The sequence below is a fragment of the Onychomys torridus genome, chromosome 1, assembly GCF_903995425.1.
Source record: "Onychomys torridus chromosome 1, mOncTor1.1, whole genome shotgun sequence".
NCBI lineage: Eukaryota > Metazoa > Chordata > Mammalia > Rodentia > Cricetidae > Onychomys > Onychomys torridus.
In genome coordinates this window covers 4,124,879-4,269,057 of record NC_050443.1, presented here as the reverse complement: position 1 = coordinate 4,269,057, position 144,179 = coordinate 4,124,879, and the positions used below count along the sequence as shown (strand labels likewise).

At 45.2% G+C, this 144,179-nt stretch overlaps 4 protein-coding genes across 7 annotated transcripts in view; 1 reads left to right on the top strand and 3 right to left on the bottom strand.

The window, feature by feature from the left end:
• Znf787 (zinc finger protein 787) overlaps positions 1–350 on the top strand; it is a 23,038-nt gene extending 22,688 nt beyond the window's left edge. For all 3 annotated transcript variants that reach the window (XM_036206520.1, XM_036206510.1, XM_036206527.1), the window contains exon 3: positions 1–350. This exon is cut by the window's left edge and continues 1,353 nt beyond it. The gene's annotated coding sequence lies outside the window, so the exon portion shown is untranslated.
• Positions 351–10,638: 10,288 nt separating this feature from the next.
• On the bottom strand, positions 10,639–32,521 carry Nlrp5 (NLR family pyrin domain containing 5). Its single transcript, XM_036205113.1, has 10 exons — positions 32,503–32,521; positions 30,661–32,227; positions 27,312–27,482; positions 24,747–24,914; positions 23,191–23,361; positions 19,771–19,941; positions 15,490–15,660; positions 14,072–14,242; positions 11,851–12,021; positions 10,639–10,771 (listed from the first exon to the last, which is right to left on the bottom strand). The coding sequence occupies exons 1-10, from the start codon at positions 32,519–32,521 to the stop codon at positions 10,639–10,641; spliced, it is 2,913 nt and encodes a 970-aa protein (XP_036061006.1).
• A 24,013-nt stretch (positions 32,522–56,534) lies between these two features.
• On the bottom strand, positions 56,535–83,365 carry Nlrp8 (NLR family pyrin domain containing 8). Its single transcript, XM_036204907.1, has 9 exons — positions 82,996–83,365; positions 79,497–79,571; positions 75,936–77,526; positions 68,894–69,064; positions 65,015–65,107; positions 63,585–63,737; positions 60,342–60,512; positions 57,692–57,862; positions 56,535–56,709 (listed from the first exon to the last, which is right to left on the bottom strand). The coding sequence occupies exons 1-9, from the start codon at positions 83,363–83,365 to the stop codon at positions 56,535–56,537; spliced, it is 2,970 nt and encodes a 989-aa protein (XP_036060800.1).
• A 13,271-nt stretch (positions 83,366–96,636) lies between these two features.
• On the bottom strand, positions 96,637–123,353 carry Nlrp4 (NLR family pyrin domain containing 4). 2 transcript variants are annotated; one of them, XM_036175766.1, is made up of 9 exons: positions 123,077–123,353; positions 117,812–119,384; positions 115,093–115,251; positions 114,526–114,693; positions 110,038–110,205; positions 106,757–106,927; positions 102,758–102,928; positions 101,157–101,327; positions 96,637–96,730 (listed from the first exon to the last, which is right to left on the bottom strand). In XM_036175766.1, the coding sequence occupies exons 1-9, from the start codon at positions 123,351–123,353 to the stop codon at positions 96,637–96,639; spliced, it is 2,952 nt and encodes a 983-aa protein (XP_036031659.1). The 2 variants fall into 2 exon arrangements, with proteins under 2 accessions (XP_036031659.1, XP_036031662.1); XM_036175769.1 differs by lacking the exons at positions 102,758–102,928; positions 110,038–110,205 and having other exon boundaries at positions 117,824–119,384.
• Between the last annotated feature and the right edge of the window lie 20,826 nt (positions 123,354–144,179).

Here is a 144,179-nt window from a genome sequence, read left to right as displayed (position 1 = left end):
CCTCAATGGAGAGGCCATCCCCCACCGCAGGTGTGGGCCACGGTGTCCTAAGGAATGGAGGGAATCCTGGCCTTGTGCACCAAGAGGGTCTCCCTTCCCTTCTAGAATTTTCTTTTAATCATACCTTCTTGACCTCTCCCGTTCATTAATTTTTCTGCCCCGTGGGTCCTTGTCGATCTTTAGCCCAAGTCGTCCCTCTCCCTCCTGGATTTGCAGTAGCAGAGGAGTGAAGAAGTAGCAGCCTGCTCCCAGCACGGTCTCATTGAGAGGACGGACGGGGTCCTGTGTGCTCCCTGTCCTGATGGTGGAAGAAGGGATGTGGGAGCAATAAATGGCACTATTCAATTGTCCAGCACTGCCTGGTTCTTGAGTTTGGGATAGAGAAGGGAAAGAGGTTAAATGGAGACAGCCCGCTTTGATGAACACCAGTGACAAGTGCTAGACCGGAAGTGACCATGCTGGGCCCAGAGTGTCCTCAGCCATTCCAGGAAGGAGGCCTGCTTGCTGCGGAGCTCCTGCTGGGAAAGGGATTCTGGCACTAACATCTCCACAGAAGGGTGCAGCTCCCAGAGACTCCTGTGTTGTGACTCATCCAAGTGCTGGTTACTAGCTGGCCATGTATCTGCATTCTCTGCAGAGCGGGCTGTATCTTTGTGGCTGCTACCGTCCAGTGAAGGTGGTCTCAAAGGAGGAAGATGGGCTATGGGTAGACACTTCCCCAGCCCGCCTGAATGAGGACAGGATGTTGGCAGTTTCCACGACCAGTCCAGTGTGCCCCCCCGGAACACAGCTGCTGGAGGGGCCTTCAGTGTTAGGTGTAGTTTCCTGGGTGCATAATCCTCAGCTCATTGTCGCCTGTTCCAGGGTTTTGCAGGGCTGTATTGTGGACTTAGCCAGGGGGACTTTCAGGCTAGTCTGGGGAAGTGAGGGGAACTCTAGGATTCTTCCAACCATCCCAAGGAGTAACGAGGCCTCTTGTTAGTGGGTGTTGTGGGAGGAAGTCCTGAGTGTGCCCATCTGCGTCCGTCCGTCCTGTCCCATTGGAAGGATGAGGTCAAAAGTGAAGGTCCCAGTGGGCAACTGGTGGGCCAGGGCATGATCGCCCTCTGGAAGATTTATCGGTAGTTGTAGGTCAGGAAGACACTCAGGTGACCGCTGCCTGGCTTGGGGAAGTGGCACTAGAGTAGTGCCTACACAGGGCCGGTGTGGGTAGGTACTGTCGCAAAGGAGAGCTGGAGTTAGGTGTGGAGCAGGCACAGGCTAGTAAAGATTGTAGAGACGGTGCTTAAAACCCCTTTAGTTCTTTCTGCCAAATGCTGACCTGGGACATTGTTGGAGGCCAGAGATGGAGGGGAGATGCTCTGTTCTTGTAGAGGTAAGGCAGAGCATGGACATGGACAAGCTGAAGGTCAGTTTCCACTCTGCTTCTTACATGCTGTGTTACTCTGGGCAGGTGAACCAACCCTTCTGGTCCTTGATTGGCTCTCTTCCCTGTAGAGGGAAGAGCCGGCCTGTCTCATGAGCTGTTGAAAGTGATCTAAGCCAGATGTGAGGTCATGGGCCTCTGCACCTCTCCTAAGCAAGAACTGAATGCAATGATGAGGAGCTGATGCTTACATCCCATCTCTGTGCTATCCACTTGGGCCTCAGGTACTTAATGTACTCAGCGGAGAATTTACTGAGCCAATGTGTCTGTGCACTTAGGCCAGGGTCATCCTAGCCCGCTCCCTCCCAAATCCACCCAGTGCCAACCTCAGTCTCGTGAGGCCCTGCCTTGGGAATCACCTAGTCCTCAGCCTGAGGTGTAGCTGTCCCAGCGTGCAGGTGGACAGATGGAGGACAAATAAGGCTGGGCAACCTCAGTTTTGGGTTATCAGTGGGAACATCATTTGGTGTTTGCTTTTGTTTGTCCAAGCCATGCTATCTAGTTGGCTCTGCATCCATGATGCTATGCATCTCTCTAAGAAATTGTGTGTGTGTGTGTGTGTGTGTGTGTGTGTGTGTGTGTACATATGGAGGACAGGGATTGGAATCTGGTTGTGGCAGGCTTGGCAGCAAACCCACTGAACCATCTAAGCTCCCAGCTCTGCTTTTTATGTGGAGCTGCTGCTGCTACAGCTGACATGGAGGCCAGACAGTTTGACCCCAACCCCAGTCCACAGCCCCAGACCCACACTCTCCCCTGAGTCATCCTCCTTGGTTGTATTTACTGAGCATGTGCTATACACGAGGGACTCCGCTGAGTTTCAGGATCTCGGTGGTGACTTTGACAGTCAGTCTGTGCCCTCATGAAGCTTTTTCTCTGGGGTGAAGGGAGACTCACCAGCAAGGTAGGATACAGTTGCCTAGGGAGGGGCCCCAGGGACTGTAGAACAGACAGACACCGGAGAGAGGAAAGAGTCTCCTCAGCCTCCTCCCATCCCTGCGTGCAGTGTGCATCCAGGAACATTCCTAATGTGTATCTGCTTCCCAGTGTGTCTTGGAGGGTGTCTCGAGGGAACAGCGATGTGTGGAGAAAACTGGGTTCTATGCTCAAGTAACTCGGGAACATGCCAAATTCAAGTTTTCTAATGCACACAGCAGGGCTTGGCATGTGTCACGATGCCAGGTGCCCTTCCTCCATGCTTGTGCAAGCTCTCAGAAGACTTGACAATGGCACACCTCTTCCCTGCCCAAACCCCTTCCAAGCTAGTCATGAAGCTGCATTCTCTGCAGAGCAGGCTGTAAGGGGTGGGATGCTGCTGTCTAGTGATGAGGGGGACCACGGGAGGAGGACGATGAGCAGGAGAAACAGCTTGGGATATAGTATCCAGTGTTTCAGAACTTGCCTGGTCAGGAAACCTTTCATTTGTAGAGCATCTTGGGGCGGGTATGCTGAATTCCGCCACTATGTGATGCCCGAGCCCTGCCTGTCAGCACCATGGACAGAGAACCCTGCTCTAGGTCTCAGTGGAGCCCCCAGCTCAGTCCACAGGCATCCTGGTCTCTTACCCACCTTATGCCCCACTAGGGGAGCATCGTCCCATTTTCCAGCAAAGGAAACAGAGGTCAGTGTAGGCCAAGCACTGTGCCTAGGCTCCCCCAAGAGATGAATAGCGGAGATTAACCATTTAGAGTCTAAGTCCACATAAATTATGCTTCGCTGAAACTAGCCACAGAGTAAACTGATTTTTACATTGATTTATTGTGCGCACTCATTCGCATGTGGCAGCCAGAGGACAACTTGCTGGGGTCATTTCTCTGCATCCACCACGTGGGTTCTGAGGATCCAGCTCAGGTGGTTGGCCTTTACCTGCTGAGCCGTCTCATGAGCCCACTCTGTTTTGATGGATATAATTATTTGGGCTGACGGGAGCTATACTGAGGGAATTTGGGCAAGGAATTGATGTTTGGTCACAGTAAGATTTTTTTTTAAAGTCATGGATACTTGGAGGAAATACTACTAAATGCCTCGTATAGCAGCTTCTAGAGTTCTTACTCCATGCATCATCCTTGGACAATCCTTAGTGCAGAAACAGGGCTTTTAACAAATAAATAAACAAATAAACAAATAAACACATATATACATATACATATACATACATACACACACACACACACACACACACACACACACACACACACACACACACTCTGTGGTGTCATGTTTTCCAGGCTAACCTGGAACCTGCTGTGTGGTTGACAATGACCATCAACTGACCCTCCTACCTCCACCTCCCAGTGTTGAGACTGCAGATGTGTGCTGCCTCACACAGCCAAAAAGCAAAACAAAACAAAATAAGAAACCCAATGTGTTCCTGGGGCAGAGAGATGGCTCTGTGGTTCAAAGCACTTCTTGCTCTTGCGGAGGACCCGGGTTCAGTTCCCAGCACCCACATCAAGCAGCTCACCATCGCTTGTAACTCCAGCTCCAGGGTATTTGATGCACTATTATGGTCTCTGCAGGCACCTGCACTCACGTTAGTGCACATGTGAGCACACACACACATACATACACACAATTTTAATGCACATGTTCACGGAGAGAACGGACTCCCAAAAGGCATCCTTTGACCTTCACATGTGTGCTGTGGCACACATGTGTCTATGCCCACACCTACACGCCCCCACACAGAATAAAGGTCCTTTCAGTGTGAGCATGCCCTACACACACCATCATTCACATACCCACCATCTACTGTTAATGTATTACCCGTAATCAATATATGAACTGTATCTCCCGTTCACCCCACTTTGTCATCAGTCTTCCCCCATTCCTGGAGATCCAACCCAGGGCCTTATGCACTTGCAGCAAACACTCTGCCACTGAGCTAGATCCCCAGCTCCCACTCAGCTCTTGACATCTTTACCACCATCTGTGTTTCCATCGACGGTGCACTTATCTATGATTGTCTAGAGGGGCCAGTACACGTCTCTCAAATTTTCTCCCCTACTCTCTCCCTTGCTCATTCTCTCCCCCTTTCTCTCTCCCTTCTGTATCTCTCTTCCTCTATATTCCCCTCTCTCCCTCTCTCTTCCCTTTTCCCTTCCCCATCCCAACCTGACCTCAAACTTGCTACATAGCCAAGAATAACCTGCCTCCCCTTTCTGGGTGCTGGGACCACAAGCATATGCCACTATGATGGGTTTTAAGTGGTGCTGGGGGTAAAATCCAGAGCTTCATGCATGCTAGGCAAGTCCTCTGCCACCTGAGCCACAGGCCGGGACCCTGTCTGTTTCTTGGACTAGCATGCACACGTCTCCCTGCATGGATACAAAGGGTCCAGTTCATTCTTGGTGGATGTACAGTCAATTTGTTTCTGGCTCCCTGCTGCCCACCAATACCACTGCAGGAATCTACGTCCATGAAAGAGGTGTGTGTGTGTGTGTGTGTGTGTGTGTGTGTGTGTGTGTGTGTGTGCATTTGCTTGATTCTGACAGACAAAGCTTGTTTCACTCTGGGGAAATGAGACTATTTACAGTGCTCTTTAGCAAGCAGCGCACACGGTGGCTGCTGACCCCCACCCCCACCTTCTCCAGGCAAGGCATGGTCACGGTGGATGCCTGATTCTAGGAAGGGAGAGTTTAATGTACACCAGTGGTTTGATTGGATCACAGTAGATGTCACGTCCCTTAGCAGATGGAGAGAGCAGTCCCAGAGAACTGAGGTGCTGATTAGGGGCTTTTGAGATGGCATAGTAAGTCTAGCCTTGGCTAACAGTTTCCACTATACTCTAAAGACCGTTCAGTAGACAAAGGTGCCTGTCTCCAAACCTGACAACCCCAAGTTCCATCTCCAGGACCCACATGGTGGAAAGAGAAAGCTCTTGCACAAAAGTAGTCTCTTGATTTCTTTCCTCTTCTCTCTCTCTCTCTCTCTCTCTCTCTCTCTCTCTCTCTCTCCCTCCCTCCCTCCCTCCCTCCCTCCCTCCCTCCCTCCCTCCAAGACAGGATTTCTCTGTAGCATTGGAGCCTGTCCTGGAATGCGATCTGTAGCCCAGGCTGGCCTCGAACTCACAGAGATCCGCCTGGCTCTGCCTCCTGAGTGCTGGGATCAAAGGCGTGAGACACCACCGCCTTGGCTAATCTCACTTTCACATCCCTGCACCCAAAACCAAAACCAAAGGTGTCTGGGGGGAAAAAAAGTCATGGCTGCATCTTGTTCACCAGAGCCAGCCCTGCTTGGAGAGGCCATCTATCCCTACACAATGGAATATCCCACCAAAAGGAATGAAGATACCAGACAACTTACAATATGGATCAGCTTTGCCAAGGACAGACAATCCCAAAGGGCTGTTTCTTCCCCATGATAGCATTGTACGCTAGCAGACACCTCGTGACAGGCTGTATCTGAATCAGTACTCAGCAAGGGTAAAGGGAAATCCATTGGGTGCTCCCGAGATTTCCAGGAATTATATAGATCAGGGGCGCTCAGGCCCTGGCCTGGGAGATTGTGACTCCAGCAACGTCTAGTGACAGTTCTGGTTGCTGCAGCTGGAGCTGGTGAATTTTCCCATGGGCATGTGGTTTATGGAAGCCAGGCATGCTTTCCCGCATTCTTCAGTGTTCAGGGAGCCCCTTAACAAAGAAACAGGTAGCCCCAGTGTCTGATAACCTACCAGGAGCAAAGGAGAGGCACGTTCCTCTCCGCCAGCTCCTCCCTGCCGAGACATGGTGCTCTCCTGCCACCTGGTGGGCATGAGAGAACAGCAAGAGTGTAAGAGTCTACCGGGATGAAAGGGAACCTGAAACGTTGTACCTTGAATGGCACAGGAAACTTTTCAGTGGCTTCAGCTGTGCACACCGCTTCACCAAATCTGCAGGGTGTGGCAAGACAGGCAGAGACAAGAAAAGTGACCTAAGCCGAGATCTACAATAGAACGTGAAGAAGATGGGCTGAAGAGATGGCTCCGTGGTTAAGAGCACTTATTGCTCTTGCACAGGACACCAGATTCCAGCACCCACATCGGCAGCTCAGAACCTCCTGTAACTCCGGCTCCAGGGGACCAAACACCTCTGGCCTCTGAGGGCATCTGCACTCATATACACAATGCAAAGAATTGGCATCTCCCAGTCTTGCCCCACCCAGATACCCTGGTGAATGCGATGTTGCCACCGTATTCACCAAGTTGAGTAAGTCCTCCATGGCTCTCCCTTTGCAAAGAAAAAAATGTGAAAAACAGAAAGCCAACATTTGGGGCTTACTCTGAGTATCAATTGTTGAGAACCTTCAACATTTCAGAGTTTGTCTTGGCTGTCTCAAGGGGGAAACCTTATTTATGAGGGTGGTTTTAGTTCCTAAGCTGCAGCAGTAGCCCAAGGCCAAGCACCCTGAACTTTGGGGCTCTCTCTTTGGTGGACCCCTCACTGTTCTCCAAGACAGTGGAGAAGAAGTGGGAAGTAGCTTGAGTGCTGGAACCCTTGGCCCTTGGCTGTTCTTTTATACTATGGCTCTGTAGACCTTTTGTTGTGATTTTAGAAAAGGTCTTAATATTTTAAATTAATATTTTAATTTTATATGTATGGGCATTCTGCCTCCACGCATGTCTGTGCACCATGTGCATGCCTGGTGCCCTTGCAGGCCAGAAAGGGGCAGCGGATCCCCTGGAACAGGAGTTATAGACGGTTATGAGCCACTATCTTGTGCTGGGAAATTGAACTCAGATCCGCTAGAAGAGCAGCTGGTGCTCTTAATACTGAGCGATCTTTCTACCCGCCCCCCCAGGTTATTTTTGCATCTGTCCTTGTAGGTGGGATGAGCTGTAAGACTGTGACAGTGTAGGGCTCTACCTGTCCATATAATACACAGCTGCTGGGGACCATACGGATCAATGGCTACCACACTCTGCTTTGGGATTCCCGATTTTGCATGTATCCCAGTCTGGCTTTGACCACTACACGGTTGAGGCTGACCTTGATCTTCTGATTCTCCTGCCTTCTCTGCTGGGTTTGATGCCTTCTTCTGATCTCTGCCTGAAGGCATCAGGTCCACATGTGGTACCCAAATACTCATCAAAGCAAAAAATAAAAAAATAAAAAAATAAAAAAACCCTCATACACATCCTAGATAACTCTAGCACGTGTCAACTTGATACAAATCTGAGGAGCAGTGATGGGTACCTGAGAGCTGAAGTAGCACAGAGTTTAAAAAAATAAAATCAAGTAAAAAGTATTACATATATAAAAGTAGGCAAGACAAAAAGTATGTTGTATCTGGTGGTCAAGGTGTTGGCATTTCCCTAGCCTGTGGGGAACTACTATGGCCCCTTCTACCCCCCAGTCTCCTCACAGATCACGTCACATTGGCCAAATATCTGAGTGTTACATAACGTGAAATCTCCCAGGATGTGAGAGGCGTTCTTGCAAAGAAGCCCAAATGGGCTCAACGCTAGTAGTACCAGCACAGAATAACTGCGTGAGAAGATGTGTTCACGTCACAGTGCGTGTGTGCAGGTCAGAGGATAACTTGGGGACTCAGGTCTACCTTTACCTGATCTGAGTCTTTGGGCTCTAACTCACGTTTGTCAGTCTTGGTGACAAGTGCCCGTGCCTGCTGGACCATCTTGCTCCCACCCCAGAAATGAGCTTTTCATTCTCCTTCGAAGGGTTGGTAGGGAAGTCAGGCCAGTCACCTGACTTTTAGGCTTCTTTTCCTTTCCAAGACAGTGTCTCATTATGTAGTTCTGCTGTCCTAGAACTATGTAGGCCAGGCTGGCCTCAAACCCACAGAGGTCTGCGTGACTCTGCCCTCCCAGATACTGGGATCAAAGGTGTACACTACTATGCTTGGCAACTTTTAGGCTTTATACACACACACACACACACACACACACACACACACACACACACACACACACAGAGGCACACACACAAGGAACAAGCCTAGAACATCCTCAGGCTTCAGCAATGCTGCCCGAGTAGCAGGGCCACACACAACTCAGTTTGAGGCATGTGGAAGGGGCCGAAAGCTTTCTGGACATTCCCGGCCTGACCAGAAGTAGATTGACTGGGCTGGAGTGACCGCTCTACTACCCACTCCGTGGGAATGCTCAGGCATCCCATTGCCTCAACTTCCTTATCTGTAAGATGGGGACAAGGTACTTCTAAGGTGCTGTGAAGGTCTGTAGAGAGACGAAGTGTACATACGAATCACAGGTGAGCAGTAGTTCTCAACCTGTGGGTCTCGACCCCTCCGGGGGTCGCATATCAAATATGCTGCATATCAGATCTTTACAATTTATAACAATAGCAAAATTACAGTTAAGCGGCAACAAAGTAATTTTACGGTTGGGGAACTGCATTAAAGGATTGCAGCATCAGGAAGGTTGAGAATCACTGGTCTGGGGGGGATGAAGAGTTGACGTTCCATGTGTGGTGTGCACATGCACGTACACACACATACTAGTGTGTGAATGTGCGTGTAGAGGCCGGAGGTTGATTTTGGGAAGTCACACTCCATTGCTTTCTCACCTTTCTGAGACAGGGTCTCAGTCAAGCCTAGAGCTCATGGATATGGTCAGTTTTGCTAGGCAGCTTGCTCTGGGAACCCCTTGTCTCCGATTCTGGAGGCTGGGAAGGCTACCACGCCTAGCCTTCATCTTGGTCTTCACACATGCACGGCAAGAGCTTAACTGCTCAGCTGACTTCCCCAGTCCCAGATGAAGTGTCTTAACAGGATGGGGGAAGGGAAGAGAAACGGATTACAGGCATGCACCAACTGCTATGCATGGGTTATGTGGTGCTGGGGATGAGCCAGGCCTTCCCGCAAGCTAGGTAAGTGCTCTACCAACCGCGCTTCACCCCAGCCTTCTCACGGTCAGGATATTTGCTCTATATTCCTGGCAACAAGGAGCTATACAAACAGGCTTAAATCTAGACAATAGATACAGGACAATTTGCAGGTGAACATGCTCCTGCATGCCAACCAATGGTTGCTCTTAGCTTTGGAAAATCAGCCAACTGGGGAGTGGCAGAACATGCTGGATCACTGGCATGGACGTTGAGCGACAGTCTCGCCACCTTTTGATAGGTGTGGGTGCTTCAGCCAGCACCTTCATGATCTGAAAATGGAGGTCAATCCTCCTCCACCTCTGCTCTGAATGTGTGTCGGGCCCAGAGGACAACCTTGGGTATCATTCCTTAGGTGCTGTCCACCTTTCTGTATTGTTTTTTTTTTTTTTTTTTGAGACAGTATCTCATTGTCCTGGAGTTCTCCAAGTAAGCTAGGCTGGCCAGCCAGTGAACTCCAGGGATCCTGTCTCCTCCCTGTGAGGGTTAGTGTTATCAACTTGACAGACCCTACAATCACCTGGGGTCCAGTGTCTGGGGACTATTTTGACTATGTTGAGGTAGTGTGCTTAGTAGTCAGCTTGACACCAGCTATGTCACCTGGGAAGAGGAAAAAGTCAGCTGGGACAAGGCCTCCATCAGATTGGCCTGTGGGACGTTTTCTTGATTGGTGATTCATGTAGAAGGGCCCAACCTACTGTGGGCAATGCCACCCATACGAATGAAGGCCTGGTTGTATAAGGAAGCCAGCTGAGCAAGCTCTGAAGGGCCAGCCAGTAAAAGCATTCCTGCATCCTCTGCTCCAGCTCCTGCCCTGGCTTTCCTCAGTCATGGACTGTGATGTGGAAATGTCAAATAAACCCTTTCCTCCGCAAGTTGGTTCCAGTGTTGGTTCCAGCAACAGAGAACTAACAGCTACACCAGATGGGAAGCCTCACCCCATCATAGGCAGCACCATCCATCCCCTGATGGTACAAATGGAAAAGGGGGTTAAGCAGCGTTACATGTCCGTCCCTCTCTACTTCCTGAGTATGGGTGTGATGTGACACATCTTCCCTGACATGATGGACTATCTCCTCTTGGTATTATCCAAACACCAATCCCTCCTCTCCTTCAGCTGATTTTGTCAGAATCTTTTGTTTCTCCATCCCTCAGTGTATCAAAGGGCACAGAAGCCCTTTATCAACTGAGCCATCTCCCCCATCCCATCTCCACCCTTACATCATATGCCCACTGATCAACATGACCACCTGATGCTTTTCCAAATGCTAAGTGTTTATTTTATTCCTGCTAGCTACATCGTCCGAGGTGGAACAAACAGTTTCCAGACACGGAGGTCCTAGGACCCGGGGCAGAAGGGGACTCATGTCTTCAGTTTTTCCACCAGTTCCGTTCATCTTCATCAAAGGAATACCAGTCACCATCAATCACCGTGTGGGGCTTGGTAAACTGCAATTCCTCCAGCTGCTTTCTCACCTGGGCATAGTACTGCTGCTTCCACAGGCTGGGGAGAAAGGGACTGTCACGCTAGGACCCACCTTGGACTTGTTCCCCCTTCCTTGGATGTCCTGGAAGCCAAACCAAGGACTACAAACTTTTGAGAACTCTCAATTAGAGCAGTACATGTGTGTGTGTGCATATGTGGGTATGTGTGTTGTGGTGTGTATGTGTGCATACAGACTGGAGTGTTCAGGTGACCACTGTCCCTTTTTTAAAGATTTATTGATTATGTATACAGTGTTCTGTCTGCATGTACGTCTGCAAGCCAGAAGAGGGCGCCAGATATCATTATAGATGGTTGTGAGCTGAGGTTGCTGGGAGTTGAACTCAGGACCTCTGGAAGAGCAGTCAGGGCTCTTAACCTCTGCGCCATCTCTCCAGCCTGCAGGTAATCATTGTCATTTGTCTTGCTACACTATTCTTCACTTGGAGACAAACTCCCCAAACCTAGAGCTTGCCAATTGGCTAGGTAGGCTGACCGACCAATGGACTACTCCAGGGTCTTCCGGTCTCTGTCTCCCCAGCGCTAGGACTGCAGGCATGTACACCGCCACATTTGGCTTTCACATGGGTTCTAGGCAACAGAACTCTCAACCCTCGAGCTTGTGTGGGAAACAATTCACAGACAACTGCTAAGTGAAAGGCCGCTGTGCCTTGTGCCTCACTGGTACAAGTGGCTGGTTTATTTTTATTTTTCCAAGACAAGGTTTCTCGGTGTAGCCCTGGCTGCCCTGGAACTTGCTCTTAGACCAGGCTGGCCTTGAACTCAGAGATCTGCTTGCCTCTGCCTCCCGAGTGCTGGGATTAAAGGCGTGTGCCACCACTGCATGGCTCCAGTTGGACCTTTGGGCCTGTTTGTGCATGTATCTTGTGACAAGTTTAGGTAAAGATTGCCAGCCTCACCCAGCCAGGTTCCCAATCCACCATCCTCCCCCTGCCTACCTTCAATGGCATGTTCCACCCTAGAGTCGCTCCTGGGCCTTTGCATTTATGTCACATGCTTTGGATGAATCGCCTGGCTATTATCTGGGGAAGTCGCTCACCTAAGTCATTTCCCCATCAACCTCATCTGGGCTGACTTACCCAATTATCCAGAGATTACAGGTGGGATGCAGGAATGCAGAACACAGCTTCAACATCCCTGACGTACTGAAGTCATTCTTGATCAGGTTTAGGCTGGTGAGGCGCTGGTTGGAAGACAGGGTCAATGACAGTGCCTCACAGCATTCGGAAGTCAACCGGCATGCCTCCAACCTACCCGGAAGCCCAAGAAGAACCGTCAGTGGTGGATCCTCCATTCAGCCCATAAGGGGTTCAGCCCAATGTTTAAAGAAGGCCAGTGGGGCTCTCTTCCCAGAGTTTGCTCTGGTGGAAGAGCTTAAACATTCCCAATTCTAAGTTCTGGTTCTGGATCTGAGAGCCGCTGGGTACACCTCAAACTGTCTTTGTGAAAAGGTCCAGAGACACTGAAATAGGGAAAACAACAGGGGACACAAGGGACACAGAAATGCTTGCTGATTAATAAGTGGTACCGTGCCTGGTGGTGGTGGCACACACCTTTCATTCCAGCTCTTGGGAGGCAGAGGCAGGCGGATCTCTGAGTTTGAGGCCAGCCTGGTCTACAGAATGAATTCTAGGATAGCCAGGGCTACACAGAGAAATCCTATCTAGAAACCCTTCTCCCCCTTGCCCCCCAAAGTGATATTACACCAGCAACTCAAAGGATGGGGGTGCTGCATGAGGGAGGCAGGATGTCCAGACATGCACATGATACCCAAGAAGCTGCATGGATACTGCGGGAGGACACTTAACAGGTAACCATGTCTAGACAGTCAGAGCTTAGCCAGAGACTATGACGTTATGAGATGAAATGGAAAACTTTGAAGGTTTAGTGTTCTAGGAAAATGGATGAAACTGGAGATTAGCATGTCAAATGAATTAAGTCAGACTTGGAAAGAAACACTGAATTGTTTTCTCTTGGTCTTGGAGCCCAGATTGTAAGTAGATACATAAAGTCATACATGCTTCTAAAGTAGATGTGAAGTTGTCTAGGGGAATGAAGGGGACTGATGGGATGGGGCGGGGGATGAGAGAAAAGGTTCAGAGGGGTGTGTGTGTGTGGGGGGGAACTTGGTCAAAGTACATTATATATTTGTATGAAAATGTCCCCATGAAACACAATATTATGTAGGATGAATGTATGGCAATTAAAAATTTAGGGCTTTATCCCAAGAAGAACAGCGTGCCAGAGGACATCATTGACAAGGGGCACTGGAGAGATGGCTCAGTGGTTGAAAGCATTTGCTGCTCTTGCAGAGGACTCAGGCTTGGATATCAGCACCCACATCAGGTGGCTGACAGCTGCCTGTAACTCTGGCTCTGGGAGATCTGATGCCTTCCTCCTGGCCTTGGTACACACACGTTTGTGATAAATAAGGACACGCAGGCACACATACATATGCACATACGGCACATTTTAAATAAAAAGATTAAACAACCACAGAGCTGGGCATGGCAGCACACGCCTGTAATCCTCACACGCCTGTAATCCTCACACTCAGAAGGCTGAGACAGGAAGCTCTTAAGATCCAGGCCACTTGGGCTGCACAGGAAGATTCCACCTCTAGGGGAAGAAAGTCAATTGGCGATGGTATATCAGAGCACTCTGATATTTACAAAGTTGCACTTGTTTTGTGCATGCATGCATGCATGCATGCGTGTGCCTGCTGTGGTGCATGTGTGAAGGTCAAGTTTACTACAGTCGGTTTTCTGTTATCATTTGAATCCCAGCATCGGAACTCAGGTTGTTGGGCACTTTTATGCTGAGCCATCTCACTGGCCCATATCCTAGTATTTAAAAAAATTTTATTTTTATATATGTGTGTCTGTGGGAGCATGCACGTGTGCATGTGTGTGTTAGGATCTCATAGAACCTCACAGCATAGCCCAGACTGGCCTCAAACTCAAGGTGATCCTCCAACTTCATCCTATTGTGTGCTAGAATTACGGGTGTGAGCCATCTGGGTCTAACAGGCTTCCCAGGTGGTTGAGACACTAACGTCTTAAGGACCACCGCTGTAGCTGGTTGCTTTGGGTTCATTCTTGCTAGATTCTATGTGCTGCACCACCAAGGTCTTCGTTGTCTCTATTTCCACCGCCCAGTACCCAGCATCATGCCCATCACAGAAGGGAAGTTCAATGAGTATCTGACACCCAGACCCATGACTCCACAAAGGTCCTTAACATCACACCACCACCCTGGTGTCATGCTCATGCCCTCAAAGAAGTGACCCCAAGAAATTACCCAAGTCTCCTCAGGGAGCTGTCACTATGCTTCAGACCCTTGCACAGGGCTATGACTCCGGTGTCACCCAGGGCGTTGTTACTGAGATCCAAGCTCTTCAAGTGCTTGTTGGCTGTGATCATGCGGGCCAGATCTTCACAGCAATCCTCTGTGAGCTGGCAGCCCACCAGTCTGCAGGAGACACAGGAAATCCACGTCCTTCAGTGGGGAAGGACTACAGCGGGAGTAATATTCAGAAACATTCAGAAACACTGCCTTTATTTTCTTCTAAGAGACTGTCTTGGGGTCAGTGAGATGGCTCAGTGGATGAAGGCATTTGCCACCACTAGTGATGATCCTAAGTTTGATCGTCTGGAACTACGTGGTTGAAGGTAGAACTGACTCCTGCAAGCTGTCTTCTGACCTCTAAGTGGGCATTGTTGCCCATAAAGGCCCTCACTCCCAAATAAGAAAATAAACACATATAATTTAAAGAGAGATGGTCTTTATTCTGTGTGAGGCATATGCATGTGTGCATAGGTGTGGGTGGGTATGAGTGTATCAACACCTGTGCATGCCTTTGTAGAGTCCAGAGATCGACATCAGGCATGCTCCTCTATCTCATTATGCCTTAAACTTGTCATTTTAGAGAGACTTGCTGGCCAGTGAACCCCTGGGATCTGCTTGGCCGTCTCCTCCCTTAGTGTTGGGGTTACAAGCATGTGCAGGGGGCTTCTACATGAATTCTGCAAATCTCAATGCAGGTCTTCATGTTTGCTCAGCAGGTGCTGTATACATGAAGCCATCCCTCCATCCCCAAGAGATGGCCTTTTTATCTGCTCTCATGAATGGCACAGAGTAGATGGCACATTAGTCTGGGAGACAGCAGTGGAGGGGAATGTGCAGTGGGTATGGATGAATGCAGGCATCTTTGGAAAAATAACTGTATACTAGGCTGGGGGTGTGGCTCAGTGGTAGAGCCCCTGCCTAGAATCCCCCAGTGAGGGGCTGGGGGTGTGGCTCAGTGGTAGAGCCCCTGCCTAGAATCCCCCAGTGAGGGGCTGGGAGTGTGACTCAGTGGTAGAGTGCACATACAAGGATCTTAGTTCCATGCCTGGAGCACTACAAACAAACAATAAAGCCCAAACCCAACCAACCGAACAAAAAACCCCACCAAACTAATCTCTGAAGAATGAACAGACTTTAAAGGATCAAGGGTGACCCTGAACTCGTAATCCTACCTCAGGGCTCCTGTTCAGTCTGTCCTTCCTTCCCTCAACTCTGTCGACTTAATACAGCACTTTAACCAGCTAGTGTGATCCCCAGAAGCCTGAGCACCTCACCTTAGAATTAAATTTCTCACGTCTCCCTGTCCATCTCTCTCGCCTTCTAGAAACCCGGGTAGCAGAGATGACCCTCAAACCCCACTGCCTACTCACTCCAGCTCTTGGAGGTGACACGTCGGCTCCCGGATGGCCTCACACAGAAGCTTCACCCCACCATCCTCCATGGGGTTCATGGTCAGGCTCAGGTGGGTCAGCTTTTTGTTGTTGATAAGCATCAGCGCCAGGAAACCATAGGCGTCTCCTTTGAGGCCGCACTGGTTCAGTCTATGGGGGCACAAATGGGAAGAGGACAGGACGGGCAGGGCACACACAGCCTCCGACAAGAGACACCTCTCTGCCTCGGTTTACTCTTCTGTAGAATGGGGTTCCTATTTACGTTGGCCATTGCCGTCAGCCTTCAGCAGTGGGTAATAAAGAACTAGGCCGTTACTGGGAGAACTATTGGCACTGGGCCATACTGGAAGCGAGTGGAACTCTGACCGGGCCAGCAGGATGCCTTAGCAGGTACAAGTGCTGTCGTCAAGGCAGAGAACTTCAACCTGAACTCAGTCTCTGGGAGCTGCATGGTGGAAGGAGAGAACCTACCTTCTCTGCCACCCACATGAATGCTGTAGCAGGTGTGAGTGCGCGCGCGTGTGTGAGAGCGTGTGAGAGGGTGTGAGGGTGTGAGGGTGTGAGGGTGTGAGGGTGTGAGGGTGTGAGGGTGTGAGGGTGTGAGGGTGTGAGGGTGTGAGGGTGTGAGGGTGTGAGGGTGTGAGGGTGTGTGTGAGTGAGTGAGGGTGTGTGTGAGTGAGTGTGTGTGTGTGTGAGTGTGTGAGTGCGTGTTTGTGTGAGTGCGTGTTTGTGTGAGTGTGTGTTTGTGTGCATGTGAGTGTGTGAGAGTATGTGAGAGAGTGTGTGAGAGTGTGTGTGAGTGTGTGTGTGAGTGTGTGTGTGAGTGTGTGTGAGTGAGTGTGTGTGTGAGTGTGTGTGTGAGTGTGTGAGTGTGTGTGTGAGTGAGTGAGTGCGTGTGTGAGTGCGTGCGTGTGTGAGTGAGTGCGTGTGTATGTGTGTGAGTGTGTGAGTGCGTGTGTGAGTGCGTATGTGTGTGAGAGTGCGTGTGTGAGTGCGTATGTGTGTGAGAGTGTGTGTTTGTGTGCGTGTTTGTGTGTGTGAGTGTGTGTGTGTGTGTGTGTGAGTGTGTGTGTGTGTGTGTGTGTGTGTGTGTGTGTGTGTGTGTGTGTGTGTGAGTGTGTGAACGTAAGAGGATAACTTGTGACACTTGGCTCTCTCCCTCCACCATGTGGGTCCTGGGGATTGAAGTCAAGTCACTAGGCCCCACACCGTATGTTTTATTCACAGGAAGTCATTGGTGGACTAATTGTTCAAAGGGAATAAACAGCAGGACATAAGCCCCTCAGCTCAATAACCAGGGTAGGCAAACTCCTTTGATCTGAGTAACAAGCTCTCATTCTCTTTGTCAGGCCTACGATGGTTAAAGCCCACAGCAGTTTGAAAAGCATTTACATGGAAATATTGCCACACAACAGCCATGGAAAATGCTGTTTCCATTGCAGCCCCATGTGTGGCCTCCCTAGGAGCCTCCGATATTGTGTATCTATGGCCTTAGCTGGATCACCTACCTCGAACAGTCTTGTCAGTTGTGTGTATGTGTGTCTATGCTTTGTGTGCATATGTGTGGAGGCCACCTAGTTGCTTCTCATGAGTGATCCACTTACAGTTCTAAAGATTTTTAGTTTATATGTCTAAGTGTCTGGATGCAATACACATATTTACTGTGTGTGTGTGTACAGTGCCCACAGAGGCCAAAAGAGGGGCCGAGATCCCTGGAACTGAAGTTATGGATGGTTGTGAGCCTCCATTTGGGTGCCGGGAACTGAACCTGGGTTCCAAAATCTGCAATTTTTTTTAAAAGATTTATATATTTATTAATGTATACAGTGTTCTGTCTGCGTGTATTGAATAGGGCACCAGATCTCATTACAGATGGTCGTGAGGCACCATGTGGATGCTGGGAATTGAACTCAGGATCTTTGGAAGAACAAGCAGTGCTCTTAACCTCTGAGCCATCTCTCCAGCCCAACAAGTCCTCTTAACTGCTGAGCCATCATCTCTCAGCCCAACCCTACCTTGTTTTTGGGACAAGGCCTCTAATTTGCTGCTGCAGCTGCTTCAGTGAGGCTGGCTGGTCCCAGGCTGGGCCTGTGTCTCCTGCTTCACAGCACTGGGATTATAATGGTGAACCAATGGTCTGTTTTAATTACGTGAGTTCAGGGGATCTGAACTGAGGTCCTCGTGCGTCTGTGGCAGGCACTTTACCACTGGGCTGTCTGCCCAGCTTCCCCAGTAATCTCAATCAGTTCTCACACACAGACTCTCAGCTCTGTAAAAACAGACACTATACCTTTCCAGTCTGTATTACCAGTGACTAAGATGGTTCAGGGGTAAAGTGTTGGCCCTGCAAGCACAGGGACCCAAGTTCAGATCCCAGCGATCCATGTAAGTGTGGGGCTGGGGCTCTTGGTGACCCTCCTGTAGTCTCGGGGGGTAGGAGGCCGAGACAGAGATCCCCTGAGCCAGCTGGCTAGATAGTCTAGTTGAATTAGCAAGCTGGGTTCAAGCGAGAGACCCTGCCTTCATGTAGACAATGGAGCAACTTTTGGCCTCTACATGCATGTGCATACACACACATCTGTATAGACACAACACACACCTGTATGTATACACACCCCCCCCCCCTGTATGTATACACACCCCCACCCCCTGTATGTATACACACCCCCACCCCCTGTATGTATACACCCCCCCACCCCCTGTATGTATACACCCCCCCACCCCCTGTATGTATACACCCCCCCACCCCCCTGTATGTATACACCCCCCCCACCCCCTGTATGTATACACCCCCCCACCCCCTGTATGTATACACCCCCCCCCCCCCTGTATGTATACACCCCCCCACCCCCTGTATGTATACACCCCCCCCCACCCCCTGTATGTATACACCCCCCCCCACCCCCTGTATGTATACACCCCCCCCCCCCCTGTATGTATACACCCCCCCCACACCTGTATACACCCCCCCCACACCTGTATACACCCCCCCCACACCTGTATACACACCCCCCCACACCTGTATACACACCCCCCCACACCTGTATACCCCCCCCCCACACCTGGATACACCCCCCCCCACCTGGATACACCCCCCCCACCTGTGTACACCCCCCCACACCTGTATACACCCCCCCCACACCCCTGTATACACCCCCCCCACACCCCTGTATACACACCCCCCCACACCCCTGTATACACACCCCCCCACACCCCTGTATACACACCCCCCCACACCCCTGTATACACACCCCCCACACCCCTGTATACACACCCCCCACACCCCTGTATACACACCCCCCACACCCCTGTATACACACACACACACCCCTGTATACACACACACACACACCCCTGTATACACACACACACACACCCCTGTATACACACACACACACACCCCTGTATACACACACACACACACCCCTGTATACACACACACACACCCCTGTATACACACACACACACCCCTGTATACACACACACACACCCCTGTATACACACACACACACCCCTGTATACACACACACACACCCCTGTATACACACACACACTCACACACTTGTATGTACACACAAACACAAATTAAAAATAAAGGTTACATTTAGAAAAAAATCTTGAGGGCTGAGGAGACGGCTCAGTGGTACGGGCACCAAGGCTAATGATCTGAGTTTGACCCTGGGACCCACATGGTGGAAGGAGAGAACCAACTCCTGCAACTTGTCCTGTACCTGCCTGTGTGTGCTGGGGCTTCATCCCCACCTTACATATACACAATAAAAGCCTGGAGTCATCTTAAAGACATTTACAAAGTAGCAGTAACAAAATGGTCTTTATACCAAGGAGGGTCCTAGAACCAGAGCCCTAAACATACTGAGTGAGGTGGGTTGAATACGAAATGTCCTCCCCTAGGGCTTGTGTTTGAACACTCATTCCCAGTTGGAGGAGGTGGAGCCTTGCTGGAGGAGGCATGGCAGTGGAGGAGGGCTGTGAGCCTCCTCTCACTTCCTGTTCTTGCTGCTTCCTGTGTGTGTATAAACATGTACCCAGCCACTTCCTGATCCTGCCATTGTGTATTTTATGACTGTTGCCAAGCCTCCCCCACCATGCTGGACTCTATTCCTCTGGAGCCACCAGCTAAAATAAACTCCTTTAAGTTGCTTTTGGTCAACAGGAAAGTTAACAAGTACACCATGCCGTTCCTACCACACATCAGTCTAAAAGCTGTGGCGTCCTCCTAGAGAACCGACCCAGACTCACATCAGTCTCTGCAGAGCACATTCTGGATGTCGAATGAACTGACACAGCCTTCTCACGTCTTCCACCCTCAGCCTGTTGTTGGACAGGCACAGGTGAGTCAAGGTCCGGTTGCTGAGAAGGGCTGAGGCCAGAACCTGGAAGCTGGCAGATGTGAGGTCACAGCTGTCCAGTCTGCAAGAAGAGCCCCCATAGAGGAAACCATGAGGTCCACTCTTCTGTTTTCCTCCCCCACACTCACACACCAACCTTTACCACAACACCCCTCACGATGTCTAAACTATGGAACCAACCAGAGTGTCCAGCAATCGAGGAATCGATATGGAAAAATGTGCATGCAGTGAATGGAGAACTTTTCAGCCATAAGGAAGAATGGAGTTACATCATTTGTAGGGAAACAGAGGCAACCAGAGACAAGTATATTAAGTGGATTGAGCCAATTTCATTTGTGGTTCCTAGATCTAAATTAATTTAAAAAATTATTTAAAAATGGTTATGTGGCTGGGCGGTGGCACACACCTTTAATCCCAGCACTAGGGAGGCAGAGGCAGGCAGATCTCTGTGAGTTCGAGGCCAGCCTAGTCTACAGAGTGAGTTCCAGAATGACCAAGGCTATACAGAGAAACCTTGTCTTGAAAAACCAAAAAAAAAAAAAAAAGTTTATGTGTATGTGTGCATGTCTGTATCTATGTGTGTATTGTGTGGGTGCTCAGGAAGACTGGAAGAGGGCATTAGGTTCTCTGGAGCTGGAGTTAGAGGGGATTGTGAGATGCCAAATGTGGGTACTGGTAACTAAACCCATGTTCTCTAGAAGAGCAACAGGTCTTTAACTGCTGAGCCATCTCTCCAGCCTCACACTTTTTTGTTTGAGACAGGGTTTCTCTGTGTAGCCTTGGCTATCCTGGAACTCACTCTGTAGACCAGGTTGGCCTGGAACTCAGAGATCCACCTGCCTCTGCCTCCCAAGTGCTGGGATTAAAAGTGTGTACCGCCACCACCCGGCCAGCCTCACACTTATTTAAAACCTCATTTATCATGTGCATGAATGGGGGCATGGTGTGTTAGTCAGAGGGCAACTGAGTCAGTTTGTTCTTTTACCACATGGCTCTAAGGACCGAGGCTAAGATCACCAAGGCTTGGTGGCAATCTTACCAGCCAGCCCAGAATTTTATATAGATACATACAATTGTGTATGTATGAATGTCATGAAAATAAGAAATGACCGTGTCCAGGAGAATAAAGAGGATATGGGTGAGAAAGAGAATATGGGTGTGTGAGTGTATAATATGCTGAACATAAAATATAAACATGTACAGGGTCTAGAGGGATGGCTCAATGGTTAAGAGAGCTTGCTGCTTTTCCAGAGGACCCTAGTTCAGGCCCCAGAATCTATATTGGATGGCTCCCAACCACTTATAACTCTAGCTCCTGGGGATCTGATGTATTCTCTGTCCTCCATAGGTACTGCCCTAATGTGCAGATACCTATGAAATCAAGTAAATCTTCGTATGTACAAAGACCTTTTAAATATTTAAATATTTCCCTGTCCTCCTGTTGTTCCTTACAAGGTTTTGTCTTTATGTGCCAGAGCACGTGTGCCATGGCTTGCATGTGGAACTCAGGAGGACAACTTAGCGGTTGTCCATTCTCTCTCTCTGCTGTCTGGGCCCTAGGGGGTGAATTCACATTGTCAGGCATCTTTCACCAGCCGATCCATCTCTCACTGGCCTCTCTTTGGTCTTTCTTATTCTCCTTCTCACTGAACAGTCTAAATCTGAGGGGTGGGGAGGATGGCTGCATGACAACAGATTGACTGTGTCATCTATGTGAATATGTATTTTGACACAGTTGACAATGTGTGATCTATTTGATTACCTCATACTCAGCCATAAAAAGGAAAATGGGCCAGACTGGAAAACAAAAGCTTTGTGGTCCCCTTCTCACTGGGCTGTGGCCAATTAACTGCATCAACATACCTGGAGTTCTTAGGGTGCATGTACCAGATATTCAGTATCACTAATTGGGGAGGGGAATGGGGGTCTCTGCTGGTGAAGAAATAGACACCAGCTGCATTGGACCAATGTCCAGCAACTATATTGACATCTGTTGTGATTTGTTTTTTTGTTTTGTTTTTGCTTCTAGCCTTTAAGATTATTTATGTGTATGTGTATGTAGGTGCAGTGCCTGCCGAGGCCACAAGAGGGCATCGGAGGCCCTGAAGCTGGAGTCACAGGTGGTTGTGAGCAATAATATGGGCGCTGGGAACCAAATCCAGGTCCTCCTCTCCACAAGAGCAGCCAAGTACTCTTAACTTCGAAGCCAACTTTCCAGCCTTGCCTCTAGCCTTTAAAGGGTTTTCAGTATTTACAGTGACTTAGTTACAATCTCAGAGCTGTGGCAGGTGCCGGCCACAGCTCTGAGCAGTGACCACGGATTTCATTTCCTGTTTTGCCAATTGCTAACAGTTCTCTCATGAACAAGTGGCTTTGCCTAAAGCTGCCTCCTCATTTGCTGATGAGACTGAAGACAAAGGCCATTCCATAGACGTGTTAGTCTATGGAAGTAAGGGCACCCGTAAGATCCAGTAAATCTCATTATGATTTAAATAATGGTTTCTACAATTACTACCTCATCTGTCACTCTCTGCTCTAATCACAGGACCTTTGACCAGTTAACGATTGGCCTTCCTTTGGAGCATTGGTCGTAAGGTACACGGAACCACCCTGCCCCATGTTTCCATGTTGAAGTATGTTTACAAAACAACACTCTTAGACTGGTCCCTCTGTTGGCCCCTTTGTCTCCACAGGAGGTCTGAGCTACCTGATTGGCATTTTGGATGACATTATGTTAGGACCCTTCTTCATTTTGGCATGTGTAGTATGCACATGTATGTATATGTGTGTATCTGTGGATATGTACAGATATGCAAATGTCTGTGCATGCATGCTTGTGGAGGTCTGAGGTTGACACAGGGCATCTTCCTTGATCATTCTGTAGCTCAGGCCCACCTACACTTGTTATGACCCTTCTGTCTTAGCCTCCCGGGTACTAGGATTACATCCATATACAACTATACCCTGTGCCAACCATGTCCATGTTCTGTTTTGGGCTTGGCCAGGCAAGAATGAGTGGATTATCTCTAACTGTGGAGTCAAGTGTGAACTAACTCACTTGATTCACATAGGCATCACATTCCAAAGGGGCTCTGTCAGTACAGAGGTCTTGGGTACAGAGGTCTTGGGCTGACTTCCATTGGGCTCCCTTTGCACAGGAAGGGCTATGATTGAATGAACAGGGTTTCTCTTATGCCCTAACAGCAGAGCTTTCCCAGGAGGCTGTGGGGCCTCATTCTGGAGTTACCCACACATCTCCTGGACATTTCTGATACATCACAGTCACAGAGTGAGAGGAAGCAAGACTCACATCAGCTTCTTCAGTGCACATTTGGAGCTACTCAAGGCCTCACAGAGCGACCTCATGCTTTTTTCTACCACCTTATTTCTTGCCAGGCTGAGAGATTTGAGGCTGGTGGTTGAGAGAAGGAGCTTGGAGATCTCTAGGTAACAGGCGGAGGTTAACTCGCAGGAATCCAATCTGCAGAGACAGACAGCCGGAGACATTTTTTCTCATCCCTTTTGGGTAACCCAGGGTTACACAGTCTTGACTCAGCCCCTTAGGAACTGGAGGTGTATGCACACAAATAGTTTTCCCTTTCCTCGTAAGTAACCTGCCAACTCTTAACCAGCACACCAGATCCAACAGGCTATCTATGTTTGCTGAACGAAAGCGCAGGGCTGGTGAGAACACACAGGGGCCGAAGGATCTTGCTACCAAGACTGAGACCAGAGTTTGATCCCAGGACCCACACAGTGGAAGGAGAGAACCCATTCTCACCATACGTGGTTCTCTGGCCACACACACGCTGTGGCATGAGCATGTACGTGCACACACATAAAATTAACAAAAACCAATGCAAAAAAAAAAAAAAGTGCCAACTCCTCAGCACGACTTGATGGATGGCTTGTGTCAGACCTCACTTAGAAAGCTCGTCACAGTTACATAACCATTCGAAGCAACTTCTAGAGGTTGCATGGGACCCCTTCTTTTTGAGACAAGGTCTCAGGTAGCCCAGGTTGGCCTCAAAATCACTAAGAAGCCGAGGCTGGTCTTGAGCGTCCAATTAGGATTCGTGCTAGAAGCTTCTGCTTTTCCTGCCTCTAACTCTCGAGCGCTCAGCTTAGTTCAAGCAGTAGGTTTGGTTTTGTGCAGGGATGGGGACCGAAAGCGACACTCCACGCATGCTAGACAAGCACTTCACCAACCGAGCACATTCACTGCCGTCCCCCTAAGACTGCTTTTTCTGAAGACAGGATCTTGCTAGGTGAACCAGGTTGGCCCCTCAAACTCGCCACCCCCAATTCAGCAACCACAGTGCTGGGTTCCAGGTACATCCTGCCCTCCTCAGCACGCAATGTTTGTTTGCTATCTTTTTTTTTACATTATTTACTCTGTGTGTGTGTGTGTGTGTGTGTGTGTGTGTGTGTGTGTGTGTGTGAATATGTGCCACAGTGTGCCTGTGGAGGCCAGGGAAAACTCTTAGGGATCACTTCTCTCTCTCCAACAAGTGGGTTCTGGGCTTAGTGGCAGACTACTTTATCCATCAGGCCATCTCACTGGTCGTGTGTTTTAATTTTTACGACACACTGAAATTGTTTCATTGTGGTGCAGCATTTATGCCTTAAGATCGATCTGATATGTTCAGTTTGCTGGCATGCAGCCCATTCTTTTTCTTGGCTCTCCCACTCCAAATGATAGAGTGTTGCCAAATTAGTTTGGCCACCCTCCTCCAGGACTTCCCTCCCCCACCTCCAATCCTCTTAATAGGTGTTTGTTTGTTTGTTTGTTTTTTGCAACTTTTTGGAAATGATTCCAGGTTCTTAAGTAAAAGCCACACACTGATAACCATAGCCGACACTTACCGCAGAGTCTCCAGGGAGCAGTTCCGGTGTTTCAACGCTTCGCAGGCTAACTTGACGTCATCGTCCCTCAGGAGAGTGTTCCCCAGGTTGAGGTATTTTAAGTTCCGGTTGCTAATGAGGGTCACCCAGAGATACTGAAGGCCGGGCGTTACCTCTGCACTCTTAAACCTGCAGAAAAGGGAGAGAGAGGGGTGAGGAATACATCCCAATTCTCTTTTTCTTATATTGTGGGACGTTTGTACACTGTGTGAAGACATGTTACTGTGATTGGTTTAATAAAGAGTTGAATGGCCAATAGCTAGGCAGGAGGTATAGGTGGGACTTCCAGGCAGAGAAAAAGGGAGGAGGAGAAGAATCTAGGCACCCATCATCACCAATGAGACTTGGAGGGAGTCGGACACACAAAATGAAAGGTAAAAAGCCATGGGGCAAAATGTAGACTAATAAAAATGGGTTAATTTAACTTATAAGCGCTAGTGGGGCAAGACTAAGCTAAGGCCAAGCATTCATAATTAATAAGCCTTGTGTCGTTAGTTGGGAGCTGGCTGGCTGGACCAAAAAAGATGTGTTACACTCCTAAGCTTCTATTCTAGCTCTCAAAGTGGTAACTATTTACATACCCTTAGTTCCTGAGGCGGTGGGTGTTACAGTGCCCTGTGCTGGCAGCCTTCAGCTCCTGGTCTTCCTCCCTCCACCTCTCCAAAGCTGCCATTACAGCTCCTGACAATTTTTTCCCTTTAGAGACAGGGTCTAATTTATCCCAAGCTGGTCTCAAACTCACTTGAGAGCAGTGTGAGAGTTATAAGATGAAATAGACCCTTTGCTCCCCATGGTTGCTCTGGGTCATTGTCTTAGTTGGGGTTTCTATTGCTGCGATAAAATACCACGACCAGAAGCAATTTGGGGAGGAAAGGGTTTAATTCATCTTACAGCTTGTAGCTCATCCTCTAGGGAAGCCAGGGCAGGAACTCAAGGCATTCGTTTCATTAGCCAACAAGAACTGGACCTGCCTCTGGTCATGTGGCTTTAAAGCCCCTGGGTTGGGAGGGCAAGTTGAGGAATGGACTTCTTGTCTAAAGTAGAGCTGATGTATATTCTCCTACCCCAAGATACATGGCACCAGTAGCAGGCTCCGATTTTTAATATCGTCAGAGCACGGGGCTGCCCCTAAAAGACAGCATATATTACAGAAGGCTAGACCCCACAGCCTCAGGAGAATAGGCCACTTCTCCCACAGCCTGAGGTGAACAGACCACTTGTCCCCCACGGCCTGAGGTGAACAGGCCACACCTCCCACAGACTGAGAACAGGCCATGCCAACCACAGCCCAAGGACAGGTCAGCCTCCTACAGCTCTCACTGGGACAAGAGTTATGAAGCTGCTTGTGTTGTGACTTAGCCCTCAACTGAAGGTACCTGGGTCCTCCATGCTCCTTGTTACATATGTTATGCATAACATCCCTCTCGTGATGGCCTGGGCATTCTCTCATTCACACTTTTTTTTTTTTTGAGGCAGGGTTTCTCTGTGTAGCCCTGGCTGTCCTGGAACTCGCTCTGTAGACCAGGCTGGCCTTGAACTCACAGAGATCCGCCTGCCTCTGCCTCCCGAGTGCTGGGATCAATATTCACTCTTTAAAAAGATCTTAATGTGCATGTGTGTGTTCCTACATGAATGTATATGCAGGAGCCTGTGGAGGTGGCAAGAGGGGGTTGGACCCCCTGGAGCTGGGGTTGCATAGGTTGTGAGCCACTGTGTGGGTGCTGGGAACAGAGCCGAGTCCTCTGCATCTCCTCCAGCTCCCCCACCTGTTCTCACTCTACAGCTGCTCTGCAGTCTTTAAAGGGAAGCCCCTCCATTTTGAAGGCCCCATTATGTTTAGATCTCTCTATACTGTGTCATTTCTATAAATTCTGCTTCCCCACGTCGGGACCCATTTCCCCCAGCAAACTGAATCTTCACATCAGTGTCTTTTCCAGACTCACCGCTCTTTCTCTCGATATGTTTAACTACTAGCTGTCATAGATTTGTACAATCTTCACTAGTTTAAAAGTGTTAGAAAGTGATCCGAGAGAGCTACATAAGTCATGCACCTTGACCTCATATTCTATTACCAGCCCCCAAAGTCCTCCTTTCTTATATTCTTCCTTTACCAACCCCTCTGCATCCTTCAAAACCCATAGCAATTAAGCCTGCCTCAAACCTATATACCTTGTTTTGTTTTAAATGAGTTTTTTTTTTTTTGATGTTTTTTGAGACAGGGTTTCTCTGTGTAGCTTTGCGCCTTTCCTGGATCTCGCTCTGTAGACCAGGCTGGCCTCACACTCACAGAGATCCGCCTGCCTCTGCCTCCCCAGTGCTGGGATTAAAGGTGTGTGCCACCACTGCCCGGCTTAAATGAGTTCTTTTAGTCAGCTCCCGACTTGTACTTCAGGGAACTTGGTTCATACATCTTGTAATATAAGCACTTATCCTCTCAGGACCCGTCCCAAGGTTTATAGATGGACCTTGTCTTGGCTAGGAGAAGCTGTGGGAAGGATTGCTTGTACCAGACCCGGTAGCACTTACGTCAGAGTCTGTACATTGCAGGCCGGATTCCTCAGTTTGAGGCACAGTGTCTTCATGGCCCATTCGTTCAGGACACTGTTGCCCAGGTCCAGCTGCTTCAGTTTCTGGTGGGTGCCAAGGACACAGCAGAAGCTCTCCCACCACTCCAGGATGAGGGGCTTGTACAGTGACCTGTGTCGGTGAGGGAGAGGACAAAGGCAGGGGATTGAACAGGTGGATTTGAACACGAGAGACTAAGGCCACAGTAAGGCCACAGGAGGGAGACCAGACTGTAAGGCGGCCCAGGACAGCAGAGAAAATAAAGCCAGCTCAGTGGATGCTGCTTGGTGCACTACAGGGCGGGCCACAGAGAGCCTTTCTCCATACTCCAACATCCCCTGGGGCTGTGCTAGTCAGGAGCCTTCCACCCTCCTAGACACACGTTGACTTAAAGTCTAGCACCCCCTAGTGGGCAAAATGGTGTAGCTGTATTATTATGTTGTTAAAAAAAAAAGATTTCAATTTTTAAAGTTAGGTGTATGGGTGTCTTTGGGCATGCGCACGTGAGTGTGCGTGTGTGTCCATGTGTGGGTAGGTACATATATGTATATGTGCCTGTGCCCACGGAGGCCAGAAGAGGGCATCAAATCTTCCTGGAGCTGGAGTCATAGACAATGTGATGTTAGGAACCAAATCCAGGTTCTCTGGAAGTGCAGCAAGAGCCCTTAACTGCTGAGCCATCTGTAGCCTGGATTTTTTTTTTTTAAGCTTCAAAGATCAAATGATCTTTCCTTCTCCATCTTGGATTAGAGATTTCCACGTCCAGTTAACTAAGGCAATTAATAGAGCAATAAAGGAACGGCCAGGTATATATGGCAATGGAATTATTGATAATCCTTACTAGCAGCAAGAGGAGGGTTACAGGACCCTTGGCCTGGGGGTTCCAGCTCCTTCTTCCCCTCCTTCTGCTGCAAGTGATCTTGGGAGAAGCCAGAATATATGTGGAAGTAAATGGTTAACTGAAAACATGTCTCCACAATACAGCTTTCCATGAGGTCGTTATCTATAACAGGTGAGACTCTCCTGTAATGCAGTCATTTTGGGGGTCACCCATGTTTCTGTCAGCAACCCTATAAACTTGCCATTTCACCAAACTGTGACAGAATGATTACTCTAGTATTTTTATTGGTTTCCTAATTGGGGTGAGTAGAGATTTTTTTTTTTAAAGATTTACTTATTATGTACACAAGTGTCTTGTCTGAATATATGCCTGCAGGCCAGAAGAGGGCACCAGATCTCATGATAGATGGTTGTGAGCCACCATGTAGATGCTGGGAATTGAACTAAGGACCTCTGCAAGAACAGCCAGTGCTCTGAACCTCCAACTCCAAAAGATTTCTTTGCATCTCTCCAGAGAGACTTAACAAGCTACTATGGAAAACAACATGCAAGGACCTCCAGAATTAAGACAGAAGTACGTGATACAGCAGCCCCACCTTTGAGTATTGTTAGAACATGGGCCTGCCCCTTTAAGACATTCTTAGGAAGTCCAGATCTTACAGGTCTCAAGAGACCCGATGTGCCTTCCTGTGCGTACATCTCTGGGGGAAAGCTAAGGAGCAGCCTGCTCTCAACTTATGGCACCTGGCTCCTCCATGCTTTGTGTCATGTGTCCGTGGTACGTGCAATAAGCTGAATGTAGAAATACATGCAAAGAGGGTCAATGGCTGACGTGGTGTTCATGACCACTGTGCTCATTTCCCTCTCATGTTACAGGTGTTTCTGTGCAGCAACAGGACAAAAGGATTATTGGAAGTGAAAGGCAAATGGTGAAAGGTTACATGCATGTATGCGGGCTTGAGAAAGGTCAAATCCAAGCTGCTGAGTGGGTAAAGGCACTTGCCATACATGCTTGGAGACTTGAGTTCAAACCCTGAGACCCTTGTAGTGGAAGGAGAGGATCCATTACCGCTAGCTGTCTTCCTCTGACCTCCACACGTGTGTCGTGATGTGCATACATGCATGTATGCACGTGTACATGCACATGCATGCATGCATTCTCTCTCTCTCTCTCTCTCTCTCTCTCTCTCTCAAGGCAACTAAAGTAAAAATATCCCCAGAAGTGGAGAGTGGTAGAGTCACCAGAGACTGGGGGGAAGGGAAGCTGGTCAGAGGTCACAAAATCTCAATCCAGAGGAACCAACTTAGAGATCATGAGCACACCATGATTTGATATACAATGATATTAATGTATCACAGACCTAAAAACTGCTAAAATGGTCCTAAAAAATCTTGACTATCCAATCTTTCTGCCTCTGTGACTATCTTACAGAGATAAAGATACTTTATTTAAAAAAATATTCAATGTTTATTTTTATGTATGTGTACTGCACATCATGTGCTTGTGTGTGACTATGTGCACATAAATGCAGGTACCTGCAGAGGCCAGAAGAGGCCACTGGAGCCTCTGGACCTGGAGCTGTAGGTTGTAGGCAGCTGTGAACCACTTCACCTGGGTGCTGGGAACTGAACTCTGGTCTTCTGGAAGTGCAGCAATAACCCCTGAGCCCTCTCTCCAGCCTAGATACTTTTCGTCCATTAATCTGCCCGTCAATCTATCAGACTTTGGAAACAACAGACCCCAAAGAAACTGCCAATCTCCCAGGAATCTCACACAAGGAGAAGGTAAAGGCTGGAGCCTGGCACTAGCCAGAGAGGAACTTGCCTCCCAGAAAGAGATTCCACACAGATCAGCCCGCCTTGCTGGAGCAAGACTATGAGGCAATAGTGGGTAGGGATCACCCCTTGATCAGAACTAGTTAGATGTACATGTCCTTGGACCGCTACCTCTCTATTTTAACCTCACTTCAAAATCCAGAAGGTGGACTATGGGGAGGGGGGAATCAATAGAGACCTATTGATTTTTGATTTTTGTCCCTTTTTTCCAATGTGGCCACCCTGAACAAAAATCCTTTTCTCAGCATGTTGTTATTAATTGGGCTGTTCTGATTGGCTTAGTAGTGGAACCTAGCTTGACACCTCTATTTCCTAAGAGACGGGTTTGCAGTGTGTACCACGCCCCACCCAGTCTATCCAGGCTGGGGAGTGAACCGCGGGCTTCATTCATGCTAGGCAAGCAGTCTTCTGAGCTCTATCTACCGACTGAGCTATATCGCCAGCATGGGACTCAAGGGTTTTAAAAGGGCGTATCCAGTAGCTAATAACAAACCAGACTTGGATCAGGTCCTGTTAATAAGTGAATCGTTCTTTAGGAGCCATCTGGTACCCTGAATATTACTGAACGTCATATCTAAGCCCAATAACACAAAATTTACTCATTGGCTTAGGACAAAAATCACCCGATACTCACCCTGGGGGAACAATAGGGCACAGCTCAGTATCCTTATTCACTGTGAAGATGTCTCTGACATCCAGCCGCAGCGTCTTCAAGTTCTGACAGTGCTGCAGACAGTAGGAAGATACCATTAAGTCCATCTTCTGGTTAACCAGAAGATATACTTCTTGGAAGCTATTCAGAGCCCAGCGAACAAATTCTTCATCCTGAGATTCGAAGAGATAGTGGAAGGCATTCAGGACATCTGTCGGGCTGGCGGCACTGACCTGCTGACCTAGCACAAAGACCCAATGTTGGAGTTTCTGCCTCACAGCGGGGATCACGGAACTTCCCAGCAGAACCTCTAGGGTTGTCATTGTGTCTTTGTTCATGAGGCCAAATAAGAAACGCTTCATCCCAAGGAGGTGAGTGTTGAAGTCAGTTCGCCTCAGCTGCCTGAGGCTCCTTGGGTTTTTAATGACGAAAGAGTGCTGATCCCATTTCTCCAGCCCTTCTAAAACATAATATAAGGCAGCACAGAAATCCTGCAGGCTGAGGTGGAAGAAGACATAGCACCACTTGGTGCCGTAGTCAACCCGGAGCAGGATGTTCATGTGAAAGAGGGCCAAGATCTCAGACTCCCTCACGCCGTGGGTCTGCAGGTCAGTTGAATAGAACACCGACCTCATGTTCCACACCCCCTCCGCCGCCATCCTGCACAAGCCAATCAGGGCAACTCGCTCTTCTGGATTGAGACAGCTCCGGAAAGGATCTCTCGGCGTGAGCTGGTAAAACACCAAGGTGGCATACAAACTGGTGAAAGTCTGGCAGTCTGGGGGACCTCTCTCCCCCAGCTTCTCCTGGAGCTGCAGAGCTTCACAGATGAGCGAGCATATGGAGGGGACTTGACACTGATCAAACAGCTGGTGATTATTTATCACGGAATGGACGGCCCGATATCTTTTATGGCTGTCGGAGATGTTCTTGAGGACCAGCTCAGCCCTCCTGGTTGCAGAAAGCCCTTCCACCAATATGTAGAGAGGGGACACCACCATTGACTTGAGCTTTTCTAAGCCCGTGTCTCTGGTGGTGATCACGAGAAAGGACTTGGGTAGGAGGGCCTTCATCAGGAGGCTGTACATCAGCATGTATATGGGCTGTTCATCCTCCCAGTCTCCAGAGAGCCTCATGTCATCAAGTAGGAGGGCAGAACCCAGACTGTCAAAACCATCCAGGACAAACAAGAGTCTTTCCGGGTTGGACATGATCTCTGTCATCGGAGCCCGGGAGTCTGGCCACTCCCTGGAAATCAACTGTGCCAGACTGCTCTTCTCTCTCCATTTTATTTCTCCAACAGAGAAGAAGAAGGCATAGGACACATCTTGGTAGAGTTTACCCTGTGCCCAGCCCAGAATGATACTTCTGGCCAAAGCCGACTTTCCGACTCCTGGTCTTCCATGCAGGATAACAGTGTAAGGTGAGAAGATTTTCTGGTATGGCTTAAGGGCCTCAAACAATACTCCCGTCTCTGGGTTGTCACAGTGGACAACCACATGTGTGTTGAATTTAGTTATCACATGGGTCTTATAGCCTTGTATGTCACCTAGATGGTATGAAGTCAGACGAGAGACAGCTGAAGAAAAAATAATTTGAACGATATTTTTTTAGTTGAGACTGACATGCATATCAACAAGATGAGTCTAATTAACAATGGCTTAAAACATCTCAAAATAGAAGGGAAGAATCTGAATGGACTTTCTGTAATGATGGACATTTAAGGTGATGGATATGCTAATTGCCTTTAATTGTTCACTATTATATGTATAATGAATCAAATATGCCTCTCTCCCCCTTGCTATAGGTCAGATGGCTGCGTACAATGTTCTCGATACTTCATTACCCGTTTTGAGACAAGACCATCATATTTGCTATGTAGCCAACACTGACTTTGAACTTCTGATTCTCCTGTCTCTATGACCTAACTGATGGGATTACAGGTGTGCACACTAGGCCCCAGCTTTATGTGGTGCTAGAGACTGAAGCCCATGGCTTTATATATCCTACACAAACACTCTGCCAACTTAATTACATCCATAGTCCAGCGTCTTCCGAGCGATGTATTTCTAATGAGATCTAAGTAGGCTGGGCCATCTTTGACCAGTGAGCACTAGAGATTTGCCTTTCTCCCTGTCCCATCTTGCCACTGCTGTGAACAAGCACATTGCTTTCACACCCAACTTCCTTTTTTTTTTTTCCCCCAAGACAGTGTTTCTCTGTGTAGCCATGGCTGTCCTGGACTCAATCTAGAGATCAGGCTGGCCTCCAACTCAGAGATCTGCCTGACTCTGCCTCCTGAGTGTTGAGATTAAAGGCATGTGCCACCACCGCCTGGCTTATACCCAACTTTTTTATGTGGGTTCTTGGGACCTGAACTCAGGTCCTTGTGCATGCAAGACAAGCATTTCATCTGGAGATGTTAATCTCTATTTGCTGAATTGGACTGATGCAATATCCTCATATCGAACATTAGCTATGCTAATGAATTTAGGTTTTTCTGCAGAGCCACAAGCCCCAGGAAGTCAGTCTGCAGTTGGATCCAAGACCTCCCGGCTGTTTTCTCATCTATAGATTTAATTATTACAACCATGCTCCAGACTGCTCTTGGATGCCTTTGTAGAAGTCTATGCTTGTGTGTCTAACTCGCCACCCTCAGGTGACTCAGATCTCATGAGCATCAGAAGCAGCAGCAGCAGAGTGCTTATGGAACTGATCTGAGTTCATAGTCTCAGGGCCGTGCGCGCGCACACACACACAGAGAAATCTAATTTTATCTATTACCTCTAAACAAAAGTGGCAGCCCCATTTCTTTAAGACATAACTAGGCAACAGCTTGCATTTGCAAGCTTACCTTTGAGCAGAGGTTGATCTCATTCTACAAGTCAGTGTAACGTTCACTATTAATCCTCTATGACTGTTTGCTGGTGGGTAAAACGCAGACATTAATTCCTTTACCAAGGCTGCTGAGCAGATACTGTGGCATTTATATCATGTGCATCACAGCAGTTGGCTCATAGTGAACTTCTTGAAATGTGAAAAGTACGGATTTCAATTTAGAGGGCACTGGGAACTATTAGTTTTTCAATATGGGCTGAATAAACGATGATATAATTCACACAGGGTTGATATGTTTGCCACTGGTTTTGGCCCAGCCCACTGTGAGTCTAGAGAAGTATTTCTCAACCTTGCTAATGCTGGGACCCTTTAATACAGTTCCTCTTGTTGTGGTAACCCCAACCATAAAATTTCCGTTGCTACTTCATAACCATAATTTTGCTATTGTTATGAATCCTAATGTAAATATATGATTTTCACATCATCTCATACATGACCTCTGTGAAAGGGTCATTTGACCCCCAAAAGGGTCATGACCCACAGATGAGACACTGGTCTAGAGTCATGACTCCAAGCATTGCCTCCCATCAGGCAGTCGAAGCAAAACAGGATGCAGCTCCCAAACTCCTTACTGAGCTGGTCAGACCCCCAGTTCTACCAATCTTACAATGTAAATATCTCACCCAAGTCCCCCATCACTGTTTTCAATCACTGCCTCAGCGGACACCACGTGTTTACAGCTTCTTAACCACTGACAAGAGCAAAAGAAAAAAACCCACCAATAGGAGAACTGAAGAGTGCTGTTTGTTCATGAAATACATACATACATACACACACACACACACACACACGTATATATGTATGTGTGTGTATATATATACATACACATATAAATACATACATACATATATACACACATATATATGTGTGTATATATATATTTGTTTTTCAAGACAAGGTTTCTCTGTGTAGCTTTGTGCCTTTCCTGGATCTCGCTTTGTAGACCAGGCTGGCCTCGAACTCACAAAGATCCACCTGGCTCTGCCTCCCGAGTGCTGGGATTAAAGGTGTGTGCCGCCGCCACCGGCTATATATATAAGATACAAATATATAAATAAACATTTTCTGTGTATGAGTGTTTGGCCTGCATATATGTATGAGTACCATGCCCATGTCTGGTGTCTGCAAAGGTCAGGGGAGACCTCAGATTGCTGGTTACTGGAGTTATAGAGGGTTACAAGCTACCATATGATTGCTGGGAATTGAACCCTGGACCTCTCCAAGAGCAGACAGTGCTCTTTAACCACTGAACCATCTCATTGGCTCCACAATGGCACACATGTACTTATTTAATGTTTTGAGACAGGGTCCCACTATGCAGTCTTGACTGGCCTGGGACTGACAGAGATCCACCTTTCTCTGCCTCCCGAGTGCTGGGATTGACAATATGCCAAGCCTTACACAAGGAATGAATACACATTGTGATTCATATGTACAGTGGAGTTTTACTCATTCAGTAAAATGGATGGAACTGGCAATCGCTATGTTAGATGAAATGTGCCAGACCCAGAAAGACAAATACCGCACATCTTCTCCTGTGTGTGTGTGTGTGTGTGTGTGTGTGTGTGTGTACGCATGTGATGAATCTGGAAAGAGACTTGAGAAGAGAAAAAGGGACATGAAAGGAGAAGGTGGGCCACTGGGTAATGAGGACTAACATCAGGGTGTGGAGGGCGGACTGGAACAAAGTACATGAACACCACCACAGTGGGTCTGGGGATGTGGCTCAGCTGGCAGAGTGCTTGTCTAGCATGCATGAAGCCCTGGGTTCAGTCCCTAGCACTACATAAACTGGGTGTGGCTATATACACACCTGTAATGCCATCAGTCCACAGGTGGAGGCAGGAGAATCAGGAGTTCAAGATCATCCTCAGCTACATAGAGTTTGAGGCCAGCCTGAGTCCTGTGAGGCCCTGCCCCTCCCTGAGGGCCTATAGGCAGTTAATGGCAGCTGGGGCAATGAGATTGTCCAGTGGTGAGGTGCCCATGCTTCTGTAAATAACCTCTCACCCAAGCTCTTGTAAGCCACCCTGATGAAACACATCGGGTGGCCAGCAATCAAAGCAGAAGGGGGGCTAGGTGTATGAAAATATAGTCAAACCCATAATGTATAACATATGATAATAAAACCACTGAAGTAAAAAAAATACACCGAATCCATCACTTTGCATGCTCATTTAAAACCTAATAAAATCTCTAATTTTGATCAGAGTAGGTGGCCACTCTGTGTTTAGAACAAGTCAAATAAGCTTGTGCTTCTGTCCCAGTCTGCTGGAATTAGGGGTTATTTTGAACTTTTCATAAATCACCACCCAACATAAATCGCCTTGAGCCACATGGCTCTGTCTGTGATGTTGACCCCCAGGACTCACAAGGAAGGTTCAGGTGGACACACTCGTGACACCAGGATCCCACCTCCTATCTGAATGTCATATACAGCTCTCACCCAGCCTCCTTATAGGTTGGCCACAAGTAAATATTTTCTTCACCTTGTTCCTGTGCCTCTCCTGCTGCAGCCTCTTCCTCAGCCTGCAAGGCTTCTGTAAAAGGGAGAGAACAAAACCATCCAACATGATTGTTGTTCAAAGCAGAGATACCCTCTGTGACAACTCCCCCCACCCCAGGCTCAGGGCACACAGAGGAAGAGGGGGCAGAAAGACGGTAAGAGCTGGAGGTGGGGAAGAGACCTGCGAAATGTTCTGTACCCAATACCGCTACTGCACACATGAAGTCATGTGGCTGTGGTCCCCTGCACAGGATGAGACAGTTAAAATCCCATCACAGACTGGGAGAGGGCTCTGGAGGCTCTACCTCTAGCCGAGAAGCATCAGCATTTGGAGTCATTTTTGTCTGGAGGTGTCCTCTGGTGGGTGGTTGATGCTTTGTGTACATGTGTGTGGGCAGGTCCTGTGCACATTCGAGTGCATGTAAGTGGACCAGAGGTTGACTTTTGGTGTCTTTCTCAATCACCCTCAATCACCTTAATTTTAAAGATGTGTTTATTTTTATTTTATGGCTATTTGGCCTGTATGTAGGTCTGTGTACCTTGTGTATGCTATGTCTGCTGAGGTTAGATGGTACAGATCCCTTGGAACTGGAGTTACAGATGGTTGTGAGCATGCATGTGTGTACTGAAAACTGAATCCGGGTCTTCTGGAAGAGTGGCCATCTCTCTGGTACCTAATCTTATCTCAGCAGTATGTCTAGACTGGCTGGCCAGCAAGGACCATGGATCCTGTGTCTGATTCCTCATGCTGGGATTATAGGCACATACCCCTCCATATGGCCTTTAATGTAGGTTCTGGGAATTGAACTCAGGTCCTTGTACCTTTTACTGACTGAGCAATTTAAGAGTCAAGACTCAACCTTTTTAATATAGCTAGCTATATACCCAAACACAGACCTATGCACTATAATGCAATCCACACGAAGAGCCCAGCTGACCTCCGAGAAACTATCAAAGTGATTTTAAAACTAATGATAGAATCAATGGGACCAAGAAATGGCCCCAAAATTTTGCAGATAAATGTAGAGAGTCATATACCCTGAAAGAAACAACACTTAAAAGTCAGTGTGGGGGGGTAGAGGTATAAGGCTAGGCACATAGGCCAGTCAACTAGAACTGAGAAACTCCAAATTACCCTCCCACACCTTAATCTAGACACTTTAGTACAATTGTGTGTGTACATGTGTGTGGTATGTGTTAATTGCAGGTTATGTGTGTACATGCCGATGTGGGTGCCAGAGGTCAGTCAACCTTACCTTTCATTCCTCATAAAACACTCCTCTTTTTAAAAGGTTTTAAAAATTTTAATTACATGTCTGTGTGGGTATGTGTGAGCACCTGTGTCTGCAGAGGGCAGAGGTGTTGGATCTCTTGGAGCTGGAGTTACTGGTGGTTATGAGCCACCTGATGTGGGTGCTGGAAACCAAACTCCAATCCTGCATACACACACACACACACACACACACACACACACACACACACACACACAAAGAATTCAGGGGTGTAGCTGGGCTATGGTGGTGCACACCTTTAATGTTAGCACTCAGGAGGCAGAAGCAGGCAGATCTCTGTGAATTCAATGCCAACCTGGTCTACAGAGCAAGTTCCAGAACAGCCAGGGCTTCGTAGAGAAACCCTGTCTGGAAAAACCAAACAAACAAACAAAAAAAGAAAACAAAAAGAATTCAGGGGTCTAACTCTTTAGGTAAAACTATATGCCACATGGCTCTAAGTGTATACATCTTTACACCCCACCCTGCCTCCATACCCGATGTGTGTTTCTCATCTGATCCTGGGTCATGCTGGGTTGGTTCACTGTCTTCTTTCGGGTTACTCATTGATCTTCCTGCAACAGAGAGTAAGAGAGAATGCTGCTCATGAGTCACGGTCTAATTGCAGGGGATGAGAACTCTTCATGTCCAAACTGCAGAAGGGGATTAAAAGCAAGCCTTGGCTCAGTTGGTGCCCAAAGTGGTCTGTGATAGGACACAGTCCAGCCCTTCTGCCTCAGAAACACAGTAAAGCAGTTGAGACGTACAGGCAAGGATGTCGCGATCTGGACTTTAGACATGCATTCTACACTAGTTCTGCTCAGTGGTTTTGGGTGGGCATCTCAACGAGGTGCTGGGTGAGAGGCATTAAACGTTATCAGTCATCCTCAGTGCCTTCAAATTTCAGACCTACGTCATGAGCTATTCACTTGATACTTGGTCTGATGCTTGATCTGATTAGAGGGGTCTTCAACTTTGTGTGTGCTCTTGTGGGTACACATGTTCATCAGCCATGGATGCCTTTCCTCTGTAGACACCTGCCTGGTTTTGAAAAAAAAAATGAATTTTATGTCTATGTGTGCATGCAGGTGCCTTTGGAGGCCAGCAGAGGACATAGGATTCTGTGGACCTGGAGTTACAGACTGTTGTGAGCCACTTGATGTGGGTGTTTCAAGTGGAATGCTGGTCCTCTGCCAAGAACAGCAGGTGCTATTAGCCACTGAGCCATCTCGCCACTCCCCACTGCGGTGGTTTGAATGGGAATGGTCTCTGTAGACTCACATATTCGAATGTTTGCTTCTGCAGTTTGAGAAGGATTAGGGGGTGTGGCCTTGTGAGGGGGTGTGGCCTTGTGAGGGGGGTGTGGCCTTGTGAGGGGGTGTGGCCTTGTGAGGGGGTGTGGCCTTGTGAGGGGGTGTGGCCTTGTGAGAGGGGGTGTGGCCTTGTTAGAGGAGCTTTCAGAAGCGCACCTGGCGAGTCCTACTCTCTCTTCTGTATGCCTGTGGATCAATAGCTCTTAGTGCCCGCCTGCATGATCATGGACTAACCCTCTGACACTGTAAACAAATCCCCATTTAAAGGCTTTCTTTTAGAGTTTACCTTGGTCATAGTGTCTCTTTACAGCAATAGAAAAAAGTAACATGACACCAGCCCACCTACCCAACTCCCCTTTACTCCCCCCACCCCAGCAGGGTCTCTTCTAAATCTGGAGCTCACTTAAGCTAAGGATGACCTCGCACTACTGATCCACTGCTACCATCTACGTGCTAGGATTACAGGTGTGTGCCACCGTGTCCTCTTTATCTAGTGCTGGGGACCGAATCCAGCTGGGGCTTTGTGCGTGCTAGGTGAGCATGCTGCCAATGGGCTATATCCCCAGCTCTCACTTTTGCATTTGAACTTCATCATCTTTCATTTGTTCAACACATAGTCTAAAAAATCTAATGCATGATCAAAAATTCCATTTTCTCTCTTTATATAAAGATACAGAGCATGTATGAGTGTGTGTAGCCATATATACATACAGATATGTATATGCAAAATATTTATTCCTATGTGTGTTCTAATATACATTAAAAATAGCGCCTCATCATTAATAGTCTAGCAAGCATCCATGAATGACTCAGATACTGTTTACCTAGCAATTCTGGACTTAACATCCCTTTAACGTGGTATCAGAACTTCTACAGGTCATTTGTACCACCATTTTGTTTTTTTGGGATAGTTTCCTATGTCCAGGATGATCTCCAACTCCCTGGATCCTCCTGTCCCTACTTTCCAAGTGTGATTATGGCGTGCACCATCTCATCTGGATTATACGTAACTTTTGAGATTCAGACACATTTGCCTCTTTCCCTACCACCTCTTTGGTAGTTGGTACACAAGAATTTCAAATATGTACTCACTGAATGTTAAGTAACAAATCTCACCCTCTGACACATCTTGGCTCGAGAATGTGGACAAATTTTGTACCTTGAAAGATGTCCTTTATAAAAAAAATTTTTTTTAAAGCACCTGCTACAGGGATTCTATTTCACTGAGTAGGTTTCAGGACCAACCATAGAGCCTAGCAAGGTGTCAGCATATTGACAGACCTACAGCTGGACCTACACCACAGATGCAGGAAAACAGCCAGTATTTACATTTCATTATCTTAACTTCCTGTAAGGGACGGGTCTTCCTCATGGGGCTTCCTCAAAGCAGAAAGGTACCCACTGAACTACTGCAGGTACCTGATAAGAAGGACTGCAACTTAACTTAGGGCCTTGTGCAGACTAGGCAGGGGTCTACCACTGAGCCACACCCCAGCCCCTCACTGGGGGATTCTAGGCAGGGGCTCTACCACTGAGCCACACCCCAGCCCCTCACTGGGGGATTCTAGGCAGGGGCTCTACCACTGAGCCACACCCCAGCCTCTCACTGGGGGATTCTAGGCAGGGGCTCTACCACTGAGCCACACCTCAGCCCCTCACTGGGGGATTCTAGGCAGGGGCTCTACCACTGAGCCACACTCCCAGCAAGTTCAATGACCTGGAGCAGGTAAACTTGAGACATAGGTTGAAGGATACTTTTTCACAGTTCTACTAATCCATAAAGACAAACCAGCAAGTACAATTTACTACAATGAGTAGAAGACTGAGCAATGCCAGCAACTGTCTGTGGCTTCCAACTGTGCTTGAAGTCATTATTAACAGAATTAGGGATGGTGGGGATGTGTATTTTTTTGACACACCAAACTGAGAGTGCCTTCAGTTCTGTCTTAGGCTGTTTTGCCCCCCCCCCCCCACCTGCTTCAGTGCAAATGGGAACAGGTACCACCCCCTTAGGGAACTGGGCAATACGGATAACTTCTAAGTGTAAACATCATGGCACCCAGCTTTGCTAAAAGTAGCAAAGACCATTTAGGACTCGTGCAATGACACATGGGTTCAATTTAAGCCACGAGGAGGCTCTGCACCCTTGCAAAACACCCAGCTGTCAATCAGGAGAAAGAGGAACCCCAGTGTGTAGGAGGCTAGACACCTGGTGCAGCCAAGCAGCATGCCTCTGGGTGATGATCAACACCTGACAAGGGGCTTGGGGAAAATAAGATGGGCTGAGGGTAGGGAGAACTCTTAACATCTCCTGTCTGTTGCTTTTTAATATGCACATCGAAAGGTAATCCCAATGTAACCCTTGTTTTAGTAAAAGCTGACAGAAGTCAATGCATTTCACTAAGATGGTTTATCCATACTCAGAGATGAGGGAGCCACCTCCCTAAAGCACGGATAATCATCCAACATTGAAGTTTATGTGTTTGTTAATCAGAACTGAATGCTCACTGAAGGCAGTAGCGCACACCTGTAATCTCAGGAGGCGGGGTGGGGGGGCAGATGGGGACGGGGAGAGGGTGAGGGGGGTTAGTGAGGAGGGGGGCAGTGGGGAGCCGTGGAGGGGGGTGTTCTCAGTTCCACAGCAAGACCTTGACTCTAAAAGCCAAAACAAACAGAAGAGATCACACAAGGATCCGACAAATGAAAACCCAACCCCTTAGGAAGCTAGGATGAAGCCAGCTTTTCCTAGGCTTCTCTCTCTGTAGGAATAATGTTGACTACAGAGTGATATTAAGGGGAAAAATTAGCTGGGTGGTGGCAGCACACGCCTTTAATCTCAGCACTCTGGAGGCATAGGCAGGTGGAACTCTGAGTTCCAGGCCAGCCTGGTTTACATAGAGACCTGCCTTAAAAAATTATGAGCATAATTTGAATGGTTATATTTCTATTAAAATTAGGATTTTCCGAGAGATTTTTAAATATAGAGATCAAAAAAGCTAAACAGGAACAAACAAATCTCCCAACCACTGGGTGAAAAATTCAGTTTGTGAAGTCTAAACATCGTTGTCACACAACTTTAGTCAGATCGGCATACTGATCTTGCTCTCAGCAATCCCGCTGCAGGGCAACACAGCAGACCCTTGGGTAAATATTTCAGCAGGGTGGAAGCAAGGTATTTTATTTTACTCTTTAGAAAGATCTGACCAGCAAGGTCTTCTCCTAGGAAGAGACTCTTTCCTGGCTTTTTGTTTGTTGTTTTGGGAAGAGTTTTACAGCACCTCATTTAATTTCACATAAACACATAAAAATAGAATTTTGTCCTTCATCCAGGCTTCAAAGCTTGATATTTTTGGAGGTCAAATACTTTATATCTTGAGCTTAAGTACTTTAGAACATTCCAGATTTCCTAATAGATCAGACTATAAGCATCAACCCCTCCTCCCCACCTCCAAGACACAGTTGAGGGAAATAATTCAGCTGAGATACTTTTTGGGCAATCTGAGGGTACTGTTTTCTGCAGAGTGAAAACACTTAAAAAAAAACCCAAATAAACAAAAACCCAGCACTTTCCTTTAGCCTGTATCTCCACTATCATCCCTGCCTTCCCAGACACGCGTTAATCCCCAAGTGTCTGGAATGATTTAATAGAAGCAGCGAAGACTGCAGGGCTCGGTGGGTAAAGACGCCTACCGCTAAGCCTGAGGACACAAGTTGGACCCCCAGAACCCACGAAGAGAGAAGCAACTCTTGCATGCACCCCTGACCTCCACCTGGGTGAGTGCCATGACGGGTGCATGAACACAGAAAATCTCTTCAAATCTCTTTGAAATTGGTCAATGTGCTCCTTGCACTGTACGTAAATAAATGACCCCTTGACTCAGTTTCCTCACTTGGCAACTGCAACAAACAATCCTCCAGTTCATATAGCATCTCACGGACCATAAGTCACAGTAATTCATGAGTAAATTCACCCAATTTAGCCCAGTAACATCCCACACTCACACAAAATGTGGCCCTGACATCAGCTCACGCCCAGCATTGCTCCATGTCTTAAGTTAACATCCAAGCCTGGGAAGGGACCTTCCTAAATGCTCCCCACTGTCCAGGTTAACTATTTTGAAAAACAAACTTGGGGTGACATTATCTTTTTTTCCCCATGAGATCCTTTGGCCTCTTAGCTCTACCGTTTCCAAAGACAGAAGTGGGAGAGTTCGTGCATGTTAACTGGCCTGAAAGAGCAGAAGCCAATCCGGAGACCCGCTGGGACTAAAGTTACCCAAGAGCTCACCTTCAGGCGGAGAACCCACTTTCCGTACACTGGCAACAACCGCAAAAGAGCCAACGCTGCTGTCTCCCCTCCACACCTGCGAGGTGACAGCCTTTGAGGAGTCTCAGGCTAGCACGTGCCTGATGCCCATTGGCTGCAAGTTCTGAAGCAAGTAGATCCGGAACAGCTGCGTGGGCAAGCATTGGGCAAGCATGGGCACCTACTCACCTCTCGCCCAGCAGCTGCTCAAGGGAAGGCTCATCTACTCCCCACCCCCACTCCCCATTAGATGGTACTCTTATTATTTTTAAGATTTATTTATTTTAAACTTATGTGTGTACGTATGGAGGCCAGAAGAGGGCCTGGGATCCCTTGGAGTTGCACCAGGCTCTTTTGAGTTTCCTAATTTGGGTGCTCGAATCCTCTGCCACACCCAGGGCTCATAACCACTGATCCATCTCTCCAGACCAAGACTCATTCTTATATGCAGCAGGACCTGGGATCTGCACAATCCCCACTGGGTGTTTCTCAGCAGGGGATATTCAGGTCCTCACCTTTTAAAAATTTAGCCTGGAAGTAATACTTGGCATTTAATTTTTTTTTTAAAATTTTACTATAAGATGGCACATCATAATTCTGTGTATGTACAGAGTACAAAATGACATTCAATATATTCATTGTGGAATGACTATGTGAAACTACATATCATTTTTGAATACTTAGGTTCTGGAGGGTGAATCTGACATTTATCTTTAGCAAATTTTGAAATCTTTTTTTGAGGTGGTGGAGGTTTCCAGACAGGGTTTCTCTGTGTAGCCCTGGCTGTTCTGGAACTCACTCAGTATAGCTTGATGGTCTTGAATTCAGAGATCTGCCTGCCTTTGCCTCCTGAGTCCTGGGATGTGTTTGTGTGTGTGTGTGTGTGTGTGTGTGTGTGTATGTGTGTGTGTATGTATGTGTGTGTATGTGTGTGTGTATGTGTGAGTGTGTGTGTGTGTGTGTGTGTGTGTGTATACCTGAAAGTGCATGTAGAGGCCAGCGATCAACCTTGGATGTCATTCCCCAGGTGCTGTTTGTTTTTTTAACAGTTTATTTTAATAGCTTAATAATTTATTTTATGTGCAATGGTGTGAAGATGTCAGATCCTCTGGAACTGGAGTTACAGACATTTGTGAGCTGCCATGTAGGTCCTGGGAATTGAACCCAGGTCCTCTGGAGGAGCGGCCAGTTCTCTTCATCACTGAGCCACCTCTCTAGCCCTGAATTTATTTAATTTTATGTGTATGAGTGTATTCTACCTGCATATATGTCTGTGTACTCTGTGTGTGTGGTGCCCAGGGAGGCCAGAAGAGGGAGTGAAATCCCCTGGAACTGGAGTCATGGGTGGTTGTGATCTGCCACGTGGGTGATGGGAACTGAATCCAGGTCCTCTGCAAGAACAGTAAGTGCTCTTAAACACTGAGCTATCTTTCCAGCCCCTGTCGCGCCCGCCTCGACCAGCAAGGAAGATGCGACACCGGGATCCTTCTCATCACAGTTTATTCAGACCTTTGATTAGTTGCATTGTGTCTCTCTCTCTGGGGCAAGCCTCTCCCAGCACCTAAGTAGGGCTGGGCAACCAACCCCAGGCAGCCACGTGGGCACTGTCCACAGGTTCACGCATATGCCAGCAACACACGAATCCAGCCACAGCCAAATAAGGAGCTGTTTACCCTAAAGAGTGTTTGCCATCGGGAAGGCAGAGGGTAGAAGCCAGAGCCATCTTTAGGGTGCGGCTACATGCGGCTCTCTACAGTTTCCCCCTTTTTGTTTTACAAAGCAACAGGCAAGAGTAGAGGTCTGATCTCTGCTAAAATGGAACATGTACTAATGTTTGTCCAGGCGTCATCCACCCAGAGAACACTAGACCCGTCCGATACCCTTTTTCACAGAGGTGGGAGTTAGGGTACCAACCCACATGCAATCAGACTTGCTCTTCTTGAGGTCAGCGTATCATAACCTCAAGTGCAGTGCGCAGGCCTCGCATCCTGTGCCTAAATATCTTTTAAAGTAGCCAACCAGGCTTGGGGAGACTGTCCTGCATCAATGGCCATAAAGGCTTGGACAATCATGGCTGCATGGCGACGCTGTGAGATCCTAATGCGACAAATGCACCACAAGCATACTAGGGAGGTGAGCACCAGTAAACCTACTAGGGCTCCTATTCCCGCCCACTCCTTCATGTAGTCCATGGCTGTAGCAATCCAGGAAGACAATCCCTCCACCAGTCTGGTATCCACTCGAGTCGAATTCACCGTGACAATAGCCACTCTCAGCTGGTCCATCAGGTTATCAAACTCTCCAGTCCAATTGCCTAAAAGATAACTAGACAACCTTTTAGATAAATCTGCAGCATGGGTAAAATTATTATATGGGACACTAGTCACACATAACCCTTCATACTTCCATTGGCAGCTGAGTTGGGCAATCTGCCAGAGGGTATCAATTTGCTCTTGAACCAGGTCAATTCTCTGGTTGACCACCATCAATCCTCCTCGTATTTGAGCATTGATGCCCTTTTGCACATCCAAAACATGTGCCACATTGGCAGAAAGATTATTCAAGGTCTGTGCCGTCTGTACAGTATGACTCATGGCAATGGCGGCTGTAGGAGCTCCAACAGCAGCCAAGGAAATAGCTGTAACAATGGCTGCAGTAATGCCAAAATCCTTTTTCTGTCTAAACAGGGTCATAGCATTAGGAGCATCAACTGGCATAGGCACCCAGCGAGGCATACGGGTAATTATGGCATAATCATATTTGGAAGCATTCCAGCATTGAGTATAAAAACAGGTATTATTATTGCAAGATACAGGCCTCTCTTTGCTCACTATAAACAAGAATGGAAGATACACACAAACTGGAGTAGGATTATAAGTAATATTAGCCAGTGGCTTAACTCCGTCATACGCACAGCCTGTATCAGTTTTGGCGGTGATGCCTGTGGATAACGGGCCAGGCACAGAATCCCAGGAGCCCCAAGGCTTGGAGCTACTCCATGAAAACTGACTGATCCCATGCACTCCCCCAGCAATCATAACTAGTGGCTCTAAATTCATGCAACTTCCATTAATGCCACACAATAGCCAATTATCAAAAGGATTAGAAATATACAACTGAGAGGGATTTTGCTCACTATAATTACTACCTACAAAAGTCTGATTAATGTCTGTGCTTATTCCAGGGGAAAAGGTGAAACTCTTTCCTTGATTGGCCCAGATCACAATACGAGACTGACAACCTGTCCAGGGCCAGACGTTTCCTCCATCTTGACCCCAACAAAAGGGGGCCCATTTTGGCTGACCTGGTGTATCATTTCCCAACGCTTTAGCAGGCCACCATCCAGACACCCAAGAGGCATTGGCTGAAAAACAAGGGCCTGGTCCAGGCAAATCAAACCATCCAGCCGTCTGGTTATATATCAAGACACATGGGGAAACATCTGATCTGTTTCTGACAATTTGGAAACAAAGAATTCCATTTAAATTAAAAGACTTATTTTCTCCTATAGGAGCTTCCTCTGGGTAAGAAAAGCTCTTTGTAGTCTATCTTCTAATTTTGTTAAGGCTTCTCGGGCTGCACTGGTTAATTGCCTCGGTGAATCCAAGGCTGCATCTCCAATTGAAATGTCATATAATGGTTTTAACTCATAATTGGCCATTCCTAAACTTCCTCTTATCCAATTTATATCTCCTAATAATTTTTGAAAATCATTCAGTGTGCAAAGATGATCCTTCCTTAACTCTACCTTTTGTGGCATGATATAATGATTACTTATTTTAGAGCCAAGATAATAGACAACTCTGCTCTGTTGCACCTTCTCAGGGGCAATACAAAGTCCCTTTTGCTTTAGCAGTTCTACAAGTGAGCTATATGCTTCTTGAAGAATGCTCTCTTCTTTAGCTGCTAACAGTATATCATCCATATAATGGAGGCATTTCAACCCTGGAAAACGTGCTCTCAAAGGTTCTAAAGCAGTTGCTACAAATAATTGACACATTGTAGGACTGTTGGCCATGCCTTGTGGCAATACAACCCACTGATATCTTTTATCAGGTTCCTCATGATTAGTGGACGGTAAAGTGAAATCGAATCTCTCACTGTCTTTGCTATTCAATGGAATGGAAAAGAAGCAGTCTTTAATATCTACCACAATAATAGGCCAATTTTCAGGCAAGGCTGACAGCAATGGAAGACCACGCTGTACAGGTCCCATAATTCTCATTTGTTCATTTATAGCTCTAAGATCATGTAACAATCTCCATTTTCCTGATTTCTTCTTGATGACAAATATGGGTGTATTCCAGGGAGAAAGAGAGGGTTTAATGTGCCCTTTCTCCAATTGCTCTTTCACTAATTGATATGCAGCATGTAATTTCTCAGAGGAGAGTGGCCACTGAGGAACCCAAACTGGCTCCTCCGTTACCCAGGTTATGGGAATGCCCTCCTCAGCGGCCCCTAGGAAAAACCCAACCCTTGTTTGGGTTTCCTAGGTACTGTTTGTATTGGCTCCTTTCTGCCTTGTAAAATTTTTCCCAGGCCAAAATCAGGATGACACCCCATGTTTTTCATAATATTTTTAGATTCTTTGGAGTATTCATTACTTAACTGAAAGCCCATGGATTTCATAAGATCCCTCCCCCAGAGGGACACTGGAAGCTCAAGGACATAGGGTTGCATAACGCCAGAGTGACCTTCGGAATCTTGCCAATTTAACAAATTTGCACTAACATTTGGAACATTGGCATAACCCAGTCCCTGCAATGTTTGTGAGGAAGCCTGTATAGGCCAACCTCGAGGCCAATCTTTGCTAGCTATGATACTGCGATCTGCACCTGCGTTCTGCTCCAGCATCCAAATCTAGGTCTCTTCCCAATTTCTCCCAGGAAGGCACTGTAAGGCTTCCAGAAATTGCAAACCAAGGAACAATTACATCACACTCTTGCAGAAACCGTGCTAGAGTGTGTTTTTTTATTTTCAATTTCTTAGAGAGAAGCAGCTCGTTAAGAGCCAAAAAAATTGGGTGCGAGGAGGAAGCGCCCATGTTAGTATACTTTTTTTTTTTTTTTCTTTTCTCAATTTGAGAAGTTTCTCGGAGGTTTCTCAGAGCCTCTGCAGAATTGCTCCAGCCCTCCGGTTTCCCTGTTTGTTTTGTCTAATTACCCGTCCGCTTTTATCACGGCTCTAGAATTACCCGTCTGCTTTTATCGCAGCTCTGCTATCCCGCTCTCCCTTCTACAGGTGAGCGTTACCCGCTTTTGTCGCGGATCCCCAGTTTTTTCTGAGGACTTACCGGTATACCGCCTGACTGTAATGAGTTCTGGATCCAGAGAGAGCCGTGGTAATTGTCCCCATAGGAGGCCACCACTTGTCGCGCCCGCCTCGACCAGCAAGGAAGACACGACACCGGGATCCTTCTCATTACAGTTTATTCAGACCTTTGATTAGTTGCATTGTGTCTCTCTCGCTGGGGCAAGCCTCTCCCAGCACCTAAGTAGGGCTGGGCTGCCAACCCCAAGCAGCCATGTGGGCACTGTCCACAGGTTCACGCATATGCCAGCAACACACGAATCCAGCCACAGCCAAATAAGGAGCTGTTTACCTTAAAGAGTGTTTGCCATCGGGAAGGCAGAGGGTAGAAGCCAGAGCCATCTTTAGGGTGCGGCTACACGCGGCTCTCTACAAGCCCCCATTTTTTCTTTTTAATGATAGTGTCTTGTTAGGGACCAAGATGTCAGGAACCAAACATGAACCATGGAAAGTACTAGCTAGGCCAGAGAACAGGTCATAAGCCCACTGCCCCTTCCCAGAGCAGTAACACCCATTTACTAACCAGGGGCCCCCAAAGATAAGAGAACATCCCACAGTCAGGTGCCATGACAACTGAAGGCATAGAGCATTCCATGGTCAGGTAGCCTAGCAACAGAACAAATGGCCCCTGACCAGTGACCTTAGCCGACATCTTGCAGTTGCACAATCTGCACGTCTCCCACATTCTGCACCCCTTCCACGTCCCTCCCCTTCCCTCCTTCCTGTCCCTTCCCCTCCTATGCTATATAAGCCTTGTGGAGAAAAATAAAATCTGCAGTTTGATCGGAATCTTTTCTTGCTGTCGTCCCTTGTGTCCTCTGTCTTTTTCATTCGCTCCCACAGGTGGGTCACCCCTGTTGAAACCCCGCTGGCCAGGGCAGTGTCTCTGACTGTTTTGGAGCTCACAACCCCCTCTTTTTTAATCCATGGGTTATGGGGATTGAACTCAGGTCCTCAGGCTTGCATAGCGAACACTATACAGATTGAGCCATTTCCATGGCCCCTACAATACACTATTCCTATTTTTTAAAGGTTTACATTTATTTGGCATGTTTGTGTGCATGTGTATATGTGTGTGCTTGTGCATATGAGTGTGTGCATGCATGGGAGTGTGTGTGTGTGTGGATATGTCAGAGGACAGTTTGTGGGATTTGAGTCTCCCCTTCCACCATGTGAGACCCAGGGATTGAACTCAGGTCATCGGGTTTGACAGCAAGCACCTTTACCATTAAGCCATCATGCCAGCCTGAATTATACCTAAATATGGTTGCTTCCTTGTGCAACAGACCTCCTATACTTCCTTGAAATGTTATACTTTCTGCCTTCAAATTCCTCTCTCCTCAGCCTCTGCTAACTACAGTCTGCTTCTGAGTCCAGTTGTCTTGGTGACATGCAGTGTTTGTCTTTCTGTGTCTATTATACTCCATTGAGTATCATGTGTTCTTTTAACAGCTCATCTACATTGCTGCCAAAACAAGATGTCTTTCTCTGTAATGGCTGAATACTATTCCGTTATGTGTACATACCCCAATTTACTTATCCACCCACCCACTGATGGATATCTAGGTTAATTCCACTTCTTGGCTATTATGAATAATGCTCAGCTACTAGCATACAAGGTATTATATATCACTATGTCATTAAAACTTTATTTGTGTGTATATGTATGTGCCTGCTCTAGCTTATATGTACCGGGTGAGTACAGGTGTCTGTGGAATCCAGAAGAGGGCCTCAAATCCCCAGAACTGGAGTTAAAAGCACTTGTGAGACTCCAGATGTGGGTTCTGGGAGCTAAATTTGGGTCCACTCGAGAGCAGTATATGCCCTTAACCTCTGAGGCACCACTGCATCCCTCCCCATCCTTCCTGAACAGAGTGTACTTTAGAAGCTTCTCTCCTTCCCCTCACACCTCCCATCCTGTTAGGATGTGTTGAACATCTTGACTTAAGCACCCCACAGTGAATTTATATCACAACACAATTGTGCTATACACACTGATCATAGTGACATGTGATGCCTTTCATATGCCAAGAGCAGCGTGAGCGCAACAGCTCAAATGAACTAAAAATAATGATAAAAATAAGGGAAGATCACTCCAATTATTCAGTTTAATTGTAAAACCTTTCTGTATTTCCTTTAGGTGTTGTGCGGTCATGTGGGATAAGCACAGTGTGTGTTCTGTTTGAAGAGGGACTGCAGAGGTGGCTCAGCGTTCGCTGCTCTTTCAGAACATGAGTTCAGTTCCCAGAACCCACATAGGGTGTCTCACAGTCACCTGAACTCCAGCTCCAGGGGCATTTGGACACCTTCCTCTGGCCTCTGCAGACACTCATCTACAGAACCTCTCTCTCTCTCTCTCTCTCTCTCTCTCTCTCTCTCTCTCTCACACACACACACACACACACACACACACACACACACACACACACACAAAATTAAGAATAAAAAATGTAAAAACTAGATTGACTTATAATGAAGCAAAGTGGGCTGAGGGCGTAGCTCAGTGGTAGCGTGTTAGCCTAGCGTACATGAAGCCCCATGTTTGATTCCCCAGCACCTCATAAAACCAGGCATGGCAGCACAGACCTGTAATCCCAGCACTTAGTTTGGTAGGAGGAGGAAGATCAGAAGTTCAAGGCCAGCCTGGTCTACATGGCCAAACCGCCTTCAACATTTATTTATTCATTGATTGTGTGTGGGTGTGCTCATGCCATGTGTGCACATGGAGGTCAGAGGGTAACTTGTTGGGAGTCAGTTTTCCCCTTCTTTCATGTGAGTCCTGGGGATGGAACTCAGATTATCAGGGCGCAAACACTTTGACCATCTGGCTGGTCTGGACAATTCTACTTTAAAAGAATTGCTAGTAGAGCCTAGCCCAGCTGTCATCAGAGAGGTTTCCTCTGGCAGCTGATGGGAGCAGATGAAGAGACCTCAGCCAAACATTCGGGGGGGGGGGAGCGAGAGCCCCAAACTGGAGATCTCCATGGGATTCCCTCCCTGTGGAACTCAGGGGACCCTGTGGAAGAGGAGGAGCAAGAATTGTGGGAGTCAGAGGGGTTGAGGACACCAGGAGAACATGGCACACAGAATCAACTAAACAGGGCTCACAGGAGCTCACAGAGACTGAAGCAGCAGTCACAGAGTTTGCATGGGTCTGTGCTAGGTCCTCTGTATATGCGTTACGCTTGTTAGCTTGCTGTTTTTGCGGGACTCCTCACAGTAGGAGTGGGGGTGTCTCTGACTCTTGTGCCTGCTCTTGGGACCCCTTTCCTCCTACTAGAATGCCTTATGCAGCCTTGATACAAGGATATGTGCCTAGTCTTAAGGTAACTTGTTCTGCAGTGTTAGGTTGCTATCCTTGGAGGCCTGCTCTTTTCTGAAGGGAAACAGAGGAAGAGTGGATCTGGGAAGAGAGAAAGGGGGACTGGCAGGAGTGGAAGGAGGGGAAACTACAGTCAGGATGTACTGTATGAGAGAAGAATGGAAAAAAAAGGAAGAAAAAAAATGCTGTGGCAGTTCACGACCCAGGCCACAGGATCAACCTGGGTGCCTGTCAACAGATATATGGTAGTAGTAGATCTTATCTATACATTTTCTTTATCAGTATGTATGAAGGGACCTCAAAAAAAAAAAAAAAAAGAATTACTCTATGATATAGCTGCACTGCTTCTGAGTCCAGACCCATGCCTGTAACCCTGGTACTCAGGAGGCAGGAGGATGATGAAGCTATCAGACACTCTTACCCTGAGCCACCTCTGCAGCTCCATGATGGAGTTCAGCTGCCGTCAACATGGACGCACAGGTACCTCGCTGTTTGCTGACTTTGTTAAGGTCACACACAGTGACAACTCACTTTTGTAGAAACCTTGGCCTCTGCACATCCCTGTGTCCCTATGTTGTCTCTTTACACATCTTCCCATTTTTTTTTGTTGCTCTTTGTGTCCCTTTATCGCTCTCTCTCTCTCTCTCTCTCTGCCTGTGTAGCTCTGTATCTATCTGTGTCTGTCCTTTTAAAGCACCCTGATGTCACTTTCCTTGGAGATCTCCTATGGCAACCAACTTACACGTTTGTTTCTTTCTTCTGAATAGTGCTTGTGCCAGGCCACTGGTAAATGAGATAAATGAACACTTTTTCATGCTGCACGTATTTAATTCATTTTCTCCACCCTCCAGGATGCAAAACAGGGATTTCCCAGCCCTCCTAACCACCTGGTCCCATTTAAGAGTCTCATCAGCATATGAACATAGTGATAGTCCCTAACTGGGATGGGGCTGTCCTGGACAAAGAAGGCCCTGCAAACCAGCCTCTGCATCCTGTTTCCATTAGAAAGAATGTGTCCTGTGGGTGTCTGACTGCATTTGCCTCCATGGTATCTTGAGGCGTTGAGTGTTCCAGTCCTGCACGACCTTCAGAGGGCCATCCTCTACTTCTGGACCCTGTAGTCTTGTGTACATGTCCACTTTCTCATTTGCTTTCTTCTTCCTGGGAAGGGCATGGAACATGGCTTGGTATCTCACATTTAAGATTCCTTTGCAATCCCAGAAAAGCCACAAAACAAAGACAAAAACAAACAAACAAACAAACAAAACAAAAACCAAAAAACCTCTAGCATAGGAAGTTGCCACCCAGGAGACCGTCCTGAGGCTAGGGTCAAATAAATACCAACAGGGCAGAGCGGGGCAGAGGGGGAGGACAGGGGAATCCGTGGCTGATATGTAAAATTAAATTAAATTATAAAATAAAAAAGTAAGAAGTAAACAAAACAAAACAAAGCAAAACACCAACAGGGCTTTGGCTTGGCCATTGCAGTGGCCCACGCCTTCAATCCTAGCTCCCGGGAGGCAGAGCTGGGGGATCTCTATGAGTCTGAGGCCAGCCTGGGCTACATTAGGAGGCCATGTCAACAAACAAATGGAACAGTTTTGAGTCTGGAGTCCTGTCCTGTGATCCACCTACTTGGGACACACAGTAAGCAGTGTTCTCCGAGTGCCCCCCGCCCCCACACACCCCATAGCCCAGGGACTATCCTGCTATTCACATCCTGAGTGGCCAACAGAACAAAGCAGGTGTATGGGGTGCACACTGAAAGTTATAAGTCTGTTCCCTTCTAGCTCTTTGCTATGTAAGTCTGTATATGAGTGCCCCCCATCTTTCTTTCTTTTTTGAAACAGGGTTTCTCTGTGTAGCTTTGGAGCCTGTCCTGGATCTCACTCTGGCCTTGAACTCACAGAGATCTGCCTGGCTCTGCCTCCCAAGTGCTGGGATTAAAGGCATGCGCCACCACTGTCCGGCCCTCTGTCTCTTTTCCACCTCCATATCTATGTGTCTGTCTCCCTGTGTGTCTCTTTGCAAATGACTCTGCATCTCTGTCTCTCTGTGTGTCTCTGTGTATATACATGTCTCCCATTTCTGTGTGTCTCTATAGATGTGTCTTCATCTCTATCTCCCCGCCTCTCTGTCTTCTTCTGTGTGTTGTGTTTTGTGTGTCACTGTTTAGTTCTCTGCCGCTAGCTCTGTCTCTGTTCATCTGTTTCTCAGTCCCTGTATATCTCTGTCTCTCTGTGTGTACCTTTGTGAGTCTATACATACGACTCTCTGTCCACATGTTTCTATGCACATCTACACAGCCTCTGCATGTCTCTGTGTCTCCATGGGTATATCTCTCTGTGTATGTCTCTGTTTTCTTTCCACGTATCTCTGTGTTCCTTTCTCTATGACTCTTTGTGTTCCTATGTCTCCTTATGCACATCTGTGAGTCTCTACCTCCATGGGTCCTTTTTTGTGTTTCTGTGTGCATATCTCCATGTTTTTGTCTCCCTGTGTGTGTCTCTCTGTGTGTTTCCATGTCTCATCTCTATCTTTCTCTGGGTCTCTATGTGTCTCTCTCTCTATGTACTTCATTTACATGTTTATGCATCCTATCTCCATTTGTCTCCTTCTGTGTCTCTCTGTGTGTGTCTGCCTTTCTCAGTCTTTGTATCTCTGCCTCCATGTGTCTCTGTTAAATGTGTCTTCTTCTGTGTATGTTTATGTGTCTCTTTGCATCTTTGTGTTTCTCTCTGTGTGTCCATCTTTGCCTCTGTGTTTCTCTCTGTCTCTTTTGGTATCTTTATATGTATCCATCTCTCTCTGCATGTGTCTCTGTGTCTGTTTCCACATGTCTGTCTCTGTGTTTCTGTGCATCTCTCTTGGCATGCATTCTGGAAGAAACTAGCCAATGTCATGGGAACAATGTGGGCCTCCGGCCAATGGCCTCAAGTGTGAACAGACTTCTGGCTTCCATCACATCCCAGCCAACAGCCTCACTGAGAACCCGGTGAAAGACTCTGATCTGAATGGCTGGGCAGACAGCTCTTGTCATCATCAGAAAGTCTGCTCACTGCTGTAGGTTATCACACATTGAGGTAATTTGCTGCCTTGCATGGGCACTGAATGCACCAGGCACCATGACACTTGTACCCATAGCCACCCATGGATGACAACATGATAGTGCTCACTGCCTCACATGCACATTCCCCGTAATATTCCTGAAATCTCATGGATGAAGAATCCAAATCCTACCTATCACAGGGAAATTGTGGGACAAAAGCAAATGAGGTTATTCACAGTCACATAGCTGGTGATCATAATAATAATAATAACAACAATATAAAACAACAACAACTCAGCCTGCAACTTGAAAAGGAATGAAGGAGAAGGGCATTTTGGTACTTTCCATATAACCTTGGCACTCAGGGCGCTTGAGGCAGGGGTTGGATGAGCTTGAAGCCAGCCGGGGCTACATAGAAACAAAAGGAACAAATGAAAAGCGAGAACACAGCAGTCAAGAGGACACAAACCCCTTTCCCGTCAGACAGAAGGCTGGTCCCAGGGTACAGGAAGGGGAGGGACTGGGAGTCCCCAGGAACCAATCAGATTTCCAGCCACACCCATGGTGACATCTCACTCTCCACAGGGAGATTTTTGAGTTGTGTTTGTGCACGGGAAGCCTACTGAGATCTGTAAAAAATAGAGTATTACAGTCCATTTTCATTAGGATGTGTGTTTAGAGAGAGCTCACTAGAGAACCACAGATAAACAGGAGGCCAAGGCCCTGCCTTCTTTAGCTGGCAGCGGGTACCTGCTTGTCTAGATGCTCTCAGTTCATTCTACATTCTGGAACTTGGCCACCTGACCTCAGAAAAAGAGGGTTGGGGATTTAACTCAGTGGTAGAGAGCTCGCCTAGAAAGCACAAGGCCCTGGGTTCGATCCTCAGCTCTGGCAAAAAAAAAAAAAAAAAAAAAAAAAAAAAAAAGAGGAGACTCAGAACCCTGGTATACACATTAGATGAGGTTCTGTGTCCTGAACCTTTAGGGAGGAAGCTACTAGATACTGGGAAGACACCTCTCTGGAGAACTCAGCCACTGTGTAATTCAGAGAAATGAGATCAAGATGACAGTAAACACTGAAAGGACCAAGCAGATGCCATTAACAGGCTGCTCAGTCTTCTCTCAGAGATCAGGCTTCAATTTCAGTTTCCTGAGACTTGAGCAAGCAGTTTCTGGGAGGCCATGAACAAAAGACGTAGTCCTTGCAGTAGCTCCCTTCTGCACGTACTCTGACTGCTCGAGGTTCAGCCAGTTGTTTACTGTCTGGGACCCCTCACTATGTCCATGGCAGCTCAAGGACAGAGCCTGGACCACTGAGTCAGCCCCCACAGTCGGTATGTGCTAGGCCAGCCAGCCCCCATGGCAGCTCAAGAACAAAGCCTGAGATTTGTCACGGACTGCTCCCAAAATGATAATTGTAACCCCCAACCAATAAATTCAAAGGTGACATACCCTCACCCAATTAAAAGAGAACAGAGATAAAAAATAAACCAATCCGAGTTGCACTCATGCCAAACCCCCAACCACCCCCAACTGCCCTGAAGGGCTTGTGGTTTTTGCCTTTAAAAAGCTAGCCTCACAAAGAAAGAGCAAGCTCCTCTCAGCCTCACTGCTCTGAGTGAGTGTTTTGGAACTAGCTTCCCTGCTGTGACTTGTAAACTTAAACAAAATAAACCTTGCTGTTGCATTCTGGACATCCACGGTCTTCAGTGGTCTCTTTGGGGTCATGATCTGGGCATAACACACTATTGTGTGACAAATTAGCATACCAGCTCTTTTTTCCCCTTCCATTTCTTTAAGGTAAAAAAAAATAAATAAACCTCTTCCCAGGTGCTACCGAGTCTCTGGTACTCTTATTATGAAACTTTGGTTCTCACAGAACTTACAGAGCCACCTGTTGTTCCCGCCTGTGGTTGAAGACCATCAGACTCAAGGTCATCATGCCATCGATCCCGATGACGTTCTTGCTTATGTCCAGGTGCCTCAGGTTCTTGTGGCTACAGAACATGGATGCCAGAGCCTGGCAAGAGATGGAGGTGAAGCCGCATTGTTCCAGCCTGTGGGACACAAAGAGACAGAAGAGTAATTGCCATGTCCTATCGTCTGAGGACTCATCTCACACAGAGAGCACAGCCCCGGCTCATGCTACAGCTGAAGCATGTTGCAAGTCCCTAATACACATCAGTGTCTGCAGGTGATTATCCAGAATAGCGAATGAGGGGCTAGTGAGATGGCTCAGTGAGTAAAGAGACTCCCTGTGAAGGCACCAAACCCCAAGCAGCTTTTATACCAGGCAGGCATAGCTGCAGGTGTTCTTAACCCCAGTGCTAGGGGGTAGAGACAAGGAGATTATTAGGAGTTTTCTGGCCAGCTAGTTTAGCTGAAACAGCAAGCTTAAGGTTCAGTGAGAGTTCTTGCCTACCAGGGAAAAAAGTAGAGGGAGTCTGAAGAGAGCATTCAGTGGTTAAGAGCTCTAGAGAAAAATGCTATGTTAAAAATAATATGCTGGGTTGGGGATTTAGCTCAGTGATAGAGCACTTGCCTAGCAAGCACAAAGCCTTGGGATCGATCCTCAGCTCAAAAAAAAAAAATGCTAGCATATAAGAGTGGTGCTTGTAGCTGTTTGCTACATTCCCTCCTGAAGGGAGAAGGAGGGAGGCTCACAAAACCAGGTAAACTTACAAGGCCCAGAAAGTTCCCCAAATTTACAAGACTCACAAGGTCCCTTCCTAAGCTTGTTATAGGTGGTGGTAACTGCTGAGGAGACTCTTTAGTGGGGTTGTCAATGAGTTAGCTGTTTATGGGGCTCTAGAGAAGCAGCTTTTATGAGTTGTCAGCAATACTGGGTGGCCCCTGGAATGTACATTGCTAACCATTTTCCAGGTAATAATGTATTTTGAGAAGGACTATTCTGAAGCCTCCAGACTTCCGAGGGGAAGGAACAACCCAGAAGAGCAAAGACACTCTCTTATAATCCACCCTGAGAGAACATAAGGTTGAAGCACCCTGGCTTCAAAGGGGAAACCTGGGGCAACTCACTCCAGAATTAACAAGCCGCAGTCAGCTTCTGCCAGTGCTCCACAAAGTAGGATGATCCCATCGTCCCTCAGCTGATTGAAACTCAGGTCCAGACTTCTCAGGTTTTTATTGTTCTTGAGAGCCGACGTCATATACATAGAGCAAGCCGAAGTCAAAGAACACTGCCTCAGCCTATAAAGAAACACCGACCAAAACACTCTTGGACTGTACTTATTTCTTCCGTGTTTTTGGTAAATAGGACATCTTTATTAACCTCTCAGAGAACATGGTAGAAGAGATTGTATGTTAATAAATAAAGTTAGCCTGGAGATCAGAGGACATAGATAGCCAGCCATAAACCAAAGTTAGGTGCTGGTAGCACATGCCCTTTATCTGATCACATGGCAGGCAGAGTCTCTGTGCAGTCAAGGACACAGCCAAGCGTGGTGACATGAGCCTTTAATCCTAGTGCCAACCATAGAGACCTGGAGGTCTGTACAGACAGGCAGCGATGAGGAAGTGATGTGGCTGGGCTAAGAGCCAATAAGAAGGCAGAACAGCAAGGCAATAAAAGCATAGGCTAGACAGGAAGAAGCTGGTTCTCTTGCGAAGCTACGGAGACATGGTGAGCTAAGGTTAGCTGGTGGCTATTCCTATTTCTCTGATCTCTAAGGCCTTAACCCCTGTATTTGGCTCTGTGTTTCTTATTTAGTAAGACTGTTTAGAAATTTGTCTATAGAGGGGGCAGAAAAAAAAATGTAAGAACTGGAAGTTGGGGAGGAGTGCTGTGGAATGTTGCCTTCTGGCCATGACATAACTGTCACACTCATTAACTCACAACACCTATGGTTGCCTGTGTAAGACCTGAACAAGTTTAAGCCAAAAATCCACCATGGAGTGGGAAGGGTTTCATAAGTCCCTACCCCTAACCAAAGAGCTGGTGGCAGCTAGGAGAGGGAGAGCCATTTTTCTTTGGGTGTGTGGTCACTAGTAGGTTGCCAATGCTCTAATGGATGGCCACACACTCATGTGCTTATAAGTAAGTAGCATTAATTGGATGCAGTGGTGTGTATGTGCGTGTGGTGATGGCATAATGCACATGTAGCAAGGTCAGAGGACAATTTGCAAGACTTGGTTATCTCCTTTTACCACGTTGGTCCCTGGGCTCAAACTTGTCAGGCTTGCCATCTTGCTAGCTGAGTCGTGAGGTTTCATAGCCTCATTTCCTGTCAGCTCTGTGGTCTCTGCCTACAGACCTAGGCTGCCTCATGCTCCTGCCACCATGCCTTTCCCATCAGAGTAGAATGTACAGTCATGAAACACCATGAACTCTTCTTCACTCAAGTTGCTTCTTGTTGGATATTTTGTTACATCAAGGAGAAAATGACTAATATGGACTATGAGGAAAGCCATCTAAGGAATCCATGCTTGTGTGAGGTAAATGGTCAACAAAGTAGTATCGTTTAGAATGCATTCTGGCCCACAGCAGTGTGCTAGCAACAAGACATTCTTCCTCAGGCAGGAAGCCAGGTCTCATGGCATCATTCTGCTCTCAGAGGCAGAGCACATAAGTTCAAGGGTTCTCGCCTGGTGGTGGTGGCACACGCCTTTAATCCCAGCACTTGGGAGGCAGAGCCAGGCAGATCTTTGTGAGTTTGAGGCCAGCCTGGACTACCAAGTGAGTTCCAGGAAAGGTGCAAAGCTACACAGAGAAACCCTGTCTCGAAAAACCAAAAAAAAGTTCAAGAGTTCTCAAACATTCTTGGCTGGCACCATCCTTAACACCTTGGTAATTATTTTCAGGTCGTCCCTTCTGCCTCATTTAATTTGGAAACTTCCTGTTGCCATGACACCATCACTGAGAACACAGTCTTGCAAATACATGATCTGGCCAATAATGCAATCTAGTGTTTAGACTCAGAGACCTTCTACTTGTAGCTTCTCCAGTGATAAATATCTGATACTCCTCCATGTCCCTCAGATTGGAAAATTTCCACTCTGTGGCTTCATGCCTGAGTCTGGAGTTTCATCTCACCTCAGAAGACTGGGGTAAGGACTCGGCTACTTGGTCATTTGCCTCCAAAATGGAGACAGTAACAACTTTCCTCTATATTGTGAACTCATTCACCATCTCACAGCAGCTGTGGTTACCTGCATAAGATTTGCACAAGGTCAAGCCAGTCAACATTCTGGCATGCTAACGTCACCCTTGGTATAAACACAAGGCCCCGTTCACCACTCGGCATAGCAGGGGAAGTCAAGATAGCTGGGACCTGCAGCAACTAGTCACATCCACAGTCAAGAGCGGGATGGGAGGTGTAGGAGAGTGGAGGGGTGCGTGGGGGAGAGTAAATGCATGCGTGTACTCAGCTCACTTTCTCTTCTTTCATACAGTCCAGGACCCAGGCCTAGGGAATGGTGACATCCACTTTCATCCGAGTCTTCTCACATCAATGAACACAACCAAGACAGTCTCCCACAGATAGGCTCAAAGCCCCACTGTCTGATCTAGACAGCTACTCACTGAGTCTCTTCTCAGCTGACTTCTTATTATAAAAAACTCAACCATCACAACACTTAACACAGTGCATAAGTGAATCCATAATAGAGTCTCCTGGTCACCCCTCCTTCCCCACCTAGAGTTCCAGAAAGAAAATATTTGTAGACTTACACCAGTCTCTGCAAAGGACACGTTGAATATTCCAAAGCACTCCAGATATGCCTAGATCCTGCATCCGTCAAGTTGTTCTGTGCCAGGCTCAGGTGGGTCAGCACCTGACTGTGCCTGAGAGAGAAGGCAATTCCTTCACAAGAGACCTCAGTGAGGTTACAATTCTCCAGCCTGTGAAGAGGAGCACACAGACAAGGGGCAGTACATATATATACACATACATACATACACACACACATCCACCCATCCACCCACCCATCCATCCATCCATCCATCCATCCATCCACCCATCCATCCATCCACCCATCCATCCATCCATCCATCCACCCATCCACCCACCCATCCATCCATCCATCCATCTTTATTTATTTAACATCCTGGCTGAAGTCCCCCTCCCTCCTCTCTTCCCAGTCTCTCCCCCAAGCCCTCCTCTGTCCCCACTCCATAATCCACTCCTCCTCTGTTACTACTTAGGAAAGGGCAGGTTTCCCATAAGCATCAACAACACATGGCATATCAAGTTGCAGGAAGACTAAGCATCTCCCCATGCATTAAGGCTGGGCAAGGTGACCCAGTATGGGGAGTAGGGTCCCCAAAGCCAGTGAAAGAGTCAGAGACAGCCCCTGTTTCCACTGCTAGGAGTCCCACAAAAGGGCCAAGCCACACAACTGTCACACACATGCAGAGGGCCTAGTCAGTCTCATGCAGGCTCTCTGGTTGTTAGTTCGGTCTCTGTGAGCACCTATGAGCTCAGGTTGGGTTCTGTGAGTTTTCTTGTGTGTCCTTGACGCCTCTAGCTCTTACAATTGACAAGGGACAGTTTTTTTCATTCCAACTAGTTTTTTTTTTGGTATCTCTGTGTGTGTTATGCTGAGGGATGATTACTTTAACATGAGAACTCCTTCTAGAAACAGAAGGCTTCTTATGGCTATATCACCAGCTCTTGGGTTTTCCAAGTTTTGTGGGAGAGAAGATAACAGAGTGAAGGAACAATGGGGTCAGGAAAACAGTATGATAGAGAGGGAAACAGAGAGAGGGCTCACCAGCCAAGAGCACTGGCTGCTCTTCCAGAAGATCCAAGTTTGGTTCCCAGCACCCACATGGTGGTTCACAACCATTAACTCTAGTTCCAGGGGACCTACTGCCTTCTTCTGACATGCATGTTGCACACAGACATATATGCAGGCAAACACTCATATACATAAAATAAAACTAAAGAAATCTTTACAAAGAGAACAGCAAAAACTACCGTCTCAATGAGAGGTAACCCAGGAAAAGACAAAATTCCAGCAGCTAGAAATGGAAGGACATATTAAGTGCATAAATAGGTACAGATATTAGGGATACCACGGTGAATGGAAGACTACTGGGCCAATGATATGGTTGGAGGGCAAAGGCTCTGGCTGCCAAACTCGATGAGCTGAGTTAGATTTTGGGACCAGCATAGTGTTGGGAGAGAACTGACTCTTGCAAGTTGTCCTCTGATCTCCACATGTGTGTATGCACACACATATGCATGGATGTACACATACAAGTACATAATTAAAAAAGGAGATCATTTGGAAAAGAATCACAGAAGTATCAATTAAAACAATAAAGTGCCATTTGCTGCTCAACAGGCTGGCAAAACCAATAACTAGAGTCAGTCGAGAATTTCAAGTCCTGGGAACTTTGCTCTGCATTGCTGATAGGACTGGAAATGAGTACAGTCAGGCACAAAGCCTGGCGGACCAAATTCTGCTCTGGAATTCTGCTCCTGAAATGTCCATTTGAAACATGCATGTGTGAATCGATTGTGCATGTACATTCACACACACATATCACTGAAAATAAACTATTGTTCAAAAAAGGAAGCCCTGCACATACCACTGTCCATGTAAAATGTAAGGTCATCAAAACCTGTGTGTCATCCTGCTTAAGGATAAGTGTGCAATAATACTGCCGTGGAGTTAAAAGAGTCCAGCCTGTTCAGTTGCACTCAAGGTAGTTGATATGAGCAGAGAGGGGAGAATATAGTAATGATAATATTCTGTTTCATTCATTGGATGGTGGACACACAGAGCTCACTGTAATGATATAGTCTAGGGCATTAGGTGTAAGTACATACCTGTCTTAGAATTTCTATTGCTGTGAAGAGACACCAAGACCATGGCAACTCTTATAAAGGAAAACATTTAATTGGGGCTGGCTTACAGTTCAGAGGTTTAGTCCATTGTCATTATGGTGGGAAGCATGGCGGCATGCAGGCGGACACAGTGCTGGAGAAGGAGCTGAGAGTTCTACATCTTGATCAGCAGGCATCAGGAAAAGAACTGGCTTGAGCTTCTGAGACCTCAAAGCCCATCCCCTAGAGACATACCTCTTTCCACAAAGCCACACCTATTACAACAAGGCCATACTTCCTAACAGTACCACTCCCTATGGGCCTATAGGGTCCATTTTATTCAAACCACCACAATACCCTTAAAAGATTATTTTATTTTTTAAATTATGCATATGTGTCTGCATGGGGGTATGTGCTCATGAGTGCAGGTGACCATACAGTCCAGAAAAGGGCATTGGATCCCCTGGAGATGGAGTTAAAGGCTGTTTTGAGCATGGGTAGTTGGGGGCTGATCTTGGGTTTTCTGCTAGAGTAGCAAGTGCTGCTAATTGCTGAAGTCTAATCCTATGTAGGTTTATATTACTTTGATAAAATTCTATGACCAAAAGCAACTTGGGGAGGGAAGGGCTTATTTCACCTTATAACTACAGCTCATCATCCAGGCAAGTCAGGGCAGGAACTCAAAGCCAACGCCATGGAGGAATGTTGCTTACTGGCTTGCTCTCCATGGCTTGCTCAGTCTGCTTTCTTATAGACCTCCAGAACCACCTGCTCAGGGATGAGCATAGTGGAATGGGTCCACTCACATCAATCATTAGTCAAGTAAATGCCCTAGAGAATTGCCTATGGGTCAATCTGATGAAGGCATTTTCTCAGTTAAGATCCCCTCTTCTCAGAGATGTCTAGGTTTGTGTCAGGCTGACAAAACCAACCAGCACAGCCAACTCTCTGGGATAATTCTATATCTTGTGTTCCCTCTGTCACCATGGATGCTCATTTACACATCCATACAAATGCACCAACCATAAGACTCACACATGCTAAATACATGTACCTTCTCCCATTACGGTGAAGTGTTTTCTCTCATGGAAGTCCTGGAGCTACCAAATGATAAGGACAGGAAGAGAATTTAGACTTACGCCAGCTCCCTGAGGTGATTCATGGACAGGTAATTCACCCCAAAAATTCCTAGGAAATTCGCTCTCAGTAGCAGAGTCTTCAGTTGTGTACTCCTTTGAAGATCACTAATAAGATGAACCCAGTCTCTAGGGGTGGCCTCACAGTGCTCCAACCTAGAGAGGACACACATAGATAGCAAGCCTTACTCCTAGAGTGAATGGTACCCTCAAAGACCTCCCCCCTCTATCTATATACTTCTTCCAAGAAGGATAACTCTAGGAGTTATTTCTAGCTTCTCAGCCATAAACTTGGGGAACCTCCAACCAGCCAAGCTGCCAGAAGAGAACTCTCTAGTGTGTTGAGTTCCCTGAGAATTGTGCAGTGAGATCCAAGGAGCCAGCTTTTGGGAGTCACCACCCATGCATGCTGGGGTGGGCTTTCAGTGGTGCCACTGGTTTTGAGCTGTCTATGCTCCTGTAAGTAGCCCCTCACTTAGGCAACTGTAAGTAACTCCCAATAAACTCATGGGTTTACTAAGTTGGACTTGGATGATATCATTATTTTGGTTTATTGTCAGTTTCCTGGTATTTCCAGCATCCTCCTAGCTGCTGGGGGTGGTGGTGGGAGATTCCATGGCCACGCCTGCACTGTCAGTAGTCAGGTAGAACACCTAGTCACCCTAGGGCCTTGCATCTTATGTAATCTATGAGAGACCACTTATCTATGGTCTGCTCACTTTCCCTATTTCCTTAATAAAACTCTTAAAGTGGGTTTCATTGTTTATCTGTGGTCCATTCTCACCACTGGTAAATACAACATTTCCTATCTGGGGTGAGTGGACATTTGGTCATATCTCCCCAGGGTCAGTGCCCCATAGCGGTGAGGCATTTTCTATGCTATGTGGAAATGTCCTTATGGACTCCAGCACCATGATTAAATAACGTGCTAGTATTTAGAAATTGGAGGCTGGAGAGATGACACGGTGGTTAAGAGCACTGGCTGATCTTCCAGAGGACCTGGGTTCAATTCCCAGCACCCACGTGGCATCTCACAACCATCTGTAACTGCAGTTCAAGGATCTGATGCCCTCTTCTGACCCATAAGGGCACTGTTGATATGTGGTGCCCATTCATATATGGAGATAAAACATCCATACACATAAAATAAACAAATCTAAACATGTTCTTTAAAAAAGGAAAAAAAAACCCTAAAAAATATACCACCCCCCGCCCCTCCCCCCAAAAAAAGGACAACGGAGCTAACACTTGATCTAGCAATCCCATTTCTGGGCATTATGCAAAGTAAATGTCATAAAATTATACTGTTAAAGTTGAATAAGATTAACAGTAGCTGGGCATAAGGAAGCCAGGCGGTCACAGAGCACCTGACCATTCATTCTACAGAAACCAGCCATCCAGGTGCTGTTGCTACTTCCGGCCTCTGCCTTTACCTTACACACTGCAGAAGACACTGGGGGATTCCAGCATCACACAGGGCTTTCATGGCCTCCTCTCCCAGTTTTGTATGTTCTACTCTCAGCTGTCTCAGAATGCGGGTTTTCAGTCAGTCAAAACATGGAATACATCTTCATGCAACATACAACTCACATGCCTCAAAGTGAGGACGGAGCAGCATCCCATTACCAAGGGACTCCAGGGATCTTCCGTGTGTGTGTGTGTGTGTGTGTGTGTGTGTGTGTGTGTGTGTGTGAGGTCGGCATGGATGCCTTCCTCACTTACGCTCCACCTTATTTTTAAGAAGATTTTATTTTCATTCTTGTATGAATGTGTGTGTGGGTATGGGCACGTGCACCAAGTGTTCACAAATCCCCAAGGAGCCATAAGGGAGCATCAGATTGCCGGTGCAGCTAGAGTTCCTGGCAGTTGTGGGTCCGAAGAACTGAACCTGAGTCCTCTGTAAGAGCAGCAAGCACTCTTAACGGCTTGTCTCCAGCCCTTCTAACTTCTCTTTTTGAGATGGCAGCTTTCACTGAACCTAGAGTTCACCAGTTCGTGTAGACAGACTGGTCATCAGGCTCCAAGGATCTCTAGGATTATATGCACATTCCTGATTTTTAACACGAGTGCCAGGGATTTGAACTCAGGTCTTCATACTTTTCATGACAGGCAAACCACAGACAGATTTCTCTCCCCAGTCCCCACCGTTGCCATTTCCATGGTCATTGGACCCTAAAAAACATGATGACAGCTGGTGAGACAGACAGGGTCTTGGGAGGTTAACAAGTGACTATAGAACATAGTCACTTAAGGCCAACACAAAGGGCGCCATGACTGAAAACAGTGAGCAGGAGTGAATGAGTAGCTTAGAAAAAGCATATAAGATATTTTGTGTCTGTTTACATCTCCTCCTCCAACCTCTTCAGTGGAAGGACCTTGCCTAAGTTGCTAGGTGAGCACGGGACATTTTCTCCTTGAGGCATGTGTGCAAATTGACCTACACAATCCTAGTGTCCTTTTTTGTGTGTGTGCGTATGTGTGAGTACGTGTGTATGGAGGCCAGATGTCAATGCTGAATGTCTTCCTCGATTATGCTCCATTCCTTTTAAAAGATAGAGTCTTTCACTAACCCTGGACTTCACTGATTGGCTAGACTAGCTGGCCAGTGAGCCTAGTGGACCCTTCAATCTCGTCTCTGCCTTTTGTTGCTAGAATTATAGGTGTGCATGGCCCTGCCTGGCTTTTATGTGGGAGCTGGGACTCAGAACTGAGACCTTTGTGGTTATGTAGCAAGCCACCTCTCCAGCTCCCTCAGTGTCCTTCTTGGGCTACGGTAGTCACACTCAGTACATGGGAGCCAATACTAGCTATTTTAACCAAAAAAAAAAGGCAGTCAGATACTGGCCAAGGCCTATGGGAGGCCTAATGTTCTGTTTTAAGGAAGAATCAGTGGTTTGTGTATGTGATGAATGATTAGTTTTTTTGGATTTTAAAAGCCTCAGGGATTGGATGTACAGTTTAACAGCCAAAAGAACTGATCTTTATGATAAAAAAGACTTGGTGTGTGTGTGTGTGTGTGTGTGTGTGTGTGTGTGTGTGTGTGTATACATATGTGTGTGCCCACAGAGGCCAGAAGGGAGTGTTGGGCTCTCTGGAGCTGAAGTTACAAGCATAATGAGTTCTAGAATGGCCCGGCACTCCTCTCAGGCATGGTTCTGTGAGCTCTACTGCATAACTGCATTTAAGCCTTTCATCATTATTATCCTTTAGAAATGTATTATTATTATCATTATTATTATTATTAGTAACTTTTTTCTTTTGAGGTAGGTTCTCATTACCCTAGCTGGTCTGTAACTCATCATACAGAACAGGCTAGCCTCAAAGTGATAGATATCCACTTGCCTATGCCTCCTGAATGCTGAAATTAAAGCTATGCACTGCCACATCCAAGTTTATTATTATTATTATGTGCATTTGCATTTATGTGTACTGAGTGTGTGTGTGTTGAGTAAGCATGTGTACATTCATTTGCATGTGTTGAGTGTGTGTGTGTGTGTGTACATGTGTTGAGTGAGTGTTTGATTGTGTGTGTTTATGTATGTGTGCATATGTGCACTCTACAGGTGCCCGCATAGGCCAGAAAATGACATCTAATCCCTTGGTGCTGGAATTCTAAGTGTTGCAGTATGTTTGATCTCACCATGTGAAAGGCACCTTCTGACTGGTTTAATAAATAGCTGATTGGCCAATACCTAGGCAGGAGAGAATAGGTAGGACTTCCAGAGAGAGATAGGAACTCTGGGAGGAATCTGAGGTGTGTGGAATTGGCCAGTGGGACACAGAAGAACTCGGACATACAATGTGGAAGAGAGGTAACGAGCCATGTGGCAGAATATAGATGGAAATAAATGGGTTAATTTAAGTTATAAGGGCTATTTGAGACAAGCCTAAGCTAAGGCCAAGCTTTCATACTTAATAAGAAGTCTCCCTGTCATTATTTGGGAGCTGGCAGTCCAAAGAAAGTCCCCCTATATGTAAGTAATTATGAACTGCTTGATGTGGGTTCTGGGAACTAAACTCAGGTCTTCTATAAGATGAGTACAAGTTCCTTACCACCGAGGCCCCATTTTTATCCTTTTATGGGTGTGGGCACATTGACACACATTAGAAACCCAGTAATCCATTATACAATCTGCTCCCTTGGCATTCATGGGGCCAGTCATCAGCAAAATAGGAACTGATGTGACTTCTGGTTCCCCAGTTTGTGGCTTCACTCATCTCCCAACTCAAATTCACTTTCTGAACACAGTAATAATCATCCCACTGAGAGCTGAACATGGCATCCCCACCAATAGATGAATGGGTGAAAGTGTTTGCTGCACAAACATAAGACCTGAGTTCAGATCCCCAGCACTTGAATCAAAACCAGGATGTTTCTAATCCCAATGTTTTAGAGAAAGAAAAGGAAGATCTCTGGGACTTTTGGCTATGTAGCCTAGATGAATGAGTGAGCTCTATATTCAATAAGAGACCCTGTCTCAAAAAAAAGGGAGGATGCAATAAAAGTACTCAGTATTGACCTCTGGCCTTCATACTCACATATGCACAGGCACACACATACACAGACACATAGACACACACACATCTACAAATACAGCAGCAAAAGAAAATATGTATGAAAATACCATAATGAAAACACATTACAAATATAAAGCATTGAGAGCCACTAAAAATGATGCAGCTATCTACAAAAAAAATAGTTTAACATGTGCATTTCTTGCATATGTGGTGTGAAATGGAATAGTTTAACGTGTGTGTTTCTTGCGCATGTGGTGTGAAATGGAATAGTTTAACGTGTGTGTTTCTTGCGCATGTGGTGTGAAACGGAAGAAGGAACAAGGAAGTTAAATAGAAATGGACGTTTCCATGGACTTTCTTGCAGCCAGGAGCTGGCCACTGTTGTCTGGGATACATTTGTTTTTGATACTTGTTGGGATTTGAATTTGAAATGTTCCATATAGGGTTGTGTGTTTGAACACCCGGTCTGTGGTTGCTGATGCCATTTGGGAAGGTTATGGAACCTTTAGGTGGTAGAGACTCACTGGGGGCAGGTTTTAAGGTTTCATACCTCAGGTCCATTTCTCGTTTTGAGCTTCGTGTGTGTGTGTGTGTGTGTGTGTGTGTGTGTGTGTGTGTGTGTGTATGGTGCCACTGTACCTTTCCTACATATTGCCAAGTCTTCCCCAGTATGACAGGCTCCAACTTTCCGGAACTGTGAGCTAGAAAAAGCCCTTTCTCCCTTCAGGGGCTGTTTGTCAGTGTATTTTGTCATAGTTACAGAAAAGTAAATACATATGGAATTCGGCACTCACTGCAGTCTCTGTAGCTTACACTGGGGCTTCTTCAGGGCAGTGGCGAGTATCTTCATCACTGGGTCCTTCATGACGCTGTTGGACACAGCCAGCACTTCCAAATTTTCACTTGTTTCAAACACAGAGCAGACATCTCGCCACCAGTGGAAGAGAATCTCATCCTCTTTCATTCTACGCAAAAGGAAGAAAAAAAGGAATCGGGGCCCAAGACTGACATTAAACTTAAGGAAAATTTGAGTTTGAATTTGAAGAAGTGGTCTGGGAACCTGCAGGCCACTCCAGCAATGGAAGCAGGTGGGCTAACTGCAGATCTTCACCTCCCCTTCAGTGCCTCCAAAACCAGTTCCCAAGTCTTACCCACAGCCCTGTAGCAGACACTTGCACCAGGGTAGCATGCATCCTAATTGGTCTAATTAATAAATAAAAAAATCTAGAGTGAGATATCAGGGTGAAAGCTGAAAAGATTAGAGAAGTAGAGCAGTCAGTCACTAGTTCTCACCTCTATAAAATCCTCAACTGAAAGGGAGTGAGCTCCTGTCTCCTCCCCACCTTATAGTTACCTCTCTGCCCAGCCATATAACTTCCTATCTCCACCTCCCCAGTGCTGGGATTAAAGGCATGAGATCCCAAGGGCTGGGATCAAAGGTGTGTGCCACAACTGCCTGGCTCTGTTTCTCTTTTACACTAGATCAATCTCATGGAGCCCAGGGTGGCCTTGAACTCACAGAGTGCTGGGATTAAAGCTGTGTGCCACTACTGCCTGTCCTCAATGGCTAACTAGTGGTTTAGCTCCACAATCTGATCTTCAGGCAAGCTTTATGTATTAGAGCACAAACAAAATATCACCACACGCCATTCTCCTAACTCCCAATTCTTAGTGTATCAAACAGATCTTCCTCCAAACTTCCTTCTCCCCTTCATTGCTTTATCCCAGCTTCCAACTCCAAGAGGCATTCTCAGGGAACCCACAGGCCATTCTGGCCAAGCTGAAAAATATTTGTCTCTCTCTCTCCATTCCTGTAAGTTCAATCCCCTATCTTATCCCCAGCCCTGTAGCAGACTTTCCGCCTCAACCTCACCTTACTCTCTGACCCTATTTCCAGGGGACTAAGCAGATTCTGGTGTTAACACCCACTCCCTCTCAAGCTCACCTTCCTTCCCTAACCCCATTCCTAACTGTCAACTCCCAATACCTAGAAATATATTCTACCCGGGACCCCTAGTGGGCACAAATAACCCAGGGGAATTTCCAACACACAAGCCACCATAGTCTCCTAAGAACCAGAGCGGGCAACAGAAACCAAGAAACAAAACACCCATCCAACAAAGACAAGAGTAGATATCAGCTCCTAGAATTACAATCTTTCAAAACCCAGATGCCTAGACACCAGCATAAAAACACAACCATTAGCACCCAAGGTGGTACGTCTTTACTGGAGCCCAGCAACTACACCACAGAAAGCCCTGAATATTCTGATGTAGCCAAAGACAAGAAAAAGACCATAAAATAGCCTTTCTGAAGATGATAGAGGTCCTTAAAGAGGAAATGAATAAATCCCATAAAGAAGGAAGGAAATGAATAAAACAGTTCAAGGCCTGAAAATAGAATCAATCAAAAACTAAACTGAGGAAAATATAAAATGAAAAATGTAGGAACTAAAACAGGAACCTCAGAGGCAAGCTACACCTACAGAATACAAGAGATGGAAGAGAGAATCTCAGGCATTGAAGATACGATAGAAGAAATGAATACATCAGTCAAAAGATGTTAAATTTAAAATAAATCCTGGCACAAGGCATTCAGGAAATCTGGGACACTATGAAAAGAAAAATCTATGAATCATAGGGATAGAAGAAAGAGAAGAAATCCAATCAAAGACAAAGAAAATATTTTCAAAAAAAGTCATAGAAGAAAAATTTCCTTACCAAAAGAAAAAGATGCCTATGAAGGTGCAAGAAACATATAGAACACAGAATAGACCATACCAGAAAAGAAAGTCCCTTTGGCACATAATGGAGAAAATAAGATATTCCATGAGAAAATCAAATTTAAACGATATCTGTCTACAAATCCAGACCTATAGAAGCTGCTAGAAGGAAAACTCCAACCTAAAGAGGTTAACTACACCCAAGAAAACACAAGGAATAAATAATCCCAGGCCAACAAATCAAAAGAAGGGAAACACACACACACACACACACACACACACACACACACACACACACACACACCCCAAAATAAAAACAGGAATCAACAACCACTGCTCATTGATCTCTCTCAACATCACAATTATCTAACAAAAAGACACATACTAACAGAATGGGTTAAAAAATTACCCATGCTTCTGCTGCAGCCAAGAAACACACTTTAACATCAAGGATAGACACCTCTTCAGGGTAAAAGGCTGAAAAGACATTCCAGCAAATGGACCTAAGAATCAAGCTGGTAGCTAGGTGCACGCCTTTGATCTCAGCACTTGGGAGGCAGAGGCAGGTGGATCTTTGTGAGTTCTAAGCCGGCCTGCCAGCCCAGTCTACAGAGGGTCAGGACAGCCAGAACTACATAGAGAAACACTGTCTCAAAAAACCAAAGAAGAAGGAGGATGAGGATGAGGAGGAGAAGGAGGAGGAAGATTAATAATAATAATAATAATAATAATAATAATAATAATAATAATAAAGCTGGTGTAGCCATTAATAGCTGACACAATAGACTTCAAAACTAAATTAATCAGAAGAGATAGAGAAGGACAGTATATACACATCAAATGAAACATCCACCAAGAGGACATTGCAGTTCTTAACACCTATGACCCAAACACAAGGGCACCACCCTGCACACACACTGTTTTCTCTCATAAAAGAAACACTACTACAGCTTAAATCATATATTGGCCCTCACACAATGATAGTGGGAGACTTCAATAACACACATTCACCAATAGACAGGTCATACAGACAGAAATCCAGAGAAATGTTGGAGCTAACAGACCTTTTAAACCAAATGGACCTAACAGATAGTTACAGAACATATCACCCAAACACATACAAAAAATATGTTCTCCTCAGCACCTCATGGTACTTTCTCTAAAACTGACTGTATACTTAATCACAAAGCAAATCTCATCAGATACAAGATAATTGAAATAACCTCTTGCATCCTATCAGACTACCATGGATTAAGGTTGCATAGCAACATCAGAAACAACAGAAAGCCTATAATCTCATGGAAACTGAATAACTAACTAATGAATGAAAAATTGATCAAGACATTAATGAAGAAAAAAAATGAAAGACTTCCTAGAATTGGATGAAAATGAACACAACACACCCACATTTGTGGGACACAATGAAGGCAGTTCTGAGAGGCAAGTTCACAGGAAAAGTGCCTACATTAAAAAATGGAGCAATCTCAGATCTCATACTAGTAACTTAACAGCACATCTGAAAGCTCTAGAACAAAAGGAAGAAACCATACCCAAAAGGAGTGGATTGAAAGAAATCATCAAAGTCAGGGCTGAAATCAATAAGATAGAAAAAACAACAACAACAAAACCAAATAAAAAGAATCAATGAAACAGAGAGATTGATAAGATCGACAAATCTTAATCCAAATTAACTCAAAGGTAGAGAAAGAATATTCAAGTTAACAAAATTAGTCATGAAAAGGGGGACATAACAGATCCTGAGGAAATCCATAGGCTCATATGGACATATTTTAAAAAACCTGTTCGACACCAAATGGGAAAAACTAAAAGAAATGAATAATTTTTCAATACATACAACTTACGAAAGTTAAATCAAGATCAGATAAACAATTTAAATAGACCTATAACCCTTAGTGAAAAAGAAGCAGTCACTAGTTATCCCAAATAAATTAAACCCAGGGCTGGATGGTTTCAGCACAGAATTCTACCAGAATTTCAAAGAAGAGTTAATGCCAATACTCCTAAAGTTATTAAACAAAATAGAAATAGAAGAAACATTGCCAATTTCATTTTATGAGGTCACAGTTATCCTGATACCCAAACCAAGTAAAGACATAACAAAAAGAATTATAGGCCAGTTTCCCTTATGAACATAGATGCAAAAATACTCAATCAACTACTTGAAAACCGAATCCAAGAATATATTAAAAATATCATTCACCATGATCAAGTAGGCTTCATTTCAGAGATGCAGGGATGGTTCAACATACAAAAATCTGCCAATGTAATACACCATATAAACAAACTGAAAGGAAAAAACCACACAATCATCTCATTAGATGCTGAAAAGTCTTTGACAAAACCCAACACTCCTTCATGATAAAGGTCTTGGAATACAGGGAACATACGTAAGCATAATAAAGGTAATTTACAGCAGGCTGACTGCCAACATCAAATTAAATGGAGAGAAACTCAAAGCAATTCCACTAAAATCAGGAACAAGATGAGGTTTTCCACTCTCTACAGGCCTATTCAATATAGTACTTGAAATCTTAGCTAGATCAATTAAGACAACTGAAAGAGGTCAAGGGGATACAAATTGGAAAGGAAGAAGTCAAAGTATCTTTATTTGCAGATGACATGATAGTATACGTCCTAAAAATTCCAGTGATCCTCAGATTTCCAGCGGGGAACTCCTATAAATGATAAACATTTTTAGCTAACTATCCTGATACAAAATTCACTCACATAAGCCCTCTGACATACAAATGAAAAACTGACTGAGAAATAAATCAGGGAAACAACAACTTTCAAAATGCCTCAAACACTATAAATATCTTGGTGGTAACTCTAACCAAGAAAGTAAAAGATCTATATGGTAAAAACTTTAAAGCACCAAAGAAAGAACTTGGAGAAGATATCAGAAGATGGAAAGATCTCCCATGTTTATGGATTGGTAGGATTAACATAGTAAAAATGGCTATCTTACCAAATGCAATCCCCATCAAAATCTCAACTTAATTCCTTACTGAACTTTAAAGGACAGTTTTCACCTTCATATGGAAACACACACACACACACACACACACACACACACACACACACACACACACCCCAGGGTAGCTAAGACAATCCTGAATAATAAAAATACCGTGGGAGGTACCACTATCCCCATTTCAAATTGTACAGCACGGTATTGATACAATACTGCCACAGTAGTCAAAAGAATCCAATTGAAGCTCCAGACAAAAATCCACATCTATGGACATCTGAGTTTTTATAAAGAAACCAGAAATACACAATGGAAAAAAATGGAGATGGATCTTATACCTGACATTGCTTGGGTGACCAAGGACCAGAGACTAGATAGTCCAGAGATCTAGGGTAAAACCAAATAATACTAGTCTAAAGCAAAACATGTAGTAATAATAAGAGATTTTCTATTCATTTTACACACCAACCACAGATTTCCCTGTCCTCCCTCCTCCTGCCTCCCAGCATCCTCCCCCATCCACTCCCATTCCCACCTCCTCCAAGGCAAGGTCTCCCATGGGGAGTCAGCAGAACCTGGTAAATTCAGTTGAGGCTTCAAAAATATGAAAGGAAAAAAAAAGAAATTCCCAAAGAATTAATAAAGAATTATGTTTTATTAAAATAATAAAATAAATTGGTACTGCCAAAAAATGTAGCAATAAAATGACTCCTAATGACATTCTGCTATACTCATAGATCAGTGACTTGCTCAGCCATCATCAATCAGAGAAACTTCCTCCTATAGCACATGGGAACAAATACGGAGACCCAGAGCCAGACAATATGCAGACTGAGAGACCTTGAACACTCATCCCCGAATGGGGCATCTATCAAATCCCTCCCTTCAAGGATCAGGGAACCCTTTGGAAGAGGAGGAGGAAAGTGTTTAAGACCCAGAGAGAATGGAGGACACTAGGAAAACAAGGTCCTCTAAGTCAACGTGATCAAAGCTCATATGAACTCACAAAGCAGCATGCACATGGCCTGCACATGTCTGCACCAAGTCCTCTGTGTACACATTATCGCTCCCAGTTTCCTGTTTTAATGGAATTCCAGAGCGTGGCAATGAATGGGTCTCTGTGTCTTGTGCCTTCTCTTGGGCTCTTTTCCTTTTGTTAGTTTTGTCCAATTCCAATGTAGTTGCTTTTGTTTTCTCTCGTTATATTTTATTAATCATTTTATTTTATTTTAATCATCCCTTAGAAGCTTGTTTGTTTTAGAGACAGAAAGGGAGTGCATCCAGATTTGGGGTGGGGGAGGGGAGTAACTGGGAGGTATACAGGGAAGGGAAATTGTAATCAGGACACATTATGTGAGGGAAAAAAATCTATTTTCCATCAAAGGAAAAAGAAAAAAAATACATGGAAAAACAATTGAGGAAGCACAGGGCTGGCATTTAAGACGAAAGAATCAGGCCAGTTGTGGTGGCACACGCCTTTAATGCCAGCACTCGGGAGGCAGAGGCAGGCGGATCTCTGTGAGTTCGAGGCCATTCTGGTCTACAGAGCAATTTCCAGGAAAGGTGCAAAGCTACACAGAGAAACCCTGTCTCGAAAAACCAAAAACTAAACCAAACCAAAACCCCAAATCAGTTAGAAGAATCATTCAAAACTAGAGCGAAGAAAGATTTGGGGCTAGATGGTACCGTGGGTATGAGCACTTGCTGCCACGCCCTTCAATCCACATGCTAAAAGGCAAGAACCAACTCCTGCAAGTTGTCCCCTGACCTCCACATGTGCACCCTGGTATGCATGCATGCACCCATATCTACATCAAAAAAATAAAATATTATTTTAAAAACTACCTAAGTGGCTGGAAAGAGTGGTCCAGAAAGATTGCTGCTCTCATAAAGGACCAAGGTCCACTTCCCAGACCCCACCTGTTGGCTTACAACCAACTGTAACCTCAGTTCCAGAGGATCCAGTGCCCTCTTTTGGCCTCCGAGGGTACCAGGCACACATGTGGTGCCCAGACATACACACAGGCAAAATATTCACATGTATCAAATAAAACCTAAACAAAACAAAATAGTAACAACAAAATGAAAACACAATTGCTTCTGCCAAAGTCTAAACACTCACTGAGAGCCATAGGAAAGATCTACTGCGCTGGACCCCAGGTCCTTGTAGAAGTCTCTTGAGAGAGTCAGTTCTACTTTCTTCAAATCTCGACAGTGCTTAAGGCAAAAAGCGGCTGCCTCTAGGTCTTCTTGGCTCTTGATTTTCAAAGACACTTTTTGATAACCCACCAGTGAACTGATTGCAAAGTTCTCCTCCCTGGTTTCGGTCAGACAGTGGAAGAGCTGTGAGGTCTCATAGCATTGATTGCTATTCAAGTAGTTTATCACTTTTACGACCTTTAATTTGTTACCTAAGAATAACTCGCACTTGAAGGATCTCAACACAATCTTGGTACACTCATCATTTAAAAGACCAAAAAAGAAAAGCCCCATCTGAGACTGATAGGTTTCACGTTCTCTTGACAAAATGATCAGATCCTGGATGTCTCTGTGGCTCAACCAGTGATAGTACATGTCTCTTTGAGCATAACAGAGAATGTGAAACAAGGCACCCAAAATTTCCTGGAAGATAAACAGGGTAAACACGTAATGGTCCCTTTGGCCTTCTAGCTTTTGAAGAATGTTCACTTGAAGAAAAGTGTCTATGGTGGCCTCCTCCACCATGACATACTGAAATTCTGTCTTATTAAACACACTCTTCTGGTACCATATTCCGTAGGCAGCCAGATGGCACACACCTTCCAGTTGCTTTTGGTAATCCCTACTGGAAAGTTCCTTAAATATTGTATGGAACAGGGTTGCCAGATACAAGACAAACACAGATGTCGCATTTGGGCAAGCCTTTGTGAGGTCTACTGTCTCTTCCATTTGTCTACTTAGACAATAACATACCATCCAGCATATCACAGGGACCCGACACGTGGACAAGAGGATGGCGTTTTTCATGGCAAAATCCACAGCTTCATCGCCCATCCTTTTCCTATGGAAGTACAACCTGAAATAGTTGAGTGTTTCAGTCCTACTAAATCCTGTCAGGGTGACATGGATGGGATCTTTGACTAAGAGTTTAATGCTTTTCCAGGAGGCTGGTCTCACCATGATCAGGAGTGTGGCTTCTGGAAGCATCGTTTTGCTTAGCAAACTGCTCAGGAGAAGAGACCCAGGCAGCTTCTGGTTCCAGTCTTCTGTCAGACCAATTGGCTTTGTGATGAGGGAACACATGAATTCCTCAAAGCCATCAAATAGGAGCAGAAGTTGGTCTGGTCTGGATAAAATCTTAGATGCTAGAGCCTGAGACCTAAGCCCTTGGCTCTCAATCCACTCAGAGAAACTGTGCTCTCCCACCCAGCTCAGTTCTCGGCAGTGGAAATAGAAAGCATACTTGAACTTGTGTGCGTAGAACTCATTGTGTGCCCACATCCCCATGATCTTTCTGGCCAGGGTTGTTTTTCCAATACCAGGAATTCCATGGATGACCACCGTATTAGGCTGTCTCCCCTGGGGACTCCTAGGTAGAAAGAGACATGGCAAGATAGCATTGTGTTTTTTCACCTCCTTGTATAAGAAATCCATTTGGTTTCCAGGCCAGATGGTTTTGTCCCATTCAGGGAAATTATTTTTCACCACGTGTTGTCGGTACGCCTGTATTTGATCTAGAGTCATGAAGAAACACAGAGAACACCTTCAGACTTTTTCAGAGCACCAGTTTAAAAAAAATACAGCCACCTAAATCTACTCTAATCTCCACAAGATATTTGCATTTCCTTTGGAAGCCATCTTCCCACTCTCAAGACCTCAAACTAGATTGTAAGGATATTCATGACAGTGTTGTTCACAATAGTTACATTATGGAACGACGCAAGCTAGGGCCTAGCTACAGCAGGAATCTTAATCCATTCTTCCATCTCTTGGTGTCTAGAGATATCAGAAAAAGGATTCTAAGGGAAACCAAACCAAACAAACAAATTACACTAATGTGTAACAGACTCTCTCAATCAAAATGTATAAGGAAATGGACCCAGAGAGAGCTAAGTGCCAAAGGAAAGCATCCTGCCTTATAGATGTAGTCAGACTTCCACTGTCTGTGGTTTCTGCAACATGTATTCAATCAGCTATCTACTGGAAATACGTCTAAAAGTTGCATTTGTGCTGAATATGTACCTATGTTTAAAATTCATCATTCCCCAAACAATTCAATGTAATGGTGACTTGCAGGCCTGGCAAGCGGCTCAGTGGGGAAAGTTTCATCCTGCCAAGTCTGATGACCTGAGTTTGATCCCCAGGAGAGAACTGATGCCAGCAAATTGTCTTCTAACCTCCATATACATACTGTAGCATGTTCATGAGTGCGTGCGTGCGTGTGTGTGTGTGTGTGTGTGTGTGTGTGTGTGTGTGTGTGGCAAAATCCACAGCTTGATTGCTCATCATTTTGCTTCTGAAATACAACTTGAAATAGTTGAGTGTTTCAATCCTATTAAATCCCCCACCCCAATATAAATAAAAGAAAAACCTAATTACTTTGCTTATAGAATTTACATTATATTAGGTACCAAATGGGACATCTAAAGCACATTCCCTTCCTCCAAAGCTCATAAATCATTGAGGAAGATGAGGCAGAAAGATTGTAAGAGCCAGAGGAAGTGAATGTTTGTCATGTTAAAGTGTTTTCAGGATCCATCAGGGCCATTGTACTCATAAACTCACAAGAGACTGTGACTGCATGCATAGGACCTGTACAAGTTCAAGCCAGTCAAAATCTCAGCATGGGAGAGGGAGGGGCTCATAAAAATCCCACCCCTAGCTGAGAAGCTATTAGCAACTGCTGGCTGTGGGTGGCTGTGGGAGTCAGTTTTCTTCAGGTGTGGCCTCCGAGAGGCTGCCTATGTTCCAGTAGATGGCACCACACTAATGCACATATCAGAAGCACGAAGTGTACCCAGTGAGTTTAAAAAAAGAGCAAATTTAGTTAGGAGAGAAAAGTGACATGGGTTTTTGGGAGGACTGGAGGAGAGTGAATGGAAATAGATTTGATCAAAACACACTGCGTGCATGCATGCAATTCTCAAGCCACGAGAAAAGAAACAATTTGCTGATGATCGGAAGTGGGAGGGAGGGATGTGTGTAAGTTAAGCGCAAGTACTGCATCACTGCGTTTAAGAGACTCAAGCACCCATGCATTTTGATAGGATTAACTACGCACTAGTTTTTCTTAACTAATTGGAGATTTTTTATCAGCTAATATGACCTTTGTCATTCATTGGACTCAATTCGAGGAGCTTTGCTGGAAAATACACTCTCAAGCTGGTGCTCTTTAAATTAGCTGGGGGTGAAGTTGGCTACTCTGCAAGGGAGAGACTGCTCAAAGCCAGGTTCTACAAAAGGCTGGCCCATAAGAGAGGCAGAAAAGCATCTTTGATGATGTTTTTAGATCTCCTGTATCCAGGCAGGTTGTAGGCTGGGCTTCCTGTGGTCACATGAATCCACAAACACTATTTTTGCCTGCGTTTTGATGAGAAGAGACGCTACCCACCTTTATGTAAGTCTACATTGATGAGCCAACCAAGCTTCTTGTTTCAACCCATACCCCATTTTTACTAGACGGGCACAGTTACCCAGCACATACCACAATCTTCTCTCGTCAGACTCAGTGGTGTTCTTCCTAGATGGAGGCACATTGGTTCCAGGGTAGGAAGAATGTCTGCAATAGATGGGAAAAGTGACAATCTCATCAGAATAAACTTCCTCAACAGGATCTAATGGGCATTATACTGGTAAATTGTCAGGTGTGATTTAAGGTGACTGAGAAACTGAGTCTCAGAGTGGGGTCCCCATCTCTACACTTCATACCCAAGCATCTATATGTCAAGTGCTCTCCAGGACCCTTATTTTTTCTGGGGGTGGGGAGAAGGGCTTTTTACTCAACTCTGTGACAGGAGATAATAAAACAGTTCAAGATACAAACACTACGTCCTTGAGAAGGGCTGGAAGGTAAATCATCTCCAACAGAGGTTTATTGTTTATCCCATAATATAAAAGTGTCTACAGTGGGAACTAGAAACCTGGAATTCTGCCATGGGAAACTCATGGAGAAAAAGCACCATAATGAACCCTGGCTGACTGCTTCAACTTCTTCAGCAGGTTTCTGCTGTATGTTGTAAGTGCCCGATTCGATGACATTATCTCTATCTATTGTTATTTTTTCTTTTGCTTGGAAGCCTCACCCAAGGGGGTTCTCTGCTCTGCCAGGGACTTGTTCTCTGTCTGGAAGTCCAACTGGCTGCCTTTTCATTCATTTATATTTCATAAGCACCTTTTATACAATCTAAAGGTAGTTTTAAAAAATGAGAAAGAGAGAGACAGAGAGAGAGAGACAGAGAGAGAGAGAGACAGAGTGAGAGACAGAGACAGAGAGAGAGACAGAGAGAGACAGAGAGACAGAGAGAGAGACAGAGAGAGAGAGAGACAGAGAGAGACAGAGAGACAGAGAGAGAGACAGAGAGAGAGACAGAGACAGAGAGAGAGAGAGAGAGAGAGAGAGAGAGAGAGAGAGAGAGAGGAGGGCAAGAGTCACAGCACAAATGTGGAAGCCAGAGGACAACCTCTTGAGACTCAGGATTTTCTCTCCTGTGGTGATATTTTGTGTATGATCTAACAAATAAAGCTTGCCTGAAGGTCAGAGGGCAAAGCCAGCCACTGTTTAGCCATAGAGGCAAGGCGGTGGTGGCACACACACCTTTAATCCCAGCACTAGGGAGGTGGAGACAGGAAGTGATATGGCTGGGCAGAGAAAGGAACATACGAGCTTAGAGCCACTTTTGGTGGAGGATTTCATAGAAGTAAGAACTAGTGGCTGGCTGCTCTGCTCCTCTGATCTTTCAGCTTTCACCTTGATATCTGACTCTGAGTTTTTATTAATAAGACCAATTAGGATTCATGCAACACTCCGCTGTGTGATTTTTGCGGCAGGATCTCTCTCTGTATCTCTGTATCCGTGCTGTATGCTCCAGGCTAGCTGGCTCAGAAGTTACTGGCTAATTCTCCCATCTCTGTCTCCCACATTGCTGTTAGAACACTGGGATTTCAGATTTTGTAAATCTGAAATTCAGCTTTTATAAAAAACGTGAGTTGGCCCCAAACTCAGATTGTCAGCCTCACATTGCATTTACCACTCCCACAACTACTTCCCAGCCCTGAAGATAGTTCTACACAATGTTTTTAGTGTCTCCTGAGCCACTTCCCAGCCTGGAAGATAGTTTTATACAATTTTTTCAGTGTGCCTGTATTTTATCTACAGCCTATCCTGTGAAAGTGGGACTTTCCACTTGTGTCATCATGTTGGTGGCCCAAATGTTTCATATTCTCAGACAGGTTGTTGGGTTAGGATGGTCAACCTAACCCAGTATGAATGTACACACTCTGGCCAGGGAGAGGGCTTGTGGGTAAAGGTGCCTACATGATGAGAGCAGAGTGCTGACCCACGAGGGTTGTTCTTTGACTATCCCATGTATGTGATGGCATGTGTTCACCCCCACCCACACCTAAAATAAAAAGTGTAATAAAATAACCAAAACACACATGCACACATTCATATACATGCATCATATCACATATCTATGTATATGTATGTATGTATGGTGCACACATTGTATATGTTTACATATGTAACATGTGCACATGTTTACAGTCATTGTTTTTTACTACTCACAGTTGCTATGGTTCACATGAGAATTTAGAGTTAGATTTATTTCTGTTTTTTTTTTTTTTTTTTGAGACAGGGTCTCCATTTAGCCCTGGTTGTCCTGGAACTTGCTACATAGACTAGGCTGGCCCCAAACTCACAGAGAGCCACCTACCTCTGATTCCCAGGTATTGGGATTAAAGATGCATGCCATCACATTGAGCTTAGAAAGTTAGATTTTTGTGAGTTTCTGGTTACTGTATTTTCATCATCTGAGTAAGATACATTGTTTTGCATATATCTTACATATATCAAAGAGGTATCTTGTTCAGCATATTACGAATATATTTGCATAATGCATTGTTTAAATATGTTCTATCAAATATGTTCCATTTGATATATTATATATTTAGATATTGTTGATTCATTAACATTGGACTCACAGACAACAGTGTTACATATCATGACTGACACTTTAACACAACAGTTTCTTCATAAGAGAGCAGTCTCCTTGGATGATTGTTTAGCACTACATTTGGAACAATAAAATCAACTAAAGCACAAAGATGTGGTATAGCCTGGACTGGAGATGACATTTGTGCACAGGACAGAGGCTTAATACATTGCCTTACTTGAGCTCAGCTAGGAACTATAGGTCAGCTTGTTGCTCTGACCAGGTCTATGAATGACCGAGAATGCTTGTCTTTTGAGATAGGGTCTCGTGTATATATCCATGACCCGAAACTTACTGTGTAGCCAACGAATACACTAAACTTCTCGTCTCCTTGTCTCTACCTCCCTAGTGCTGGGATTACAGATGTGAACCACCACATCTGGTATATGGAGTCCTAGAGATTGTGCATGCTAGGCAAGCACTCTACCAATGGAACTACACCCTAAGTTTTCTGTGTTTTTAATCACAGACTATCTCTTACAATTAGTATCTCTTTAAGATTTTAAAAAGATTGGGGAGGAGGAGCTGGAGAGATGGCTCAGAGGTTAAGAGCACTGGCTGCTCTTCCAGAGGTCCTGAGTTCAATTCCCAGCAACCACAAGGTGACTCATCTGGTGCCCTCTTCTGCAGGATGGAATACAGGGGATAGAGAGATGGCTCAATGGTTAAGAGCACTTACTGATCTTGTAGAGGTCCTGGGTTCAGTTCCCAGCACCCACATTGGCTCCTCACAACTGCCTGTAATTCTAGGATTGGATGCCTTCTTCTGGCCTGTGAGGGCACCCCCAATGGACACATGTGCACACACAAAAATGAAACTGAAAAGTTTTACAGATTTACAAATGCAGTAGAACAGAGTTTGCCTGGAGGGTCAATCCATTGTATTACCGAACTCTTTGTTTTCTTTTGCAGGTGGACAGTAAGTCACACGGTAGCCACTATTTAGTTCTCTACTCCCACACCCACCTTGCATACTGTGTTATCACTTACCCTTTAGCTCCTTCTCGACCAGGGAACAAATTTTTTTCTTGTTCATTGAGTTCAGGATTTCAAGAGCCACACGCCAAGCTAGTACTCCAGGAAAAATTTCTATTAAGAGGTGAACCATCTCTGCCCAGCTGGCTCTGTCTAGCTGCTCCCAGGTGGTGCCGAGAGTATCCGGCAGGTACTGCTCATTCATCAACACCTGCTTGAAGATTTGTAGATCCTTCTTTTTTAAATAACTCATGTACACCATGACCCCATTATCATACGGGGAGGCAAGGAACTGAGGATATGTTCCAGTTCTGACTGAAGAGAGATTGCTAGACGTGGGAGGGATGTCAAGGGGTAGGGCGGATCTCTGAATCCCCTCACTCATCCTGAGGCAACGTGGATGACACCTCTCTATTAATGACAGATACAAACCCAACAGTTGAGAACATATAGGACCTGTGAAGACAGGACATGATCAGCGGTAGAATCCTGACTACCTTAAGGTTCAACCACAAGCATTCTACTTTTTAAAAAAAGATTTATTTATTTATTTATTTATTTATTTATTTATTTATTTATTTATTTATTTATTTATTATGTATACAGCATGTATGACTGCAGGCCAGAAGAGGGCACTAAATCTCATTACAGGTGGCTGTGAGCCACCATGTAGTTGCTGGGAATTGAACTCAGGACCTCTGGAAGAGCAGCCAGTGCTCTTAACCTCTGAGCCATCTCTCTAGCCCACACCAGAATTCTTTTAAAGCTTCACTTTGTTTCTCACACTGCAGGTGGAACCCAAGGCCTCGTGCATGCTAGACAAGCCCTCTCTTGAGCTAGCTACACTCTAATTTTCACCCTTTATTATTTTTAAAAAAATATTTATTTTTGTTTTATGTCTTCATCTGCATGTATGTGTACCAGGCACGTGAAATGCCTAAGGAGGCCAGAGGAGAGGCCCCGGAACTGGAGTTACAGGCAGTTATGAGCCACCACGTAGGTGCTGGGAACTGAACCGACATCCTTACAAGGGCTGCAGGCACTCTCAACGACTGAGCCATCCTCTCCAGGTCCTCATCCTTTATTCTTAATTGTACAATGAATACCATTAACTTTTTCTCCAGCAAACACTTCTATTCTTATTTACTTTTTGTCAGTATGTACTCATTGTATAAAATCATAAACTTCATTGTGCCGTTTCAGATGCGTGTCTCACATACATTGATCTTCTCAGGCCTTTTTATTATCATGTCTCATCTCTATTCTTCCCAAATAATCCCCCTTCTGCTTGCACATATGAAGGTTTTAAATTTTTAACATTAATTTTTATTTAGCGGACAGAATAATGAGTTTAATCATGACCTCTGCATACCTGTACATCATTGTTCTTAGCTACTACCCAGCCAATCACCTGCTCTTGTCCCTGTAGTGTGATTTTTTTAAACTTTATTTTATTTTTCTTCCTCCTTTTAACTATTTGTATGTTTTTTTTTTAAATTACCAACCCTGAGGACAGAAACATAGATCTGCATGTTTTAAAATCTGAGCTAAAAGTTACTTTGGAACTGGCTGGGTGGGGCATGTTTTTCTGCTTCTTTTTTTCCCCTTCTTTTTTTCATTAATAAGAAATTTTCTATTTATTTTACATACCAACCACAGATCCCCTCCCCTCCCTCCTCCCTCCCCTACAGCCTTCCCCCCTAACTCACCTCCCACTTCCCACCTCCTCCACGGCAAGACATTGTATGATAATTCGTTCGTGTTCTGACAAAGTTGGCCTGGAGGTCAGAGAAGCAGAGCTAAGCCATTTAGAGACTTCTTACCTCTATGAAATCTCAGACCCATGGGGTGGATCCTGTCTCTAGGGATCCTCAGACTGACTGGGGCTGAAATCTCCATCTGCCTTATATTCCCTCCTCCCTAGTGCTGGGATTAAAGGTGTGAGCCTCCATGGCCCAGCACTGTTTCTCTTTTAGACTGGTTAGCCCATGCAAGCCTTGAACTCCTGATCTTCCTGCTTCCTCCTCCCAAGTGCTGGAATTAAAGCTGTGTGCCATCACAGCCTGGCCTCTGTGGTTAACTAGTGGCTAGCTCTGCCCTCTGAGCTCCAGGCAAGCTTTATTTGTCAGAACACAAACAAAATAGCACATAACATGTCCTCCATAGGTTTTCCAGCCACTCAATTTTTTCCCCTCCAAGAATCTTTCTACTTTAACCCCATATACGTATTTTTTTCCCTCGAGGCTCTTTCCATGAAGCTCTGGATGGCCTTGAATTCACAGCAATCCTCCTGCCCCAGTCTCCACAGTGCTGCGATTATAGGGATGTACCACCATCGCCTGGTTTCATACCTATCTATCTATCTATCTATCTATCTATCTATCTATCTATCTATCTATCATCTACCTATCTATCAATCATCTATCTATCTATCTATCTATCATCTATCTATCTATCTATCTATCATCTATCTATCTATCATCTATCTATCTACCAACTATCTATCTATCTATCTATCTATCTATCTATCATCTATCTACCTATCTATCATCTATCTATCTATCTACCTATCTATCAATCTATCATCTATCTATCATCTATTTATCTATCTATCAATCATCTATCTATCAATCATCTATCTATCTATCTATCTATCTATCTATCATCTACCTATCTATCAATCATCTACCTATCTATCAATCATCTACCTATCTATCTATCATCTATCTATCTATCAACTATCTATCTATCTATCTATTTATCTATCATCTATCTATCTATCTATCTATCTATCTATCTATCAATCATCTATCTATCATCTACCTATCATCCATCTATCAATCTATCTATCTATCAGTCTATCATCTATCTATCTATCTACCTATCTATCTATCTATCTATCATCTATCTATCTACCAATCATCTATCTATCTATCTATCTATCTATCATCTATCTATCAATCTATCTATCATCTATCAATCTATCTATCTATCTATCATCTATCTATCTATCTATCTATCTATCTATCTATCATCTATCTATCTATTTCAGGTCCACACGGGAAAGGAAATGTGCGTGCTTTGTGGAGTTTTTGTGTTTCCAGTACCTTCTCCTGTTACAGTCTCCTCTGTAACAGTCCCCCTTCTCCTGTCATGGTGCTTATAGCTATGTGTACCTCTGTCGTCTGTCTATCTCCCCACCGGTTTATCCATCCCCTATCTATTTATCCATCACCTATCATCTGTCTCTATCACTTCTATCAACCCAACTGTTATTTATCGACCAATTTTCTATAATCTATTGTCTGACATCTTCATCTAGTATTCATCTATCAACCATCTATTGAGTATACATATCGTCTATTACCTACCTACCATCAATCAGTCATATTTGTTTATCTACATAGTGTCTACTTACCCATCATCTATTTACTTATCATCAATCATTTATTTATCTACTTATTACCTACCCATTAGCTATATATCTACCTACCTACTTCTCTATTTACTAATCCTGTATATCTGTCATCTATTTCTATCATTTATCATTTATCTACCATCTATCTAAATCTATTTATCAACTATTACCTTTTTACTATCCATATATACCATCCATATCTAGCTGTCTTTCTATCCATTATATGAACAGCCCATCATACATTATCTGTCTAGATTCTGTCTATGATAGAAAATGTGGTTATTTGTGTTTGTGAGTCAGGTTTCTTTCACATAGCATTCAGAATGTTTTTGACTTTCAGCTGAGTGGTTAGAAGAAGCAGCTGAAGCCTGGCTAATGCCTAAAGGCTGAGCCTCAGAGGGGAACTAAGGCTTTCCTTAACTAAGGAGGAATAGGTGTACGGAGGTGGTGTGAAAGCTAGCCTTTCTCAAGCCTCTGCTTCCTGCTCTTTGCCTCATTCCCGGCCTGTTTGATTTTTCTTTCTTTCTTTCTTTTTCTTTTTGTTTTTGTTTTTCGAGACAGAGTTTCTCTGTGTAGCTTTGCGCCTTTCCTGGAACTCGCTTTGGAGACCAAGCTGGCCTCGAACTCACAGAGATCCGCCTGCCTCTGCCTCCCGAGTGCTGGGATTAAGGGCATGCACCACCACCGCTCGGCCTGTTTGATTTTTCTTAACACATGTGCCAGTGGTTAACCTGGACCTCTGAGCATGAGAGAAGACAGCCTCTTCTGGGTCTTTAGGGGTTTGCCAGCTTTGGCCAGTCTCTTGGTGCCCAGGCTCTCGGAACTGGAATTTAGGACATGATGTTAGAAACTGGGATATATGGGGAAGTCAGTAAGCATTTTATTGGCGAGAACTCTCCAGTTCAGAGCTAGCTCTCAGGCCAGGGTTTTGTATTTTCAATGGGGGCCAGCTGAGTTGGGTAAACTCCCTGTCAGTAGAACAAAAAAGTTGAGACAATGAGAAAGATTTGAATACTCACCCCTGAAATGGATCAGACTTGTAGGCTCCTTCTAGCAAAACACATCTTCCCCAAAGCAGATAGAACAAACCTTTCTTGGCTCCTCCCCAATCCCTTATAGGCTCTGGGTGCCCAAGCCGATGGCATCCTCTCTTCCCGTTGGCTGGGGCAGGCTCAACATTCTCTTGCACAGAGCACTGATTGGTAAGCATTTAGCATGTCACACCCCCGAACCCGCCCCCGCCAAGTCAACAGCAGGCCAGGCTTACTCTTGCAGGTGCATCCGATGTGAGGCAGGACTTCTCCCCAACCACTTACGCAGAGGAACAAGCCTCACGGAGTCAGCTACTTGGAGAACTTCATCTACCCCGATGCACTATTTATCCTTGCAACCATCTTGACCTATTCACCTTTTGCTCATTTGTCCTCTGCCTTTACACAAAGTATAACTGTATTGAGTGGAAGGAGGCTTCACAGTCCCAGGGCTGGAAAGATGGGTCCGTGGGTGAGGGCTCTTGCTACCAAACCTGATGACCTGAGTTTGATCCCTGAACGGGAACACCGGATGCTGTCCTCTGGTGTCTCACCACATGAACGCGGAGGCACGCAATGCCCCCTCCAAATAAATAAGACATAATTATATGCAAATAGATTACACTTTGTAATACTCTTGTTTTTTTTTTTCCTAACCTTTCTGGATATACTGCTTAAATACAAGCGTCAGTTGGGTGGGTGTAGATATACGTGGTAGTCATTTGGAGAAACGTGTCTTCCCTCCCAAGAAGCTGCCATAAAGTGATTGACATTAAGGGTAAAAGAGGAAATATTTTATAAGCCATGTAGTTTTCAGATCCTCCCACCCCCCAATTGAAAGGGATGTTAGGGTGGGTAGGAAAGGGGAGGGGAATGAATCTAAAAGGAATTAGGGAGGAGATAAATATGATTAAAGTGCATTATATGAAATTCTCAAAGTACTAATAAAAACGAGAAAAAAAAAAGACAGTAACATTACTCAGCCGAAGCATATGAATACGTGAAATACTGAAACAAATGTATTTCTTGGCCAGGAATGGGAACCCATGCCTATGATCCCAGAACTTGGGAGGTCGAGGCAGGGGGATCCTGAATTTTAGCCAGCCTGCCTCTGCTTCACAGCAAGACCCTATCTCAAAATAATTCTTGGGCCCAAAAGATAGCTCATTGGTAGCACTTGCTGGACATGCATGAAGACCTGAGTTTGATCCCCAGAATCCACCTAAAAATCGTGAGTGTGTCGGACCATGCTTGTAATCCAAGTGCTGGGGAAGCGGAGATGGGTTGATCTCCCGGCTTGCTGGCCAAGGAGCCTAGGTGAAATCCACGCCAGCGAGATCCCGCCTCAGAACAAACAGAACAAGCAGCTGTGGTTGTCTGCACAAGACTGGCACAAGTTGCAGCCAGTCAAAATTCAGCACGGTGGGTGGGCGGCGGGGCTCCGAAAACCTTGCCCCTTCAGGCAGGGCTCTTTCAGAAGCTCGTGGTGACTGATACCTGCGGAGGGAGAGAGGCTCGTTTTCCTTTGGGAAATGGGACTGTTGGAAGGTTGTTCATACCTTAGGGTATGGCTTCACACTTCTGCATACCTATACACACATGGTCAACACTAATTGGACTCGGGGACTGTTAATAATAACAATAATTTAAAAGGACACGAAGTAGGTCAGCTCAGGCACTCTCTCAGCCATTGCCAGTAGTCTATAGTGGAGGCATCTTTGTGGATTTCTAGGGACCTCTCTAGCACTCTGCTTCTTCCTATTCCCACAGGGTCTTCATTTATCATGGTATCTCTTTCTTTGTTCTCCCTCTCTGTTCCTGATCCAGCTAGGATCTCCTGCTCTCCTAAGCTCTTTCCCCGGACCTAGGGCCTATGCGGAGACACTTTACTCAGCCTTGGTGCAGGGAGGAAGGGACTGGACCTGCCTCAACTGAATGTACCAGGCTGGGCTGACTCCCCAGGGGAGACCTTGCCTTGGAGGAGATGGAAATGGAGGGTGGGTTGCGGGTGGGGGGGTCGGGGGGTGGGAGGGGGAAGCCAGGGGGTGGGAGGAAGGAGGACAGGGGAATCCGTGGCTGATATGTAAAATGACTAGAAAATCTCATATAAAATTTAAAAAGTTAAAAAAAATAGATAAAAGGACACGAGGTCCTGAAGGAGCTGTTATCTATCTCTGTCATTCCATACCCTCCCAGGTGAAGCACAGCGCCTCCAATGGGCACACCACTCCGCATTCCTTTACTGTGGTGTGTGTCTGCATGTGTATGTGGAGGGGCGGTCTGCACCCACTCTCTCGGAGGCCAGAGGAAGATGTTGAGTTTTCTCTTACCACTCTCCTTCATTGCCCTGAGACAGAATTTCTCTCCAAACCCAAAGTTCACTGTTTGTGCTAGGCTGGATGGCCCGCGAGCTCCTGGTGAAGATCCTGGAGCATGTGGCTCTGGCAGGCCTTGCCCTTCTCCCCCATTCCCTCCGTATTGGTGAAATTATTAAGGCCACTCCATGTAGGGAGGTTTATTTTGTGGGGTAACTTACAAATGAAGGGGTAGGTTGTAGGGTCTGGCAAAGGTATGGCACAGTCCGGTGGTGTTCTCTGGAGAACTCTGCTCGGTCTACCTCCAGCGTCCAGGGTCCCAGAAGCAAGAGCGACCTCCTCTCGATCCTGGGTCTTCTGCTTACTCCTCTGCCCCGCCTTGTGGGCGTGACCATTACCGAAGCCTCAGTGGGGGTTGGAACTTCCAGGCCAATGCTGGGATGGCTACCCACTACATCTCCCCCTTTTGTCTAAATAAGAAAGTTCTAACCTAATACAAGACTATATATAAAGAAATGGTTATCAAATATTGTCCAGGAGTAATGAGGGATAATGACCTAGATAAGATGGAATTACAATAAGTACAAACAATATCAAGCAAAAAACACATAGTAAAATCCAGGGAAGTCTAGAGCATGGGTAGGTGGCATGTTACAAAGATCATTCCAAAAGGTGTCCTATCCTAAAGAACCTGAGTCTAATACTTAATATATTCTATCTAAGATATTATATATGTATATATACTAAGTTGTAACTATAACTGTTAATCTCCAACCTCATCAAAGACCTGAGAAGGAATATAATACCTGAGAAATGGGAAAAGGATGCAAGCAACTTTCCAGAGTCTTGCAAGAGTAGACAGAGACAGCTGGCAGCCTGGACAGTCACCTAATGTTTCTCAGCATTGTTGGTGTATTCAAATTGGCTACAGGCCTAGAGTATCTGACAGACCATTTTCAGAAGCAGGAATTCTGAAAGACCATCTTACTCTGTCTTGGCAAAGTATGGTGGTCGCTTTCCTTGTGTCCCGCTTGTCCAGAAAGGACAGCATTCGTACTGTCAGCAGTTGAGGCAAGGGCAGTTCTTTGCCCAGTAGGCCATTTTGTGCCAAGAAGACAAACTTCCAAATGGAAATGTCCTAGAAGCCCAACATTCTCTCGGGATCAAATTGGTGCTGCCAGGAGCAATTGTGTCTCATGTCAATAGAATTCTAAGTTATTTAAATGCCATGTTCTCTAGGTCCATGAAGTGTTTGAAGATTACCTGTCCATCTGACCTATATATTTATAAATCTGGATAACCTAACTAACATAATTATAGAGATGACAAGCATAGGTGACAATAAATCTATAAGTCTTATCTACCTAAACAACCTAAGGACTAAGGTTCCTATAAATAAGGCAAACATTCTGTAAGCAAATGTACAGTAAAAGGACAATGACTTTAAATTGTGACAATACACAAAATATCTTTAACACAGGTAGGAAAGTATAGGGTAATATGCAATATGATAATAATCCTAAATATATATCAGTATACAGAATATCTTAAACAGAAGTAGAACATACATACAGTATGACAGATATAAATTCACATTTGTATCAATATACACATATTTCAAATAAGAGTAAAAATATGTGTACAATATAACAAACATAGTTCTGTATTTGCATCAATATACAAATTATCTTAAATAGGAATATAAAAAGTTTATATTTGTATCAACATATAAGAATTCATAACAGTGCAAAGGCTGCTATATTACTAACGACCAGTAGATTACACTCCTAAAGCTAGTCCCAAAGGTCTGTTTCCTTATTTGGACACTACCTCCTCCCAAGGCTGAAAGGTCCAGATATCAAAGTATTGAAGTCCAGCGATCAAAAGCCCCCTTTGGCTCCCCTAATTAACATGTCCAGTTAAAGTTAAACACCTCATTCTAACACGAGGTTTCCTCTTTAACCTTTATAAACCACCATTTGTCTATGGGCCATGTCTGTCTCCTCTGTATCCAGAGGTAGCCCTTTGTCCCTGGGGGACAAATATCCCTTCTCCCTCTTCCTCATCCTCTATCTCCTGCATTTGTCTCTTATTCCCTTCCCTCTGTCCCTCTGGGGCAAATAAATCTCCTTTGTGCTGAGAACTTGGCCTTGGGGGTCCTGAGCCAATACTTTCCCTTTCCATCCACTTGGGAGGTCTTCACAGCACGGTACACCATACCACGCCCAGATTTTTATGAGAGTGCCAGGGATTTGAACTCACATTCTCTTGTTTTCACACCACGTGCTATATAACCCACTGAGATGTCTCCCTGCCCCCTACTCCCCTTTTCTATTGACCTCTTCTGCCTTTGGGGTGTAGGTGGGTAGGGACTTGTTACAAGAGATGTTACTGTTTGCTGTTGGGGTTGGAGTGAACACCGTATCAGGACATGTGCCCATTCTTCCATTTCCCTCTGCCAACCTCACTCCCCTCACACTCTAATCTTCTTTGGTTGCCTTCGAAGATGTAGTATGTGTGTGTGTGTGTGTGTGTGTGTGTGTGTGTGTGTGTGTGTGTGTAAGTGTGTGTGTATATGTGTGTGTGTGTGTGCGTGTGTGTGTGTGTGTGTGTGTGTGTGTGTGTGTGTGTGTGTGTAAGTGTAATGCTCACGGAAGTCAGAAGATGGTGTCGGATCCGTGGAACTGGAGTTACAGGCAGTTGTGAGACCCTCTGTGGCTGCTGGGAATCGAACACCCTTCCTCTCTGAGTGGCTGAGTCATTTCTTCAGCCACTTTTGGCTGTCTTTGTTACTGAATGGACTCTATTTAAGTCTTTAGTTACCTTAGGGGGACTCACATGTCAGAAGTTCCTGGGGGCTGTATACTGCAGTGATATAATGCATAATGCAGAATATTAGAAATAATCTAACTACTCTGGAAAATAGATATGAAAATCAAGTATCTGTATTCATCTGCATTCTACATGTCAGGTTAAAAAGAATAAGGGTTAATACATAGATCAACATTTTCCTCATTTATTAGTTCTTTGAATAGTTCATACAATGTATTTTGATCATATTCACCTCTCCCCCACTCCTCCCAGATCCAGCCTTCCCTTCCCCCACTGTTGTGAAGCAGTTTCCTCTGAGGCTAAAACCTTCCATCTGGGAGAGAAACTTCCTCAGACACAGGATGTGAAAGTGAGGTGAAAACAGGATATTTTAGGACAGGATTTTTTGTTTTTCCAGACAGGGTTTCTCTGTAGCTTTGGAGCCTGTCCTGGACTAGCTCTGTAGCCCAGGCTGGCCTCGAATTTACAGAGATCCGCCTGGCTCTGCCTCCCGAGTGCTGGGATTACAGGTGTGCGCCACCACCGCCCAGAAGGACAGGACTTTTATAAGGAAGTGAAATGAGACAGTGTTGCTAAGAGGAGTGGAATCCTCTCCTCCCCAGTAGCAATTCCTCAAGATAGGAAATAACTCAATGGCTCCAAAAAGTCCCGAAACTTACTAGATTCATGAGACCACTCCCTACCAAAGAGTAAACAGTAAAGACTGTGCCTCCCAAGATTCAGAGATCACACCAGCCCCATCCCCTCCAGAAGCTTCAGAGATCATACCAGCTCCACCCCCAGAAGCTTTAGAGATCACACCAGCCCCTCCCCCTCCAGAAGCTTCAGAGATCATACCAGCCCCCCCCCAAAGATTCTGAGATCACGCCAGCCCTGCCCCCAAGCTTCAGCGAACACACCAGTCCCACCCCCCAGAAGCTTCAGGGATCACATCAGCCCTGCCCCCACCCCTAGAAGCTTCAGAGATCACACCAGCCCTGCCCCTCCAGAAGCTTCAGAGATCACACTAACAGGTTTGTTTTTTTTTTTTTTTTTTTCGAGACAGGGTTTCTCTATGTAGCTTTTGTGCCTTTCCTGGATCTCTCTCTGTAGACCAGGCTGGCCTTGAACTCACAGAGATCTGCCTGCCTCTGCCTCCCGAGTGCTGGCATTAAAGTTGTGTGTGCCATCACCGCCTGGTCACACTAGCAGTTTTAAGTACAGACCAGCAGGACTGCCTAGAAGAAATGAAGACCATCTGGCCTCCTGGGAGGGACACTCTCCAGCCTGTTGAGCTGCCTGCAGGCTGTGCAGTGTGCTCCGGGTCTCGGCTTTTGTGAGTGGTCACCGTGCTGGGGTGGGCTTCAGTGATGTCGCAGGCTTTGAGTCATTTCTGCTCCTGGTAGGTAAACCGCAATAAAACTCACTGGGTCACCAATGTTGGACTTGAGGGGCGTAGACTTGATTCTATCATTGGTTCCCTATCTGGGGCGAACAGAACTTGTCCATGTCTCTAGGAATAGTGCCACTCACTTTCCCACTAAACTTGATGTCCTTTTTTTTTCTTAAGAAGCTTGAAGTACAATTTGTTCTGCCCACATCTTCTTGGATGTTTGGCCTTCCACTGGAGTATGGCAGCCTCACCATTGGCCACACCCTTACAACCGACTCTCCCTCAGAAGGTATTTTGCTTGAGTCAGGGTCTCATGTAGCCCAGGCTAGCCTTACATTTCTTACACAGTCAAGGATAACCTTGAACTCCTGAGCAGTGTGCCTCTACCTCCAGAGTACTGGGATCATGGATGTGTGACACCACACTTGGTCACACATAGTCTTTGTACATTTATATTGTGTGTCTGTGTGTGGCCAGAGGACAACTTTTGGGAGTCAGTTTTTTCTGTCCATCATGACAGTTTCAGGGACAGAGCTGAGGTTATCCATCCTGGTGGCAAGAATACTTACCCGCTAAGTCATCTCACCAACCCCAAATAAACATTTAAAACATCACTAAAATGGTATTATGCATGTATATATACTTCATATTTACTTTTTCTATACAGGTATAGCTATATGCACCCCTGTATATACACATTTAAACGTGTTATCTATTTTTTTTCACTCAATCTGTGCTGATAAGCACATGCAAGCAGCTACAGGGCCAGACTAACGATACCGACAACTTGAAGATGTGGTATCTTCTACATAATGGAAAAAAAAACCCTCAGTCTTTTAAGTCATTGCAAGACTTGGTTAAGTATATATGGATGATGCTGTAAGATCATCCACTTGCCTTATGACAGGGTTATTTAGGGAGATGGGAATAAGATAAGGTGTGATTAAAAGGGCGTTTGCCTTTATTTGTAGTGTTAGCTAGATGGATGAGTGATTTCTATAAAGATGTGCTTTTCACATGCAAAAGACCGATGTAAGCTCAAATCAGACCACATGCTAGCACACAGATTTGGAGTTGGGCATGGAGCTCCACCCCTAGTCCAGTTGCTGTAACTGTTGGCTGCTGGAAGGGTCCTGTGTTAAGAGTGTAGTCCCTGGCTATGCTCCAGTGAATGCAAGAATATCCAAGAATGCTTGGGTAACACTGACAGGAGAGCTGGGAGAGGACACAGTTGGGAGGAAAGAAAAGAGGGATGGATCTAGGAGGAGTCCGAGGAGGGAGGGTGAATAGATCAAAACGCAATGTATGAGATCCTCAAAGAATTCATACAACTCTACAAATGTGCTTTTTAAATGTCTTCAACCAGAAAGAGAAGAGGAAAAAGTCCTAATTACATTCCTAGCAGGACTAACAGATCAATTCAGACCAGCCTTTCTCAGGTGTTCACAGCATGACAATCACCTTTCTAAGATAGAGGAGAGGTTAGAGATGGCTCAGCCGCTAAGCTCACATACTGCTTGTGGTGGTTTGAAAGATAATGGCAACCAAAGGGAGTGGCACTATTAGAATGTGGCCTTGTTGGAGAAAGTGTCACTGTGGAGGTGGGCTTTGAGGTCTCATATACGCTCAAGCCATGTCCAGTGAGACAGACAACTTCCTGTTGCCTGCACAAGACGTGGAACTCTTAGCTACCTCTCTAGCACCATGTCTGCCTGCATGATACTATGTCCCACTATGATGGACTGAACCTCTGAACTGCAAGCCAACCATCTCAATTAAATGTTTTCCTTTATAAGAGTTGCTGTGGTCATGGTGACATTACTCTTACAGAGGACTTAAGTTCAGTTCCTAGCATCCATGTTGAACAGCTTGTAACTGTAACTCCAGTTCCAAGGGATCTGATGCCTTCTTGTGGCCTTTGCAGGACCCTACACTCATGTGTATACACAACCCACACATAAACACAAGCATACACAACTAAGAAAACATTTGCACATTAGGAAACCTGGAATATGTAGATTAAAGTCAGCTCTTAGCCTGTTTTTGTACATTTTTTTTATTGCAACACACATATTTGTATAAAAGTAAAAAAAAAAAACCTGACTAAGTATGTATTAACATTTGAGACTAGAAGTTAGTAGATTTACAAAATGCCTACATTATTATTTATTTAATGTAATATAAAACACAAAAATCCAGTTTCCATTATCTGAGTGAGTGTCTGGTCTAGGCCCTCTGCTAAAGGTTTCTAATGCATAGCCAATTAAAATTTCTCCAAAAACCCTCTAGCATACCATTATTGCCTATATAACCATTATGGGTCTAGTAATCCACCAACAGGCAAATCTCATTTTAAGAGAGTGCCAAAGCATTTAAAGATAAAACACTTTCTTTATATGGGTGCTTAACGTTATCAATGTGGGAAAAATGTAATTATACAGTAGTAATTTTTAGCATGTAGGTCTTTGATTGGCCCGCAAACAAAAAGCCACATCTATCTTACAAAATGTCTGGATGGGGGGCGGGGGAGGGGGGCAAAGAAATCCTATCTCATTGGAACGTTAGTGATCTGTTAATGTTTTGTATACAAGTGGGCCAGAAGAAGGACCCACTCTTGGAGGTTGTTTGGGGTCAGACTACACTCTTATTTCTTGTACTGGAATTTCCACTCTTGTTTCCTGCTCCAGCTTATATACTGCTTAGGATGGTCAAGTAGGGGTTTTTCTCCTCCTCGGCGATCAGAAACTCCTGGGTTTCCTTATCAAAGTCAGTAATTCGCAGCCTAGAAAGACATACAAACAGAAAGCTCTAGTTAATTCACTCTTCAGCTTTATAAGTTTTCTTATTTATGTGTATGTGTGTGTCCCTGTATGACTTTATGTGCACCACATGTGTGCAGGCACCTGCAGAGATCAGAAGAGGTCACTGGATCCTCTGGAACAAGGGTTACAGCAGTTGTGAGCTGCCATGGTGGGTGCTGGGAACTGAAGTTGAGGCCTCTGTACGAGCGGCAAAAGCTCTTAACTGAAGAGCCTTTTCTCCAGCCCCATCCCACTTTTGTGCTTTCCGACACTTCCTTTTCCCTCCATAATTTTTGTTTTCCAAGGTCAAGTACAGGAGACCCCGACGTTGTCTCCAAGTAGGGAGATATATCCATGCTATCCTGATTCCTCCATTAAAACTGATTTGGGACTGGAGAGATGGCTCAGTGGTTAAGAGCACTGGCTGCTCTTGCAGAGGACATGGGTTCAGTTCGGCACATGGCAGCTGACAACCATCTAACTCCATTTCCAGGGGATCTGACACCATCTTCTAGCCTCCAAGGCTACTGCATGCATGTGGCACACAGATATACATTCAGGCAAAACATCCATACACATAAAAATAAACACAAAAGGCAAAACTTTTTAATTGACTTGTCTGTGTGTGTGTGTGTGTGTGTGTGTGTGTGTGTGTGTGTGTGTGCGCGCGCACACGTGCGCCTGCTAGAAGTCAATGTCAGGTGTCCTCAATTATTTCCCATTGTATCTTTTTGAGATGGGGTCTCTCATTGAATTTGCCATTTATGGACTGGATGGCAGCAAACTTTAGAAAGCCACATCTATCTTATGTCTCTACCCTTGTTCCTAGCACTAAGGTTATAGACACATGAGACCACAATCAACTAAAAAGTTAATTGCTAGAATCTTAGATGGTCTTTTAATAAAAAATCCAGAGCCAGATATTAGGGTGAAAGCTGAAAGATCAGAGAAGCAGAGCAGCCAGCCACTAGTTCTTATGTCTATGAAATCCTCAGTCTAAAGAGAGAGAGTTTCTGTTTCCTCACACCTCATATACCTTTCTCTGCCCTGCCATATTACTTCCCAGGATTAAAAGTGTGTGTGCTTCCTAAGCAAAGGCATGAGATCTCAAGTGCTGGGATTAAAGGTGTGTGCCACCACTGCCTGACCTCTATGGCTAATCCAGTAGCTGGCTCTGTCCTCTGATCCTCATGCAGTTTATTAGGGTACACAATATATCACCACAGGATCCAAACCCAGGTCCTCATGCTTCTGCTGCCCACATGTTACCTGGCTGAGCTTCCCTTCACATCTCTTACTTTGGCCATTTCTGTGGTATGAATTCTGCAACTCAACTGTAGTCTATTTCAATTTGATGTCAACACCCAGAACAGTGACTGGAAGGAAGCAATGATCTCATCTAAGCCTTAGGGTTTTTGGATAGAAGACATGGAAAAAGGGCCTGAGAGTTTTGTTTTTTCCTTCATGCCCCAAACAATTCTTTCCAAGATCTGAATGTCTGGTCTTAGCCCTCTGTCTAACTGTTTCTCATGCACATATATCCACACACATACAGTCTCAGTCTCTCTCTCTCTCTCTCTCTCTCTCTCTCTCTCTCTCTCTCTCACACACACACACACACACACACACACACACACACACACACACACACACACACACACACCCTGGTTCCAGTCTCTGTTTTAGTTCTGTATTACTTTTCTATGATTGTAATAAGACACCATGACCAAGGCAAGACTTGCAGCGGGAAGGTCGATTTGGGCTTACACTCCAGAGGGACAGTGGCAGCAGGCACAGCAAGGTGACACTTATCTCGAGCCACAGGCACGAAGCAGAGAAAGCACACTAGGGATGGTACAAAGCTTTGCAAGCTCAGAGCCTGGCCCAGTGACATACTTCCTCAAGCAAGGCCACACCGCCTACACCCACCCAAAGAGCACTCTTAACTGGGGACCACTTATCCACACATCTGGGGGAGACATTTTCGTTCAAAGCATCACATGTATATTTTTATGTTTTAAGTAGCTTTGTAGGAAGGATCCATGTTCCTAGGGCATATATTAATTGCAGCACAAGTCTCTCTGAGACTTTCCATGGTGCTGTAGGAGGGCAAGAAACCGTAGCAGCAGCAAAACCTGCTTGGTTTTGTAATATTTACCACATTATCTGACATCTCTCCGTTTTTGAACTTCTCATGTCAAATAATGACTCCCACTTTGCAGATCAGAGCCTGCAACGGGTACAGCATAAACATGGTTGAGCTGGAATCCAATGCAGAGCTGGATGGCTCAGAAAATGACAGACAACTCACCTCTTTCTGCCTCATTAGGCATCCACTCCAGCTTGGTACCTTTCTCAACCTCTAGCCAAAACCAAATAAAGAAATCTTGTAGGCCCATAACATTTCCAGGGAGTGGAGGGGGGATTTGCAAAAGCAAATTTTCAGGAAGAGAGCCTGTGTCTTCACGGGAGAGGCAGCTGAAGTATAAACATTTTCCTTGAGACAGGGTTTCTCTGTGTAGTCCTGGCTGTCCTGGAACTCACTCATTACCAGGCTGGCTTCAAACTCAGAGACTCGCCTGCCTCTGCCTCCTGAGTGCTGGGATTAAAGGCATGTGCCACCATCCAGCTGAATTATAAACATTTTAACCCAACATCTGGTGGGCATATTCCACCTGCAGCCCATGGGCCACATGGAGCCGAGGACAGCTATGAAAAGGTCCAGCACAAAATTATAAATTTACACAAAACGGTAAGGTTTTTTTTTCACATCAATTGCACAGGTTTTGAGTGTGAACTGTGTATGTGTGGCCATGTGGCGATGTCAGGTTGGACATCTCAGAAGGTTTTGATTTTTCTAGAAAAGAGTGGCCTAATAAAGTACCTAAAATGAGGCCGATCTTGGGGTCTGGGGAGATAGCTCTCTCAGCATAGGGTTTGCCACACACGCTTAAGGACCTGAGGTTAATCCCCAACACCCACATAAAAAGCTGGGGACAGTGGCACATGCCTGTGGTCCAAGAACCAAGGAGGCAGAGACTGGCAGATTCTAACAGAACTGGTTAGCCCCAGGTTCCAGTGAGAGAGCCCATCACAAAAAATAACTGAGCTGGATGGCATCTGATGGTGGATGGCATCAGAGGGTGTCTTTTGGTCTCTACCCTCTTGAGTACATAATCCTCACACTCATGTAACCTGAACTCACCTATACACTTTCCAAGAGTTACTTTAACCTACATAGGTTGGAAGACCATGGTGTGGAGGGGAGAGGGACTGAATTACAAAGATAAATGCTGAGGATTATAAAGATAATATATAATACACATCATATTTATAAATATCTTATGCTAATATAAAGTAGTCTGAATATACTTATTTGATATATATTTGTTTATATGCCATATAGTTATATGACAAATGCATAATATAAAGCTTTATCTACAAGTGGACCACACTAGCTCACTTAGCCTATCTTAAATGTTCTCAGAGCACTCACATTAGTCTCTAGGTGGGCAAAAAAATCAAATCCCTTATCACAAAGCCCATCTTCTATTAAAATGTTGAGTATCTCATGCAGTTATTGACTACTGTGTTGGAAGATAAAAATGAATGGCTGTAAGGGCATGCCTTCATATTGTAGAGCTGAACAATCCTAGGTCAGGACTGTCTGCATAAACATAAGTTATATTTACAAGTATATTTATGTACTTTGTTATAGTAATGATAGTACCAAATATCCCCAGTTCTTGGGCACTCACCAGTCACAGGGCAAGAAAGGGCTTTATGCAATCTAATACTCTTGCAACAACAGCCCCAAATGAGAGAACATTACTTGAATCTATCTTTAATTCAAAATTTTAAAGTATTTTACAGTGTCCCCTCCCCAAATACCAATTAACTGCCCATAGTCCCCGCAGTGAGGGTGGGTTTCACGACAGGGATATGCTTGCTGCTGCAATAGTGGCAGGATTATTATTGGTGTCACCAGCCACAATATTACTGATTATTTATACTTTTGGATGTATGTGTGCATGAGCACGCAGAGGAAGAGGTCAACCTCAGGTATTACTCTTGATGTTTGAGATGGGGTCTCTCGTTTGTCCTGGAACTCACCAATTTGACTAGACTGGCTGGCCACTGAGCATGAAGGCCCCTCCTTCTTGTTTCTACCTCTCCAGTACTGAGATCACAAGCATAAAATCCATGGTGTTTTTTCATGTTTCTGGGGGACTAAACTCTGCTCCTCATGCCTGTGTGGCAAGCTCTCTATGGACTGAGCCATCTCCCCAGCCCTTATTTCTATCTTCAATTATGATGTTATGTTATGAGCTGCACATTTCAGATCTCAGTTAATCCCTCCTTAGGCCGAAGGGCTCTTCCCATCAAGGAGAACAGAGGCTGGCTCACCCGAGGACATGCAGGGTACAGTTGTGCTGTTTCAGAGCCTCACACAGCAGAGCCAACCCACTGAGGTCCAAGGCGTTCTGCAACAGGTTGACTCCCCACAGGGTCTTACTCTGGGTGAAAGTAGAAGCAAGGTCTTCACAACAGGCACTAGTTAGCTCACAGGCTTCCAACCTGTAACCCAAAGGACAGTTCCACGTTAATGGGTGAGCGGTGACCTGGTCATTTGGCCTGCACTCACACCACAACCTCTAAGGACAGTCTCTTAAAAGCCCAGTGTTCACGACACCACATTCCCTTCTCTGGCAGATGTGACCACATCTGCCCATTCTCTGTATCCGTGCCTGTGGTGAGATGAACTAGCCCATTCCACTAATAGTCTGCCATTGCAGCCCTTGAACCTGGGGTGAAACTGTACCTGGCACTAGGTAATCCCTGGCTCTGAGCCTACACCTCAGGCATCTTGATTCCTTTTGATTTGAACCCCTGAAAATTCATTTTGCTATAAACTAAACTATGTCCCCTCAAAATTTGTATGTCAAAGTTCTAATCCCCAGCGCCTCACGGGACTGGATTTTGAGACAGGGCCTCTACAGAGGAAACTGAGTTATAATGAAGACAATAAGTTGAGATCTAATCTTGTAAAACTGTGAAGACACAGGGAGAAGACAGCCAGGTCAGCTAGAGGAGCCTGGGTCGTACTCCGTCTCAGCCCTCTAAAGGAACCCTGCTGACAGAATAGCATGATCTCACTTCCAGCCTCTACAACCGCATTTATCAATAAATCTCTGCTGTAAGAGCCATCCAATCTATGTTTGTCGTGGCAGCCAATGCAGCTGCCACATCAGTTAGTCCAGACAAGTCAGTCAATGAGATGTGGGCTAGTCACACTTGTCACCTCCAGTGGACATCCATCCCAACCATCTACGTACACATCCATCATCCATATATGCACCCATCCATGTAATAGCTGTCTAGCCTATACATGCCTCTACTCATGAATACTATACATCTATGTCTGCAGTCATTAATCATCTATCCATCCATCCACCCACCCACCCATCCATGCATCTATGCTTTCATTAAAAATATCTATATACTCATCCTATCAAATATGCAATCATCCATGCATCCACGCACTCATCCAATAATCTATACACTCATCCAACCAAATATGCATCCATCCATGTAATAACCATCCATCCCATGCATGCAACCATCCATCATCCACCCATCAATGCATTCATCCATCCATCTAGGCATCTATCCGTGTATCCAGGCATCTATCTATCCATCTATACATCCATGCATGCACCATCTACCTCTCCTGCCTCTGTTCCCAACAGTGAGGTTGCCCCTTATCAGTCCCCTAGATGATCAAGTTTTATAAGTATGCCCAGTTGAGATAAATCATATCTGGCTTGACTAGCGATGAGCCAGTATTACAGGCTCACCACTTCCAGTCTTGTGGTTTTGGGAAGCCTTACTAACACAACCACTGCTAACTGCTACACTGTCCCTGTGGAGTTTTAATTTCTCTTTCTGCACACTCATCGCCCACCTTTGTCACCCTCAAGGACACAGCTATGACCTCCATGACCCACCCGAGATTCTCTAAGTGACAGTTGGGTTGTTTGATGGCATCACACAGAATCTTCACACCAGAGTCTTCTATCTTATTGTTGGAAAGCTGCAGACTTCTCAGGTTCTGGTTGCTGCTGAGGACTTCAGCCAGGTGTTCGCAGCCGCTAGTGGTAATGAGACAATACCTCAAACTGCAAGAGAAAGACCACAATGCAGTGGTTAGTCCCTGACCCAGAGAGGAGGCGTTTCACAAGACTCAGTGATGCCTGAGACTGCACACAGGATCTTTCAGATAATGTCATCTTCTCAGTGGTCCACAGGAGACAGTGCAGTAAGCCAGACACACTAAGGCATTAATGATGGTGAAGCAGGTCAAACACAATACACTGTAATCAAGTTAAAGCAGGACTGGGGAGATGGCTCAGAGGTTGAGAGCGCACTGCTCTTGCAGAGGACCCGGGTTTGGTTGCCAGCACCCATGTCAGGCAGCTCACAACCACCTGTAACTCCAGTTCCAGGGGATCCGATTCTCTCTCCCAGGCTCCTCGAGTACTTGCAGGCACACGATGCACACACATACACTCAGAAGCACACACGCACACAATATGAGGTAAATAAATGTTTTTAAACATTGGAACAACATCCTATTAAATAATACTTTTGAGCAGTGATTGACTATGGGTGACCCATAGGAAAATAGAGTGGGGATGCTGACTATGGGTAATCCAGACCATGGATAAAGCAGGAGTGTGTGTGTGTGTGTGTGTGTGTGTGTGTGTGTGTGTGTGTGTGTGTGTGTGGCTACTGTGCCCCTCCCATGGTTTCTACACTTTGCATCTAGGACGCAAGGCAGTGTGGTGTTACAGCCTTCGCCACCCACACGCAAGGGTAGATGACCAGGAACACTTGCTGAAGTCTGCTCTTTGCCTGAACTATCTTAGCTCCACCCGCTTTTTAGGAGCACCAGTGGACGAGGTTGTTTCTGAGGAGCCCATTTCCGACTTACCAAATACCTGTGTGAATCTAACACTGCTTTAATAAATGTCTACTTGTGTGTGTGTGCCTACCACATGTACGGAGGTGCCCTCGGAGGCCAGAGGAGACATTCCGATCTCCCAGAGCTGCAGTTACAGATAGTTGTGAACCACTGACTTAGGTGTTGGGAACTAAACTCAGGATTCCCTTCACAAGAAGCAAGTGTTGTGTGGTGCTGAGCTGTCTCTTCAGCTCTGCGTACAACCAATCTGTGAAAGTATTTCAAGTGACGCTCTCTACCTCCTTTTCTTAAGGTGTTCATATTTTTGGCTTTTTCAAAGTACCATATGCTTTTTACTTACTCTTTTTTATTTATCTGGTTTTTTTTTTTTTGAGGTAGGGTCTCATTCTAGCCCAGGTTGGCCTTCAATTCCCAGAGAGTCTGCTAACACCATCTCCCAAGTGCTGGGGTTGCAGGTGCAAGCCCCCACAAAAAGCTCCATATATTTTACAATGTACTCTTCCAGGACACCAACCCAAATAAACCAGTGTGTTTCTACCAAGCGTTTCATTAAAACCCCAGTCCGTTTGTGGAGATCAGATTTTCTACAGACTACTTCAGTATTCGAACATGGATTTTTTTTATCATTTATACTGATTTGATAATATTGTATACAAAAGTCTCACCTGTTGAAACAGCCATATTTCTAACCAATTGAATTTTGATATTATATACTTAATTCTATCAGCTGATTTCTTTTGATATATAGTATGTGGTGGTTTGAAGGAGAAATGTCCCCCATGGCCTCAGGTATTTGAACACATTTCCTAGTTGGTGGCACCGTCTGGAGAGATTTAGGTGGCATGCCTGTGCCGGAGGAAGTGCCTGTATATATATATTTGGGTTATATATATTCATTCATATCATCTGCATAAAGTAAGTGGTCTCTTCCTTTGTTGTTCTCTTCAGAATGGTTTTAGAAATTCCTTCCCACCTACCCACCTGCCTAAAGAAACCTTTGGTAGGATTTCCAGGACTCTTGAATGGAAGGGTCTCCAGGCAATCTTGTTTGGGAATGGAGTGGAAATTTCATCTCTATTGTAAAATGTTTCACTTAGATTTTTTTTTAAATTTTAGTATTTGGGATTGAAGGTGGGACTTGGTGCATGAAAGGCAAGCACTCTGCCACTGAACTAGGCCTCTTGCTCCCTTTGAGCTGGGGACAGAGTTCACTAATATATTACAGTTTTCTAGTCTCATGAATTTTTACCAAGTCTTATAAATTTTTCTCTTTTCACGGTGTCTTCTGATCCACTGTGACCTATCTTCGGTTTTGCTGACAAAGTATTTTTTTCTAACTTGCAAACCCATGCCATTAGGGTTTTAATAATGTTATTTATATATTTCTAGATGTTCCCTTTTATTCTTTTTTAATGATGTTGAGTTGGGATCTATTGAAGATGTATTTTTATAGATTTTATTTTTAGTTATGTGTGTCTGTGGGGAGAGGAACACGTGAGTGTGGGCGCCGGTGAAGTCTGGATGAGGGTGTCTGACCCCTCCTCTGGAGCTGTAGTTACGGCGGTAGTGAGTCAGCCACCTGACATTCCATGTCATCCCATTGGAGAAAACCAATTTTCCCTCTTCCAACCAACTTTTAATTACACATTCAGTATTTTCAGAGACCTCAAGTGGTTTATACTTTTTAAAATACTTTTTCTTCATTCTTTATAATGCTGGAAAAATTGTAAGATACTTTTAATGTTTTTAAAATATATTGTATCTGACATTTTCAGTGGATTTTAGTTTCTAAAAATAGCCAAAGCCATCATTAGAGAGGGGAAAAAACACATTGTGTTTTCGTTCTGTTCCTTAATCCCTTCTAGGGAGGATAAAAATGTCGTGACTCTGAGGTTTCACAACAGATGAAGTAAAATTGTCCTCCCAAGTCGCAGACATCTGGATTTCTCACAGAAAGTCATTTGATCATGGAATACTAATCTACTCAGCATGGTCAAAACAACTACCACACTAAATTACAGACACCTCTCAATTTTATAATCTAATTAAGAGTCTTGTCATTTCTCTTCCCATTACCGTTAATTTTTCCCTAAGTAGAATTTTCATGCACATCAACTAATCCACACACCTGTTTTTTCTTTTCTTTTCTTTTTCTTTCTTTCTTTTTTTTTTTTTTAAGACAGGGTTTCTCTGTGTAGTTTTGGTGCCTGTCCTGGATCTCACTCTGTAGACCAGGCTGGCCTCGAACTCACAGAGATCCACCTGGCTCTGCCTCCCAAGTGCTGGGATTAAAGGTATGCCCCACCATTGCTCGGCCACACACGTGTTTTTGGGACCCCTCTTCCATGTCTTACTCTTTCTTTGGGTTTGAAATATCTATAGGCTCATACGTTTCAACACTTCCCCCACACAGGGGCACTGTTTTGAGAGGTTGTGGTCCTTCTGGAATACTGGGGTCTGACAGGTAGATGCGGGCCACTGGGTATAGGCTTAAGGGTTACATCCTTATGCCCACTTTCAGTTCCACTTTCCACTTCCTGATGCACAAAGAAGAGAAGAATTTTTACGCACACTCCCGCCGCCACCACGAGGCCACTCTACCACGTTTTTTCTCCACCAGGAGAGATTAGAGCATTCCATACCACAGCCTACAATGAACCCTGACTCCCATAAGTCCATTCTGCCAGGAATTTCATCACTGTCACAGCCACAAGAAAAATCACAAGTATCTCCTTCTATATCCAGAATTTAGGGTCCAGTTTTCCATCTGATGACATCCATTCAATCTTCTAGCACCCACTCCAAACATCTTAACCATCTCTTGTACCTACGTCCTTCCTTTCTCTCAGCCCCTTCCTTGTGTCTATGTTCTGAGTGGCTTGACACGGAAGTCAAGGCACAGATCTGTCCCCGGGGAAAGGCTCTTGGGAAGCTGAGGTGAGCCACTGTACCTCCCTATTCTTAGGCATAGACACTAGGATTCCTAGACATGATCTCCACTGCCAAGCTCGAAGGAACCTACCAGAGCGACTTCAGGACACTGCTCGGGAGACTCAGAGCCTTACAGAGAACCTTCAGCCCTTTGTCCTTCAGGTTGTTGGAGCTGATGTCTAGGTGGCTTAGGGTTTTGTTCCGCCTCAGAACGTCAGAAAGGTAATCCCAACACTGCTCACCGAGGAAACAGTTGGCCAACCTGCAGGAGGGGAAGATGGGCACGTGAATGTGGGGTGTGGGGGGAGTGTAACATTTCCACAACTTTACACACAGTAACAAAATATTCAAGCAAGACAAGGAACTTCTGGCTTATCATTTCTTCTGACGCACATCAGGTCTAGTATCCAAGTGGAGTAAAATTCACTGAAAATGCTTACATTTGGAAGACCTTCCCCATGTTAACCTAAATCCTCTGTTAACAAAGCCTCAATTGGGGCTGGAGAGATGGCTCAGAGGTTAAGAGCACTGACTGCTCTTCCTGAGGTCCCGAGTTCAGTTCCCAGCAACCACATGGTGGCTCACAACCATCTGTAATGAGATCTTGTGCCCTCTTCTGGCCTGCAGTCATACATGCTGTATACATAATAAATAAATAAATAAATCTTAAAAAAAGACATTCTCTTTAAAACAAACAAACAAAACCTCAATCACCTGTCTTTAATAATACTTTTTTTTAACTTCTTTTTCTTTTAAAAGATTTATTTATTTATTATGTATACAGAAGAGGGCACCAGATCTCGATTACAGATGGTTGTGAGTCACCATGTGGTTGCTGGGAACTGAACTCAGGTCCTCTGGAAGAGCAGTCAGTGCTCTTAACCTCTGAGCCATCTCTCCAGCCCTAATGATACTTTTTATAGCAACATGATTACTGTAATATAGGCAACCACATCCATGTTGTCTTATATAATATGAAAAATATGCAAATATGTTTTAGTTTCATGTCTGTTTCTGTCACAAAAATATCCTGACAAAAAGCAACTTTGGGGACAGGGGTTTTATTTTAACTCAGTACTCCAGATTGCTGTCCCTTATTATGGGAAGTCGAGGCGGGCAGAAACTTGGAACAGCTGGTCACACCACGTCCAGAGTCAGGGGCAGAGAGAGTTAATACAGGCATGCCTACTGCTCAGCTCAAGCTTCCCACACTTAGGTAATCCAGGACCTAAACCCAGGGAATGGTGCCACCCATAGTGGGCTGGGTCTTCCCACATCAATGAACATAATCAAGACAATCCTTCACCCACTAACTGCCAAGTTGACAGTTAACACTATCCCAGTATGAAATATATAGGAATATATGATATGAAAAATTTTAATCACTTGGTCCCCTCCAAAGCGCCAAGCCATCTGTCTTTCTCTTCTGTATTTTAAAGACCTTAATCTTCTTCCATGTTGGCCTTCCCACTTACTCTATGCACAATGACAGGAGAGGACCATTCAGTATAAAATGAGGTCAAGTAGAATGCTCACAGGCATTCTACTGACTATCCCAGCTTAGAGCCCACTCTGCATGCCAGAAACAAGTTATTGACACAGGTCTATGTGTCTGTTTTAGGCACTGTAATCTAATCTAGCATCTTTTGAAGTTTAGTAATTAATCCTTTGACATCTATGGGTAGCAGGGTTGTGCATGGAGCGGCAGGAAGGCAGATTCACTGTGGATGCAAACTCACACAGGTGCTCAAAAGCTGTATGTACAATGTTCAGTGTGTGTCCAGAACCTGTCCATACTCTCCTGTATACTAGCTCCAACCTCCTCCAGACTCCTTATAATCCACAATACAATTTAAATACCAACTAACTGTTGTGCTATGTTGGTTAGGGAATAACTAGAAAAATAAATCTGCAGTTGTTCAGTTCAAAACCAATTAAAAACGTAAATATTATTGTGTGTATGTGTCTATGATGTGTGCGGGCATGTACCACAGTATAGAGAACAGCTTTACGGAGTTGATTCTCTCCTCCCACCTCTATGTAGGCTGTTTCAAAGGTTGACCTTGAACTTACAATCCTCCTGTCTCAGCCTCTTGAGCAGCTAGAACCACAGGGATGTGCCATGGAGCCTGTTGTGGTTTTTTTTTTTTTTTTCCGAGACAGGGTTTCTCTGTGTAGCTTTGTGCCTTTTCCTGAAACTCAGGCTGGCCTTGAACTCACAAAGATCCACCTGCCTCTGCCTCCCAAGTGCTGGGATTAAAGGCGTGCGCCACCACCGCCCGGCTTTGTTGTGTTTTAAAGACTTTATTGTTTAATTATGTGTATTCATGTATGAGTGAGGGTACCCATGGAAGCCAGCAGAGATTGATTCCTCAGGCCTAGAGCTACAAGCAGCTGTTAAAATTGCCTGACCTGGGTGCTAGGAAACAAATGTGTCCTCTGCAAGAGCTGTGTGTGTGTGTGTGTGTGTGTGTGTGTGTGTGTGTCTGTGTGTGTGTTTGTGTGTCTCTGTGTGTGTGTTTGTGTGTCTGTGTGTGTGTGTGTGTCTCTGTGTGTGTGTGTTTGTGTGTCTCTGTGTGTGTGTGTGTGTGTGTTTGTGTTTGTGTGTCTCTGTGTGTGTGTGTGTGTGTCTGTGTGTCTCTGTGTGTGTGTGTTCTTAACCACCAAGCCACCTCTCCACCCCCCCACCCCACCCCTTCCTGGCTTGTCTGTAATTCTTAGGTTTAGGCTTTGAAATTTCTGCTATGGGGCTCTTTCAATGGGCAAATACTAGAACTAATTAATTTCTCTGTGTGGTGTGTGACAGAATGCCTCAGTCACTGTACAGGATTCCTATAAATAGCTCACTCTGGTATGTGGGTAAGCACAGCAAGGTATGACAATTCAAGAAAAGAATGTGGAGCTGTCCAAGCACCCTATAGCTGCATCCTAAGCCCAAGGGACAGTCGTAGCCTGTTATGGATGCCAACAACACCCTCACCCACCCCTATGAAGACTCACGGCTAGCCACACAGGCACCCTTTTCCCACAGGAGACTGACTGTCCTCTGCCAGTTTGGAATAAACAGTCTGGTCTGTCAAGATCAGGCTCCAGTTTCTTTTCCCACTGTCTGTCTTGCTATGCGGCCTCAGAAATCTAACAGTGTGTATTATGCTTTATGTGTGCTCCTGTGGAGGAGGCCAGAGGCTGTCGCTGCCTGTCTTCCTTGGTGTGCTCCAATATGGCCGCTCCTTGAGCATTAGGACCCGCCTATCTTCACCCCTCCACTCTGGGGTTATAGGGAGTGTACCGATGCTGTCAAGCATGAGGCAGGCAAGCGCCATCTCCCCGGCCACAGTTCTCCATAGCGCCCCTCCCACTATGGCCACTTACACTAAGTGCTTCAGGACACAGTCCGGGTGGCACAGAGCCTTGCACATGGAGTATATCCCTTTGTCCAGGCTGTTGGATGTGATATTAAGATGCCTCAGTGTCTTGCTGCTGATCAGGATGGAGGCAAAGATCTTGCAGTCATCTGGTGAAAGCTGACAGCCTGCCACCCTGCGGGGGGGAGGGGGGAAGAACGTCATATTCTTCTCTGGCTTCACAACTCTTTCCCTTGCTATCCCTGTGAAGGTTTCAGACCTCACAGAACTTGACACTGTTCTTAAAAAAATAAAGATAGTTTTAATGTGTGTTTGCCTGCATGTACGCAGGCACATCACATGTGTGCCTGGTACCTCTAGAGGCCAGAAGGGGGCATCATATCCACTAGAACTAGAATTACATGTGGTTATAATCCATTCAGTGAGGATGCTGGGACTTAAACCTGGGTCCTCTGCATGAGCAGCAAGTGCTCTTAGCTGCTGAGCCATCTTCCCAGCCCATTTTTTTTCAAATTGGATTAATTTATTGGAGAGAGAGAGAGAGAGAGAGAGAGAACGTGTGTGTGTGTGTGTGTGTGTGTGTGTGTGTGTGTGTGTGTGTGTGTGTGTATTTAATGCCCTTGAGTTACCAGCTGTAATGTACACTACACTGGTAAACTGTGATGTGCTGTTTAAGCTTGTTGAAACTGGACTCAGGAGTGAGGGAGTTTTCCTGCCTCAGACTCCAGCATGTTTATTGCAAATGTCCCCTCAGACCCCTTGTCCAGGGAGGGGCTGGCCCCTCTGGGTCTGTAACCGGGACAGGAGAGCACTCACGGTGTGAAAACACGGTGTTCCTGGGAAGGTAAGCCAGTGCCAACGAGGTTACTATTGTTTACTGTTCATTCCTAATGGCCTGCAGTGGGAAAGGAGGGTGGGAAGTAGGAGGGACTCATGGGTGGAGAGAACACTCGCTCTACACCGCCTCCGAGAGAACTCTCCACCAGCAACTCCTGCGGGGCTGTTTCAAGGCTTCCCTGGTCATTCCTGCTGGACGAGCGTAAGCACCTGTCTCGTTCATGTTATTTTCGGACATTATCTATCTGCTATTATTTGTTCTTTTACTTGGGGGGCCCAAAGGAATTTCCTCTGACGGCTTCAGTGAGGTTTCCCCAGTCAATTTCCGCTGGCTGTCTCTAGGCCCCGATTTGATGGTATCTTTAGTTTCCTCTCTCACTGGGCTAGCCTAGTCTCTGACAGACATGCTGGTGCCTGATCTGACAATAATTTGCTAGTTTTCTGTGCCTTCTTTCTGCTGCTTGCTACTGATTTTTTGTTTTAGTTTTCCATGCTATATACTCAATAAACTCAATTATTCAAAAGCAGAAGCATGGCTACCATAGAACCATACAGAACACCAGTATCCAGGGCAGAAAAACAGGACAAGGACTGCACAAATCAGGAACTGTCCTCCTCCATACTCATCCCCTTTTCCGTCACTAGCCCCAAACAAGGATCCACTGTCCTCATCTCTAATACCACACAGTCTTGTCCATCATTGAACGTTATATGTGAGCCACATGATTTGCTTCTGAATCCAATTCATCCCACCAGCAGTACCTGAGATCCACCTAGATCTGATCAACAGCCACGGAGTTTCTCATCTAGCTTCCTGCTGGTCAGAATGTCAGTGTTCTGTGAGCACCCATCTTGCAGCAAATGGACTCCCACAACCATGGAACATTCACTTAGCAGTGAGCGTTCTCAGTTTTAAGGCATGTCAGAGTCCACAGAAGCTGGACACAGGCAATGGTTTCCTAAGTGGCTGTAGATATCTAGAAATTAACTTTCGCATTCCATAATCAGTTTAATTAAAAAAGGTTTAAAAGTAGACTTATGCATTCCTTATTTCATGTGTGTTTTGCCTGCATGTGTCTGTGCACCACACACACCACACACATACCTGATGCCTGCAGAGGTCAGAAGAAGGCATCAGATCCCCTGGAACTAGAGATACGGATGGCTGTGAGCCACCATGTGGGTGCAGAGAACTGAACTCGGGTCTTCTGAGAGAGCAACAATGCTCCTAACAGCCCAGTGTTTTCAGCAGAGAAAAACAATGACATCGTGAGGTTTGCAGGCAAATGGATGGATCTAGAAAAAAATCATCCTGAGTGAGGTAACCCAGACTTAGAAAGACAAACATGGTATGTACTCACTCATAGGAGGATACTAGATGTAAAACAAAGATGACTAGACTGCTACACAACTCCAGTGAGGCTACCTAGAAAACGGGATCCTAGGAAAGACACAGGGATCACTCAATGACAGAGAAATGGATGAGATCTACGTGAGCAAACTGGACGTGAGGGGAGGTAATGAAGGGCAAGGGTCAGGGAAAGAGAGCTTAGGGGAGCAGGAGATCCCAGCTGGATCAAGAACAGAGAGGGAGAACAAGGAATAACAAACCATGATAAATGAAGACCACATGGGACTAGGAAGAAGCAAAGTGCTAGAGAGGTCCCCAGAAATCGACAATGATACCTCCACTGTAGACTACTAGCAATGGTCGAGAAAAAGCCTGAAATGACCTACTATGGTGATTGGATGGCCAAACACCCTAACTGTCATGCTAGAACTCTCATCCCATGACTGATGGAACAGATGCAGAGATCCAAGGCCAGGCCCCATGGTGCTCCAGGTGTCCAATTGGCAAGAGAGAGGAGGGATTATATAAACAAGAGATGTTGAGGCCATGATTGGAAAAAGCACAGGGACAAATAGCCAAACTAATGGAAACACATGAACTATGAACAAAAAGCTGTGGAGCCCCCAACTGGATCAGGCCCTCTGGATAAGCGAGACAGTCGATTAGCTTGAACTATTTAGGAGGCCCCCAGGCAGTGGGACCGGGACCTGTCTCTAGTGCATGAGCTGGCTGTTTGGAACCTAGGGCCTATGCTGGGACACTTTCCTCAGCCTAGGGGAAGGAGGAGGGGACTGGACCTGCCTCAACTGAATCTACCAGGCTGAGCTGAATCCCCAGGGGAGTCCTTGCCCTGGAGGAGGTAGAAATGGGTGGTGGACTGGGAGTAGGGTGGGGGTGGGTGGGAGGAGGGAGGACAGGAGAATCCATGGCTGATAGGTAAAATTAAATTAATTATAAAATTTAAAAAAATAGCCAGGCGGTGGTGGCGCGCGCCTTTAATCCCAGAACTCGGGAGGCAGAGGCAGGCAGATCTCTGTGAGTTCGAGGCCAGCCTGGGCTACCGAGTGAGTTCCAGGAAAGGCACCAAAGCTACACAGAGAAACCCTGTCTTGAAAAACCAAAAAATAAAAATAAAAATAAAAAATAAAAAATGTATGATGTATGCTGAAAACTTTTTTTTTTTTACAATTACATTTACTAATTAATATGCGTGTGGAGCAAAAGAGGACAACCTGTGGAAGTGGGCTCTTTCTTTTCTCCTGTGGGTCCTGGGGACAAAACCCAGGGTGTAGGGTTGGCAGCAAGTGCCTTAACCCACCGGTCCATCTCACTGGCTCGTGTCATCAGTTTTAAGGTGACTAAGTTTGCACACGAAGGGTAGAAAAACAGGGCTGGTTGTGGTGGTGCATGCTGGGAGACTTTGCGGAAGGAGGCAGAGGCAGGAGGGTCACGAGCTTAAAGCCAGCCTGGGCTACACATTTTAGTCGGGCGGTGGTGGCACACGCCTTAAATCCCAGCACTCAGGAGGCACAGCAGGCGGAACTCTGTGAGTTCGAGGCCAGCCTGGTCTACAGAGCGAGATCCAGGACAGGCTCCAAAACTACCCAGAGAAACCCTGTCTCGAAACAACAACAACAACAAAACAAGACTGTAGTCCTCCTGTGGTTTTGATTGTCAGCCTTACACAATCTACAGTCACCTACAAAGGAAGTCTCAATGAGGGATTCTCTACATGGGGATGGGTGATCTGTGGACGTGTCTAGGGTGATTTCTTTTTTCTAAGATTTGTTTATTATGCATACAGTACTCTGTCTGCATGTCTGCCTGCAAGCCAGAAGAGGGCACCAGATCTCATTGTAGATGGTTGTGAGCCACCACATGGTGGCTGGGAATTGAACTCAGGACCTCTGGAAGAGCAGCCAATGCTCTCAACCCTGTAGGTGATTTCTTGATGGAGTCAACTGAGGTGGTAAGACCCGCCCACCGTGGGTGGCACCAATCTCCAGGAAGGAGGACCCTGAACTGTATACAATGGAGGAAGTTAGCTGAGCACTAGCATGCATACATTTGCCGACTGCCCTTTGCTCTTGACTGTGAATGTGATGTGACTACCTGCTTGGAGTGTCTGCTGCCCTGACTCCCACCAGCGGTGGCCCCGTGAGCTGGAACTTTGAATTCAATAAACCCCCTTTACTCTAACGTTGCTTCTGCCGGGGTGTTAGTTTTTTAAATCACAGCCAGATGGGTCAAAGCTTAGAGGTCTCCTTGGAGGAGACGTCAGCGAGCTAGGCAAACGGGGAGACTCACAGCAGCTTTTCTATGTTGCACTCCGTCTGGCTCAGGACGTCGCACAGGAGTTTCACGTCGAGGTGGGAGAGGAATGTGAGGCTGAGGTTCAGGTGCTGCAAGTTGCGGTTCTGGGTCAACAGGTCGAAGAAGAGGTAGTTGTCGCACAGGAAGGACACGTTATTTACCCTGTAGAGCAAAGATCCATCAGTCCCCATCCAGCCCGAGCTCTGGCTCTGACCGGCTCCTATGTCCCATAAGGACTGAGTACTCCAATTTCATGATGACAGCTTACTGGCTGTCAATGGGGTGATCTTCTCTTCTACATGGAACTCTGAGCAATGTCTGGAGGCAAGGTTGGCTGCCACAAGAGGAAGCGTCTATCAAGCATCTAGAAAGAGGAGCCCACACGTGCTCTCCTCATCCTACAGTTCACGGGACAACCCCCAGTGAAGAACGGTTGGCAACAGCCGTTGGCAGTGCCAAGCCGGCCAGATTGTAAGCCTCCATTTACGCAGTTAGCTGAAAGGTAGTGGGGGCTTAGTTACTTCCATGATATGACCGAATCAAAGTTGACCTTTAACTTACTCAAGAACTTGAGGGGTACAGTTTGGATGCTTCAGATGATTATACAAAACCAAAAAGGCTGACTCGTCGAGATTGGTGTCTTTCACCTGGAGTACCTGGATGTGGTTACTCCTTATGAGCACAGAGCACACATCCTGCCAACAGACGAGTAGCTTTTCCCTGGAACAGAGGAGAAAGGAAGACATTCCGTTGTTGAAAAGTTAATTCATGGGGCTAGGGCGATGGCTCACTGGATCAGAGCATCTGCTGTTCTTGCAGAAGACCCGAATTCAGTTTCCAGCCCTGACATGGTGGTTTACAACCATCCTTAACTCCAACTCCAGGGCAATGACATCTTCCTTCTGGCCACCATGGGCACTGTATGCACACGATGTACACACATGCATGTAGGCGAAAGAGTCATACACACCAAACACAAATAAATAATAAAGCCTGCCAGTGCTTTCAAATCCTACTCATTTTCAAAAACAGTTAAATCAATCTATTCACAGCGCATAAGTGCAGCAAATGGACTCCCCAAGTCAGGGTAGCTAGCTAAGTTCAGGCTCTGTGTGTGTGTGTGTGTATGTGTGTAGTTCAAAGGTCAACTTTGTAGGAATCAGTTTTCCTACCATACAGTCCAAAGGATTGAACTTAGGTCATCAGACTTGAATATAGCTACCTTTAAGTGCTGAGCCATCTTGCCAGCTCACTTTACATGATTTCTGAATATGAGTCAGTTTGTTTTTGTGGGTACATGTTTGTGAGTGCATGCACACACACATGTGTGTACACGAATGTGCTTGCATGTCTCTGCCTCCCTAGTGCTGGGATTATAGGTCTTTGTTGCTATGCATAGCCTTTTTTTTTTTTTTTTTTTAAACAATGTGGATCCTGGAGTTCTCATACTTGTATAGCAACTGAGCCATTCCCATACTCCCTACAACATTTCACTTTCAAAAGGCAGTTTGCAGTTGGGAGATTAGGAAAGTCTGAGGGAAGCGGGGAAGAGTCTGAGTGGGATGCTCCTATCTCAGAGGAGCAGAAAACACACGGGACAGAGACCACCATGCTCCATCCTCACAATAGGCTGGGTTAATACCACTGCTTTTTTTGATAACGAGGTCACTGGAACTAAGAAGAGGAAGGTCCCCAGGGTAAATTCCAGGGCTCCTAAAGAGTCAACCTAGCCGGTGCTGCTGCAGAAGGCTCAGAAGTTTGCGGCCAGCCTTGATTACAGGATGGAGAGAAGGCTAGAACACGTCTCAAAAAAAATGAGCTGGGGCCGCAGTTCCTGGTAAAGTGTTAGCCTAGCATACACGAGTCCCTGGATTCTAATCTCAGGATGGAAAAAAAGAGCCCAGAAATCACAAACTATACGCATGTATTTCTGTTGTTTGACTTTTTCTTTTGGGCAAGGGGGAGACAGGATCTCACTCTTTAGACCAGACTGACCTGGAACCCACTATGTATGCAGCCCAGACTAGTTTAAAATGCTCAGAGACCCTCTTGCCTCAGTTTCCCCCAGTGCTGGGGTTACGAGTGTGAGACTCCATATGTGACTCAGCTTGACTACTATTTTTTATTCTTTAGATACACTGTCTTATGTACTCTAGTCTTGCCCTGCACTTGCTATATAACCAAGGAAGACCCTGAGTTTCTGATGGGCCTCCACTACCTGAGTGGCTTGGCTTACAGGCATGGACCACTGTACTCAGTTTTCTATGATGCTGGGGAACAAATGCAGGACACCTGTGTGTTACTATAGGCAATACTATGCCAACTGAGCCACTCCCTTGGCCCCTGGGTATAATGAACTGATACATCTCCTGCTACTCTATAAATAGGCAAAACTAATAATTAATCAAAAAAGCCAGGCATGCTGGTGCATGCCTTTAATCCCAGGACTCTGGAGACAGGCAGATGGATATCTGAGTTCCAGGTTTGCCACAGCTTCTTGTCTCAAAAAAAAATTAACAAAAAATAAACAATAAGCTCAAATAGCCTAGTAGGGCTCGAAATGGAGCCTGCTGGACTGGAGACAGTGCACCGGTTAACTTAAGAGTGCTTGTATTTCTTCAGGGAGTAAGAACTGGAGCCGAGAACCCACCCTGGGGCAGTTCACAAACCATATGTAACTATAGCTCCTGGGGACCGGATGCCCACTTCCAGCCACTGAGGCCATCTCTACATATGTGCATACTAACACACAGCCACATACGCATAAACTAAAAAAAAAACTTCAAAGAATGGAAGCTGCCGGGCTGGAGAGATGGCTCAGCCGTTAAAGGCTAGGCTTCCAACCAAAACTAGAAAGAATGGAAGCTGCCGACAAAAAGTGTTTTTTGTGGTTTTCCCCTTAAAAGCTCTATTTTATTTTAAAATTTATTTTTTAAAAATAGATTTCTATTAATTGAAACAGAATTATATCACTTTCCTTCTCCCACCCATCATGCCTTCCACTCTCAAATCTTTTAATTTATATATATATTCAAACACACACACACATATATACACATATACATATATAGAATGTACATGCACATATAACATATATACACACACATACACACAAGCTGCTGAGTCTGGTTTTGTTGTGTGTGTGTATGTGGTTTCTGGGCTGGACCTTCAGCAGTGGACAACCAGTTAGGGTGAGTTTTGAACCAGGATTCTCTAGACATCATCAACCCGCAGGGGCAGAGCCCGAGCACGAGACAGAAAAGCCAGTGCATGGACTCACATGTAACTGAACTCCTGTTCATGCTGCAGGATGTCTTGGGTTGAAAAGGAGAGTTTCTTCAGTGTAGAACAGTACTTTAAGCAGTAGGCGGCGACAATCAGATCAGAATAATCCTTAGCCACAAACTTAATATATTGCAGGAAGTTCATGGCCTGCATGGTGAAGATGTCGTCCTCCATCTCGAACAGACAGTAGAACAGCTTCATGCTGTCCAATTCTTCTTGAAGCTCTTCGTTGACGCTTATCGTTTCCAGGCACTGATACAACGTTTGCTTTACCTTCTGGGACAGCTGGTAGCCAAAGAACACCTCTAGCTTTTCTTGTTCTGATTTGTGCAAAAGGCCAAAGATAAAGCAGCCCAAAAAAATCCACTGTACTTTCACTTTCTTTAGAAACGTATACAGGAGTGTCTTGATACTTAGGACATCCTTGCTCGGGTGGTCCCTATGGCTCTTCACCAGATAAAAGATGGCGGCACAGAACTCCTGGATAGACGGGTGGAAGAATGTGTAAAAACACTTGGGTTCCCTGCTCTTCAGAAGCAGCTTGATGTCTAGCAGTGTCGCGATCTCAGCGTTGAGGATCCCCTTTTTCCTGAGATCCTCTTCGCTGAACACAAACTTGTCAGTCCACACGCCCTCAGCGGCTAGGCAACACAGGTTCTGCAGCAGCTCTCGGCTTTTCTTGCTTGGATATTGGGCACTTTGGGGAGTAAACAGATCCAAGATGTAAGTGGTATACACGGAGGTGGTCCGTCGGCAGACAGAGGCCGGGTCTCTCCCCTTCTCTATCTCATTTTTTAGACAAGTAGCCACCACCCAGCAGAGCAAAGGGACTTGGCATATACTGAACACCTGTTCATTTCCTCTCACCAACCTGAGGACTTCTTGGGCTCTGTTCTTATCTTGGAACAAGCCTCGGATATACATCTTCCTACTGTTCTCATCAAAGCCCATCATGATTTTCATTTCGGTGTATTCGATCCTGTCCTCCAGTTTGTCAAAGGTCTCCGGGGTAGCTGTGAGGAGGAGCGAGGCTTTTGGGACTATCTTCCTCCTGAGCAAACTGCTCAGCAGTATATTCACCGGCCGCTTCTCCAGCCAGTTATCACACAGCTCCAGCTCCGGTTCCGTCAAATCACAATTCAGCCCTTCCAGGCTGTCAATGATGAACAAGAGTTTCTCCGGCTGGGACATTATCTCCACTATGGGAGCCGAGGGGCCGGGCCACTCTCTGGACATCAGCTCGGCTAGGCTCGCTGTCTTCAGTTGCTTCAGCTCTTGACAACAGAGATAGAAGATGTAGGAGAATTTATTCTGAAACACCAGGCCTTCGGACCAGGCCAGCATCAACTTTGCCAACATCAGTGTCTTGCCGATTCCTGCCACTCCTTTCAGAAGCACTGTGTGTGTTTTCCTCTCGGTTACCCTGGAAACAAAAAGGTGCTCAAAACGATTACATTCATCCTTGGTGAACTTCTGCTTCAGGAAATCCTGAATGGGGATGTTGAACTTTCTGGACCATTCCTGGGTCAACTTGTTCTTCAAATGAGCCTTATAGATCTTTGAGTGTCCTGAGAGAAAAAAAAAAACCCACAACACATCAAAGTTAAACATTCACCCATATATGATCCGACCTTGACATTTTAATTCTCAGGATGTACCCTTAAAAAAACACTCATTTTTAATTATGTGTTAGTGGGTTCTTGTGAAAGTCAGAGGCATTGAAATCCCTCCTCCCACTAGAGGAGATACACCTGGCCAGGAGCCACCCTACATGGGTCCTGGGAATTGAACTCAGGTCCTCTGCAAGAGCAGGGCATGCTCCTAAACACCGAGTCATTTTTTTTCAGCCCGCTTACGATGTATGGTTTTAGGAATCTGTAAGCTGTGGGCCCAGAACAATGCTGGTTAATGTGAGCTTTTCACTGGCCCTTGGGCACAGCTTTCATGTGTGTGTATCATGAATGTTAGATTATTAAACTATCACGTGCTATTTCAGCAAGCACTTATACATCTTAGGTCTTAAAGGGACCTGTCTCAGCCATGCCCCAGGGGCAGGTCATAGGCAGGTGTGGCAGTTACTTGTTGCCACACTAGGGGCAGTGCTGGGAGGTCAAAGCTGGAACAGCTACCCACTACATTCAATTGGGAGTATCACTTGAGAGGATCCGCTCTGCCCTGCTTGGGACTCTCCCTGCCTGGGAACCACAGATGATTCTCTTAAAGACACCTCCCTAGTCAATTTCTATGGAATGTTTTGTGTGCCCATTTTGATGATGTTTTGCTATCTATCTACCTACCTATCACTTACCTGCTATTTATAATTTTACTTTGAATTGCTATGTACTTAATCATTGTATTCATTCAAAACCAAAAGTGTGGCGATCATAGATCATTCTCTGGGTCATACAGAACCTTGTGGCATGCATAGCTGTTCTCCTGGGACAGCAGAAAGACCAACTCTGGGTATGGCAGACTGTATGGCCCCCCAAACTTGTCAACCTGTACCACATACATAGATGCACACACCAAGAGAGTGTAATTGATCATGGTTACCATGATAGCACCACACTGTAAAAAAAATCACAGTTAATAGAAGATTGACTCCATAACAATGAAAACAGGCACTATCCCGCTGACATTAAAAGTTTAGAATTATGGGGCTGGAGAGATGGCTTGGTAGTCAAGAGTACTGGCTGCTCTTCAAGTGGACCTGAGAATGGTTCCCAGCAATCACATCAGGTAGCTCACAATGGCCTATGACCCAGTCCCAGAGGGATCCAAGGCTTCTGGCCTGAGCAGGCACTGCACTCATACATGTATCCCACACACGGACACACACGCGTACGTGTACTTTCTACAAGTTATTTTTAAATGTCCACTATATACAACCCCCCTCATGTAAGGCATTAAAGCAAGAAGGAATCTATCTAGGGGGCTAGAGGGAATAAGTGAGAGGGGAAAGAAGAAGAAGAGCCATGGGGGAGGGGGACATTGTAAGAATTTGTGTAAGCAAAGCACAATGATACACACACACACACACACACACACACACACACACACACATAGATACACACACATGAAAATCTTATACTGAACATGTGTCCCTGTGTAAGCCCAAGGTGGGGGGAAGGTGGGGCTGGGGGTGGGAGGGGGGAGGACAGGGGAACCCATGGCTGACGTATAAAATTAAAACACACAATAATAATAAAAGAAATAAATCTAAAAAAATGGAAAAAAGAAAATCTTATACTGAAACTCATCTTGTATACCAAGTATAACCATTTTTCAAAGGTGTTCAATAAAAATAAAAGGCAAGTAGGGTGATCAATTGAGACTGAGGAGAACTAACGAAATTTAAGAATCAATGGATGGGGGCTGGTGAGATGTCTGAGGAGGTAAAGGCATTTGCCATCAAACCTGACAACCCTGAGTTTGGTCCCCGAGGACCCAGATGATAGAAGCAGAATTAACTATCCAAAGTTGTCCTCTGACCTTCATCATGGTATGCAAGTATATGTGTGTCCGTACACAAATAATAATGTACAAAAAGTCAAAGAAGCCAACAGGTGGGTTTGCTATTGATTAGAAGTAGCTGAACAGGGAGTGAAGGGAAAAAGGACAGTTAGAAACAAAAGCCAGCCCAAAGCACAAAAAGATAGAAAGATATACACAAGGCATCATATGAAGATCTAACACGGGGGCTCCAGAGATGGCTTGGTGGTTAAAAGCACCAGGAAGACCTGGGTTCAGTTCCAAGCATTCACAGAGAGGCATCCACATGACTGTTCAGTACCAGGTCTAAACACCCTCTTCTGGCCTCCTAGGGTAGTGTACACAATGGTACACATACATATGAAATAGTTCCTAATTGTTCTCCTTATTTAATCCTAAATTAATGATTTAATATGTACACCTGGAGTCCCTGGAACAAGTGGGGATAGAAATAACAGCACAGAGACAATTTTTAAACAACAAACAAAGACTGGGGAGTGAAGAATATTTTGTAGCCATAGATCTAAGATGATCACTGACTCACAAACACAATGATCTGGGTTGGGGGATTCTATCTAGGCTCTAAAGTAAGACATCAGAACTTCAAAGACAAGAAATGAACCAAACCCTAAAGAATCCATATTATTGTTTTTTTTCCTTCAGTTTTTTGAGACAGGGTTTCTCTGTGTAGCTTTGCCTGTCCTGGAACTCGCCCTGTAGACCAGGCTGGCCTTGAACTCAGAGATCCACCTGCCTCTGCCTCCAGAGTGCTGGGATTAAAGGCATGCACCACCACTGCCCACCATATCTTATATCAGGATACATATAGTGTGGCTCTTAATAATACGCTGTTTATGAAACATGGCTTTTCTGTTATAGTGTTTTGCTTGTTAAAGATCGAAACAGATAAAGACTGAGAAATCCTGTGTCACATCAGATTATATAGTTGTTTCAAACACAGACATAGTGTGTACGTGGGGGGTAAGTAGGGGGAGGGGCACAGTACACACGCATGTGGAGACTAGAGGCTGACACTGGGTGTCTTCTTCAGCTGCCCTACACTTTTATTTTTTTTTTTAAGATTTGTTTTATTTTATGCCTAATGGGTGCTTTTGTCTGTATACATGTGTGCATACCACATGTGTGCAGTGCCCTCAATGGACAGAAGAGGGCGCTGGATTCCCTAACACTTGGGTGTTGTAAAACCACCATGCAGACTCTGGAAACTGAGCCCAGGTCCCCTGTAAGAGCAGCAAATGTTCTTAACCACTGAGCTACCCCCTCCAGCCCCTCCATCTCATTTTTTTGGAGATGAGTTTCTTTTCAGCTGGCTTAGAACTCACCACACTGAATGGCCAGCTTGCTACAAGTACCTGGCTTTTACGAGGCTGCTGAGATGTTTACCCAGATGGAGCCACCTTCCTGGCCCCCATGATGTGATCTATAGGCAGGTGTTTTCTGCTGCTGCCAGCCCAAATCCACAGAGCCACCACCTCACTCTGGAGCTAAGTCTCCGGTTTTGATGCAAGGGTAAAATCACTGAGGTCCTGAGGTAGAATAGAAGTTTTAACAATCTAGGTAGGTTAGGGCATGAAACCCTCACACATCTGACTACACGGATCAGAGATAACACGTCAACATGAATCTGCCTCCTTCCTCAAGGAGAATAATGTCCCCCTGACACCTGCTGGTCCTATGGTAGATAGGCATGAGGAAGTATTGAAACCATGACGCGATCCTCACTGTAAAGACGCTTTAACCAACTCACCAGCAATCTCTCTTGCTGCCCTCTCACTGAGATCCTTCCTATTGATGTTCTGGAAGATTCTGAAGGTCACATCCCAGGCTTTCTCCTCCTCATAGTATTTCACCAGGAGGTTGGCAAGGCTTTCCCGAGATGCCTTCTTCACTTCGGTCCAAGGAATCTGTTTCAGCCCATACTGTATGATCTCCTGCTTGAGGACCTCCTTAAACTTCATAAATTCCTTCTTGTTTAGTTCTTCCAAGTACCACATAAGGCCATAGTCAGAAAAGAAAGAGGCCATTCTGTCTTAAGGAAGAACAGACTCGTCTTCAGAGAGACGAGCACCAAGACACTGACTGGATCTGTGGGAAAATCAGGCAAGCAGTGAGTTATTAAAAACAATGGGGCCAAGGGAATGGGGAGGTGGCTGAGCCGGTGACGTGTTTGCTGGGCAAGTTTAAGGACATATGTTGGGATCCTCAGCACTAGTGCAGGAAGCAGGTGGGGTGGCATAACCCTGTAATCCTAGCACTGGAAAAGCAGAGACAGGAGGATTCTTGGGACCTGCTGGCCAGCTAGTCTAACCAAATTTGGTGAGCTCCAGATTTACTGAGAGACTATGTTCCCAGGACCCACACCAGTATATGTGTGTGTGTGTGTGTGTGTGTGTGTGTGTGTGTGTGTGTGTCCCCTCACAGCTGCCTGTAACTTTTAGCTCCAGAGGATCCAACACTCTCTATGGACTCTGCAGGCATGGTACACATGTGGTGCACACACATGCACATCAATAAATCTTAAGAGAGTCACTGTGACCTCTGAACCGGTGATACTGGGTGCAAGGCTATTATATGGAACAGTATTTATGATGATGGTCGATGATAACACTTATGGCATAAACCAGCTATAAATGTAAAGCAGAGGCTGAGTGGCATGGGCCTGGAATCCCAACAACTTCAGAGGCTGAGGCAGGAGGATTACAAGTTCATTGTCCTCGTACAAAACACAGGGAAGTCGAGGCAGGCAACTGAGTGAAACCCTGTCTCAAAACACACACACACACACACACACACACACACACACACAGGGCTGGAGAGATGGGTCAGTGGTTAGAGCACTGGCTGCTTTTCCAGAGGACCTGGGTTCAATTCCCCACACCCCACACTGTGGCTTACAATGAGGGTAGGGTGCAGCTCAGGGATTAAGAGTAAAGTACCTGCTGACCATGTAACTCTACTTTTAAAGCACCTGGTACCTTCTTCTGGCCTCCATGGGCAACAAGCATGTATATGGTACACAGACAAAACACTCACATAAAGTAATGAAGACAGAATTTTTAAAGTCTATAAAAATCAAAAAGAGGGTCGGGTTTTGGATCAGTGGTAGAGTGTGCAGTATGTGCATCATACTAGGTTCAGTCTTTAGTACTGCATAAAACCAAACCAAAACAACAACAAACAAAACCCACCCCCCAAACCAAAAAACAAACCAAAAAACTCAGATTGCCAAAAGCATTCAAAGGAAGGCTTAATATAATTATGATGTCCAAGACTTTTAACTTTAAGACAAAAATATAGAAAGAATGATGTCAGATGTGGAAATAATAAAATAATAGAATCATTCAGAAAATATCCACCAAGCATATCTACACGTTAAAGCAAACAGATTTATCCATAAATAGTGGGAACTTACATGAAGGAGTGTCTTTTTTTAAAAAAATATTTATTATGTAGTCATATATGCAAGCCAGAAGAGGACACCAGATCTCACTGTAGATGGTTGTGAGCCACCATGTGGTTGCTGGGAATTGAACTCAGGACCTCTGGAAGAGCAGTCAGTGCTCTTAACCTCTGAGCCATCTCTCCAGCCCGAGGAATGTCTTTTTGACAAGTGATACTAGAATAACACACAGTCCATGTGTAAAATAAAATGAACTGGCACCCAAGAATGATTCTTGAGGCTGTGTTCTGGTCCCCACATATATCTGCATGCACATATACACACAGACACAGACACAGACAGACAGACAGACACACACACACACGTATTCACACTCCCACTAATGAAAAGATGCTGAACATTAATTCATCATTGATAAAATGCACACAATGAGCTAGCTTCATTTACCTATGGACATGATTGAGAGACTGTGGATACAGCTGAGTTGGTAAAGCACTTGGCTGCATTCCAGAACCCCAGCCACACTGAATGAATGAATGAATGAATGAATGAATGAATGAATGCAGAGCCTAGTCCTGGGCGGCCTTAGAATTGAGATGTATGTACAAAGTGCAAAGAGAAAACCAACTTGTATAAATAGGCCTCTGACTCCAGACACTACATGGCGTCTGTGCATCCCTACGCATATACCCACACACAGATAAAACAAGTGTAATAAAATTAAAACTCCACAAGTATTTTCAATTTATGATACTTTCCATGTCCACTCGGGTTTATTGAGATGCAGCTTCAGTGTAAGCTGAGGAACCTATGTATTTGAAGAGATCACTACTGAGTCCTTTGAAAGGACTGATGAAATCATCAGTCTACTATATTGAGAAGCCCAGGGGGAGAAATTAACCCACATCTAGGTTCGAAACAGTGAAACTGATAAATGAAAACACAGAAAAAGCTGGAGAGAATTCCAGGTGGCTAAGCCGGGCAAGTGGATGGCAGACATTTCTCTGAAAAGCATTGTTAGATGGACAGCCCGAGGCAGGGTGGGGAGATATGGAATTGGGGTGATGTGGAGAGAGAGGAGTTTGTGCAGGATAGACGCTATGCTCTGGAGACCCAGCCTGCTGTTTTGAAAGACACGTGTCACGTCAGACTCCACAGACAAGGACCTAAAGGCCCACTGACACCGTATGTGTTCTCCAAAGGACATCCTGGCTAAGAAGATAAATGAACTACCATCATTTAGAGCCAGGTGATGCCTTCCTGACGACATCTCCATCAAGAACAGCACAGACAGGAACTAGGCTGGGTTTACTTCTGGCTAAAATAACAGATGATTTTGATTCTCTAGCATGCTCTCCTGTCCTAGAAGATGGCCCTCAAAAAACCACCTGTGCTGAGAAAAATGCCTTTAACATTTAATCTAGTTACAAATAACATTTTAAAGGTATTTTGAAATCTGTGTGTGTGTGTGTGTGTGTGTGTGTGTGTGTGTGTATGTGTGTGTTGCCTGCAGTGGCCAGAAGAGGGCGTCAGATATCCTGGAGCTGGAGTTACAGGTGGTTGTGAGCCACTCATGTGGAAACCAGACATGGGTCCTCTGGAAGTGTTCTTAAATCGCTGAGCCATCTCTCCAGCCCCACAAATTACTTTCTGGGCAATGTCAGAAAGAAGGGAGAGGGCTTGGTACTTTTTGGCAACCTTTAGAGATGTAACTTAAGAGCCATCAAGATCCTATACATACCCACCAAAAGAAACCTAACTGTGAGTCTCCTTTGAGAAGCTCATGTCCTATCTGGTATGCCCCACCCTCCTCTGGAGCATTGCTTTATTTGAAACAAACCCAACCCTGCTTCCCATCTGGCTTGCTCTGAATTAATTTCTTGGTTGAAGTCACAAATCCTGGTTTTGCCTGCCTGTGTGTGTGTGTGTGTGTGTGTGTGTGTGTGTGTGTGTGTGTGTTGCCTCTGAGAAGAATTCCCAGGCAGCTGCTGGTGTTGTGTGGAGCTATGTTCCTCTTATTAGTCAAAACTCAACGGGATTGGACACTGCAGGAAGAGGTATCTGGTAAAATCCAGACCAGATTCCTGCTCAGGCCACCACGCAGAAGCAGCCCCTCCTCTCGCGCGGTCGCTTTAAGAAACTGCTAGGATCCCCATTTTCAGTATGCTGCCAACTCAGAGATCATAAAAGCCCCCGAGATTGAAACCAGGGGAGCCTGCTCCCCCTTCTAACTGGTGGCTGGCACTTTGCAGAGTTGAAAGTTACAGGCAGTCTTCTTTGTGACCAGGAAAGGGGGCGCTCTCCACCACGAATAATCCTTAGATGGGGCTTTGCTTCCTGCAATAATATGATGGGAAATTGGGGAAAGAATTTCAAAGCCAGGAGAGCTGTTGCTGCCCACACAAACTCACGTGGGCTGTGGCTGCCAGAACAAGACCAAGCCGGTCATCATTCTGGTGTGGATGGGAAGAGGGGTGGATATTTGCCCCACCCCTAACTCAAGAGCTATTGATAGCTACTGAGGAGACTTGTTCTTCCTTGGGGTGCGTGGCCACTGGTGGGTTGTCCATGTTCAAGTGAGTGACCCCACAATTGTGCACATATGGACAATACTAACTGTACGATACTTAGCTTCACATTTCATGAGCCAACTATACACTGTAAGTGAGAAATAACAGGCCAACCAAAACCAGAAGAAAATAATAATGAATGAAGCAGAGAGAGAGAGAGATAGACAGAGAGACAGTGTGTGTCAGTAGATTCTTTGAGAACTCCCAACAGGTCTAATTAAAAAATAAAATAAAATAAAATAAAATAAAATAAAATAAAATAAAATAAAATAAAATAAAATAAGCCAGGCAGTGGCACACACCTTTAATCCCAGCACTCGAGAGGCAGAGGCAGGTGAATCTCTGGGAGTTTGAGGCCAGCCTGGTCTACAGAGTGAGTTCCAGGACATCCAGGGCTACACAGAGAAACTCTCTCAAAACACCAAAATAAATAAATTGATAAATAAATAAATAAATAAGGTCACTATGGTGGTGCACACCTTTAATCCCAACATTCAGGAGGCAGAGGCAGGCAGATCTCTGTGAATCTGAGGTAGGCTAGGGCTACAAAGTAGGACTCTGTCTCCAAATAGACAGACAGATAGAGGTTAGATAGATAGGCAGGAAAAAGACTAAAAAGGAAAAAGGGAATAAATGAACAAGAATCATCAGTCAGCATTCAGAAACCTCACGTGACATGCTCCATAGGTATCAGAGGCAGAGGCTGTTATGGCTTTCAATCCAATCCAACAGGATGGTTTTGTTCCAATATTTGGGTTCTTAGAAAATGACAGCTTTCAACTTCTTATTTCTTTTTATTTAAGGGGTTTTTGGTTCCAGCTTTGGAGATCAAACCTATGGTGCCTTGAACAGGCCAGGCAAGCACACTCCCCACTAAGCTAAACCTTCAACCCTGAAGGAAAGGTTGAAAGGGTAACTTCTACAGGTGAAGCAAATTCCTCTGGTACACTTTGGATTCCAACGTCTCCATCAGAAAACTGGGTCAAAACAAATTCACTTGGTGCCACCCAGAACTTATTTTACACCCACACCTATGCACACAAACCCATGCATGCATGCATGCTTGAGAAACACACACACACACACACACACACACACACACACACACACACACACACACACACACGGTGGGGCTGGTGAGCAAGCATACCATTGAGTGCCCGAACACCACCCATGTGAGGCACAGGCTGCATGTTGGAGGTGTTAATATTTAATGTAAAAACTCTAATGAAAACATGCCCAACCATTTAAAAACAAACTATAAACATTAAGCCTTTTTTTTTTTTTTTGAGTCAGGGTCTCACTATGTAGTCCTAGCAGGCCTGGAACTCACTAGGCCTGCTCTTCCTCCCAAGTATTTATATTTGTTTATTTATTTATTTTTTTGTTTTCTGAGACAAAGTTTCTCTATATAACAGTCCTGGAACTCACTCTGTAGACCAGGCTGGCTTAGAACTCACAGAGATCCCCCTGCTTCTGCCTCCTGAGTGCTGGGATTAAAGGTATGTACCACCACTGCCTGGCTGATATTTATTCTTAATTAGACCCTTTGGGGTCTCACAATCTATCGCCTTTGACTTTTTGTTTTGTTTTTTGAAACAGGGGTTCTCTATGTAGCCCTGGCTGTCCTGGAACTCTCTCTGTGGACCAGGCTGGTCTCAAATTCACAGAGATCTGCCTGTCTTTGCCTCCCAGGTGCTGGGATTAAAAGCATGCACCACCACTGCCTGGTGACCTTTTTTCCATTCATGATTTTATCTGGTTTTGGTGCTGGGATCAAGGGCATGAGCCACAACATCAGACTAAAATAAGTGTTTTTTAAATGTTGGCCAATGGTATCCTGTCACTGTTAAGTTTCCTGACTTTGACATACCATGGTTCTGAAAAACAGCATTTTTATTTTCAGAACATAAACCCTGAAGTTATCTGGGGTAAATATTAGAGGTAAATTTGCATGGGTCTCTAACAAAATGACATAAACTACATGGTTTGAAATTGCAGAAATTCAGTTAGGGTTGTCAGTTGATTGGGAGGATGCTTGCTTAGCCCTGGGTTCCATCCCCAGCAACACAGAAAATCAGGTGTGGTGGTGCACACCTGTAATCCAAGAATGTGGGAGGTGGAAGCAGGGGGTTAAGAAGTTGGGGGTTATCCTTGTCTATACTGTGATTTGGAGGCTAGCCCACAGTACTTGAGACCCTGTCTAAAAAAAACCAACCAACTCCAACAACAACAAACACTGTAAGAATTGAATTGCTTTGTGGGTGAGGCTGAATTTCAAAGTCAGGGATCAGCGGGTTCACCCTCCCTCCTACAGGGAACCCCTGGCCTGCCTCTGCGGAGCTCCTGGTTTCTTGAAAATCTTTGTTATCTTTTTCCTTGCCACTACTTAATTAACTTCAGTATCTGCCTTGATTATCATACTGCATCTTCTTCCCCTTGGAGAGGATGCAATGGTTCTCCACAGGGTTACCCTTCCGATGACTAATTAAATCCACAACAATCTCCTTTTGCCACCTTTGGAAGTATTAGAGGTCAGATGTATTTGTTTAGCAGCTACCACTCAACACCTCGGCCAACATCAAAGACCAGGTTTTATTGATATGCAAAGGCAGTCTTTGCCCCCATGCTTTGAGCTCCTGGGGGGGGGGGGGGCGAGTCTGAAGGATTACACCGGGCAAATGGAACATCAAAGATCTCTCTGCCATGCAAGAAGAGAACTCACATGAACCGCTTGGATAAAACGACTGGGTTTGTCCATACCCGCCTGCTTCTCTATGGGTTCTCCTGGTCCCCGGCCTCACATCCATGAATTCGAATAACATAAATCTTATCTCCACCCTCTAAATTCTCAGGTCTCCAACCTTCACGACGCCTACCCATGCTAATATTTTTCTTTGTATCGGGGAGGCCACACGAGCACCCGCTCCTCCGAGGTCCCCCAGCTCAGCTAACCGTCTCTTGTGGTCCCTCTACTTACTTCAAAGTCAGAAAAGAGTCGGATGAAAGTCGGCAGGATTGTCTACGGATCCCGCTGGACGGAGCAAAGTGTTGGAGAATTCGGTCTAGTAGCGAGTTGTGTTTTTCCTTTAAAAAAAAAAAAAAAGGTTAAATATAAGTACCGCCAAGTGTCTTGGCTACCCTGCTTCAAGTAAGTCCAGAGGGCCATGGCTTAGGACGCCAGCTGGTTCTGGTGGGTCAAGGCGTGAGGGAGAGGAAAAGGGGAGAAAAAAAGGAAGCGTGCACACACCCCGCCTGAATAACAGAAGAAAACAAATGCATGCGAGAGAAAAGCCGCAGACAGGACTTGCTGACTCACCGCCCCGAGGCTTCCACGTTAGCCCTTTAATATAGGGCAGCTGGAACTGGGCAGAAAAAGTCTACGGTGCCATGTGATTGGCCAATGTGTCATTCCCTCTCATTGGTCCGGGAGGCCTTCGGCGCAAGGAAGAAGGGTGTGATTGATGTTGGATGCTGGGTGTGGCTCTGAGCCCCCGGTTCCTGGTATTCTACAGGGCAGCGGATGTTGCAGTGGATCTGGGTATAGGATCCCGGATGAGTTCCGGATATGGGATCTCCGGGGCTTCTGACTGTACAGAACCCCTCCAGCATCTCCCCAAAGGGAAGCAGAGATGGATCCCTTCATCATCTTTGTGCGTCGTTACCGTTTTATATGCGTGCCATCACTATCTAGCATATTAAATGCGGGTAGGCAGCCTCTCTGTCTCCCCCCCCCCCCCCCCACTATGTAGACCAGGCTGCCCTTGAACTCGGGTTTCTCCTGCCTCAGCCTCCCGAGTGCTAGGATTGCAGGTGTGCACAACCACTCGTGGCTAAATTTCAAGGTCAAACTACGATTACTAGTGCTCTCCCTTCTCTGGCTTAGGCTGCCCTCTGTCAACCGAGGTTTGAAAATATTAAGTGGGGCAGGGGAGAGCAGTGAGACGGCTCAGCAGGTGGTACTTGATGTCAAGCCTGGAAGACCCGAGTTCAATCCCTGAGACCCACACGGTGGAAGGAGAAAACCGACTCCTGCAAGCCGTCCCCTGATCCATTCACCCACGCACAATGGATAGATGAATAAATAAATGTAGTAAATAAAAAAATTAAATGGTAAATCTCAGAAATAACTCGATCGTATTAAATGACTGTATGGTGTATAATTAATGTTCTCAATTTTGTTATTATTAATCATTTGTTATGCCTAATGTATAGATTAAGCTTCTATAGGCCTATATATGGAAAAATATACAGGGTTCCATTCTATCTGAGTCTCACACACTGGGCAGCTTTGAAAGGACATAAGTAACTGATGTAAATATGTATACATATTTTTATGGAAAGATGGTCAGGTTTTTATATTGACTATGTTGATCAAATCTGCCTTATATATTTTTAAAAATTTATGCTGGGTGTGGAACACAAGCATAGTCCTCCAAGCATGCTGGGAGCTAGAACTACCCCCCCCCCCCCAAAAAAAAAAGCTGTTTTGAATCTTGATAGTTATTCTATGGTTGGGAGGATTTACATAGACCTTCCAATTATCTCCAATAATGCTAATATTGCTTCAGATCCTCTCTTTTTGCCCAACAGAATTGGCTACACATTTAGACCTATGTGGATTATCAATAAAATGAGAGAGCACATTTGTTTTGTGTCCTTTAAGAACGGTGTCTTGGGCTGGTGAAAGGGCTGAGCAGGTAAAGGCACTCAGCTGCCAAGCCTGAGGACCTGAGTTTGATCCCTGGGACTCACTTGGTGGAAGGAGAGAACGGACTCTCCAGGGTTGTCCTCTGTCCTGCACACACAGACACACAGACACAGACACACATTAAAAAGGCATCATTTTAAGTGATCTTTTGTTTCATCATGAGGTTTTTGTGTTTTTGTTTTGGGACGCTTTACTGGGTTATTTCCTAATTTACAAAGAGCTGGGAGCACACACAGAGGTTGCATCTTTTGGGTCTCCCCTGTTTGTGTCTACTAGGGAGCACCATTTCTCCTTTGTTGGGTGTGATGGGAGGAGTCACAGTCTCCGGTGGTACCCAGGACTCGTGGCTGGTTTCAGCAGAGTGCTGCAGGTGGGAACAGGTGCTGGGAGATAGTTACAGATGCTCAGGTGTTTCCATCCTGCTGACTCCTCCTGGGGTAAGGTTCTAGAACAGCAGTTCTCATCCTTCCTCATGCTGCAGCCCTTGAATACAGTTCCTCACGTTGTGGTGACCCCTTAACCATAAAATATTTTCATTGCTACTTCACAATTGTCATTTTGCTATCATGATGAATTGTAATGTAAATATCTGATATGCAGAATCTCTGACATTCGATCCCTTTGAGAAGGTCATTCGCGCCCCCCACCCCAAAGGGATGGAGAGCCACAGGTTGAGAACTATTGATCTAGCGAGTATGTCTACACCCCCTCCCCTGCTATGATCCCACACATTCCACAAGTATTTATTTATTTAAAAAACATCTACTTATTTATTTACTGTACAGGAGAGAGCAATTTGCAGGTCCAAGGAATTGAACTCAGGCCATACGGCTTGATGGCAAGCACCTTTGCTGAGTGAGCCATCTCGCTGGCCCTCCCCAATCACTGATGACATCGCTTGGATTTACATGGGACCTTGGCAGGTGATGACACAGCTTTTCTCTGTGGACTTTCTGGCATTCTTAGCTATGCAACATAGAGATTGGTGTGGAGAACCCTCCAGATCTCTGGCACAATGCCCCAAGAATTCTGACATCATCAGCTGGGTGTGGACCATCTCTCAATCAGGAGATCCTGTGAAAACCTGCAAAGTGCAAGATGTCTGGAGCTTCCCAGTGTGGGTCAGAAATGCACAGGTGTGTCAACGTTCTTTTTTGTTCTGTTCTCTGTGAAGTTACTGTGACCTTGGAAGTATGTCCAGCCTGTGTCCTGATGGCTACATGCATCTAGGGGAGAGCTGTAAATGTGACCCAATACAAAATTGTGAACTTAAAACGCACACACACAAATAAAAATTTAAAAAGGAAATATGGAGGAAAATAGAAAAAAATTAATTAAAGAAATACAGTCTGAAAACTTTCTGATATTAGCCAATTAATGACCGAAGTAGTCACTCAGAGTAGGAAAAAGTTAAACGTAACACTGTCATATACAAACCAGTTGAGTCTGAAGGTAGAAAGGAAAATCTTGAAAGTCATTTAGGAAAATGATGAGGGCTAGAATATATTTTCGTTTAGTTGAAGTGAGTAAAAAAAATTGAAAATAAAAATTTGAAATCCTCATATCAAGGCTGGATGAGGCAACCTGATTGGAGGAAAAGGGCCCCAAGAGCAGGCAAAAGAGTCAGGGACACCCCTATTTCCACTGTTAAGGGTCTTGTACAAGCTAAACCACCACAGCATGTATGCAGAGGATCTAATGCAGACCTGTACAGGCTCTTTGATTGCCAATTCAGTCTCTGTGAGCCCCTATGAGTCCTGCTTAGTTGATTCTGTGGACTGTGTTCTCCTGGTGTTCATGACCTCCAGGGCTCCTACAATCCTTCCTCCCCTTCTTCTGTGGGGTTCCCCAAGCTCCACCTAATGTTTGGCTGTGGATCTCTGCTTCTACTCCCATCAGTTGCTGGAGGAAGCCTGTCTAAGGACAATTTGGCTAGGCTCTATGAGTATAGCAGAATATCATTAGGAATCATTTCAATGACTTTTTATTTTTATTTATTTATTTGTCAGTCTGGCTTGGTTTTACCCTAGGTCTTTGAGCTATCCAGCTTCTGGATCCTGACCATCCAGGCAGTGTCAGGCTTGGCTCCCTCTCATGACTTAGGCCTCAGGTCAGACCACTCATGCGTCTGGTCTAACAAGCTCTGAGCCACCATTGCTCCAGCATATCTTGCAGGCAGGACAGGTTGTGGTTTGAAGGTTTTGTGGCTGGGTTGGTGTCCCAGTCCCACCACTGGGAGCCGTCTGGTTACAGAAGATGGCTTGCACTCTCTTGGCACTCTCTCCTCCTTCCCTACCTGCTCCATGTTCCCTTCCCTACCTGTTCAGTCCACCCACAAGATATCTTCTATTTTCTCTTCCCAGGGAGATCCATGCATTTTTCTCTCACCAGACCCCCTTTTTTTTTTACTTAGCCTCTCTGTCTGTGTACTATTGCATGATTATCAGTGACTTAACACCTAATATCTACTTATAAGTAAGTACATACCATATTAGTCTTTCTAGGTCTGAGTGGCCTCACTCAGGATGATTTTTTTTAATAGTTCCATCCATTTGCCTGCAAATTCCATGATGTCATTTTTTTCTAACAGCTGAGTAATACTCCATTGTGTAAATGTAAATTTTCCTTACCTATTCTTTAGTTGAAGGATGACTAGGTTGTTTTCAGTTTCTGGCTATTATGAATAAAGCTGTAATAAACATGACTGAGCATGTGTCCTTGTAGCAGGATGGATTGTCTTTGGGGTATATGTCCAAAAGTGGTATCGCTGGATCTTGAGGTAGATCAATTCCCAGTCTTCTGAGGAACCCCCATATTTATTTCTATAGTGGCTGTTCAAGTTTGCACTTCCACCAGTAATGGAGGAGTGTTCCTCTGCTCCACACCCTCACCAGCGTGAACTGCCTCTTGTGTTATTTATTGATCGTAGCCATTCTGACAGATTATGCCTAGTCTTATTGCATCTTGCTATGCCGTGTTTGGTTGATATTCCTGGGGGGCCTGCTCTTTTCTGAAGGGAAATGGAGGAGCAGTGTATCTGGAGGGGACCTGGAAGTAGGGGAGGGAGGGGGGAGGCTGAAGTTGGGATGTAGTTTATGAGAGAAGAATAAAGAAAAAGAAAAAAAAGAGACAAAAATTCAAAAACTTATATGTGATTAAAATATTTTCACTTGGGTCTTATCCATAAGTCACTCTGCATATATTTTGTGTAAGGTGTTTGGTCATGAAGAAACAAGCATTTGTTCTAAAGGTTGGCAGAGTGTGGACTAATGATGAGTTAGTTAAAAAAATTGAAACCCCAAATGACAAAAGGCAAAAGGGACTGTGGCTGTAGAGGGGTTACCCTAGGTCTTCAGTAGAAACTCAATCCCCCTATTTTACTTCCTAATTCCTTCACACACACACACACACACGCACGCACGCACGCACGCACGCACGCACGCGCACACACGCACACATGCACACACACACACACAGTTTCTAGTGCATGTTCCTTCCCTTATTCACCAGAGTCCCTGCAATCTCTGTCTTCATTTCTTTACTTTTTACCCACCTCCACTCCTTTTCCCGATTTCAATTTATTGCATTGATTACATCCACCTTTTAAAATGTTTTGGGTTTCTACTTGTTTGTTTCCTATTTCATTCACTTAAATGTTGTTTCAACACAGGCTCTCATGTGGCTCAGGCTGGTCTTGAACTCTGTAACTAAAGATGACTTTTCTCCTTCCTCTCTAAGTGCTGGGATTGCAGATGTATGCCACTACACCTGGTTTATGCAGCACTCAGACTTTGACTCAGGACCTCATGCATACTGGGCAAGCCTTCTCCTGAACTACATCCCAACTCCTCAATTTTTGTTTCACGTGTTCACTACTTTTTCTTTTTTATTTATTTACCTCATCTATTACATCCCAATGGCAGTTTCCCCTACCTCCTCTTCTCCTAGTCTCTCTCACCCTCCTCCCCTCTCCCCCGGATCCACTCCTCCATTTTCATTCAGAAAAGAGCAGGCCCCCCAGAGATGTCAACCCAACGTGGCAGAACAAGGTACAATAAGACCTGGTGCATCCCCTCATAGTAAGGCTGGATGAGGCAACCCAGTAGGAGGAAAAGGGTCCCAAAAGAAGGCAAAAGAGTCAGAGACACCCCCACTCCCACTGTTAGGAGTCCTACAAGGAGACCAAGCTACACAACCATAATGTATATGCAGAGGACCTAGGTCAGACCAATATAGGCTCCCTGATTGTCCATTCAGTTTCTGTGAGCCCCTGTGAGTCCTGGTCAGCTGATTCTGCAGGCCATTTTCTTGTGGGGTCCTTGCCCCTTCTGGCTCCTACAATCCTTCCTCCCTGTCTTCTGCAGGATTCACTGAACACTTCCTAATGTTTGGCTGTGGGTCTCTGCATCTGCTCCCATCAGTTGCTTGATGAAGCCTTTCTGATGACGATTATGCTAGGCTTTGGTCTACAAGTACAGCAGAATATCATCAAGAATCATTTTATCCCCTCCAGTCATGTTTGATTCTATCCTAGGTCTCTGGGCTGTCCAGCCCCTGGTTTCTGGCCATCAAGGCAGCATCAAGCATGGGCTCCCTCTTGTGGCATGGGTCTCAAGTTGGACCAGACATTGGTTGGCCACTCCAACAAGTTCTGTGCTATTAATCTTTCTTGCCTCTTATTTATCTATCTATCTATCTATCTATCTATCTATCTATCTATCTATCTATCTATTTATTTACTCACTTATGTTCTTTGATTATTAAAATAATTTTCATTGTTATGTCCATTGTACATGGCTGTTACAAAGGACACTTTCATGCAAGCACATAGTACATTAAACATATTCCTCCCATACTGTCTCACCCTCTCCTTCATTGCCTCTCCCCTAATTTTTTTAGTGTCTTTCAGATATTTTTGAATTTTTAAATTTTTATGTGCCTGTCCATAAGTCTATGCACCACATGCATGCAGTTCCTGTAGAGACCACAAGAGAGCATTGGATCCCCTGGGACTGGAGCATCACATTGTTGTGAGCTGCCATGTGAATGTTGGGAACTGAATCCTGGTCCTCTGCCAAAGCAGCAAGTACTCTTAACTACTGAACCTATCTCCAGCCCAGGGATTATTTAAAAGGATTTATTTTATTATTTGTGTATATGGATGTAAATGTGTAGGGTGTTTGAATCCTCATGTGGGGGTGCCTGCAGAGGCTAGAAGACAGCTTTGAATCCTCTGGAAATGCTCTTATAGATAGTTGTGAGCGATCTGAGATAAATTTTGAGAGCTGAACCTGATACTCTTCAAGAACATCAAGTGATCTTAACTTTTGAGTCTTCTCTCTGGCCCTTAAATGTTTTAGTTAGCATTTCAAATCATGGGTTTCATTATGGCATTTTATACATGTATGTCATGGTACTTTGTTTCATCCATCTTCCTCCACAAATTCTCCTCCCTACCATGAGTTGCCTCTTTCTGATCACCCCCCCCCTCTCTCTCTCTCTCACACACACACACACACACACACACACACACACACACACACTCTTCCTTCCTTTCCTTTTTTCCTTTTATTAAAAATAATTTCTTTTTCTCACATAACATATCCTGATAATGGTTTCCCCTCCCTCTACTCCTCCCACCTGGATTCACTCTCTGCCTTTCATTAGAAAAATATACTGGCTTTTAAAGGATAATAGTAAAGTATAAAAAAAAAAGATTAAAAAAAAACCTATCAGAGCTGTTACATGGAGAAACTATGTCTTTAAAAACAACAAAACTAGCCAGACGGTGGTGGCCCACACCTTTAATCCCAGCACTTGGGAGGCAGAGCCAGGTGGATCTCTGTGAGTTCAAGGCCAGCTTGGACTACAGAGTGAGTTCCAGGAAAGGCGCAAAGCTACCCAGAAAAACCCTGTCCCGAAAAAGAAAAAGAAGAAAGAAAAAGTGACATCCTGTAAGATGTTCTGGGGCAATGATGGCTCAGAACTTGTAAGAATGGCCCACCAATGTTTCGTTTAGCTTGAGACCCATGCCACAAGAGGAAGCCCACACCCTATACTGGCTGGATGGCTCAGAGATCTAGGGTAGACACAAACAACAAAGGCAAAAAAGAAAACAATGATTCCTAAAGATAATTCTGCTAAATTCACATGTTCATAGGTGTGTGGACTTATGTCTGAGTCTTTAATTTGATTTTATTGATCAATATATATTTTTTGTGTCAATACCTTGCTGTTTTTATTGCTATAGCTCTGTAGTACAACTTGGATTTGGTGAGCATGATATTTATAGTGGGAATCTATAGAGTCTTTGTATCTATGGTAAACATTATAATGAATTAGTTGTTTCTCACCATATCTAATCTAACAGTAGATGTATTAGTGTTTGTTGATGGTACCTAGACCTTGAAGAAATCATAGAAGAGAACAGTGAATGTTTTCTATGATTTATAGAGTTATTTTTCTGGGGAGGTTCTCCATTCATTGCATGACTTTGGTCACAAGACTATCCAGGCACACTTGCAGGTCTCGAATTATTGGGTACTGCAAACAGTACACAATAAAGACTAACTAAAGGTTGCAGGAGTGTGATGATTTCCTTCAGGGAATATATAGAACAGATCAAAGGGGCTTTGGTATGAAGAACTTGTTGTACCCCAAACACAACCTTTGTGTACAATCAATAAATATGCTTGTGAACAGAGGTTCTAGGTTTAGTTCACAAAAGTGTTCCTCTCTGCTGCCAGAGAGCCTAAAACTACATTCTGGGGTGACTCTCCTTCTTTGAATGGCCCGCATGACACAGAACACCTGATAGATACCTCTAGCAGTTCTTTATTATTCAGATTGTTTGAGCTATCCTTGGTCTTTTGTTTTGATATGAAGCTGAAAATTATCCTTTCAAGATCTGTAAAGAATTGTGTTAGAATGTTGATGGGGTTTGCATTGACTCTGTAGATTGCTTTTGGTAGGATGGCCTTTCGTTTTGTTAATCCTACCCATCCATGGGCATGGGAGATCTTTCCATCTTCTGTTACCTTCTTCAATTTCTTTCTTCAGTGTTTTAAGTTTTTTGCCACACAAGTCTTTCACTTGCTTGGTTAGAGTTACCCTAGATATATTATTTGATGCTATTTTGAAAGGTTTCCTTGATTTCTTTCTCAGTCCATTTGCCATTTGTATGTAGGAAAGCTACTAATTTTTTTGAGTATAACTTTGTGTCCAGCCACTTTACTTTTTTGAGACAGGGTTTCTCAGTGTAGTATTGATAAGCTGTAGGAGTTTCTCAGTGGAATTTTTTGAATCACTTATGTATACTATCATATCATCTGTGGATAAGGATACTTTGACTTCTTCCTTTCCAATTTGTATCCTTCTAATATCTTTTAGCTGTCTTATTGCTCTAGCTGGAACTTCAAGTACCATACATATGGAGAGAGTGGAAAACCTTGTCTTGTTGCTGATTTTAGTGGAATTGCTTTGAGTTTCTCTCCATTTAAATTGATGTTGGCTATGAGCTTGCTATAAATTGCCTTTATTATGCTGAGGTATATCCCTTGTATCCCTGATATCACCAGTACTTTTGTCAAGAAGGGGTATTGGATTTTCTCAAAGGCCTTTTCTGCATCTATTGGGGTAATCTCGTGGTTTTTGTCTTTTGGTTTTCTTATTCAGTATATTACATTGATCAGTTTGGATATGTTGAATCATCCATGCATCTCTGGGACGAAGCCTACCTGATCAAGGAGGGTGATCTTTTTGATGTGATCTTAGATTTGGTTTGTGCCAAAGTGCATGTTCAGGAGGGTTCAGATCCCAAAGAGGAGGATTGGAGTCAGCAGGGGGAGAAAGGGATGAATACACATCTGAGGTGAGGGTTCAGGCTCTCTCTCAAGCAGAGAGATTCTTATTTATGTAACATATTGACTAGATAAGTCATTTGGCAAGCATCAGAGCCCAGATTTCACTTTTACTTCCCCATTCAATGTCCAAGGTGAAAAAGCAAAGTATAAAACAGACAGCCTTATCCGAAACAACCTCTTCAGACCACAGCTATCAAATCAGGAAGCTACAAATTTCTTGGGGTCTGTAAAGCACGGACAGATGGACCTTCAAATTTTACAGCCTGTGCCTAGGTTGATCATGCGGTTACAATATGTTAGTCTGAAATTATTGTTACCTTAACCAAGTTATGTGTGGAATGATTTGATGTTTTCTAAAATGCAAGCTTTACAAAATATCTCATGATAAGCATTTAACTGGCTGATTATAGCATTTCTTCTCCTCCTCCTCCTCCTCCTCCTTCTTTTGTTTTTTTCCTGGAACTCACTCTGTAGACCAGGCTGGCCTCGAACTCACAGAGAGATTCGCCTGCCTCTGCTTCCCGAGTGCTGGGATTAAAGGCGTGCGCCACCACTGCCCAGCTATAGCATTTTTCTGTTCCTTAGTTTTATATTAGTGCCCACACCTATCAGAACCCCAGAAGAATTTCCTACAGGCAGCACACAGCCATCACACTCTCCTAAGAACCAGAGAAGAAACAGAACCAAGGAACAAAATACCCACCCAACAAAATAAGACCAGATATCAGCACCTTTGAATAACAATCTTCCCAATGGCATATGCCTAAACACCATTGTAAAACACAATCAACACACATACATGCACACACACTCACCTACAACCATGCACATACCCACACATACACATGTGCATACTTAAACACAGGCACACAGACACACAAGCATACACACACCACATGTGTACACACACACACACTCACACACCTACAGACATACACACACCACACCTGAACACACATATGCATGTACACACTTACACATAGACACACACACACACACACACACACACACACACACACACACACACACACAAAACCTAGGTTCCATATACCCCGAGTCTGGCTAATTTGGCTTATCAGGTCTCCAGTACAGAGATGCAGGTGAACTGACTGGATTGAAAACCAAGATCCAACTGCCTGTTGTCTCTGAGAAACCCTTGTTTCTGGCAAAGATGCTCAGGGACCGAGAGTGGAAAACTGGAAGTTCGTTTGTCAAGGGAAAAGAATTTGAAAAAGAGGCTGCTGTACTTGCTCTGGTGTCTGATTAAGTATATTTCAAACCAAGGTTAGTAAGAATAGATAAAGAAGGTCATTACAGATTAATGAAAGACATAATTCCTCAAGAAGATGTGATGCCTACACATTGCATATTGGAGCTCACGGTTTCATGAAAAAATGTGAGTGGCATAAAACCTCACATGGGTCCTTTAGGCATGACCCAAGGAGGCAGATTTTGGTTCTCCAACTTACTTATGAGTCCTCTTCCATTTATTATTATTATTATTATTATTATTATTATTATTATTATTATCCATTTATTATTATTATTATTGTTGTTGTTTTGAGACAGGGCTTCTCTGCATAGCCCTGGCTATCTTAGAACTCTCTCTGTAGACAAGGCTGGCCTCAAACCCAGTGAAGTCTATCTGCCTCCCAAATGCTGGGATTAAAAGCATGCACCACCACAACCTGGCTAAAATAGGCATATCTTATTACCCTTAAATTTAAACTTCAATATTAAAAACACCCAAATGTCTTAAAATAAGGCAATCTAAAATACAAAGTAGAACCAAGAGCTGGTTCTTTTAAAAAATGAACAAGATTGACATACCTTTTGATGGATGATGTCATTCTGTGTGCTGTGAATATGTGTTGCTCTGATTGGTTGATAAATAAAGCTGTTTGGCCAATGGTGAGGCAGAATAAGGTTAGGTGGGACATTATAACTAGAGAGAGAGCAAGGAGAAAGACAGAATAGAGGAGACACTGCTAGCCGCCACCAGGAGAAGCAAAATGTAAAGTACTAGTAAGCCACAAGCCACATGGCAAAGTATAGATTTATAGAAATGGTTTAATTTAAGATGTAAGAGCTAGCCAACAGGAATCCTGCCATGGCCATAGTTAAAAAATAATATAAACCTCTATATGTTTATTTGGGTCTGAGTGGCTATGGGTCTGGTGGGTGAGAGAGATTTGTCCTGACAGTGGGCCAGGAAGGACAGAGGAAAACTTCAGCTACAACCATTGGCCAATTTAACCAAATGAAAAGAAAGATATTCCAAGTTCATAAAATTAGAAACAGAAACGAGGAGGCTGTAACAGGTTCTGATGAAATCCAGAGTATCACCAAAGACTACTTTGAATAATTGTATTCCCCAAACAAGGAACATCTGAAAGGAGTGGGGAAACTGAGGCACATGTCAACTGCCAAACCTAAACCAAGAAGATAGAAGCACTCAAGCAGGTCCTTATACAAAGCGATATTAGAGAGGTATTGAAGAGTCTCTCCACAAAGACAGGCCCAGGACTGGACAGGGTCATCGCCAAACTATGCTGAATGTCTAAGGGAGGGCTAACACCAATATCCCTTGAGCCACTCCAAAAACAGATGGTGAAGGAACACTGCCAAACTCACAAAGCCAGTATTACTTTGATACTCAAACTGGATAAGGATAAAAAACAACCCCCGCACCAGTTTTCCCAGTGAACACTGGTGGAAAAATTCTCAGTGACATCCTTGCAAATTACTGGGCATGGGGGTGCATGCCCTTAATCCCAACACTCAAGAGGCAGAGGCAGGTGGATCTCTGTGAGTTCAAGTCTGGTTTACATAGTGAATTTCAGGCAAGTCAGGGATACACAGGGAGACTCTGTTTCCAAAAAACCTTGCATTTTTATTCAAGAATATGTTCATGGGGGCTGGATGGATGGCTTAGTCATTAAGAATGCTGACTACTCCTTTAGAGAACCTGGATTCAATTTCCAGCACCCACACAGCAGCTCACAACCACATGTAGCTCCAGCTTCAGGGGAATCTGACGCCCTCTTCTGGCCTCCACAGGCACTGCACCCATGTGCTCATGCACACACATATATAACTGAAATAATAAAAAATTAGAGAAGAAATTTGACATCCATTGGTTTTAGCATGCATTTGGGCGCATGTCTCTGTGCATGCATATTGTGTATGCAGGGACACACATGCTGCAACAAACAAGTGGAGGTCAGAGGACAACTTGTAGGAGTCAGTTCTCTTCTCCCACTTTGTGGGTCCCAGGGATTGAATTCAGGTCCTCAGACCCATCAGCCAGTACCTTTACCTACGGGGCCATCTTGCTTGTCCTCAGAGCTCATAAAAAGATGGAATGAAGAATGAATCAAACTCCCATAACCTCAACTTTAATGATTCCAATTAATGTACAACAGTTATGGATTTCATCAGAAATGCAAATAGTCCTGTAGGAGTAATGGGTACAATGCCAATATTTAAGGTTAAAGAGAATAGATTAACACTTTGCATACATGCAAATATAACCAAAGGCATTATGGACATCACGGTAAACAGAAACTTCCCTGGTGCCAGATATCTGTAAGTGTGTCACCCCAGACAACAGTTCCAAGCTGCCCGAGCACTTGAAAAGTGCTTGGGCCCATTTGTAGAAATGACACCTTAAAATACAGTGGTTAGGATAGCTCAGAAACCTATGGTAGAACCAAACATGACTAGGAAAAAAAATCCATGAAATGATTCCTAATGATGTTCTGCTGTACTCAGATTGGTGCCTGGCCCTGTCTTCATTGGAGAGGCTGCCTCCAGCGGCTGACGGGAGCAGACTCACAGCCAAAACATTAGAAGGGGGGGGGGGGAGAGAGAGAGAGAGAGAGAGAGAGAGAGAGAGAGAGAGAGAGAGAGAGGTGCACTGGTTGGAAATCTCCATTGGGTCCCTCCCTTTGGAACCCCAAGGAAGAGGGGGAGAAGGAATTTTTTTGGTGGAAGATGATGATGTCATCATAGTGAGCTACCCTAGATCAGGTAAGAAAAGTGTGTGTGTGTGTGTGTGTGTGTGTGTGTGTGTGTGTGTGTGTGTGTAACTTGGGGGGTGGGGGTTGGTTAACCTATGCCTTAGTTACTGTTCTATTGCTGTGAATAGACACCATGGCTAAGGCAACTTATAAAGGAAGATATTTACTTGGAGACTTGCTTACAGTTTCAGAGGGTTAGTACATAATCATCATGGCATGGGCATGTTGGCAGACAATCAGACATGGCACTGTAGTAGTAGCTGAGAGCTCACATCTGATTCACAA

Bases quoted from the DNA above. Each gene is read 5' to 3' on its own strand.
- Nlrp8 (XM_036204907.1), bottom strand. From the start codon at position 83,365: ATGAGTGAGGGGATTCAGAGATCCGCCCTACCCCTTGACATCCCTCCC. The intron at 57,863-60,341 runs GTAAGTCTACAA...GTTTCTTTATAG, and splicing joins TGTCCTTTGCAGAGACTGGT to GCTGAGGCAGTGTTCTTTGA. The intron at 56,710-57,691 runs GTGAGTTGCCCC...TGTGTCCCACAG, and splicing joins TGCGGCTTGTTAATTCTGGA to GCTGGAACAATGCGGCTTCA.
- Nlrp4 (XM_036175766.1), bottom strand. From the start codon at position 123,353: ATGGCCTCTTTCTTTTCTGACTATGGCCTTATGTGGTACTTGGAAGAA. The intron at 110,206-114,525 runs GTGAGTCTCCCC...TCCCCCCCGCAG, and splicing joins TGCAACATAGAAAAGCTGCT to GGTGGCAGGCTGTCAGCTTT. The intron at 106,928-110,037 runs GTAAGTGGCCAT...CCCCTCCTGCAG, and splicing joins TGTGTCCTGAAGCACTTAGT to GTTGGCCAACTGTTTCCTCG.
- Nlrp5 (XM_036205113.1), bottom strand. The intron at 23,362-24,746 runs GTAAGTGTCGGC...CTGTCTCTGCAG, and splicing joins TGCTCCCTGGAGACTCTGCG to ATTGGATTCCTGCGAGTTAA. The intron at 14,243-15,489 runs GTGAGTAGGCAG...TGTCTCCTGCAG, and splicing joins TGTCACCTCCAAGAGCTGGA to ACTGGTGGGCTGCCAGCTCA.